The following is a 143,066-nucleotide window of genomic DNA, read 5'->3' as shown; positions in this document are numbered from 1 at the left end:
AATTTTTGACAAGTGGGAGTCCCTTCAATATGCATTGAAGCTCATTTGACGGGGAAGAGTGGAATGAGATAGTCGAGTCGTAGAGTGAGATGGGAACTGAACGCCCAAATGACTGTTGAGTCATGTTGACGGAGAAACTGCTGAAAACTAATTTCCAATTGAATACGAAGGCGAATTTCTTCATAGTCCGGAGAGTATCCTCAGTTGAATATGACTTTGTCGGATCAACAGAACATTAACACCACACGAAATCACGACCCAGAGGAATACAAATGACGGAAAATGCCCAACCAACAAAAATAAGCAAAAACTCTGGTTCTTCCTGTACACAGTTACAGCATAATTATATTATACAATTACAGATATAGTATTTTTATTTGTTTTAATATTTCATTGTTTCAGTTTAATACTTCTACGATTTATAAATATTATTCTTATCCGGTATTTCCACTGAATACTTTACTTGTGTGCGTATTGTGTGTTTTTTATCTGCCATTTGTAATCTGTTTTCGGTAATTAGTAGTTCATTATGCATCTTCAGAAAGGGTTTGTCTGGTTAATTTACTTCATAGGAACTACCAAGGAATAGATTTGGGGAAACTTTCCAACGTAACATTTAAACGGTTGCATCGTAATGTTTGAATAGAATCATCAAGTAAATGTAAAAAAAAATATGGCACTGAAGATCAATATCATTTACGGAAGGAACTGAAATATTCACTTTATTTAATTTCAAAACATTGTTCCTCGGAAAGAAGCAGAGCTGGATTCCTTCGTATATGTATATGAATCTACTACAGCATCCTAATTGTGGGATATTTTTTATTCCTTTAAATACAACATCATACTTGCACACTATGAGTGCGTGCATCGATACACTTTTTTAAATCCTTCATATAATCTTTTAAATGCCATCATTTGTCTCTTTGTATATCGTTTAACATGTATTTCTCTTTGTTTGTTTTTTTTTCATTTCTTTGACTCATTTATTTATGATTCTTATCTGTGTTCTGGGATAATAACGATGATAAATAGATCATATACTCTGGTTTTTCATGTTCTCCTCCGTTACACTCATTGTTACGTTACCATACAATATTTTTTGTTTGATCGCACATCTCACTACAACTTTTTTTATCATTGGTTAGGCCATTTCACTGTTGTTCACTAATTTTGGGATTTCTATTTTATGTTTGAAAATGTAGATTTTGTTTCCGTTGCATAGAACTTTTGTACGTAATTGTGTATGAGACTATCTGCCTGATTATCAACCTACGAACCTTCTAAAATCTATCAAGCCAATTCCAAACTACATATAATATAGATAGGTGCTGATGAAGCACATTTTTTATTTATTTATTCATTTATTGATACTTCCCGTTGACTAGAAAATAAACGTGGAAAGTTTGCTTCTTAAAGATGCGTTTGTGGTGAATAATGTTTCAGGGCATGAATCCCCACTTTCTTTATGATGGAACCATGCGAGATTCCCGTTGCACCAGTCTCGAATGAGCAGTGCGCCTTGCTTCCTCGCGATTAGCGAACCAGCGCAAGCACACCCGGGGCGTCGCATGATTTCCGATGTTTGGCGATTATTTTGATGAGGATATCATTGGTTATACATACCCAATAGGTTGATGGGCTAGTATCTGTAGAAATTATCGGGAAAATTGGAACATTTTTTCGAACACTGTGATTTATGTTTTATTAGTCACGTTTCAACTGTTCAAATCATTTGTCGTGATTTCCAAATGAACGATTATGGGTAACAGTCAAAATGTAAATAACGTAAATTCAAATCATCATTAACATCTTTTTGAAAGGAAGATGTTTGTATATAGCACTCGAGTTAAAATGGCTGATTCATAACCAAACTTTACAAATTTCAACAATGGGAATCCCTGGTTCTCAAATTACGACTAAAAATTCGTTACAGTTCTTACATGCTACAGATTTTAGGGGAGAGGATGAACACAACACTCCATAAATGCCACAAACTGAGAGCGTTAAATGGTAGAACATGAAAAAAAGGGAAGTGAAGCATCATACAAATATCAAGAGAGCACCTTCACGTGAGAAGATTTGCCCAACAAAAAAGGTACAATTGTTTTACACAGTCAAATAATTATCCTACAAACGTTACATCTAATATACTGATGTTTAAACTAACATTCCTCTAGACGGCCATCAACACTGATCCCAACAAACTGGTTGTTGAGAAGTTTTTTTCCTATAATTAAAAAGTAAAACTGATTGCCTTCGAAATCGATTATCGTTTCCGTGTCCAGTTCCCAAAAAAAAAAACAATCTTCTAAAACCTAACCGACCTGTATGAATTCGCTCATAGAGAATAGGTTGGGGATTAACATTTTGGCTTTGCTTCATTGTCTTCGTTTATATATTAATCGTGTTTCCTGTAGCAGGATAAAATAACACATAAAATTGATCGATAAAAAATAACATCGAGTTTACACTCTCTTTCATGTCGTTCTTCGTTACCCGCACAAACAAAAAAATGGTTTCGGGTTTTTCTTCAAACTGACTGTTTTTTTTTGTAACTTCTGGTTTCCTTCATCCTTAATCTTGGATCGTCACGTACCGAAACGAGGACGCGTGAAATTTGATACCTCTCGCTCCCATTTGATGCGTCTGATGGTGGTGGTGGCAGTCACATGGATCCCCACATTCGTTGGATGATCGCAAGAGGAGTGAATCCCCGGTGTTTGGTTTCTGGAAAGCAGAAATTGGTGTAATTTTTTTTTCCTATGTTTGAAAGTGTCTCAGCTTACCTCAGAGGAAAAAAACACTGTCCGAGCGTCTGCAAATCCTGTCTGCTTGCAACGAAAGAATTACCCCAACATCTGCACCTCATCTCAGACTCTGCGTGGCCCTGCTCTGTTTTGATACTAATCACAAATATAATTTTTTCAATGATTTCACTTATTTCCATCTATTCACACTGGATATATTTTGTTCATAATTTTTCAATAGTAATATTTTTTTAAAGCTTTATTTTAATCACATCAATATTTTTACTTTTTTTTTTCTTTCAAACAGAACAAAACCAATCCGCCCCAGGGCGCTCTCCGCGTGCGTGAACACCTATTATATATCGCACACAGCACCACCCGAGGACGGACAGGGATATCTTCTTACAGCGGAAATGTGTGTGTAAGAAAAGCGGAACGATGAAACGACGAGCAAAGTGGGGCGGGGGAGGCCCATTAAGCAGCAGCTAGAGTATCAATGTTTGCTGCTGCAACAAATCACATCTGTCGATAGGGTGAGTGTAGCTTTAGATACTGTATCACCAGACTGGGTCCACCGCTGACCACTTCCGGTGGGAGTGCCGAAAGCGGACAGTTTTCAATGCTCATGATGGATAAATTCTGGCACAGAGCCAACTCATACGGTAGCTTCACGAGCATGCGGTTTTCGTTAATGTAGAGCGATTGAAGGCTCTCCATTGTGCCGATCTCCTCCGGCAGGTACTGAAGTTTATTCTCGCCAACGGATAGTGTGATCAGATTGGTCAGATGACCGATGGTCCGAGGGAGGGATGTCAGCTGATTGGACTGCAGATTGAGTTCCTGCAGCTCGTGCAAGAGTCCAATTTCCGATGGGAGCGACTCGAGACGATTCTCCTCCAAATCCAACACGCGAAGTTTCTTTAGATTCCCGATCGTGCTGGGTATACGCTTCAGCAAATTGGTGGAAAGACTGAGTACTTCAAGATTCTGCAAGCAGTGAATGTCATCCGGGACCTTCGTCAGCGAGTTGGTACTGAGCTGCAGCTCGACCATATGCGTCCAGGTGCCAATGTCAAGGGGTAGCGTAGTGAGTGAATTCTCCTTCATATTCAACTTGGTGAGTCCTCTGGCCCGCGAAAAGATCCCGTATTGAATCTTGTCAATTTGATTGTGCTCCAAGTTTATGCAGGCAACATTAGTGAATTGAGCCGGCCCACCGGATGGATAGCTGTGGAACACATTACGGGCAAGACTGATATTGGACAGGTTGGTTAGACTGGCCAGAAGACCGTCCGGCAGCTGGCTGATGGCGTTACCCTCGACGTTGAAATCTTGCATGTTGATGCAATTCTTCAGCGTGGCCGGAATCGACGACAGGCGGTTGTATCTGCGGATGAGACGGGTACGTATTAACTTAATGAACACATTTCTCAGCTCGTGATTAAACATACGTTAATTTAAATGTGGTCGAGTGGTTAGCGTCACAGATTAACATGCCATGGGTTTGGGTTATGATTGGGCGATCTTTGAAAAAAAGATTGATTTTGACGGATGGATTTTCTTAACGGATCAGGGATCGATTCACTAATTAAATCGCAGGGTGTCGACTCAAAATTCGAAATTTCCCTGATATTCCCTGATTTTTAAGTAATTTTTCGGAAAATTCCAGATGTATCCTGTGTACAAATTCTCTAATAGTACTTTAGCTGTAGTTCCTAAAACATTTAGTTAGCTTAAACAATTAAATTTAAAAAAAAAATTCGCTATTAATGGAAAAGCCCTCTTAACGCTGGGGTTTCCACACGAGAGACAGAACCTGTAAACCTGTCCTTCCCAAAAATGGTCCAGTCGTTCATTATTCGGGTCATAGTGAGGAAATGTGTTTATGCTGCTAGCAATATTGTTTCAGTGATGAGTCTTCTGGAGCTCCACTGCCACGTCCATAATCCATCAAATATCAAAATAGTCAACAATTAAAAGCTTATCGAATCGTTTTCCCTCCAATTTTTTATCGGAATCAATGATCAACGATACATCAACGCTTCATAAGCTTTAAAACCAGTGTTTCGCATCTCAGACGATGTCTGTCGTAACATTTTGGTGAGTTATTTGAAATCCACCAATCCTTTGGTGTGCTCCCGTGGCCAAGTGGTTAGCGTCCCACATTATAATGCCGGGAGTTCGGGTTCAATTCCAGTTCTGGCCGGCGGATTTTTCGTCAAAGTAATTTCTTCCGACTTGCAGTGTGGTCACGCGTATTCTAGAGCTTGCCACTCCAGAATACATTCAAGGCGTATTATTCGGCATAGAAATCTCAACTAAGTACTACTAATAAAATTGACGTAAGTAACACCTACGTTGAGAAGGCAAAAGTTCCACTGGGAACGTTAATGCCATCCAAGAAGAATCCTTTGATGAACCGTGTCAAATATGCAATCCGAAGGTACCCGAATTCAAAAGTTTTTCTTCTCCATTTTTAAAGACTAGTTGCAGCTCACGTAATATGACTTTTTCACGTTCATACCCCTCATCGACACAAGAAGTTTGTTAAAATATATAATTCTCTGGCCTTCTTGAAAAGCTGCAAGTTGGTCTTTGAAGCTTGAGAACATCTCAAGAACATTGACGTCATGTAACGATTTACCAAATCGTTCTCTTCTCCATCCCAAAACCTGACATTCAGATCTATCTGTAGCCTCTTTGATGTCTTGTTCAATGACTCGTCGAAACTAACTACAATGTATAGCTTATACAGTTTTATCAAGCCAAACATCATCATCATAACGCTAATTTAATCACGCCCTAGTTAGACCCTCTCAGCTTGCTGACTGTTACGAAACATTGTTCTCAATACAACTATGGCTTTTTCAGCAGTGCTTAGTGATTTGTGACACTTAACTGATTCTAGGCGCCACAAGATCTTAGCTTTGATAGTATGATTTTCAAGCATGAATTTATCAATATTTTTCGAAGCCGAAAAGGAAGGGAATGTATTGAAGCTGAACTGCAGATACTGATGCCAAATACCAGTAAAAACAGCGCGAACGTAAAAGCCGTCTACTTTTGTGCTGTTTACCATTCGCAAGGACTAAGTTCTACAAGCGAAAGCAAACAACATACACTGAGAAATCTACAGAGAACGAAACTAGTCAAATACAATTTTTTTGTATCATTAATTTTCTAATTACTGCAATAATCAGAATTCTAATTGCCGGAATTTATTTTTTTCCAAATTGGTGACAATATTCCCTGATATTTCCTTGTTTTTCATGATATTGTTCGAATTCCCTGATATTGAAGGTTTTTCCAGGTAGTCGACACCCTGAATCGGTACCAAAGAATCGATCTTTGAAAAATCGAATGCCTTTTTCCAATTTATTTACTTGTTCCATATAAGAGTTGTCTTTTCTTCAAACATGGAACGAACAAACATTTTACATTTCTATTCAAACATCAAAGGCATTTTATTTGATTCTCAGAGTGAAGATCACAAACAAAAACTTGAAAGCCCAGAAAAAATTTATTTTCCAGGGCATTCATCTTGTGCCGTCATGGAATTATTTAATCAAATAGAGTAATTGAAAATTATTATTAGAAACTCAGCAACTGATATTTAGAACTCCGCTGACAATAACATCATAAAATCCAACCGTATTATACGTCTGATTTTTGTCGATTTTGTACTTTTAACTTCAACAAAATAATAATTATCCGCTATGAATATACTGCCAATATTTTTCAAGTCGGAAATGAGAACTGTCATAACAGTCTACAGAAAAAATGCTCTCCGATCCGCAATTGTATACTGAAAAGTGGAATTTCGTTCATAATTTTTATTTTGTAAGTGCATTTATTCCACTTGAAACATCCATTATGATTTTCGCTTCACAATGACAGAACACGAATCTCAATGCTTTCAATACGATTTAAATGAATGGACATCCAGAGTAGTTTTGCGAGATCTTTTTTTTTCTCTCAATCCATATTTGGTAGATTTTATATGTAGGATGTATAAGATTCATAATCCATATGAGAATATGTAATACGTGTTCCATCAGAGCATTGCTAAACTACATGTATCTTCGACAACACAACACATTATTTTGGAGTCTGGCTGGAGGGTGTTATCCCACCAGCTAAACTAACCGGGTGTTGCACCTTCAGATTATGACAGGTTCAGATCCCTGTAAAATATTTTCAAGGGAATAACTTTGGACCCCGCGGGCACCATTTAAATACTTTGAACAGTTTTCGATGCAAAAGCAAACATGTCCTAGGAGAATATAATCTTTAATTGTGAATATCAAATTGAATAAAATTCGCCTGTGTATTTGTATGTCTATTTAAATTATGCTTTTGTTTCCCCAAAAATCAGCACCAACTTCCCGGACAACCTAATTTGAACTTATCCTGATTTATCCTGATTTTTATTTTCATTTTTAGTGTTCCTGATTATTGAAAATTGAAGCTGGCAACCTGGCTTGTGACCACTTGTTTGGTAATGACCAAACTTACAAAACTGCTTCTCCTAAATTTACGACCACTAATTTCACAACAATTTTCATTTTCACAATGGTGGTTGAGATAGATCAAAATCATTGTTCACTGAAGAACAAGTTTAGAAAGAATAATCTACAATCAAAAAGATCGCGAAGAAAAAAAATATTTTCACGATTTTTTGGAGTACAACAAATCGATCTAAAAACTGGAAATCGGACAGGAAAAGATCGATCTTCTAAGATGTAAGATCGCCCAACCCTAGTTCGGGTTCGATTCCCGTTCTGGTCAGAGGATTTTTCGTCAATGAAATTTAATTCCACTTGCATTGTGGTCACGTATTCTAGAGTTTGCATCTCAGAATATATTTAAGACGTGTTATTTGGCATAGAAATCTCAACTAAGTACTAATGAAAGTTATTCCGACCAGTTCCCATGTCCACATACAATGCGACCACAATGGGTTAATGCGATTTCAGAGAGTATTGGTACCTAGGTGCAGAGGCGACGCGTATCCATGTGAGCTACCTGTTCAATCAACAATGCACAATGGTCCAAAATTTTCGATGAAATAAAAAAATCTAACTTTCTTATCTTTGTAGATAGAGGTAAACATAGTTCGACAATGTTGTAGCCCCAGTTACTGTAAGTAACTTTGTAGAACACAGTTTTTTTCTATCTCTTGAAATAACCGATATAGCGCTTTTTTTCTAAGTTGCGTTAGGGACACCATGAAAAAAACATAATTTGTGATTTGTTCTCCATTGCTGCTGCAACCTGCCGTATCCAAGCATGCTTCTCAAACAACATTGATTTGTCGTTTTTTTTTTCACTTAATTTCTTTTTATTTCTTAATTTGGTTTACATTATAATAAAGGACTACATATCAAGTGATCAACCTAGGGTTCTACATCTTTAAGTTGAGTTGATTTGATTTGTCGTTCGACTTTTAACGCTTTTATACACAAAAAGTAATTACCCTATACAGGCAAACCTGTTTTTGTGCGGTCCCTTTTGGCGTGATTCCTCGTTTGTGCGATTTTATCATGACATCGGGTCTTGAATCACGCAAACTAATTGCACAAATAACAAAATCGCACCTAAATAGTCACACAAATGAGAAATCGCAGAAAAAGCAACGGCACAAAAACAGGTTTGCCTGAACACACCTTTTCGCAAACGGCCTTTTCAAAAGCTCATGAACAATATCCTGCCCAACAATATTCATATTTACTTTTAATTTGTGACGATATATCGCGAAAAACACACAATCGGTACACCGAAAAAAGCTGGATGAAATTTAATCATTTGGAGTGCGCCAATCTGGGGCACAGAAAAAGTGCACGAACTGACGTCAATGACAAGATAAATCTATGGCGCCAAACATGCTTTCAGAGAGCTGCTATATGAAAGCATCCTACGCAAAGCGCGTCGATCCGAATGCGTGTATAGTTCTCTAAGTTCGAGTTGCGAGATTTGGGAGAGGGTCACGATGAGGCGATCTGATTGAACTCACACCTTTTCTCTTCTCTTGTAAACGTGCACAACATTCTATGCACGATATCGTTGCCCACAATTGCATCCCAGCCTCTCATTCCACATACGATTTGCTGCATCGGTAATTGGTGCTATTTATAACACCACAATGGAATCCTCATATCAACAGTCCCGCTGTGTCCAACTGTGAACATTCGAACAGTAGAAATATTCCTACGCCGAAAAATACGACATGTGTTGTGTGTCGATAGAATAGGAATACTCTTATGCCTAAATGGCTAATGTGTAAGAGATAAAAATGTGTATCGATGAGATAGGAATACTCTTACGCCTAAATGGCTACTGTGTAACGAGGTGCACATATGGACGAGACACAACTGCCAAAGACACATTTGAGCTTCGAAATGAGAATAATTCCAGAATCCTCACCGTGACTATCCACCGATCAATATGACGACAGTAAACTCATGCAATGAGAAATGCAACATCTACTTGAAAATTCAAATTCAAATTTCATTCAAAAATGGAGTTTTCAAAAACCGAACAAACCATGATCATTTCTCGGATAAACCATGATCATCATTTATCTTTGAAGAAAATCGTCAAAAAACATAAAAATTTGGATAGATTGAACGCATTATGGTATTATTAGCAACTCGAGACTTGGGGCTTTTCAACAAACATAAACTCGTTTGATTATACAGGCAAACCTGTTTTTGTGCGGTTCCTTTTCGCGTGATTCCTCGTTTGTGCAGCTCTTCTAATGCGATTTTAGTATGACATCGGGTCTTAAATCACACAAATAATAATATTGCACCTCAACAGTCACACAAATGAGAAATCGCACAAAATGCAACCGCACAAAAACAGGTTTTCCTGTATGTGATTTTGATGAAGTTCTGTTCAGTTTTTTGTTTGTTTTTAAGAGGCTTCAGACTTTTTTCATGAAGAAAAATTGATTTGCATTTACTAGTTGCGTGAAAACACCATAAATCGGAAAAATCAACATCATTTACCTTAATTTTTCAGATCATGGAGTAATAAAAATTAATCGGGCAAACGTATGCTTGCTAAAGCTCGGACGAACCTTGCTAAAGGATCGTATCCTATGTTTGTCTCAAATTACCAGGGCAATCAGTGGAACACAGGTTTGCGTGCGAGAGACCGCCACTTCCCGTCGAAATTTTTTCTAGCCTACTACACTTTTTTCTGAGTGTTTTTTTTCTTGCAAACTTAACTTTCGTCTCAACCCAATAGAAAAGAAAATGCTACATAACCAGTAACTTTTACCAGCACCAAACCACAAATTAAGTAAAAACCCCAACTTACCTCAAGCCAAACCGCATCAAATTGGACAGATTGCCTATCGACTCGGGAATGTCCATAAGCTCGTTGTGTTGCAACTCAAGCGCCGTTAAATTAGTGCAATTACCGATCGCCTCCGGTAGATGTCTCAAATGATTATGCGAGCAGTCCAGCGTCGTCAGGCTCTTACAGTGGCCGATTTCCTCCGACAGTTCGATAATTCTGTTCTCGCGCAAGCTGAGCATCGTCAGATTGGTGAGATTTCTCACCCTATCACCAACCTTCTTGACGCGATTAAAGCGCAAATACAGCGTTGTCAGGGATTTCAACTTGTACACAACGGGAGGAATTTCCGAGAGTTTATTATGCCGCAAATCCAGCACCCGTAGCTGCTTCAGATTTTGCATGGAATCGGGCAGCGAGTTCAGCGAGTTTTCATTCAGAGCCAGTGTCTTCAGGTTCGACAGATGACCGATTTCCTCCGGGAGACGGCTTATTCTATTTCCATACAGGTAGAATTCGACGAGATTGGTACAAACTCTAACGGAGGACGGAATGACAGTGATGGAAGATTTGCTCATATCAAGCCGCAGAATGTTTTCCTCTTTGCACCGATGGAAAGCTTTGGTCATATCGATGGACGCCTGCATCGCTTTAGTTTTCTTGGTGGTGGGTTTGGGTTTGTTGGATTCCGGATGCTTCACCGTTACGGTCTTCTGGCGGGTTTCCGTCGGCATATCGCTGCTACTGCTGCTAGGACCAGCCGTTGAGCCACTGCTACTGCTGCATCCCGCCACCGGAGCACTGTTGCTGGGGCCTGCTGTCGAGCCACTGCTGCTGCTGCATCCCGCGGCTGAATCACTACTGCTACCACCTGCCGCCGATGCACCACTACTCTGGCCGGAGGAGCTCGGTCCAGCAGAACTGTCCTGATTCATGATTTGTACCTTACAGAGTTCGTATTTTTGTGCGATTCGTGCTTAGAAAAAAAATTCAATTTTTATGTGCCTTTTTATGTTGCTTAACAACACATCATTCGCCAAAACAAAATTAATGTTTTGCTTTCGCTTGTCCACAACGCACTTTGAAGAGAATTGTATCAATCTGCAATTTGAAGAAAAAACAGTAAAATATTGCTGTTAATCTAAATGGAGATTACTATCAGCATCTCACATAGAATGAATATGATAAATTGACCTTCACTATCATAATCGTACACTGCCCACGAAAATATTTTTATTTTTATTTCAACCCAACGACGGCCAAGGCGATATGAGATCAAAACTGAACATATTATTTTCACAAGTAAAAACTAATCATGTTTACACCTTTCTTGGCATCACATACCCGGGAAAGACCTTCGCATTGCACTACACCACCCATTATCATGGCCATTTGGATGGCCCTCTTCCTCCCCACTAAAACATTATGGGAGAGAAAAATTTCACGCCTCGTCCTTCTACTCAATTTAATGGCCGTCATTTTGCATAAGAAAAAGCAACATCCAGATTCGAATTAATTCTCCCAAGATTTCACTCCATATGAAACTATCCTTACAATACCTATTTAACACCCCTAGTAGAATGTAGATTAGAAAAATGGGTTTTACCTGCCTCCTGTGTTGTTCTAATCCTGTTTTCTTTTATGATTTTGGCACTGGTAATTTTTCACAACGCACAAGAAAGGAAGAAAAATCCGCCCGCCTGTGAACTACACTTTCGCTCGTTTGCTAGTAAATGCTACTACACTGTCGTAATCTCGATTGAGCTTCAGCTTCTCAGTTTCTCACTTGCCGACCTAATCAATGCAAGAGAGAGAGAGAGCATCCAAATAGGGAGCCTACGTGATGCGAGAACTTTTGCCCACCACGTATTCGCGCTCTGGCGAATGTGAAGCGAGAGCTGTGAGCAGCGCTAAAATATCTCCTGAATACAAAAACATACGGTAGGACAAAAGTCTAACGGAGATAACAGAGTTTCAGGTGAAAATAGAAAAAAAAACACAATCTACGCTTCCACTTGAACTTGTTTCACATTATTCTGATCACCACTCCTCCGGTCGCTCCGTTTCCTATGGTTGATGTTTCTCATAACAAATTGATTTAGTATTTAGCGTGAGTACAAAGTTATAGCCAAAGTTTAAAATATTTGTAACTGTGCTCTCACTTAACAGATATTACCTTAATATTTCACGGTTTCTATGCGTTGTTTACATCCTGTATATTACGTTGTTGTGAGTTTATTTGCTACTGAATTGGAAGTCAGTTCAGAACCACTAGTCGGGTAAGAATAGGCTGGCCAAACGTACCGTTTTGAGCGAGACAATACCATTTTAACGTAGGATTACTTTAAAAATTGACGTAGGATTGGGGTTACAAATTGAAAAACAAAAATCGATCGCATCGTGAAAAATGTCCATTTTCAAACGTAATAAACTCGGTCATGCCATGATGGATTGATGAGATTTTTGCGTCAATCGATTTCGGCACTCCATAACAAATTTCTTAATTGAATAAAATAATATATGTCATGAATTCAACTAACGAATTGAAATCCAATTGAAAAATGTCAACCCCTAACCTAACGGAAATACCCAGTTCTGGTTGGTCGAAATTGACGACATAAGCGGCGGCTTATTACTTACAATTTTGCTCAGTTATTTCCTTATGGGTTTACGAGGTTTTGGCATCAATCGATCTAAGCAATAACATAACAAATTCATAACAATGAATAGTATAATATAGGGAAAATGATCTTGGTTTGTCCAATTTAGAATTTTTTCACGCAACTAGTAAATTCAAATCGATTTTTCTTCATGAAAATCACATATAATCAAGACGAGTTTGGGTTTGTCGAAAAGCTCTAAATCTCTAGTTTCTAACTATAAGGCGTTGAAATTATTCAAATTTTTATGTTTTTTAACGATTTTCCACAAAGAGAAGTTATGATCATGGTTTGACCACCTTTGATCATGGTTTGTTCGAAACATGATCATGGCTTGTCCAGTTTTAGAAATCACTATTTTTGGATGAAAAAAAAATCGAATTTAAAAGTAGATGTTGCATTTCCCATTTCTTGAGTTTACTGTCATCGTATTGATCAATTCATAATTTGGGCTTTCTTCAGAATATTGCCTTTTCTTGGGAATTCTCAAAGTGTTCACCTCAACAAACTCAACACAGAGAAACTTTATTTTCGCTATGCGCGAAGGACACAATAAACAAACTGCAGCGCGCCAAGCGATTGCCATAGAAATCATGAGAACAAAACAACATTAGTGAATTGGACAACTCATAATCAGAATTGAGGTCATCTAAATGCATTAAATCCATGGTTTAGCCAAGTAAATCTAATACAAGTGGTGTGTAACCATGATGTTTACAATATTTGTAAGTGTTATGATCCAGAAAAGGTCTGAATACGTGCCAAATAATCATCTGGTGATTGATTAAAAGTTAGCTCAAGTGAAGGGCGCATTGGCACCAATAGAATGTGGATTTTATAATCCTTTAAAACATGTAGATCCGTAAAAATATACTATAAAACTACTGTAAATCATGAAGAAGACAATATAATTTATATGTTTTGAAATATTCGAATACCTAATTTGACACACGTGCGCTCAACTAGAGCATTTAAAAACGTGGACAAACCAAAATCATTTACCTTATTATATGAAACTATCAAACAGTCTTTTTAAGCACTCCATCACAATTCATTACAGTTAAAATGAGAGAAATTATATACAGTAACAACTCGATTATCAAAAAAATCAAAAAAATTTTCGCGTGACATAATGGAAACGCGATACACTCGAAACAGGTTTTTTTTGTGAAAAAGGTGTTTTATTTCCAATATGTATAATTTAAACACTTTTTTTCCCTGTGACATGCAAAATACAGTCAACTCTCCCTAACTCGATGTTCTGTATCTCGATATTTTCCCTAACTCGATGGATTTCATGGAACCTTCGATTTTACAAGCATTCTTCTCTCCATAACACGATACCTCCCTAACTCGATGCCTCTCTTACTCGATGTGTTTTGATTCATTTTTCCATGGATTTTCACCTCCCTAACTCGATTGATTTTCGCGTACATGTTTTTGTGCGTTATTACCTCAGATTTCAATTGCCCTTTAAAGTGAAGACGGAGTGTTCGTGTCATCAAACAATTTCTTTTCAAGTATGGAAAACCACGAGAAACCTTTCAAGCGAACAATCAAAACGCTAACCATTGCGCAAGGTTTGAGCATCATCGAGCAGGTCGAAAAATATGGACGGAAGGGGTCTGAAGCTGCAAATAATTTCAGTATTGCACAAAGTGCGGTATCAACACTACTCAAACTAAAGTAAAAATGGAATCGGAATGGAAAATTGTATCTGGACCAAAAGCATATAAGGTTGGTCAGAATCGTGAAGCTGGAGCGGTCAAGGAATTTTTGTCTTGTCAAGCTAGACAGAATAATTTACCCCTCTTCTATTCTTCGGGATATGGCTTGAGAATTTGTCCAGAAACTGGGAATTCCTAACTTCAAAGCACAACCAACATGGACGGGAGTGATATTCCGCTGGCATAATTAATGCGTCGTGAGCTTGCTGATGTCGACGGTACAATAACGTGATTTGCTGTGATCTGATGCCAGATACCGATATACTGGAAAGTGTTGAAAAACCTGAGAAACACGCTGAAGATAGTAGTTCTATTGAGATGTTAATTCGAACGTTTAATCAAACCTGAAGAATATGTCCGGAATATTGAAATCAACTGAAAATGTTCCTGTGAAACTATTCGAACATTTCTTTGTGATTGCACAGTTCCTGCGTGATCGTTACAATTCAGTTTGAGTAACATACTTAATCAATATTTTCTTTGTTAACCTAGTGCCTCATGCAAGTTGGACTCGATTATATATGATTCGATTATGTAAAATTTAGGACTCGATTGTATACAGTTTGGAAAAAAGATTTTTTTTATAATTCAAATATGAATAATTTCAAGAAAAAAAATTACCTTTCAGCATTAAGGTGAAATTTAAGTGGCTTTTATAAGTACAGTGGGTTAAAAATCGCGATTTTTGAAGATTTTGATTGAATCTTCATCAGGAATTGTTTATATCGATATTGCAGCGAAATTAAGAGAGATAGAAGTTGGGCGTCAAAGAACAAATTGTAGAGAGGTTAGAGAGCTTTAATTTAATTGATAGAAACAATCAAGTTTAGTATGAATTTTTAGGATAAAATTAATAATTATAAATAAAAAAAAAACTTTTAAATTTTCCACTTCAAAAATGTTTAATCCACTAATTTAGGTGTTCCACTACTATATCCTGTACTAAATTTTCTCATCTTTCAAATGAAAGCAACAAAATCGGATTACGTAGCATACTTTTCAATGTAGAGTCAGTTTGAGCCAACAGAATCCGAAACAAAGAAAAAGTTCTATAAGTCTGTCATCGTTGAAATTCTAACATATGCGTAGAAGGATTTTTTTTCGTGAAATATAACCGTCTATCACCTCCTGAAAGATTCTGGAAAAAATATTTTTTTTTATATGAGAAAGGTGTTTTTTCACTTTTAAGGAAATGAATCAAAAATTCAAATTCATACCATAATTGGGACACTTACCCTAATATATGACAATTTGAGACATAAAAAAAATTAGGAAAAAATTTTCTGTATCTAACTCGATGGTCCCTTTGGATATCGAGTTAGGGAGAGTTGACTGTATATAGAAAAACATTTATTACATAATTTATCGCATGAACCGTAATACAACATATTATTACAAATGCAACATAAGACAAATCGAGATTGATGTTGCAAAGCTTTTCTCATAACAATTTCTCGTATGTTTCTCAAAAACAGTATACGAGCAAAAAAGTGAATTGTTTTGCGCATTCAATTTTATAACCCGAATTATTTACTGTCATTGTGTGTAAATTATCTTCTGCTGATGTTATTTGATCACATATTTCAGAGTTGTTATTTCCAGTTAATACCTGTATGCATTTACTTACTTCTTCATCTTTCTCAAAATCAATATCTTCAATCCTTTCTAATTGCCCATTCTCTATGTGACACTATAGCACATTCTTTCTTCTTCGAGTTCCGGTAGAACTATTTAACATAATTTCCAATTTTTCTCGTTAGATAATAGAGGCGAATGAATTGAAAAGTTTCTTTCTCGGTAGATTTGTTATATATTCCGAATCATTCCCAGGTCCATTGGTGTCGAACCACCATAGAAACATTTCGTACCCTCTAAAATCTCCACATGCCAATTTGGGTTCCGTTTGCTTGATTGATTCTCGAGTTATGCTGAAATTTGTGCTTCATTTGAATGCCAGTTTTTTTTCTGGTGAGAAAAATTATGTTCGATAATGATAATTTTATGACATTAGAGTTTTTTTTTTCTGACGCACCATTTCATCAATTCAGAACACAGGAGTCATCTCGTCCAGGGCCACAGAAGGCGGTTTTCATCATATCTCATTCCACTTCAGCATCTTCTATCGAGATACGCACCACCCAACGACTAATCAACATCCTTCTGTCATCATCACTCGGTTGAAAACACTGGTGGAGTGAACAAACAATGCCCAACAACCAAAATTAGCATGCAACAGATAGCCTAATGGAATCCCTCGGAGGCGATCTGGCGTGGTGATAACATATATACCTCTAACGCTAAGGGTCATGAGCTCAATTCTCATTCCCGACATTCTTCCAACAATGGATGTAACAGTAACGAACCAGCCAAAAGTGTTGAAAGTCACTATAATACAGAAAAAAAAATGGAATCCTACGTCAACTATGACTTTTTTCGACTATTTTTTATTGTTCCGTCGTTCTGTCAATTTGTATCGTATTTCCAGTATGAAGAGAATAAAACTTCATTATTTTTAATAAATTGTGTTTGAATGAACATATTCAACATGCAATCGATATTGAAAACTTCACGGTGAAAATTTATAAATACATTCATATCTACGCGATTTTCTAGAACAATTGAAGAACTTTTGTGATTTCGTTGGTGAAAATTGTGATAAAAAGATTCAGCATGGAGAAACATGATTCCTTTCTGTTGAACCTTCTATGGAGAAGAGACGTATTTCGTCAAAACTCACATTTCCGTAAATAATAAGTTTATAAACAGAAAATCCTCCGAAACCCTGAACGATTCTACTTAACGCACCGTCTGTTTTGTTATTACATTCACTACAGCACCTCACACACAGGAACGCGAAGAATTCTCTCCCATTACTCACCGCGAGAATAGAGAGCGAATCAACTTAGTTGAGAAGCAGGGCGAAAAATATGTGAAAATTCCTGCACCTCCATCCATGGGACCATAAGAATTTTTTTCCAGCCCAGCCAAATACTGCGTCGCAAGTATTCGAGATTACGGACACCACATCAATACAGCTATTCTTACCTGCAGGTCAAGCAACTTACCCTCGCGAAACGACTTATCCTGCGGTGTCTCTGCACTTGTTTATCTCACTGATTCACACAAAGATTTCCCCTGAAAAGTATGATGCGAACCACAGCAAAAATATTGCGCGACCACACACCTTCACGCGTAGAACGGATCTGTGTTTTCCTTCGCTTTGGCTCGACTCATCGGATTTTTTTCTCTCTGCCTCTCCGTCTTGTTCGAATAGAGAAAGAGAGTATACTGCAGAACTATGATTTGAGCAATATGCCGCCTAGGGGTGCACCTTTTCTTATGTTTTACGTTGAAATAATCGTCAAATTCCAGTTATTGTTAAATACCGGATGAATAATATTATTCGGCGTATTGATCTAAGTTTCTTCAATTCGTAAGAATCAACTTGCAGCCAATTGTTTACAAGCAAATGTTATTGGAAGCATCCTCTATTCTCCTCTTTTCTCTAACTCCAATTCTGAACAACGGTGTATTTGAACGTGTGCAAAAAATTCAACCGAATTCAAATTTTTGGATTACGAACATTTGGAGTTTCAACAATGCTGTTTGGATGGTTGAAACTCTTCAGGATTTCTAGGGAACCTAATGTCGATTAATATAAGCACGTCTGAAGGCAGTTTTAGTTTTTTTATCTTCAATGAAAACAAATGTTTGATGATTGATGTTATTTGAGTGCTTAAACACGTAGTCCTGACCCTCACTCAACCGTTATTGAGAAACTTTTACAATGATTCTACTAAAACCTAATTCTTATAGTGTACAACCATTATTTAACAGAGGACACAAATAAATGTCGTAATATTGTTTGACGAAATAGACTCAGTCGGTGCGAAGTGCATCAGCTCAATTCTCCATCACTATGCTAATCAGATCATCAACCAATTACTCTCGGAAATTAATTCGTAAAGTCGACAACTTGAGTATAGTTTCAAGCAGGTGAAATCTGATCAAATTAAAACCTCCAACAGACAAAGTTATTCAACTAGGAACATAGCCTAAACGCTACGGTATGCCCTACAGTATTGAATCGTTCTATGCGTTAAGATCTTGATCTAGCCTCAACTGTGTCCCACTAGCAGTACTGTTTCTATCGACATTCATACAACTAAACCTTGTACTGTAGTCAAAAATTTCAACTTGCAGATACCGAAATTGCATATCTATCGCAGAGATGCCCATGGTGATAATAGAAACATGGACTTATGGGGTTTCTCAAACAAACGAATATTTGCAACCCCAATTTAAGGGGGTTCGTAGAACTAACTTTTTCTGAAATTTTGACAGTCGATGCAGGTGTCATCAAGGACTCAAAATCTGCCGAAAAGTCATTTTTGATAAAAATGGCGTTTATGGTGTTTCTCAAACAAACGATTCAATGGCGCAAATGGAACAAATAATTTGATGAATAGCGTCAAAGGAGGCACAACTTAGGAACGATGTCTACTCCTTCACACAAACGAATAAAAAAAATCCTCAACCCAAAGTTCTTGCTGAAGTGAGTAGTAGAGCATTCGATGACTCCCCTCGAAGGGGAAGGAAGTGTATTGCTACACTAATCGATTATAAAATAATTAGCATTTACGCCAAAACTGGGTAAATTTTCGAACATACCTATGATTCCCATCATCCCAATAATATCAGATCTCTCCTTTTACTTTCCTTCTAGATTCATGCTGCCTAGCGCTGGATGTGGAAACCAAGGCGTTTCTATATATACCAGGTGAAACAATCATATGAAATGCATTTTCAGCCATATTGGAATTGCTGTCGGTATTGTTTACAAACAGCATCAGAACGCCGCCGGCGGCTCTCTACAAACTGCTACGACGTTTATTCGAACGATGCCTACTATGTTCGGCTTTTGCGAATTTATGTGAAATAGAAGGGATGATTTTGTAGTATTTCATTCTCATTTCCACACTCTCGCATGTGAAAATACAAAAATAGCGTATCCTAGCAATAACAAAACAAACAACCCCCACTCCACAAACCGTAATCCCCTTCTTATTGAAGTGATGATGTTGCTTCACCTGTTATACATTGATATAAGCGCCTTGGTGGAAACTACTGCAATTAGTCAACCAAACAGTTCAACCGAAATGCACTTTACAGCGGCAGCGAACGTAATTTTTTCCGTATTACAGTGACCTTCAACACTTTTGGCCGGTTTGTCACTTTTACTTCCATTTTTGAAAAAAAATATATATCGAGAGTGGGAATCGAACTCGTGACATTTAGCGTGAGAGTTACGGATGTAATCACTACGCCAGATCGCCTCCAAAGGGAACGTCATTCACTTCTTTTTCAAGCGAGCTCCGGGATAACACCGAGTTAACGGATTATGTTGGTGTAAATTTATAATTATACTTCAACACTGGAGTCCCCGTTAAATCACCACCAATCACCACGTACTTCATCTGGTGCGACTCTAAAGAAACAAAGTTTTGAATCATCCAGCTCATTCGCGCCAAGTTCAAAGTCTCTGCACGTCTACAGCTTGTTATAAATAAAAAAAAGGTTACTTGGCACAATTTTAATAAGAGATGGGCGAACGCTCGTGGGCCGCTTAGTCGCTTAAGCAAGCCTGAACTGAAGTTGGAAAAAAAAACGCTTCGGCTTGTTGCGGCTCAACGTAAGATTGTCGGATCGAGAGGCTGGGGTGGCTACTTCGGCACTTATGGTTTTTGGACCCAACAAACATTGAATCGTATAACTTTTGTGCATGCTAGGTTATATGCGATTTGTATCAAATTACAATTGTATAAAACATCAATCTGAGTGTGCATAATGTGTATCTGCAATCGAAACACGATTTCTGTATCACTGATGGATTAAGTCGTACATAAATATAACTATCGTCCTAATATCGCTTTATGCAGCATTATATACGCATATGCTATTCATTTTAGTTAAAATTATCGGATCAAATCAATATAGAAGTGTAACAAGCATCGGAATATCGTCGTTTACGGCTTCATACATGTATATAATATGTAGGGATACCATCTGGTTGGAGTTGAAAATCAGAACACCTGTGGATTGCAAACTTCTGTTTCAACAAAATGATAAAATGAACATACCGCTGTTGGACATCAACATTTACAAATCACATTTGCAGCCCATAGACCCATAATCATTACGCCTTTCTGTGAGACAAAGGTACTTCTGACGCAATTCGTCGGTGAAATGACAATATCGAGACAAAATACAAAACAACCCGTTGAAACGAAAGCTCTTCGAATTCTGCCTACAAAATTCTGTATCAGATCCTCTTTCGTCGTCTATCGCCAATAGTAAACAAATTTGTAATAAATTACCCTAACGTGTCTTGGTTGTGTGTATACCGTCTCCAATTTTGGAAAATTATACGATTTAATGTTTGCTGGGTGGAATGCGTCTTCTGCAAGATTTCCGAGCGATGGCGGAAGAAGTTTGGTATTACGTTGACAACAACGGCCAAGCTGATAGCTGGACCGTGTCGCCGGGTGAGAGTGAAGATCGTGTCGAAATAGCAGTGGACAGTCCTTTATTTAAAAACTTATCATACAGCGACTCAAACTGGTGTAGTGGATCAGAATGAATCGTGAAGGAAAATATGAAGCAAAGTGTTAACGAAATGGGATGGAATCGAGGATTGAAGTTTCACGAAGACAATGATCCAGAGCACAAGACATATAAAGTTCGCACATGGTTGCATTAGAATTGCTCAAAAGTTATTGATATTCCTTTACAAGCTTCCGACAGCAATCCCAGTAAAAACCAAGGAAGTTATCTGTGTAGGAAATTTAGAAACCATCAAATTTCCAAAAATAACGATTTTAAAAACCACGTGATGAAAAAAATCATAAATATTCCTTTCGAATACATAAAAAAACCGCAGATAACGGCTTAAGACAGCTAAAGATAGGTGCAATGAACAAGAATTCCATCATTAGTATGGTATCACTAATGATGGAATTCTGAAATTGGTCAACGCCTTCGAAATCGAGTTGAGATTTCAACCAGCGTATGAATATGAGTTTAAGTCAATGTTCATACATTAGCACAACATTCGCTATTTTTAGAGAAATCAAAACCATTATTCTGAAAACGGATAGCAAACCTTTTAACTCTCATATGACACTATGACTTTATCTAAGGGGCTGTCCACATACCACGTGGACAGAAAAAGCACGATTTTAGACTCCCCCTCCGTGGACTAGCGTGGACATTTTCATACCCCTCCCCTGTTGACCGTGTCGACATTTTTCTTTATTTTATTAGAATAGTTTAGAAAATAACTGAATTGCGCATAAATTAAATTTCAATTCCATTTAAAGGGGGGACCCCTGTCTATAAGGGTGAAAAATAATGAATTTTCGTGATTTTTTTCGGTTGTTAGGATAAAATGAAGCGTTCGGATATTTTGGTTATTGTTTAAGGTATATTTGAAGATGTATTTTGCATTTTTTGAGTGCATGAATAATGATTATTACGCTGTTGACAGCTGGAAGCGTAGATGCTCTCTGGAAATCGGTACCATGCTGATGGTATCGGTTCTGAAGCAACGGGGTGTCGTAGAACAAAATCCAATTAATATTTTGGAACTTTGGGACAATACCTGAAGCGTTACATAGGGGTTTTTGAAAATTCGGAAAACTCAAAATGGCGGTCATTTTGGCGACAAAGGACGTGTATCTCAGGAAAAAACGCGTTTGAAAATTCGTACAGCAATACCGTATCCCTTGAGGGGATCTCATACTTTTGGCTGTAACTTTCCAACGAAATTATATATCGAAAAATCCTTTTAGTACAACATTTCTAAGGGCATAAGCTTCCCAAAAATGCAAAAAACAAAAATTATATTTTTTTCGATTATTCAGACCGTGGTACCCCCTTTGGGGGGGGGGGGGGAGATGTGTCATTGAGGTTTTATGACAGAGAAATGAGTAGCAAGCGAATACGGTTCGCATCCGAATATAAATCATACAATTCCAAAGATTGAGCAATCCCAATCGAATAAAAATAAATGAATTCTCGCATAACTTTTGAAAAGGTCCAATGTAACATTTTCGTCAACTCGAGAAAAACGAAGTTGAAGACCCAAACATTATTCCGCGAATTGTCTTAAAAGCTTCCGATCTTTATCGCTACTTTCACCACTAGCAGTCAAGAATAACTCTGAAAAACCAATCGTAACTGTTGTTCCGGTGCTCCCTTGGCCGATTGGTTAGCGTCATAACTAACATGCCGGGTGTTCGGGTTCGATTCCCGTTCTGGTCGGGGGAATTTTTCGTCAAAGAAATTTCCTCCGACTGGCACTGTGATCACGCGTATTCTAGAGCTTGCCACTCAGAATGCATTCAAGGCGTGTTATTTGGCATAGAAATCTCAACTAAGTACTAATAAAAATGACGCAAGTAATACTACGTTGAGACGGCGAAGTTCCTCTAGGAACGTTAGTGCCATTGAAGAAGAAGAAGAACTGTTGTTCCGTGATTTGAAATTAAAGTTGAAGACTAGGAGCGAAAAATGTTACATTGGACGTTTTGTCTGCCCGCATTTGCACATTGGACATATTACGTTGCACGACAAAAAATTTAAACTATCTTCTAAGCAACAATCCAAATAACAGCACTTCATTCTAAAGGCGAATTATTATTGTTATCATTCGTCGAATTGCATTGAAATCGGTAACAACAGCTGTAAGAAACAAAAACTCAAAACGACCGAAGTACGACTTCGTATTGTTTTGACTGCTTTGTTACTTCGGACGTTTCGGTCGTCGGAGGAAGGAGGCGTCCGAAGTAACAGCCGGGCGCTTCAAATCCGATTCTGTACATTGGATATTTTTTGTATCAGCGATAAAAAGATGAAGAAGATAGATACGTGAACAATTGTTTTTGTAATGCATTCAATGATTGAAAACTAATAGCGTGCATCCATTAACTCGATTTGTTTACAATTGTTACATAGGACCTTTTCAAAAGTTACGCGAGAATTCATAATCATTATCAGATACAATCTTAGTTCACGATTTTTAAACACTTTCAAAGAAATGTGCGGCCATCAAACAGAATACATATTTAATACTAGAAAATTAATTACGTTCACAGCTTAATTTCAGAAGTGTTTCAGAAGTGTCTCATTCAATCTGGAAATCTTAAAGGTTCCTGAGGAGGAGTAGCAACAACAATCTTTGAAGTGAATTGCATATTGTATCATAATATGTATTCCATCAGTGTCGAACTTTTCGAGTTTTTGAAGCGCACAAAAACGAACAGATCAGTTTTATATGCATGGATTATTTTTTCTCAACTAAAAAGAATTTCAAGAAAAGAAAAGATTAAATAGGGAGCTTGCACTGATATCTATTGATCCTTTGTCAAGATTGTGGAGTAAAGGGTCGAAATTTATAAGGGATTTTGGAACACCTGTAGCTTCGATATAAATGATGACATTTAGATAAAAAAAATACAGCATTTTCAAGCTACACATTTCTAGTTCAGGGATATCGTACGTACATATTTTTAGTGTGATGTTTAGTGTTTAGTGTTGTAGACAAAAGACATTGTAAGAAAAGATAAAGCTTTTTTGTTTGCTTTCAAAGTTTCTATAGATTTTAAAAATGCCCAATAACAATCCAATCAACCTGATTGTTTCGTTTCCAGTTTCAGTAGAACTATTTACTACAAAGGTATTCTCTATCGAATGAAAAATTATCCTTTAATTTTGAATTAGGAATATTTCATGAAATAATGAACGCACAACAAATCGATGGTCAAATATGCCCATCGCAAACTTGAAAATAGTTTATACAAGGTCCAGTTGTGGCTTTGACGAATGCATGATTTTATAACAGAGTTATAGCGTTTCAAAAATCACTCACAATTTTCGATGTCGCATTTTGCTCCTCTAATTTTTTTTTTGTCGAGTGTAGTTCTTTGCCCACTTCGAAATACGATCGGTCACAGGAAATGTCGGTTCATTTACACACTCGATTCACTTTTAGTCGTCAGCGCAATACGAAACTGCTGATCCGGAATATTTAGGTGATAGAGGATCATAAAAAATCTTCCACGCCTATGGTCAAATCTCAACTACGATGGAATTATTGAACTATTCCTCGAGACCGGTTTTTACCTTAAACTGACTTTAATTCGAGAAGTACGCTGCTTATCACAATTCAATTGCTTCCATTTGAGGAAATTTTGCATAAAATTCTGTTGTGGAAGGTTCAAATTAGTGGAAGATAATAAGAGGATAACAGTGTGGTGTCAAGGAAGGAATTGTAGAGTGGTCTCCAACCACTTTTATTTAGTTGATAGCAACAATCCAGTTTATCATGCACTTTTGGAAAATTAACAAAAAACACAATATTTCAAATTTGTTTTTTTCGCTACATTTAAAAGTTACTTGGTTTCATTAATTCAAATGTTCTACACCTGCATTCAACGCAAAATTTTCTAATCTTTCAAACAAGCAGCATAATTATTCTAAGTAGTGTACTTTCTAAATTTTAGTCAGTTCAAGACATGAACTGTAAAACATGTAACTACAAAAGTTCGATCATGGGAAATAGTTTGGTCATTCACAGTTTACGTGAAATATTCTTATAATACAAATTTCACTGAAGATCAATGATCAATGTAAAAATAGATGAACATTTGACCGGGCATTTCTCTCAGGTGGCTCAATCCGTTTTTTGATAAATACGTAATTTTGAAATTCTTGAATATGTGTTAATTAATTTCCACGTGGACCCAGTCTGTACCCTCTCCCCCTATCCGTGGACAAGCGTGGAAATTTCCCTACCCCTACCCTCCCTAAAGTTGTCCACGTGGTATGTGGACAGTCTCTAAATAGAATGTTTCGAAAGTTTTTTTTTTCTTTCAAAAGAAGGAAAAAGAGATCTGCATTACGAGTTTGAGTCACTGTATGTGTTAAATATTTCTCTGAGTGTAGTTTTCCGGCCAATCTCATTTCACCACTACAAATTTAACACTGACAGTTGACCCACCTTCCCACACGGCAAGATATTTTTCCATCGATCGATTTTTCCCACATCGGCTGCTGCTACTGTCTGTCTGTGTTCCTTTTCAGAATAAGTGCTCGTGTCGCTAGGACACCTAATAGAGAGCAGTGAAATTTACCCTACCACAGGAAAATATCCATGTTGATTCCTTGGGCGACGGAACTAGTATTGCGAAATTTATAGTGGTGGATAATTAGAAGTAACACAGTGCACACCCTTCCGCTGTGATCGCGTGCAAAATTCAATCCAGTGCAGTGTTTCTTTTGTTTTTATCAGTGAATGGTTGGCGATTGATTTTTGGTTTGGTTACTGGGCGACTAAAAGCAAGTAGTTCAGTCCTTCCGAAGTGTATTTCGAGCTCACGATTGATCTACGAACGACAGGATTGAAATTCCGGAAGAGAACATGAAAATTTGAATAATTACTGGTTGTGCTACTTTTCTACGATTCATTTTGGCCATCTTCGCTACAAAAGGAAAACATTTCCTGGAAAAGGGTGCAGCAGATTCGCGATACGGGGAAGGTGTGGAAACCAGGTGGAGTCAAAGTGAAAGTTGCACAATCTCTCGGATAGATCGTAGTCAGTCTTCTAGCCTCGGCGCAGTTGTTTTTGGAGTAAATAAAGGTAGGAATAGTTGTAACTTTCATAGGATTTAAGGTGTATTATATTCAAAGTAGAAAAGATATTTTACGCAAACACACATTATGATAAACCTCGGAAGCACAACTAAAACAGCGTTTGTAAAGTTTGTAAATAAGATGTTTATAAATATTTGTGTTGAGTAACGGTTACACAAAATTTCGAAACAAAAAAAAAGTTGGATGATCTTTTTACGGACCGACTCGATAATAGAATGAGAACCGTTACGTAACATGTGCAACAGCTGAAGATACGCTCGACTTGTGATCAATTACTTATTGACCTTTGATCATCTTTTCGAACCAATTTTTGTTATGGCGAGAACACATTTGCGCACTTCGGTCTGCTTGTTGTGAACTATTCTACACGGTTATAAAGTGCAATGTATTATTCATGCTCTCTAAATTTCTGACGGAACCGTTGTTTCCTATGAAATGTTTTCGGTTACTGCCAATTACTAAATTCGCCAATAAGCTGTCGAATTTAGAGCGTTTTATTTACGCGGACCGTTTTCTCTAGCTCTTAAAGCCAATGATAAATTGTTCTGCACAGTGTTGATCAAACTATAGTACACACGTCAGATTAATTTACTTTTTTTGTGATTATTCAGTTTATGTGAACAGATGAACCGACTGAGAATATCCATTCTTCATTATTCTCTTATATTCATTCATTTTTTTTCATATTGAATGTGTTCCGAACGCCAGAACATTTGGAGAGTCCCTAGATCATGATGCAATACCTCCTCCGGGCTTTGCGGTTTTCGGGATTTTTATTCGAATAGATTCCGCAGCTGAGCTCTGAATCTCTATTTGTGTTGAAATCAAGCCCCGGGCAAGGGGATATGATCCGCGAGTCAAGATGTGCTACAAATTTAGCTGTCATTGCCAAACCTATCAAATTACTTGGCGAACTCAAGGCAAATCTATGGAACAAGGTGCGCCCATTCGCTAACTTAAAAAAAAAGTTTTGTTTTTTGAAAAAAAAAATTATGTGAAATGTAATGATCATGATGATCACAAGGGTCTGAATGATAATATAAAACGTAGAACCCTAGGTCGATCACTTGAAATGTAGTATTATATTATAATGTAAACCAACTTAAGAAATTGAAAGAATTTAAGTGAAATAAAAGGGTTTGAATGAATTCTGCATTATTTCAATAATTTCAGTTGTATTTAGCTGCTGCTCATGCTTTATTCGAAAATTTGCGTTTTGCGTGCGGAAAAAATGAAGCGTTTGCCGAATAAAACGTTCTATTGAATAGAGTTCACAAACCGTGCACAAGTGTATTATGTTTTGTTTACAGGTAATTCGTATGTTTTAAAAATGGCTACAGTATGGTTGTGAAATGTTGACCCACCACCATATTGAGATGCTTAGAAGTATACGCCTTGGATGAAAAGTGAAAACAAGCTAAAAAAAAACAACGGACGTGTTAAATTTTTGAATTTTGAGTTGAATTTTGCGATTTAATCATGAAGTGTCTAGTGCCGTCGTGCCCAAATAGTTTTCGGTGTATGACGGATCATCGTTCCTATTCGCGGCATCGGTTTCCGAAAGATACGAACAGACGACTGCAATGGGTGCGAGCTATTGCAGCTAATGACAAACGCATAATTGACATGGCCATTAATTTCGGAACGGCAGCAATTTGCTCCATGCAATTCTCCCAAGATTGCTTGAAAAAAACCAAACTGAAATTCGTGAAAATTTAAAGAAGGTAGTTTTGAAATCTTATAAATAGTATGTAGATTTTTAAGTTATTCGATTACTTAAAACACGTAGTCCTGACGCTTACTTAGCCATTTGGTTGTATATTTCCAAATATTTTACAACACAATAATCACAAAAACTCACCATTATAATATAAAATCAGCATCAAACACAATTTCAGTTTCATATTATTTCACAATTTTCGAGGAAACGTATTACTCTATTACATAGAATACATATTGAATACAGATAAGTAAATTTTCATTCATTATTTTTTGTTCTAGAAGTGTGTTAATTTCGTCCTTAATTTCGTTTTCCAAATGGCGCAAATCATTATGGTGCCTTCAACGCAAAGACAATAAATGAAACGCTTGCAGCGTAAAACGTAATGAATATAATGAATATAGCAATGAGTATTTCATAAAGTATCAGTATATTCCACAAATTGTGCTCAATCGTCTTAATTTACTTTTGTGTATTTTTTAAATGGCTGCAGAAAACCACTTCACGTTTTGACCCACCTGGTAGTATGTTAAGTGCCTTGTTTTACACCAGCTTGAGAGTTTGGCAGTTCTCGCGAGTGACAGTGGTCGCAAATTGCATTTGCGACCCGGACATGTTTGACGTTGTCAAATCCTATGTGCTAGTATACGGATGCCCTCAGGCTGGTTGAAATAGCTCGAATTTATATTCATCGATCCATACCCACTCTACATTGTTGTGCAAGATCGGTCCCAACGAATGGTGTCGACAACGGTGCCGATATCGTGCCATTTTGCAATGATTTTGTCCTTTGTATTTGACAACCAGCTATGGGCCAATACTGTGCCAATCTGGCACCGTATCTACCGACTGCCCACTCTACTTTGTTGTGTCGAATTGGTCCCAGAAAATGGTGTCGACAATGGTGCCGATATCGTGCCATTTTGCAACGATTTTGTCGACCTATCCTTCGTATTTGACAACCAATTTCGAGCCAACACTGTGCCAAACTGGCACCACGTCGACCAAACGCAAAACTACTCGACGCTTATTATGGCGGCATTTGTTTTCATGAAAATTAAAAATGAAAAAATCGTGGAAAATCGTAATCGAAGGAAAATCTTTAATTTTATTCAACATACACTTATAAACGAATTACAATGAATATGTATTACATTTTTACATTACATTACTACTTATAATGATCAATAATTCCTAACGCCAACAGTGGCTGTTATACACTTAGCTATTTTCCTATATTATATTAATCACTGACATAGTCTTAGATTGATTAATTGTTCATATTGGGCATTGTGAGAATAAAAATTTGTTTGCAGTGTTAACATAACAATTTACAATTCAATGGTTAACAAAATCACTCAAAATGCACAACTAAAACTGCATCTGTTTTGGAATGTATTCTTTTATGAACTACGTAAAAAAGACGGGTGGGTAATGTCGGGGACATAACCGGAGTGACGTAGGACTATACAAAGGGGACAGCTTTTGTTAAATATATATTTTAAATATATTGTTTTATTTTCTTCTCCTACGTGAATACCTACCTATCTACCTGAAAAATGGATTAGTTTACTGTTTAATCACTCGATATCCCCATCTTGTTCGGTTAAACCTTCCTGTTTAGCTATTGCGTTTGCCACTCGCCACAGCTTTCACAGTTGGAAAATTTCTTCCCATCCAGCTTGTGACATGTTGTTCAGTAAATTACATTTAATGCGACGTGCCGGAGAAACACTCCGTGTCGCATTTGAGGCGATTTAAACCTGTAATTGAACATTTGCGATGCCAGTGGTACAGTGTCGACTTTCAATGTGGGGTCATAAGTTGGACCCCGAACTGTATGTTGCGACAAAAATGTCGCATTACAGATCCATCCAATTAGCTCAATGTCGAGCTAAATATAAATTACTGTACTTTCAATCTAGAAGCAATTTAAGAATTGGTGAAAATTGAATAATCGGGAAAGTCCCCAACCATCAATAAGCTCAGAACAACTGCCAAATTCATTATGGAATGGTTCCAATTTAGAAAACTTAGTACTCGTGGTTTAAAAAAAACCATTTCGAACGTCCTCGATGCCGCCTTGTTTTGGATTTGCCACCAAAGCAGATTGTATAAAGAACAAACTTTTTTCTTCTGCTACCTGCTGTCGTTTTGCGATTGCGTTTGCCACTCGCCACTCGCTGCAACTGCCTGTTGTCTTGATGTCCACCGAACCGAATGTGGTCTGTTCTGAATGCGGGTTTTCTTATCGTCGCGAGCAGCTTTACCAGCCAACTCGATCACTTCGGCGGCCGAAACTATATAACGCCGGCTAGGTGGACTGATGCACTGGTACTAACGCGCTCGGCCTAGCTACCCTTGCGTGGAACTCCAGACTAACACGGTTCGGGCGGGATTTTGCCTTTCCCTTCACTTTTCCTCCTTTGCCATATCCAACCATGGCTGCTTGTGTTGGTTTGTTGATGTGATGTCATGCGAAACGATGTGGTGTACGGTTCGGATGAGAATGATCGTTACGGTGGTGGTATTATAGAGACTTTAAACTTTTTAGTTCATTCGTCTCTAGCCTTGAGAAAGGCCCTTAAAACTCTACTCTAACTCCTTCATTACACCTCCGCCCCCATTGCCTTGAGAAAGGCACTTGATCCCTCGCCATCCAGCTCGTCCAGCAACGATGTTGTCCAGTCGGTGTCCACACAAAGAATGATCGTTACGGCAGCGGAGCGGGGATTTTTAAGCTGACTGGCTGGCTCGAGAATTACGCATGTGTGAGACTGCGACCAATGTTTCGCTCATATTTTTTCTTTTTCCTTTCCAATCGTGCTTCATTGTATTTCGCTGCTGCTCTGGTTGACCGTTTTGGTCGGTACGATTTGAGGAGCACAAAATGGACCAATCAAAAATGGGCACATAGTGCATTTGGACAATGCTTGATATTTCACAATTATTCAATTATTTATCTCAAGAAAAATGAAATGTTATTCGTTATGATAGATGCGTAGATATATTTCCTATCAATTGATGCAAAAACCTTTGCGATCTATTGAGAAATGCTCGAGTTATAAGCGTTCCAAATCTTGCATTTTTTCCTACTTGTTCAGTGCCTAGATTTTCATTTCACCCCCTATATCTTCCGGTTAGACGTAGTCCTACGTCAAAAACTTTGGAAAATTCTACCTGTGGAAAGATTTGGTGAATATCATAAAGAAATTGGAATACCAAGTAATATTATTAAAAAAAGAAATGGATATATAGCAAAACTTTGAATATATGTAACCATTAATAGCTGTTTCCACTGATCTTCGAAATACAACGAAAATTTGTATATAGTTTGAATACCTTCCAATGATTTTTGAGAGCTTACCTGATATTCACAGATAGTGATATTATTATAGAGATAGGAGACCAGTTGAAGACTGATGATCTTTCCAATGTCATTTAACTTTTAAATCTTCACTACTGAAAGAAATATAATTTAATCAAATTCCACGAGAAGAGATATTATCAATACCTGACGCTAATATCCTTTATAATTGGCTAAAATGTTACCTATGAGAAACTATTCGGATCACATATAACGCTATGAAGTGTATAATTTCACGTATTCCCTTAGTGTTGAAAACTTCTGCCAGTCTTATGCCTGTTCCGTTGCAATTCTCCTGAATTCCAAATAACCTTGGAGGAACCCGATGATGGAATATAGAGAATCTGTTCTTAGATGATGTTTAGCCTGAATGCAGCAAATCACGACAAATTCCTGTTGCTGTGTGTTCCATTATTGAATAGCTGGAAATTAAACGAAATCCATATCATATAAGTATTGAATTGCTGGAATTTAAACCTAATACTTACACAGTTTGCATCTCGATCAATTCTCTGTTTTGTTTTGAATGACAGTTCAGTTCAGAGAGAAAGAGAAAGGATACTCGCTCAGTGATGCCGTTTCTTTCATTGCGTACGATTATAGCTAAAATTATAGGCAGTGCTGCCTGCGGGTGGCAAGGCGGGGTAAAATTCCGGCACTTTTGTAGCACTTTTCGTCACTCGGTCGACACTGTGCTTATAACCGCTCGAAAATATAGGAATCTGGGTGCTTTCCTCTCATGTTTGTTGGTATTTGAAGAAGAAAAAAATATTTTTATTGAAAACATTTTATTAAACTTAAAACACTACCTGGAACATAATACTAGTTCATGTAACTCAATAATTACAATTACATTATTCACTATCTTGTGCTATTATAATAAAAAATTATGCATTATGCAATTATGCATTATTGCCCAGCATCGAGCCTACTTTTGGTCATACAAAAAAATAATTATAATGATCTATATAACAATATCAATGCGGAAATGAATACAGCACAGTACTCGTATTATCGGGTTTTGTTTGAAGCAACCTGATAAATTATGCGTGATTCTTCTGTTGGATAGCACCAATCTTGGAATCTTGGTACTACCGTTCTGAATCATTTTTCTTACGCTTAAGGCATATGATGCAGGAAACAGATCTAAGCTTTATGCACAGGTATTATTTGGTTCATATCTCTATATATATAAAAATGTTCTGTTCGTTTGTGTACGCGTCAAAAACTCGAAAAGAGCGGAACCGATTGAGCTCAAAGTTGGATACAATTTATAACCCACTTCAAGGAGTGTCTTTTTTCCACGTGTTTGACAAAATTATGATCTGATATTGTGTTTCGAAGTGATTTAAAATTTATCGATTTCCCTCATCTATCTATAAACATTATGTGTTCGTTTGTGTGCGCGTTAAAAACTCGAAAGATACGGAACCAATTGAGCTCAAACTATGATACAATATACAAAACAACAAAACACATCTAGGATTGTTGTTACAACATAAAAAAATGAAAAATTCAACTCAACCATGCAACCACAATGTGCCACAGCAAAGCGTGGCAGGGTACAGCTAGTTTTCAATAAATTAGTTCAATATACTTTTAAGCTTTCCATTTTGGTACACATTTGATTGAAAACATAAACAAATCATCGATTAAATACTTTTCAAATGAAGCGAATAAGAATCAAACTTCGGACACTAAATCAAATTTCGGACACTTTATTCTGTAATTTTACATTTGATTTTATTTTATAATCAACTGCGAAACACTTACCAAGCAAATCACAGTATCCTGATAACGATGATGAGAACTGATGAAACACGAGAGAAATTTAAATATTGATGAAGGGGTAAATTCTACGTGCCCACGCTAAGCAAACGTCAAACACAAATGATAATGAGTGGATTTTGGATTTTAGATGTATTTTTTCCTACTATGTAATAATTCACATTTGATTCTTAAACGAAGTGATAGTGAAACCAAGGGATTACTCTAAAGAAGCAATTGTGATATTAATTTTATAGTTATATTATCAGTGCTTTAAGCATTTCAAGATATTAGAACAAAGTGTCCGAAATATGATTCAGAACGGTATTAATGATAAATTGATTGATTGAGTGAATATAGCCCCAGTTCTTCCACGAAAACGGAACTGTGATAACTCAATTTGTTTTGAAGCTTTGGTTGTAAATCAAACCATATCCATAAAACTAATTATTGAAACGGTATGTAAGTGAAAATCCTTCGATTTGTGAAGTGTTTTTTTTTATCCCATTTATTTATTTAAGGCTCATTAGCATTTTAGATGTAACAGAGCCGAATTTTAATTGTGTACATGTCACATGGTTATCATATCTATAATTAGCACATTACACAGTTGTCATTCGCCAGTATTCCTTCTATACCATTACATATGGTACATTCACACAGTAGCCATTTAGGCGTAAGAGTATTCTTTTCTGTTCTTCCATTATCCAATCCAGTTGGACCACCGGACAGCGGAGACAGTTGATTGATCATTGTTGAGTTATTTATAGAACAGCAGCCCGATGTGTCTTGCAGAGCAGAGCAGTTGTATGGATGAATCGATCTTATTTCGACCGTGGATCGATCTCCATCGCTGATGATTGTTGCGTGGACGTAGCTATTCTGTAACAACACAAAGATGGTCAATGAGGGCCCTGAGTTTTGAACTCACGATCGATCGCTTACTAAGCGAACGCGCAACCAATGTGGCTACGGAGACCCCCTATTTGTGAAGTGGTCGTTTGAAAGATATACGCTAATCTATTGTATAGTATAGGCCCAAAATAATAAAAATACAATGTCACAATCATTCGAGTTCTCGAGCGCAAATGAACTAATGACTTCTAGAGACAATATGTATTCAGATCTTTGGAAGTTGTCAAGAATTTAGTAAAGTAAAAGTCACTTTGTTGTTGAATACATCCTATATGCTTGTGGATTTTCTGCTTGGAAAAGTTTGAAAAAAGCAAGTGAATGATCCCGAAACAAAAGTCTCTGTCAATTACCAAGAACAAAATGGGAGGATTATATCTATGATATAACCGCAAGGTTGACGTGGGACTACCGTAGGCGTAGTAATCATTTGTTTGCATTGATAAAATTATTGATTGAATGAAACAGTTTTCGAATTCAATTGAATTCAACATATTTACTGTGTAAACGATTTTTCTGTAAGTAATCTTGAACAGATTTTTTTTGATTATTACAATGCACAATGGACCAGAAGGTGCATTTAAGTGGAAATTAGCATTTAAAGCTCGACAGTTATTCTCTAGACAAAGACTGTCTTCGACAAAGTTGTTACATATTGGGTTGGGGAAAAAGAAATGTCGTATATTGTCAATATATGGCAACACTTAAACATATCTTGTGTTGTACTTATCGCATCGGGTCATACTATACGGCTATTTAAAGACGACAATCTGTGCTACAAGTGTCGTTTTGACAGTATTGTGATTGTCCTTTTCAGTTTCAAGTTATAGCGCGTCAAAGATGGAGTCCACCAAGCAAGAAATTCGCCATATTTTACGATTTAAACTGCAACGAAGGCGACCGAAAAAATTCGTGTAGTTTATGGACCCGATACTGTAACGATTCGCACAGCACAGCGTTGGTTTAATCGATATTGTTCTGGTGTAGTGGCTGTCGAAGATACATACCGTACTGGTAGGCTAATCGTCGTGGAAACCGATAAAATCGTTGAAATCATCCAAGTAGACCGGCATGTGTGCACTCGCTCGATTGGCCAGGAACTGGGTATAGACCATAAAACCTTTTGGAACCATTTGCAGAAGATTGGATTCCAAAAAAAGCAGGATGTATGGGTGCCACACGAGTTGACGCAAAAAAATCTTTTAGACCGAATCAACGCCTGCAATGCACTGCTGAAACGGAACGAACTCGACCCATTTTTTAAAAAGATGGTGATTGGTGATGAAAAGTGGATCACGTACGACAACCTAAAGCGAAAAAAGTCGTTGTCGAAGCGCGGTAAGCCGGCCCAAACCATCGCCAAGCCCGGATTGACGGCCAGGAAAGCTTTGCTGTGTGTTTGATGGGATTGGAAGGGAATCATCCACTATGAGCTGCTCAACTATGGCCAGACCCTCAACTCGGTTCTCTACTGTGAGCAGCTTGACAGTTTGAAGCAGGCGATTGACCAGAAGCGGCCAGAAATTATCAATAGGAATGGTGTTGTTTTCCACCAGGACAACGCTCGACCTCACACATCTTTGATGACCCGCCAGAAGCTACAGGAGCTCGGATGGGATGTCCTATTGCACCCACCGTATAGTCCGAACATGGCTCCAAGTGATTATCATCTCTTCCGGTCCATGCAAAACGGATAATTTTAAGTATGTTAAATAAAGCGTCAAATTTCGATCAGAAATACGACATTTCTTTTCCCCCAACCCTATATGATAAAGCGCTCATTTTTATGTCATAAAAAATAGGGTGACCATAATTGTCGATAAATTAAAAAAATAAAACATTCTTATAATTATAGATGGAGGTAAGCATAGTTTCACAATGATGTAGCCCCAGTTATTTAAGACAACTTTGTACGTTTTTTTCTATCTCTGACGCTAAATCGGTTATATGAAAAAGATAGAAAAAAATCTTCGTTCTCCAGAGTTGATTAAAATAATACTATGTATTATATAACTGGGTCTACAACATTGTCAAACTATGTTTGTCTCTATCTATAAAGATAAGAAAATTAGATTTATGATTTCACCTAATATTTTGGTCACTTTATTTTTAAGAACATTGAAATAAGCACTCCATCATATAACTTTATCGAAAACAGTTTTTGTCTAGAGAATGAATATCTTCCACATACTTGTTCTTAGCGCTTCCTGTCTGAGTTGCGTTGGTGTGACCACTTTTTACACTAACTTTTATATTTCAAATTCTACATCAAAATTGTATCCGTACCATATTTGAGCTTATCAAGACCAATATTTCCTTTTTTTCCTACTCAAAGTTATAGATGTTTTTCACCCGGAAACTCGAGCTCAATTTACTCAAATACAAAAAATAACATAGTTTTGAAAATTTCACATTATGTAAAGTGGAATATGTTCTTTCGAATACCACCATAATCAAATGCAATAAACAATAAGTATGTTCGTCTTCGAAAGAATGACAAACAAATGAAGAGAGCAATTTTTTGGGAATAAATATCAATAACTTTGAGTAGAGTAGAGATATTGATAAGTTCTGCATCGCAAAATGTTTGTATTAGTAAGCTCTAAGAGCCCCCGCAGATAGTTCGGTCGGCTTCTTAATCAGTACGGAGAGGTATGCATGTGCGCACATTACACCGATTCAGTTGGTTCGGTTTTTGCACCAGTAGACCGATCCGACCAAACTGTCGGCTGAAAAAAAGTCTGTAGTGTGCGGGGGCTCTAAAAGTCATTCGGAGACAGTTTGCATGTAGACTTGAAATATAAAAGTTAAAGCAAACAAACAGCTTTTTTCATGGTGACCCTCACGCAACTTAGAAAAAAGCGCTATATCAGTTAGTTCCAGAGATAGAAAAAAAATTTTGTTGCATAAAGTTGTTTCAAATAACTGGGGCTACAACAGTGTCGAACTATGTTAACCTCTATCTATAAGTATACAAATCTATATTTTTTAATTCATAGACAATTTTGGTCACTCTATTTTTATAACACAAAAATTATATGTAACAATTTTGTTAAAGACAGTTTTTGTCTAGAGAATAACTGTCGAGCTCTAAATGCTAATCTCTACTTAAATGTACCTTCTGGATCATTGTGCAATATTGAGATTCTTTTTGATATATCGAAATAATGTTAATGATGGTCGAGAAAAAGTATGTAATAGTGATAATAAATAAGAAACAGTGGAGCTTTATTTCAAAACAAAAACTAACCGGGCAAACGAAATGCACCAGACAAGCGTATGCCGTCCGACGCTCGCTAAAGCTTGGACCTTGCTAAAGAATCGTATACTATGTTTCAAACTAACCGGACAGTCAGTGGAATACAGGTTTGCTTGGGAGAGACCGTCGCTTCCGACGGCAGGTCGGCGGTCGACTCGGATCGTTTCATCTGGGCGGCTTTGGTCGCCTCTATTCATTATTCCCGTTAAATGTGGCCCCCATTACATTCACCTCAGAATAAATTTCGAAGAACGAAAACGAAAAAATTAATTTATAATAGGAATTACGCTCTTTTCTGCGAGGCATTCATTATACCCATGATGTTTTCCCGCACCACAATATTTCTAGTGACATTGCATTTTTTTTGAGCGGTTGTTTCTGTTGCAGTTGTTTTTTGGGCCTTTTTTTCACTTACGACAATATACTACATGAAATATCAGGGAAATATACATCTTGAAAGTCCACACTGTACGAAGTGTACTTATGGTATAGATTTGCAGTGTTAGGAAAGCGATTACTATCACATGATTGATTAGCTGATGCTTTATCTTGCTCAAATAGGTCGTATATCAAGAGCTCTGTTATTACAAACTGACTCACTTCGACTCAAAGTACAATCCATTTTGCTATTCCGCCTTCATTTGGACCGCTCTTCTCTCTTTGTTCCATACACCCAAAGACCCCCTCGAAACCCCATGTAATCCATATGTACTTTGATATTGATTATCTGCCTTCCGATTGCGAATTCTGTTCGCACCATCAACCCCCCCCCCCCCCCCTTTCTTGGGTCACTCTGGTCCGGTGGATGACGGAAGTCGCGCACACTAATCTCTCATGCGAGCACATCCACGTGATCTGCGGCTGACCATCACTGAATGCTCTGCTGCCAAAGTGCTGACGGCGGACGGCGGTTTGTTCTATTCGCTGGAAGGACGATAACACCGAAAGCCGATGCCGCGCGAGTGCCGCAATGCACCCATGCGCTGCACCTCTCTAACAGCCGCTCTATATCGTACTGAGATAATAACCGTGTTATTATTATTATGGTGGTGGCACATGCTGCTGCTGCTGTTGTGCATGCGTTTACGTTTACCTCAGGTTGAGTTTGAGTTGTGGTGTTGGAATATACCTGCAGCAGCAGTAGGCTTTGAGAAAAGAGGTCACATTTTGCTACTATCGAAGTAAGCCCAGGCCCGAGCGCGTAGCATATTACCTAATTGTTATTAGTGAAAATGTATATACATCGAAGAGAGGTGAGAGACTATCAGTGTTCCTTATCATTGAACACGTTTTGTGAGTGTTCTCGGGAATGAAAACCATTCACATGGTATGTTGCAATCCAACATCGCATTTGTTCCATCAACTTTGGTTCGAGGCTACCATCGGTGACGGAAGACTTGCAGGGTGTATAGCGAACAGCTCCCATTCAGCGGAAACTTTTGCTGGAAGCATTTGCATGTTTGTGACACAAATCGACTCCCTCTCCGCATTGGCACGATTTGATCTGCACCGAATAAAGACAGGCAATAAAACCAAGCTTCTTATTGTAACTTCGTTAGACTACATACTTCAATCGATAGTAAAAGTAAACACAGCGGCTTCACCAACCCGACAGTTTGAAAGGGGGTTGGGAAGAATACCGAAGCAGTGAAATTCGTCACGTTTTTCAGCTCTGTGTAGTTTCTTCGGTAGCCCCCTTTTGGTCTATTTGTCTGTAGTATAAATAGGAACGACAATTCAAATATGGCTAGAAATGCAACTGATATGCTTCATTTGGTTAGCAGAGTAGTACATCATATGATATATCATATTCAGTTAAAAATAGCTGCAGAAGCAATAGAGGTAGCACAAGCCTATCGGTTTGATCTGAATTTTCTCATCGAAGCCCCAAAGTAACATATGACAAAAGATTTGTGAATCGAAACACGATTTTGTTTTGAAAAGACTTATTGAGTTCTGAACCATTCAAGTACTTAAACACCGTTGTCAGTCTGCGATGATATTCGACTGTTTTGAATTTGTTCAGGAGTTGGATTAGTTGGATATACCGTTTTGTCTCATATTCCGAACAGTCTCAGATTCCGAACACTTCATTTTTGAATGGAAATTTACTAAACTTTTATGTTATAAATAATTGAATAATGAAAACACAGACATTCTTTGAGGTATAGGCTTCATATTGACATCATTTACAGGTACCAATACAGCCTATAATTTATAATATTAGACATTTGTATAAAAGTGACAGTCAAAACCAATGATAAAATGTTCGCGTTAGCAAATTCCGTAAAAAAACAAGCATCGTTCATTTCTCAGTTTTTTTTTTATTTAAATCGTTTTTTTTACAGGCTCAGTTACATTGGTTTAAAGGAGCCGAACTCCTTACTGTATTGTTACTAGTATATATACATTTTTCCTTAATTCTAATGTTAATAATATAGGAAACCGATTACTCGCGGTCGACTCGAGTTTAGAAGGGTGACATATTTTCTTCAGGAAAAGGAGGGGGTATGAGGATATATTGACAATGATCACACTCACACACTCAATCACACTCATCACACTCAATTCTTAAACCTATCTTATATCTAATATGTATTTACATTTCATCTTATTCTTAAGAAGGGAACCGATCTCTCACATAGGAAAAGGAAAAGGAAAAACTAAGGGTATAAGGACAATCACACACGAAGATCGATAGCTTTAAGGAATACATATATTTGGGACATGTAATCAAGGTCTAACCGAGCCAACACGTCTCTCACCGACACCATGGGCTGCCTTCCTCGGGCCCGAAGGGTGACTACTAAATTCGATCCGGCGACAAGATACAGCTCGCACGACCAAACAACGTGCTCGATGTCGTGGTAACCTTGGCCACAAACACAAAGATTGTTGTCGGCAAGATTAATACGAAAGAGTAGCGCATCTAACGAACAGTGATTGGACATGAGTCGAGAGAAGGTGCGAATAAAGTCCCGACTCAAGTCCAGACTTTTGAACCATGGTTTGAGGTTAACCTTAGGGATAATCGAGTGGAGCCACCGGCCCAATTCATCTTCGTTCCATTTGCGTTGCCAGTTAACTATAGTATTTTTGCGGACTAAAGAATAAAATTCATTGAAGGCGATTTGACGCTGATAAATATCACCTTCAATTGCACTTACCTTTGCTAATGAGTCAGCCCTCTCATTACCCGGAATTGAGCAATGTGAAGGGACCCAGACAAAGGTAATGACATAACAGCGTCTGGATAAAGCACCCAAAATTTCTCGTATTTTCTCAAGGAAGTACGGCGAGTGCTTTTCCGGCCTCACTGAACGGATAGCTTCGACAGAGCTAAGACTATCCGTTACAATGTAATAGTGTTCAACAGGTCGTGAGGCGACGCTGTCCAGCGCCCAGTGTATCGCTGCCAATTCAGCAATATACACTGAGCAAGGATTCTGAAGACGGGAGGGAGGTGCTAAAAAATTCGTTGAACACTCCAAATCCTGTGGACTCATTCATAGAGGACCCATCAGTAAAGTACATATTATCACAATTGATATCCCCATACTTTGCATCGAAGATCGTTGGAACGATCCTCGATCGAAGATAATCTGATGTTCCATGGATATCCTGCTTCATGGACAGATCAAAATGCACAGAGGAATTGATGTAGTCAGGAAAACAAACACGGTTGGGAATATACGAAGAAGGATCAACCTGCATGGAGATGAATATGGACTCATGAACCCAGATTGAAAATTTAGCTCGATCAGCTGTTCAAAATTTCCGATCACCAATGGGTTCAATTTCTCAGTTTTTGTAGTTGTTTCAACAATTTCGTTTGTCGTTTCCATGTTAAGTGCTAGAGAATGTATGAACCTATAACAAATGGGCGAAAAAATGATATTTTATGCAGGAGTGTTCATTAAAGTATTCATTAAAATATTCCGAACACTACTTCATTAGAAGTAGTGTTCGGAATATAAATCAAGTTTCTGCGCATGATTCAAATTCCGAACACTTAATTCTCAAATTTAAATTTACTGAACTTCAATGTTATCAATAATTAAATAATCAAAACCCTCAAATTCTTTGGATTATAGCCTTCATTTTAACATCATCTACAGGTATCGATACAGCTTATAATTTATAATATTAAGCATTGGCTAAAAAACAAAACAATCGAAACCAATGATAAAATGTTTGCGTTAGCGAATTCTTTAAAAAACAAGCATCGTTAATTTTTCAGTTTTCGTAGTTTTTTCAACTATTTTGTTTGTTGTTTCCACGTTAAGTGCTAGAAATGGTAAGAATCTACAATAAATGGATGAAATAAAATGATATTTTATGCAGAAATCTTCATTGAAATTAGTGTTCGGAATATGCATCAAGTTTCTACGCATCATTCAAATTGCGAACACTTCATTTTCAAATGTGATTTTACTTAACTTTAATGTTATAAATAATGTAATATTCAAAACCCTGACACTCTTTGGGGCCTAGACTTCATTTTAACATCATTTACAGGTATCGATACCGATATAGCGCCCTTGGTCCCGAAACTATGTAAACTATGAGAAACAAATACAATCAATAATTACACAAATAAAATCCAATTCTTTTGCGAGCATAACATTTTTCTAAAGAAGACTAGCTAATTGTCTTTAATTTGATATATCGATCATATGAATCGGTCCAGTAGTTTAGAAGTCATGATTTAAAAACAAATGCATTTTTGCTGTTCGGAATTTGAGACAAAAGTGTTCGTAATATGAGTCAGTGACAAAAATGGTGTTCGGAATTTGAGACAAAAGTGATTAAACATATTTTTAGTTTTTCACTATGAATATGTATTTGTAAATCAATTTTATTGCAGTCAAATGAAAAAGAAGGCTCTATTGTATCCAAAAATGAAATTAATTTTGCCAAAGAGTACCATTTTGAGTAATGAGACACTGTTTAATGGCCATCAAAGCTTAAGTGTTCGGAATATGAGACAACACGGTAAACAGCTGAGTAGATTGTAAGGATACGTAGTGAAACTCGATTTGTTAATTCAATTCTTTTTATTTAAAATCACTCCGTTTGCTGAACTTCACACTGTTTGAATGCTTCACCATCTATATGACATACCGCGCTCTCTGTCATCGATGCCCCTCCTTCTGGACAATGGTTGCTCTTTCCAAGGTGTCTCAGACCTGAAATGAGAGACCCTACATAAATGAAATTTAAGGTAGTTAGAGAGGAAGAAGGTGCATCCGTGGCCGAGTGGTTAGCGTCTCACATTATCATGCCGGGTAGTCGGGTTCGATTCTCGTTCTGGCCGGGGAATTTTTCGTCAAAGAAATTTCCTTCGACTAGCACTGTGGTAACGCGTCTTCTAGAGCTCGCCCCTCGGTATACATTCAAGGCGTGTTATTTGGCTTAAGCAATCTCAACTAAGTATTAATAAATGACGCTAGTTAATGCATTCGTTGAGACGGCAAAAGTTTCACAGGGAACGTTTACGCCATTCAAGTGAAGAGAGTAAAAAAGTAATGAGCAATTGGCCTCAGTATTCTTGGTCATCAGGGTAGCTTTTCCAGCTTCAGGCGTACAATTAGCAAAGGTTTACATAATTATTATGTTAGGGCAACTTGCGTATAATGGAGTGGTTTTTGTGAGAGATTAATATTGACATGACAAAACATGAAAACCACATAAAATTTCCGTAGATAATTCATCATCTCGGGAAAAAAATTTAGGGATCGAATTCTCACAGCAGAAAAGCGAATTATTAGTGTTTACTCCCAAACGGTTCCCAGCTTAATTACAACTTAAACTTTTGGGCAGAAACATTACCCAGACATTGACCTTCAAGTGCCTTGGGATCTGTTTGATTCAAAATGCACTTGGAACACCCACATCAAGTATTTGAGTCAAAAATAATTTTAAAAAAAGGTAAATTCCTCCGATCGTTGTGCGGCACATGGTGGGGAGTATCCGATTTACATAAAAAATTTTCTGTATATTAAACCAATACTTTCTAGATGGGCATCACCACAGGATAAATTTTGTGGACAGCAATTTTCAGAAAGACGAACCATGAACTCGTACGGATACGGTAGGCAGGGCATTTTACAAGAATGCCGGACATCTACTCTGCGAAGATGGTGTTTGCCTCAAATCCGGTAGGTACAAGACGACCAGGAGCACTGCGAGCTAGATGGTTAGACCAGGTGGAGCGAGATCTGGCGGTTAGCACACGATACCCAAGAAACTGGAGACCGGCAGCCCACAACCGAGTGAATTGAAAGAATATTGTTTATCAGGCCTTGTCATACGACGGAAAGCCAATTAAATAAATAAATAATATGATTTGGCAGGTCATGTAGGGAACAAAAACTTTATTACTTCAAGATCAAATAATCAACAAATTTACACCAAAGAGTCCCTACAGAAATGATTACTGCCTTCTATCCAAAAGCACACATGTTCTGTGTTGTTCTGACCTGATTTGGTGTCTTGCCACTACGGACGAGATGCTCAGAAGTGGTATGCGGAAATAATATCAATATTATGTCAAAAGAATGCAATTATTCAAATACTCCAGAACTTCGTCGTGGATGATCGCGAAACAAAACTTGAGAAAATTGTAAGTGAAGGCAAAAAATGAGGACGATTTTGTTAAAAGGTGAGAAAAAGAAAATTTGGTCACTCTTCGAAAAATGTAACAAAAACTAAGGGATTTCAAATGCATATTACGCAAAAGCGTTGTTGCGATATATTAGGCTGTCAAAAAAGTTCTGCGGTATTTCCGCGAGGTGTCGTTGTAAGCGCGTAGTTCTAGTTGTATTCATTGTATCGAGTCATACTATAGCTTGTTGGAAAGGTATTTTTGCGCGCTATAATATAGTCCTTGACAGTGTTTTGTTTGGTTAAGTCGTTTATGAGTTATAGTGTCGCAAATATGGAGCAAAATAAATAGAAAATCCGACATATTTTACAGTACTACTATGACAAAGGCAAAAATACATCTCAAGCTGCCAATCAAATTTGTGCAGTTTATGGACCCGATACAGTTTCCATTTCCACCGCACAACGATGGTTTCAACGTTTTCGTTCTGGTGTAGAGGTCGTCGAAGAAGCGCCACGCTCCGGAAGGCCTGTCGTCGAAAAGTGCGACAAAATCGCTGAATTTGCCGAGAAAGACCGACATTGTAGCAGCCGTAGCATCGGCCAAGAGCTGGGGATAAGTCATCAAACCGTTATTAACCATTTGAAGAAGCTTGGATTCACAAAGAAGCTCGATGTATGGGTGCCACACACGTGGACGCAAAAAACATCTTTGACCGTATCGACGCATGTGAATCGCTGCTGAATCGCAACAAAATCGACCCGTTTCTGAAGCGGATGGTGACTGGCGATGAAAAGTGGGTCACTTACGACAACGTGAAGCGCAAACGGTCGTGGTCGAAGCCCGCTGAAACGGCTCAGACGGTGGCCAAGCCCTCATTAACGGTCAGGAAGGTTCTGCTGTGTGTTTGGTGGGATTGTCAAGGAATAATCTATTATGAGCTGCTTCCCTATGGCCAAACGCTCAATTCGGACCTGTACTGCCAACAACTGGACCGCTTGAAGGTAGCACTCATGAAGAAGAGGCCATCTTTGATAAACAGAGGCCGCATTGTCTTCCATCAGGACAACGCCAGGCCACACACTTCTTTGGTGACGCGCCAGAAGCTCCGGGAGCTCGGATGGGAGGTTCTTTTGCATCCGCCGTATAGTCCGGACCTTGCACCAAGTGACTACCTGTTTTTGTCCATGGCGAACGAGCTAGGTAGTCAGAAGTTAGCCACAAAAGAGGCCTGTGAAAATTGGCTATCCGAGTTTTTTGCCAATAAGGAAGCGAGCTTCTATAACAGGGGTATTATGAAGTTGGCATCTCGTTGGGAACAAGTCATCGAACAAAACGGCGCATATTTGACTTAAAACAGATGATTGTAACTAATTTTATGAACAAATGAAAATTCAAAAAAAATACCGCAGGACTTTTTTGACAGCCTAATATGTCATACTATGTACCATTAGATAGGAAATTTATTCAGGGATTTTCTTAATAATAACACAAATAATGAAGATAGAGAAGCGAGTGAACAATTTAGCGAATAAGGTGGGTATGTTTTTTAGATTTTACACGCTGTTTGCGCTGTGGGAGAAGAGAAACGAACAACATGGTTGCATATAATTCAGGCGTCAGCCTCCATGGTAGAGATGGACAAACTGTTCACGAATGGTTCGAAAGAGAAAGTTCGCCAAAAAAAAGACCGTTCATTCGGTTGTTCTTTTTGAAAACGAGAGTTTGATGTGCAGATGACGATGTGTAATTGAACCGAAAACATGTTAGAGGCCAATTACTTGTTCGATTTTGGTACAAGTAACTTGAACAGAGTGTCTGTTCTCTGTTCACTGGATACTTCAACTAGAGCGCTGACTGGCATCGTCTAAATCAGCCTTAAGGACAGGCATGGACATGGGAATTTATTTTATGGGACACCATTCGCACTATCGGTCGCAGATTTTTTGACAAAAAAAAATCGAGATGACGACGTTTCATGTAAATTAGATGTTTATAGTTTAGACACCACATAAAAACCATTTTCGTTGAAATAATGGACCCCTATATTAAACGGTTAGACATGGTCCCACGTAGAAATCATGTAATAAAAGTCGCGTAAAAACAATCCAGTTCGTTCTAAAGTCTCTAATTCATTACCTTTCTTCCTTCCAGTTCACACGAGAGGGAGAAGTAGTTCCATCTTGCAATATTCTGTGGAACGCAAGGTCCGAGGACTGCAGTCACGGAATGTGTTTTTTATGGGGAAAAAATGTGATGAAAAAGATCTTATAGGTGGGAAGTACAATCTATCTTAATAAATAGCAAAATGTGCAGTTTGAAGTCTAAATCGGAACTGGAAACGGATGTTTGTAATCTAAATCTGAAAAATGTTTTGGTAACTGGACCAACCTATATCCCAAACCATTCGATCTGAATAAAACCCAATACGCAACACACAAACGTTTCACAATATACATCGTAGTCGCTTTGTGAAATCAATTTCTCACTCCGCGTGTGTGTTTTGCTTTGTGTGAATGGTAAATAATAGAACGCTGCCGCTTCTACGACTTTTGCTTTATGCCTAACAAAATATGTTTACGTATTTACATGTTTACGTTTAAGGAAAAAAAACCTTGAATCATTTGATTGCGTCTTGACACTATGGGTCAATGTATAACTTCAGCGCGATAATAAGTGAGCAAATGTGTCGTCTAGTTTCATTAAATTCTCGCGCTCAATATCTGTTACTCATAACATCGAGTTCGTGTGAACAAGCGAGACGGGTAAAGAAACCGCACGGCAAATCGCCCCCAACAACAGAGCAACTGCTTATTAGAGTCGATCGCGGATAATGGAAACGATTAGAATGCATCTATTCGGTCGTGTGACGATGTATTGTCTTCCGTGCTCTTGTTGTGATCAGCAGCGGATCCCAGATCCCATTATTATTCAGATTGCTTTAATATTCTCAAAACTGAATTCTAGACATAACACATAATACTGATCAGAAAATGAAATGTTTTGTTTCTCTTTTGCAGATGTCATCACGCTTTGAGCTGGATATGCCCGTGGCTGGGCCGGCTAATCTTCCACCCATCCAGAGGCGACATGGTCCGGTGCCGGACGAGGAAATGCTGACCGTGGTGGAGGCCGATTACACTATACGGAAACGGCGAATTTGGGCTCCCGAGGAGGAAGATTCACTCGGCTCGGAGGACATTGATTTGCTGGACGACGACGATGAACTCGAGGAGGAGGAGGATGATGGCGTCGGATGTCCCCTGCCGTCGACACCGGAGGACACCCAGCTGCTCGAGGCAGAAATGACCGAGGTACTCAAGGCGGGCGTCCTTTCAGACGAAATTGACCTGGGAGCGTTGGCACACAATGCCGCCGAACAGGCTGAGGAATTCGTGCGCAAAGTGTGGGAGGCCTCGTGGAAGGTGTGTCACTTCAAGCATCTCCCGGCCTGGCTGCAGGACAATGATTTCCTGCACAAGGGACATCGACCGCCGTTGCCGTCGTTCAGTGCCTGTTTCAAATCGATCTTTCGCATACACACCGAAACGGGCAACATTTGGACGCATTTGCTGGGCTGCGTGATGTTCATCGGGATTGCCACGTACTTCATGACGCGACCCTCGTTCGAAATGCAACTCCAGGAGAAGCTCATCTTTATGGCCTTCTTTATGGGGGCAATTGTGTGTCTCGGGTTTTCGTTTGCCTTCCACACGCTGTGCTGCCACTCGGAGATGGTTGGCAAGCTGTTCTCGAAGTGAGTATGTTCTTCTCATCCCACAGGTTGCACTGAGATATTGTCCGCCTCTGTATGTTGATTCTGATTCTGATTCTGAGACTGCGACAGCTCATCAGGCACAAGTTTGGTTTTGCCGATTCCATTCCGGTATTTTTTTTTTTATCTTCGCTTATTTTTCGTCGGCCTATTTCCGCCACTTTAGTGCCAATCACCGACATCAGGGAGGCGACTCCACCTGTTCCTACCTATCAGACTCAACAACTCATGAGCCGGGCCAACTTCTTTTACTTCCGCTCCGAAGGAAGACGTAACCAGAGATTTTTCGCCTCAGAAAATCCCAACGACGCCAGCTGGGATTGAACCCAGGCCGATCGGATTGTGAGGCTGTTACGCTAACCATACAACCACTGGCGCCGTCCCCATTCCGGTAGTTTTGATATAAATATTTTAGCCGACACTCTGGTCGGCCAAAAGTTGAAAGATCCAGAAACTGACCGAAGCTAACTCGAATAAGGCCAGATGAAAAAAGCTCGATGAGTTCCACATGCGATAACGTAGAAAAAATTCCGATTGATGGCTTAATAAGCGGATGTGCGACCGCTATGGCTACGGAAATCGCCTTTTGATAGATTATTCGAAAGCAATGATAAACTAGTTTTGCAAACATCACATGATCATTTGAGGAACTCAAAAAAATGAGTGGCTCTATATTTATAAAATGGAGGGTATGTATGACAGATACAATAAATCACGAAATATATTTGCCGATTCCGTTTACTGTAGAGAGGTAATCTTATTTGGGTTGCCTTAAGAGAAGGTTTTAAAACCGTGGAATATCTTCCAACATGATATCCTAAAAGATACGAAAGAAGATGTCCGACACGCGATGAAATACGACGGGTTTTTCCATTCAGGAGAGTATAGGGTGTCAGGAGAGTATAGGGTGTCAGGAGAGTATAGGGTGTCAGGAGAGTATAGGGTGTCAGGAGAGTATAGGGTGTCAGGAGAGTATAGGGTAGGGAAACGATTCGAAAACCTTGTGAATATTCTAAAAAAATATTGTAAATTAGGTGCATTAGTTGCAGGTTGTTACACCTTCCAGCAGTATAACGATTGAAAATATATGGCACAAACATTCTTCCGATCGACTCCCATTAAACCCCAGAGAATGGCCACTCCAGAGTCCCGATTTGACTCCAATTGAATTTTTTTGGGCTACCATCGACAACAAGTGGTACAAAATCTAATGTAACAAACAAACAAGTACCTCTGCAAAAAGGCTTGGGACGATTTGGGCTTACATCGCCTCAGAAACCTTGTCGAAAACATGTCAAAGCATCTGTAAGTGACTTCATGTATTGCGGCACTGTAAAAATACGATAACAAGTCATCATCTTACAGCGCCTTCTACTAGGTTTGAATAGCTAGCTTGCCTCGGCGACATTACACTTGTATGAAACATTGACTGTTGTGGGTCGTTATAATTATATCGCCAAGGTTATGTAGATTGGATATCTTATGACCTTGAGTGCTGTCTCGTAAAATTTGTGTGGATTCTGTAGTGAATTGATCCCAGCGGGTGCTGCTTATTTATAGGAAAGGGAAAGTGGAATGGATAAATGGATTTGGGGGAGTATAGCTGGCTAAATAAAACCTTTAGTATTTCTTGATATAATATGGCGAACAGGTATGTGTGAGTGAATCCTTTCGAATTTTCTTTTTTCTTATTAGTTCTTTCACTGCAAATTTTTCGATATGATCAACGTACTCAATATCATATCCTACGTGAGAGAGAAGTGTATTAAGTATTATATGCATTGTAGCATTATATAACCTTTCTACTATAACCACTATCAACGTTTGGCTCTCCAAACCAGACTCTTGTTGAATCAGTGGGGATAATAGAGTGGGGATCATCTTCCAAGTCATTTTCTCTCCTTTGATTCTGATAAGTCCTTGTCGTCAGCAAATGTAGAATAATTCTTAATACACATCGACTCACCTTGGTCGTCACGAAAAAACATGTAAGAACGAATAAGGAAACCTGACCATGAAGCAGAAATGAGCAAAGCAGTTCACTTCGATGTCGGCTAGGTCAGTGGTGGCTAGGTGGCTATGGTACGGGCCAAATTAGATTTTCATCGTAGCTTCGGGCCGCAATGATTTTTTCCCACTACTGTCCAATATGAAATGAAAAATATATGTATTTAACTGGAAGTCTTTTATTCAAAAATGGGAAAAAATGATTTTCCGGTTCATCGGTTCACTCTGAAAAATCATAACTCAAAAACAAAAAAAAACGCCTCCCTGGTTTCGAGATATGTTATGTGAAAAATCCTCAGCTTTCCAGAAAAAAATATAAAAGAATATAGTGCCTTTGTTTGTTTAGTATTTACACGATTTTTTGAACTTCCGCCCGCCCTGAGTACTCAGTATTCATCAATAAAAAGACTGAGTTGCCTGAGAGTGCTGTTCGTTCATACATCCATATATTTTTTCATATCAATGAACCTCTTTCCTGAAATGTATATTCTGAAGGTAACGCACGTGACATAGGATCCATAAATTTATTCCAATCGGTAATAGAGGGCCATTAAATCCGTCAGGATAAAGACACCCAATAACACAAAGAATGTTGGATTTTTTGTAGTATTAAAAATCACGACTTAAGTGCGGGGTGAACTCAGCTTTTGCTCTTGGTGACCAAACTCTATGGTTTTCTTTTCGAGAACTCTCAAGGATTTCTGAACATTGAAACGAACAACAAATTCTTCCATGAGTGTACGGGCCGTATCTCTGGAGATCTATTTCTTGCAATGATGTTGTTCGTCATTGATGTCTGGTAATTTTTGTAATGCGCTTCTTTTGAGTTGTCTGGAAAGTTCATGCTGATTAATTAAAAGAAAAGATTAATCCTTGATGCACATGAATTAGTAGATTCGCTACAGATGTCGAAAATCACCATTCATGAGAGACGAATCATCACGAAAAACGCTACAATGCATGGACTACATATTAACCCATATTACGGAACCCGATTGGATTTGACATATCGCAATCCGAACGAAATAAACGTTTGCATTCTGCATATCAAGGTTGCAACATTTGCACAATCCGATAGGATTTGACTCGATCAGATTAAGGGGGATAGAGACACGAATTTCGGACGTTTCTTCGAGCTCCGAAAAAGTAAAACAAAGAATATTTTCACCATCCATTATATCACCATTTGTTTATCTATCTTTCAACAATAAATCAAATATTGAACGGAAAACAATATATCCATAATTAGAAGCTGATCAAGTCAGGGGGTTCAAAAAAAAGTTGTGCCATGGCGTACACGATTCCAGCCCTTCTGGTTATCTGAAACAAACAAATCGAACAGATTCTGAATCAGTAAAAATGTCACTATCGCATGAACCTCGGACAAGTCAAAAACGTGTTTTTTGACAAAATGGCAGAAATTTTAAGGAAAAAAAATACTGTTTAAAACATTTTTTTCAAGTTTCTTGATTTTTTTAAAATATTAAAGTTACGAAATTATGATCTTTTAAAGGTTCGTGCGATAGAGAGATACATACAGATTGTATTCATATAAACATAGGTCGAATAAGTAGAACTTGAGATATCGTGCAAGCCAGTTTGAAAAAACATGTTTTGAGAAAAGAGCGTTTGAAGTTAATTGTTATGGCCGTACTAGATAAGATATCGCATCACTAAAATGGCTATACCTTGGTAAAAAATTAGATTTTCAAAAAGTCTCTTCTATGTTATATTCTTAAATGTATGAATTAGAGCAATATGAAGAAAAATTTTTTTTTTTCAAATTTCTAGACTAGAATACCCTTTTAAAGAACGCAACATTGTGCTAATTCAAATCCGACCGGATTTCGGAATAAGGGTTTATTTTAGCGAAAAACACTTGAAGGGACTTATCTCAATGTGCGATTCGTTTCATAAACGCGACGTAAATACATATTTGTAGCGAATTGTAAAGGGCAAATCATTCACAAGAATTTTGAGTTAAAACAAATCTTAGCAAGTCAATGGAACCCCGAAGCAGGTTTTCGCTTGAAGAAAGTTATGGCTGGGTCTGGTAGGACTGCAAGAAAATCTGTATCACGAGCTTCTACCAAGCAACTAGTTTCGATGAATTCCAACAAGTACTGCTAGCAGCTGAACGTATTAAAATCAACGATCCAGAACGCTTCTAGGGAACTTCTGAAACTCCACCCGCCTTACTCACCAGATATTGCATCTTCAGATTATTAACTGTTAAGATTGTTGTAAGAACTTCAACTAACTGCATAGCATAAGTTCTGAGAGGATGGAATCCTCAAGTTGCATGAAAGATGCTGAAATATTCAGGAAAAAACGGTGCATCTATGATCGAAAAGATGTATGTCTACAAAAATATGCTTTTGGTTTTTCCCTTAGAATCGGCACGAATTTTTTAGGACAATATTTAGCATGATTTAACAATTAAGGGTTGTAGGTGAACGGAATCATCGATCACGATGATACTGCAGATGTTTCGTTTTTACTAGGTTCATTATAGCCATCAGGCACTACCGAACCTGTAAAAGCGAAAGTCATTGATGTTTAGACGAGAAAATTCTGTTTTCAAACAAAGTGCTTGATTTCATTGTCTGATTTTTTGAAAACTCAAACAGCCAGCTTTCATCAAAATACTCGGGAGTAAGCTCACAATCGATATTTTAAAATGGATATGGAGATAACGTAAATGGAATTTGGAAGAAAATAATAAGCTCCCGGACAATGTTGAAAAAAATTGAAGATTTCAAGACAAATCGATACTATTGGTAAGGCTTTATCATAAAAAATATGGAATAGAAAATAAACTTATAACTTATAACTAAACTTAAACTTATAAATAAACTTGAAATGATATTTAACCGAAAAAAGTAGAATTTCTTGATTTATTCCTCAAAACCGGAGGAATGTCCACGTGGACAACAGGAGGAGGGGTAAAAGTAATGTACACGCTTGTCCACAGAGGGGGAGGGGGTGTCTAAAATCATGCTTTTTCTGTCCACGTGGTATGTGGACAGCCCCTTGGATCGAACGAAAGATGAATGTCAAAAAATAAAATTGGTCAAGGGATAGGAGGGTGGAGGGAGGGATAATATCCATCATTGTAATTTTTGTTACATAAAATGAGTAAAACTGAAGCACATATAAAAAAAATGGATGAAACTGGACAATATTCAAAAAAACTGGAAGATTCTAGTGTTCGACTGGATGGCTGGATCAAAAAAAAACTGGAAGAATCCAGTTAAAACTGGAACATTGGCAACACTGACAGCAGTCATTTGCACGAATTTATGCGATAGTGACAATATATATATATATATATATATATATATATATATATATATATATATATATATATATATATATATATATATATATATATATATATATTTATATATCAAAAACAATCAAGAACAATTGTCAGATAGTTGATAAACGGAAAAGAAAACAGACAAGGTCAGCTTGGAAACACTCGGTTGACAAAAATACTCACACAGTTATTTTAATTCGGGTACAGTAGAACCCCGATTATCCGTGAGTGGATGATCCGCGGTGCGGATTATTCGCGACAGCGAGTTCCATACTTAATCTATAGGCCTAAACGGAATTTGTCAGTATGGTGTAGATTCATGCCCTTTTTTTGTTGGTTGTGGCTTTTATAGTATTTGGTACTGGTTTACACGAACTTACAGATGAAAAGTTAAATGGTTTCTGTATTGATAAACCATAGTTTTCGTGCTAAAACATCTTTTTTCGTGTTTTCGTGTGTCATTTTTAGTCTTTTATTGCGTTATCCGCGGTGAGCATGCCCGACTATTCCGTGGATAATCGGGGTTCTACTGTATATGGTAGAATTTTCAACTTGATTCTTTTTTTTTTTTTTTATCTTCGCTTATTTTTCGTCGGCCTATTTCCGCCACTTTAGTGCCAATCACCGACATCAGGGAGGCGACTCCACCTGTTCCTACCTATCAGACTCAACAACTCATAAGCCGGGCCAACTTCTTTTACTTCCGCTCCGAAGGAAGACGTAACCAGAGATTTTTCGCCTCAGAAAATCCCAACGACGCCAGCTGGGATTGAACCCAGGCCGATCGGATTGTGAGGCTGTTACGCTAACCATACAACCACTGGCGCCGTCAACTTGATTCTTATTTTCGCCCATATGAAATATTTTTTCAAGAAAAGAATTAGGCTGGGTGAATAGAAGGTGCTTCTTTGAAAGTCGCAATTTTTTTTATATTTCCTGATGGGACTCAATCATTTAATTAAATTATCATAATTAAAGATCAAAGATCATAATTGATAATAGTTTAATCAGAGAAAATATCTCGTACGCGCTAAATTATTTGCTTTCAGATTTTCAGAAATAATCGATTCGTCGAGAAGCGTGTTGACAGAATCACATCACTCACTGCAATTCTTTATACAATTTCGCTGGTTAAGGTTCCTTACTGAGAAAAATAATTACATTTCATTTTTTTTCGCTTATTTCCATAAACTACAGATTGGATTACTGCGGTATAGCCCTGCTCATTATGGGTTCGTTCGTCCCCTGGCTGTACTATGGATTCTACTGTCACTACAAACACAAAATGATCTATCTGACGATCGTGATCGTGCTGGGCATCACATCGATCATCACTTCCCTGTGGGATAAATTCTCTCAACCGAACCTAAGACCATTACGTGCTGGTAAGAGTAGACCCAACACCGTTCAACATTATTCTAGTCATTACTGTCATTACTCATTACAACCACCACTTCAGGTGTCTTCATGAGTTTCGGTCTGTCCGGTATCATCCCAGCGATTCACTACGTACTAATGGAAGGGTGGTTTAGCAAGATCTCCCAAGCCAGCCTCGGTTGGCTCATTCTCATGGGACTGCTGTACATCCTGGGAGCACTGTTCTACGCACTGCGAGTTCCGGAGCGATGGTTCCCGGGAAAGTGTGATATTTGGGTATGTTAATCGACCCCCAGCAGTTGAAGTAAACAATCAGTATACTTTATCTTCTGTTCTCCTCTGCGTTTCAGTTCCAATCCCATCAGATATTCCACGTGCTCGTGCTGGTGGCCGCCTCGGTTCACTACCACGGCATCAGCGAGATGGCAATGTATCGGGTAACGGTCGGCGAGTGTGACATTCCCCATCAGCATCCGGCGATGAGTTTTTGAGGTTCCTCCAGTGACAACTAGAGAGAGCGACAACACAAAATGAAACTGCTGCTGTGTGGGCTGAAATTTGAGGTATGATTTCACTCACACCCACCCCTTTCATGGTTTACTTAAACTCTATTTAGATGAATCTGCAGAAAGGTATTTGGATTGCTTATTATTCTTTCTTATTTAAAATAAAACAGAAAAACAAAATTGGGAACGAATGAATTTGATCACGAACTATAATTTTTGTTAGTTTATACAATTGAATTGTTTTGTTTTCTAGTGTATATTGAAAATTATTATTTCGTTTTTTTTTCTTGAACTTTCATCAATTTATATTCATGTTTGCCACTGGCCGTCTGGTGTTATATTTTTTGTTTATTATTTAACGGTCACATCGGGCGGCCGAAAAGGTGACAGTTGCACATCCCAATCTAGATAAAAAGCTGGCAGGCTGAATCTACAAACACAAGCTTTAGTATTTTCTTCTAATTATTAATAACATTTTTTAAGTCAAAATATTAGATTATGAGAAAAAGGAACTACACAAGAGAAAGTCGTTATGTGAAATTTAAGAAGATGAAAAAAAAAGTTGTTAACGAAACTAGAGCGCGCATCCATACACATCCAGACATTGATGATGCTAATGGTAACGAAGGCTAACGGTTTGAAGCAAAAATAAATCCAATATGAGAACACTTGTAAAATACAATTTATTCACACAACAATATCGGTGGAACACCGAGGACTACAAACAATAAAATGTCTGCGCTATGAAGTATAATGGTTCAACGAGTGTTGCCTTGACTGTTCGAACATATTCGAAATTCCGTTCAAGCAAACTGGAAAGTGAAAAAAAAACTATTCCCTTCGAGTGATCAAAGATAACAACAAATATCGCTAAGACCTGATCAACATTATGGATAGAAAGCTGCACCACAGAGTGCTTGGCATATGTATTTCGCAGGACATTGCGATGATTCAGCCGAAAGCGAATCCACAAAATAGGTGCAAATGATAAATCGCCGATTGAGAGTTCAAAATATGAGCAAAATGTCGGTATGAGACACACCAAGGGTTCCAGATTATCCCCTCGGTAGGAAAAAATTGAGCCAGAGTTAGGATGCATCAAACGTCTGACGAATTGTGGTGGATCTGTATGTTATCCGAAATTTCTACGAACATCGTAAGCTTGAAATTACTTTACTTTTCTGCCTAAAGAAATTATTGCTTTTTTCATAGGACAGAGAGTTACGTATCCCAACAAATGAAAATGTTCTTTTAAATTGTTTCTTTTTTCAGGATATAGTCCCGTTCTAAGTCCAGACCTTGAGTAGAGTGGAAACCCCGGCCCAATTCAACTTCGTTCCATTTGCGTTGCCAGTTAGCGGCGGCATTCTGACGGTCGAAAACAGGGATTCTCAAACTATTTTGGGCAAGAGACCCTATTTCCAGAATGAATCGATACCATCGCCAAATTTCTTTGAAAAATGTATCTTCATTTTATCCATACAACAATAATAGACATAAAAACCAGAAAATATCATGCGTAGGGCCCTATTATAGAAATCGACGCGATAAGAATTATGCTTGTTAGCTCTATTTTGCTATTATAGAAACCGAGAAAGTCGATAGCATCGAACGAGTGAATGCTAGCGGTACAACTGTCATGATTTTTCGAGCTGTTTGTTTTGGTTTGATTGTTGCTTCTGTTGTATGTTTTGATTCGTTCGTTCTTTTATCAGTTATTGTTTTCCGGTGCTGCCAGAACAGTCTATGCAAGGTAAGTGTTCAATCCAGTATCATTTATATCCATTATGTTAAAATTTGCAATGCGCAATTTACTCCCAGCGCATATTTCAGTGGCTGGAAATGAACGGACAGAAGAAAAAACAAATCACTACCAGTTTGAACGGCTCGTAGACATTGCTGGAGGCTTTCGTGGAGGCAGTTCAAATAGAATCCCGGTCAAAGAAAAGTGGGAGGAATTCAGTGAGGAGCTTAATGCACTGAGACATCCCATGCGTCTTGGCTCAGAATGGCAGAAAGTGTTTTTTCTATGATACACCCTATTCGACATACCGAGGCACCACTCAGTGTTGCATTAGAGGAGATTGTGATCTGTAATTGGACATTCGCGATGACAGTGATTGTTTGGATTTCCGGTCTATAATTTTCGCAGCAGTTTTGTTTGTAACAGCTCAAAACTGTAAATAATTTTATTTTAAATAAATCGATTCAGTACAAATAGGATGTCACTTACATTTTTTGGTATAGTAACTCGAAAATCAAACAAATTTCTAGCTCAACTAATTCAAATCGTTTAGCTCCTAAAATAGTAAATTTCAGTATATATTTTCCAAAAAACTAATAAATTCACCTTTCCACTAATCCTAATTTAAATTTTATTTCTTTTTCAATTTCCTATTATAGTTTCTACTCCCTATAACTTTAGTCCTTTTGATTCAACTGTAGTTTAACTTCCTTTCGCTTTCAGATCTCAACCAACTATAGTTATCTGCTCAATGCACTGTATAGACCCTTTTCTTCTATAATTCAAATACTTTTTATCTCCTCCTTCATTCGATTATTCTTCAGTTTTTCATCTGTCTCTATCTATGTGCTATAAACAGTTTCCTATTGCTTCACGCGCAGCATCTTGGACCATTCTAACTCCGACAACTCCGATAAGGGGATTCGGTGCATGGCGGGCTAACATTCCCCCACCCGTAATGCCCCATTTATTCGGCTTTACCACAGTTTAGCACGTCCAATACCGCAAGCTTTGAAACTGGCCTTCGCATCATACCTTTCATTGTTTGGACATCTGCTTGACGTATCCTTCCATCACGACCTGCAAGTGTTTTTACGACTTTTCCTCGTACCCAGCTATTTCGTTTACTTTCATCCACGATCATTACGAGATCATTTAATTCCAACGGTTTAGTGTCTGCTAACCATTTAGTACGACGGGTTATTGTTGGTAAGTACTCCTTGATCCATCTGCTCCAGAATTGATCCAACAGGTGTTGTATTATCTTCCAGTTAGCCATCAAGTTTGTTTTCATGTCAGACGTTTCTTGCATTGGTTGAACAACACCTTTGGAGCTCAGCATTAGGAAGTGGTTTGGCGTGATCGATTCCTGATCTTCGTTGTCCAGAGGGACATATGTGAGCGGACGGCAATTTATAATGGACTCCGCCTCGGCAATGAACGTCAGAAACGACTCATCATCCAACGTCTTGCGGAAGCAGAGCGTACTCAACGATGTTTTGACTGATCGGACGAGCCGTTCCCATGAGCCTCCCATGTGCGGAGCCGAAGGAGGGTTGAAGTGCCATTTGGTGTTGGCGTTTGTAAAAGTCGCGGCCAGTTCTACGTTAAGTCCGGAGATTTGCTTGACGAGATCCTTATTGGCTCCAACAAAATTTGTACCATTATCGGTGAAAATATCTAACGGTGAACCTCTTCTAGCGATGAAACGGCGTATTGTCATTTTGCACGACTCAGTGGAAAGACTATGTGCAATTTCAAGGTGCACTGCACGAACTGTTAGGCACGTAAATAAAGCAATCCAGCGTTTTACCTGGCTCCTTCCTATCTTCACTAGGAATGGGCCGCAGTAGTCAATCCCAAGGTATGTGAACGGTCTTACATATGGTGACAATCTCTCCAGTGGTAGTGGAGCCATTCTAGGTGTCTGTGGTGCAGCCTTATAGACTCGACACCAGGCACATTCATTGCTGATTTTCTTCACAGCTGTTCGCAATTGTGAGATGTGGAACTTCTGCCTTATCTCATTCACTATTGTTTCGCCATTTGAATGAAGAAATTTTCTGTGAAACCAGTCTATAAGAAGCCTAGTTACTGGATGATGTCTCGGTAGAACAATCGGACATTTAGCGTCGTATGTTATACATTGTGCATAAACTAATCTCGTTTCCATTCGTAGGACGCCTTGTTCATCGATGAACGGAGAGAGCTTCGCCAGGGGACTTGTACGATCGACTGATTTTTTGTTGGGGGCTTCTTGTTGTTGATTTTTCTGCAACGTTTGTAATTCTTCGTAATATTCGAACTGCTGTGCCTGTTTCCAGAGTGTTGATTCTGCTTGCCGAAATTGTTCACTTGATAACGGTGTAGCGGATTTCCAACCTGAACGAGTGATATTTATAAAGTGGTGCACATATGCAATCGATCTCACTAATCGTTCCCATTTTGAAAACCGGTGAAAATCAATTAATGGTACTTTTTCTGAAGTATGATGAATGTATGAAGTACGAAGTTCCTCGTTTGTGTCTGTCGCCGATCGTTCTCGTTGAGGCCAGTGATCTTCGTTGCTGTATAAGAAGTCTGGCCCTTTATACCATCTGCTTTTCGAATCGAATGAGGGGCCTTTTCCCCATTTTGTGGCTTCGTCTGCCACGTTGAGTTTGGTTGGTACCCATCTCCATTCTTCGATGCTGGATTTGGATAAAATTTCCCCAATTCTGAATGCCACATATTGACGGTATTTTCTGGAATCTGATCTCAGCCAATCTAATACAGTGGTCGAGTCAGTCCACATGAATCGTTTTTGAATTCGAAGCGTATGATTTTCGGCAATTGCTTTAGCCATGCGAGTACCCAAAACAGCTGCCTGTAGTTCTAATCGCGGCACGGATAGTTGTTTTAGTGGTGCCACTTTGGCCTTTGATGATACAAGGGCACATCGTGGATTCCCTCGATCCATTATTCGGAAGTATGCAACGGCACAGTATGCACTTTCGCTTGCATCTACGAATATATGAAGCTGCAACGTATCGTAGCTTTCTTTTTCGTAATTTGGAAAATAGCACCGTGGAATTGTCACCGCACGTAATTTTCCGATGACTGCGATCCATTGGTACCATTTGTCGACAATTTCGTTTGGCAAGGTATTATCCCAGCCTATTCCTGTTCTCCAGATTTCTTGAATCAATATTTTCCCATGACTCAAGAATGCGGAAATTATGCCAAGAGGGTCAAACAAACTCATCACGATTTTCAATACTTGTCGCTTTGTCGGTACTATTTCTCCCGAAGCAATCGGTTGAAGTTCACTTTGAAATTCGATGTTGAAAGAAAATGCATCGTGTTTCGGTAACCATTTTATTCCAAGAACTCGCTCTGAGCCGCCTGATTCGTTGAAACTAAATATTTAGCATTTGTCGGAATTCTGATCCCCGACCCGTGTGAGAACGTGTTTACTGTTAGACATCCAATTCCTGATTTCAAATCCTGCTTTAGCATGTACTGTTTTTACATCTAAGGCAAGCTCTATTAATTCTGCTTCTGTATCGCTACTATATAAGAAGTCGTCCACATAGTGGTTGTTGATTATCGCAGCCGCAGCATCAGGATACTCTTTCTCGTACTCCTTTCCGTTGATGTTTTTAACATATTGTGCTGCGCATGGTGAACACGTGGATCCGAAAGTGGCAACGTCCATTATGTACGTATCTGGTTCTTCATTCTCGTTTTCCCGCTATAGGAAGCGTTGGGATTGTCGATCAGCCGCACGTATAAAAATGCGGTGAAACATCTCCCGTATGTCACCTGTTATTGCGTATTGACGTTGACGGTACTGACTGAGAACAGCGGGGAGAGGCGTTAACAAATCGGGTCCTTTCAGCAGCATGGAGTTTAAGGAAATTCCATTCACTTTAGCAGCTGCATCCCAAATGACCCGGACTTTTCCTGGTTTACGACTATTAAGTACGAATCCAATTGGTAGATACCATATTCTTTCCGGATCGGACCGGTTGAGCTCAATTCTATCGGCTTTGTGCGCATATCCTTTAAGCTGGTAATCGATTATTTGATTTTGTAGATTCTTCTTTATTTCTGGCAATAATTTTAATTTTCGTTCTAGGCATTCCAATCTGCGTACGGCCATCGGGTAGCTGTTCGGGAACTTCACTGTATCATGCTTCCACAGAAGTCCTGTTTCAAACCGACCATTATTGAGACGAGTGGTAGTAGCTTGCAGTATTTGTAGAGCACGCTGATCGGATTCTGATTCGGGTTTGAAAGTGCTATCAGCTGCCAAATTTTCCATTTTGATGAAATCCTCCACCAGCTTATGCAACGTGTCATCTCCAGAACACTCACATATATGAAGCGATGTATGCGTAGTGGCGTTACTTCCGATTTTATCGTATATTGTCCAGCCCAAACGAGTTTTACAGCCCTATTCTGTGTTTCGATCGATTCGAAATATTTCGAACGACTTGATAAAATTCCATTCTGTATTCCGTTCGAGTTGTTTTTGCATTTCGTTCGATCTGTTTCTCTTCGAACATTAAATGGGCGAAACGTTCGGAATAGGGAATGTAAATTTATAACTCGAACGAAATAGCGGTTTCGAACGAAATGGAAATCCGTCGGAATATAGAATAGGGCTGTTAGTTGCGACTGGTTCATTCGAACGACGTTCGCGACTTTTCAGTGCCAAAGTCAATTTTAAGTTGTCCAAGCCGATTAAAATCCTGGGGATTGCAGATTCATAACTTTTCACCGGTAATCCGCTTAGATATGGGAAATGTTCTACCATTTTCTCATAGTTCAATGATTGACTGGGTAATTGTAATGTTTCAACAGTTCGCACATTCGTTAATATATGACGAGGTCCATTATTGGCACCAGAAATCTCAATGTTAACTCTTCGAGAATTAGCCTCATTTCTGGAAACATTTGCAGTCCATTTCAAGCAGAGTGGATCTGCATCACCATTTATATTTAATTTCTTTGCTATGCGTGCTTCTAATAGTGTCACGGATGATCCATCATCGAGAAACGCAAATGTTTCAATCGAGACTTTTCCGTTATGGAGTGTAATTGGAATCACTTTAAATAATGCCGAATGTTGTATATGCTGGTGCGCTCCAACCGATTCGGATTTTCCAGGATGTAGAAGTTGGTGGTGACGAGCTTCGCATCCGTCTATACCACATAAATATGTTGCGCGACATGGCCACTTACCATGTGGGATTATGCAACGCTTGCACAGTTTGTGTCGCGCCACAGTTTTCCATCGATCATCGACACTCATTCTTTTTAGCTCCCAACATTGTTTAGCTTTATGACCAGGCTTATCACAAATTAGACACGAATTCATTTTGTCTGTTGCTTGGATTTTAAATGTTTTATATGCGTTTCTCTCTCTTTCAGTTGAATCATCAGAGTGTGTGTTAATGAAATTCCTAGGTTTGTGCTTTTCAGGATAAATTTGCTTAGGTGTATCCCACACTTCAGGATATGTTACATCGCCAGCAGCCGTCGCGAGAGTGGACATATATTCACCGAATGTACCCAGATTAGTTACAGAACAATTACGTTTGTATAGTGCCCAATCTAATTTTATACTTGCTGGAAGTTTATTCACCAGTTCATGCAGTAAACTCGGATTGTTAAGCTGTGCCTCTTATTGTGCCGCTTTGAGATGTGCACAAAGATTTTGTACGACGAGCCCGAAGCTAACCAAAGTTTCTAGCTTGTCAGCCTTCGGTGCTGGAATAGATTTTACTTTTGCGAGGAGTACTTGTACAATCAATTCAGGACGTCCATAGAGTGTTGTCAATGTTGAAAGCACGATCGGGACCGATTCTGGCATGAGCAAATGGGACCTGACCGCTTCTAGAGCATTGCCTTTGAGACAACGTTGTAGTCTCATCAAATTTTCTCCATCGCTAAATCACACATAGATGTTGAATTCTTATAAGCACTAATGAACATAGGCCAATCTATCGGATTGCCAGCAAAAATGGGCAATTCTTTTGGAATCACATGACGAACGGACAATTGTCGCGAAGTTGGACCCGCATTATTTTCAATTTGATCTGGTATTACGTACGCTTGTTGATTCCCCTCTTGTCTGGGAAACATTATCGATTCACACATACTGTTGTCGTGTACAGGACCAGAACTTTGCATGTAATTATTATTGAATGTAGGTTCATTATGTACATACTGCACTTGATGTACGTGTTGGGATTCTATTGCTTCTATACCTGCCCCCCAATTAACAGTTTTCTCTTGGGTCAAGGATGGTATGACCTTATTACCAGAATTTGTAGTTATACCATGCTTCTCATTGAGCGATAAGACTTTAGATTTACGAATCGCACCTGTGCTAATATTCGTAGAAACAAACTCCTTGATGATTGTCGGATTAGCAGTCGAAGTTGCCGTTGGGGTTAATTTATTCCCTGAACCGGTATTCAACACCTGACTCTGTCGATCAATCCACTCTTTTACCTTGCTTCTACTGCTTTGCGCGCTAGTACGACTCCTTTCACTCTTATCGTCATCGACTATGGTTTCTCCTAACAACTGATACTTCCGCCTCACATAATCTTCCTCAATGGCTTTTTTTCTTCCCTCGACACCTTTTCTTGTTCTTCTTTCTCTCGATGCATTTTATCTGCAAGAGCTTTTTCCTCTTCTAACCGTTGCAATTCCAACTGTACTCTCACTTTCCGCGCGCTAGATGTATCCGATTTACCACTCTTGGATCTGTTACATTTATCTTCACATTTTATGCATCTCCACGTTTTATCTTTTATCGAAGCATCAACCTTGGCACAAGTGTAATGCCACCATGCATCACAGCTGTCGCACTGCACCATATCTTCTGCTGATTCAGGTTGAGAACAACCTACGCACGCTGATGTTGCACACGCCTGAGACAACATTGGAGTTTTCCCTTTTTTCTTCTTCTGGTCGACGTTTTTGCTCGCTGAACTCATTTTTCTAATCCTCTGATGTCCACAAAAAATTTTTGAGAAATGTTTGGATTTCCGGTCTATAATTTTCGCAGCAGTTTTGTTTGTAACAGCTCAAAACTGTAAATAATTTTATTTTAAATAAATCGATTCAGTACAAATAGGATGTCACTTACATTTTTTGGTATAGTAACTCGAAAATCAAACAAATTTCTAGCTCAACTAATTCAAATCGTTTAGCTCCTAAAATTGTAAATTTCAGTATATATTTTCCAAAAAACTAATAAATTCACCTTTCCACTAATTCTAATTTAAATTTTATTTCTTTTTCAATTTCCTATTATAGTTTCTACTCCCTATAACTTTAGTCCTTTTGATTCAACTGTAGTTTAACTTCCTTTCGCTTTCAGATCTCAACCAACTATAGTTTCCTGCTCAATGCACTGTATAGACCCTTTTCTTCTATAATTCAAATACTTTTTATCTCCTCCTTCATTCGATTATTCTTCAGTTTTTCATCTGTCTCTATCTATGTGCTATAAACAGTTTCCTATTGCTTCACGCGCAGCATCTTGGACCATTCTAACTCCGACAACTCCGATAAGGGGATTCGGTGCATGGCGGGCTAACAGTGATACCGTGTCGACCATCAATCTGGGGCCGTAATTTGGGTCCCAAACTCGATGTTTACAAAAATGTCCAATTAGAGGCGAAAATGTCCAATTATTCGTGTCTCATTACAGGTCTGTCCAATTAGCTAGATGTCAATATATATTAGACTAATGTAATATTAAATATACAGGGTTTTCCATTTCGGGCTTCCGAAAGTATACAGCCCTGCGCTGACAACCGTTTGACATAGCTGTCAACCAAAGCGTCATATCGTTAGTTGAATGTCTGCCATTTTACAATATGGATCGTTTTAGCATCGCACAACGTGTTAATTTTGTTAAATTATACTATAAAAATGATGAAAAACCGGCAAATGTTTTTCGAGCATTACGGACGGATTTTGGTCGTCATGGACGGCCTACAGAGCACACAATCGCTAATGTAGTGCGTAAATTCGTACAAACTGGATCCGTAGCGGATATTGTGAAACCTGTGCATCATCGTAATGTGCGTTCGGCCGAAAATATTACTGCTGTTGCTGCCAGTGTGGAGGATGACCCAAATGTTTCGATTCCACGGCGTGCTCAGCAATTGGGCTTGTCAAACACATCATTGTGGCGAATTTTGCATTTGGACTTGCACCTACATCCATATAAAGTCCAACTGGTACAAAAATTAGAACGTGGTGACCATGGAATGCGTCGGGCATACGTCGATTGGGTGAACGAACAACAGCAGCAAAATGCTGAATTTTCGCATCAAATTTTCTTCAGCGATGAGGCACATTTCGAGCTCGGTGGCTATGTGAACACCCAAAATTTCCGTATATGGGGCTCAGAAAATCCACACGTGATTGTTGAGAGGCCATTGCATCCACCAAAAGTCACTGTTTGGTGCGCATTATGGTCTGGTGGAGTCATCGGGCTGTATTTCTTTGAAAATGAGGACGGTGAGACGGTAACTGTGAATGGTGAGCGCTATGGCCGCATGTTAACCGATTTTTTTTGCCACAACTTGAAGATATGGATACGGATGACATGTGGTTTCAGCAGGACGGCGCCACGTGCCACACAACACGACCGAACATGGCCATATTGCGAACGAAATTCTCGCTTGTTGTGTGCTAGTGTTTTCTTTACCTTTCACCTCATGTCAATCCAAATCTGTAATTTAAAAAAAATCATCATTGTTTTGCAAGACATTTCAGCTTTAGCATATGGTATAGAAAGTTTGGTATAGTATAGCAATGAAAAAGAAAATTGCTGACAAAAGTAACACGTACTAATGTACGCTAGCAGAAATAAGCATTTTTTAGGTAGGAAATACAGTTGATAGTAGTTCAAAGAATATGATAAAATTTACTTATGAAGTTATATGTATCGTAGAAGAAACACTTACTTTCTGTCATTCTGAACCAAGACGCATTGATGGTCTCAGTGCATTAGGCTCCTGACCAGGGATGGTAAAAAATCACATTCAACGATCAATGAATAAGTATATCCCTCTAGTCGGATATTTTTAAATCACCCCCAGCAGGCGATGCTCTTTTATTCTTCATATGTACACAGAGAGAATACTTGGAACGGTGAGCTACCAAGATCTCAAAAAAGCAATATGAAAGCGGAATCCCCACTGCTTGCACTCTCGAAGCATTACTTCTACTACTCAAGTTTTATCGTGAGTGCAAGCCACAAACGGTTAATCCCATTCCATAGAGCGGATGATGAGTTCTTGATCGGAAAGTGTAACAAGAGACGATCAACTGAAATCTTACGACACTCGTCGAGGGATTTTTAATTCTCTATTGCATTGTCCGCAGTGAGTGGCTGACCCGATGAACAGCAGACGGGTAATGGATACAATTGATTAATTTTATTACCAGCAGATTTGGGCAAATCTCATCCCGCCCAAAATCGTTTTTTAGATACCAATAATTCTGAACATTCACAGTTCTCTCCAAATAATTTTTCCAATAGTAATTCAATTAGTGGCTTCACGAAACACCTTTCGAATTCGATTGAGTTTCAGACCCTTTTTTATTTTGTAGATAAAACGGATCACATATTTGATTAATTCAATTCTGTGTGGTTACGTTCTTCGTTGCGAATAAATGTAATGAATTAGTATGGACGTATTTTATTCATATATCGTGGACTTCCGACATATGTGACAGTAGATTTATCGAACGACTAATGTTTTTTATATCCCTTCAAACTTGTTGCATCTCTCAAGTGTACATACTGCTTTGACCGCAGATTTGCATGGCTAAATCTGGTTAATTTCAGGTATTCAGTCTTCATTTTGTCGAATGAATACTGTTGGAACAATAGATATCGCAGCAAATGATTATCAACATCCTACCTTATCATCAAACGGTATGCGAAGAATTTCAGTGAACTGACGGCATTGGAATATATGCTTTGTGAGGACCACACAATTATTATCAGAGCTGATAAACAACCGACCCCCCCCCTTACAAACTGTGGATAGTCTATCTGCATACAAATTATGTAGAGTTCCACAATCCAAAAATTTTATGAGCAAATATTTACGTGCTTACACAAAAAAAAACACATGTTGACATATTTGCGCTAATTTATGTTTTTTGATTAATTCAAGGTAATCAAGGTCTTTTCTAGCCACCAGTTTACTCGGGCCCGAAAAAAGAGGTCTGTATTTGGGCTGGCGGAAAAATATATCTCGCAAGACCACGTGTTCGATGTCGTAATAGCCTTGGCCAATAACGCATTTACATTAACTCATAGCGCAACCAGCTTAAAATTAAAATTAGTGATTTGAGGGGGATTATTGTTTGTAGTCTCTTGTAGATTAATTTAAACACCATCTGAGAAATCCTCTGTGAAACATTAAAGTCGTCCTATCTGCTGTAGCGCATTTTTTTTATTTTACCCAGTTTCATCGAAGTAAACGCACTCGGAAAGGAAAATTGAACGCCCGGACGAGAGAGCGAGAATCGTTAAGCCTACGTCATAGAGACACTCATTCCCATGGAGCATATTCTTGTTAGGAGTTGTAAACAAAACGAGGACGGAGAGTATCTCAATTATTCGAACTAGTTTCAGTCTAGCAATGCTTTGGTCAACTCAGAGTTACCAAGAGAAAATCATTTGGTTATGATGGGTGAGGATTAATAGTTAGTCGCAGTTTGCACAGATTGCGATCTGTGCAGTTTGCGATTAATCGTAAATCACATCATGCTCCCTTGTTTTCCATCCTTGCTCCTGACTGAATTCGTCCCACTTTCCCTTAACCAGGATTCTATTTGAACTGCATCCACAAATACCTCGAGCAATGTTTACATTCGCTTTCATTGGTTCAACGAGTCGTTCAACTTGGTCTGGCCACTCATTTTCGGCCACTGAAATATACGCTGGAAGTAAGTTCTGCATTGTAATTTATAACATGATTAATATAAATAATGCTGGATTGAACACTTACCATGTATACACTATTCTGGCAGCACCGTAAAACAAATACTGATCAAAACAAACGAGCATGTGTTGAAAATTGTATATATTTAAGCGTTTCTGAAATGTTTCCCAAAGGAAAATATCAGGGACGCAAACCAAATCAAAATAATTCTCTGAAAATATGCAACAAGTGAACCAAACAACTCGAAAAGTTTTGACACTTGCATCGATAACTATCACTCGCTCGGTGCTATCGAATTGCTCGATTTCTATGGGCCATATTATAGAAATCGAACCGAGGATTCGATACAATCACTATCACTATCACACCGAGTAAAATCTGGAATTATAGAAATCGAGGAAAACAGCTCGATTCGTTACTCTGCTCGAATGTCAGTGGCGATGCTGAAATATTCTGAAGCGAGTTTGAAATGTTTCACAAAGCACTATAGAAAGGATGCCAAATCTTTTTTTGAGACATCTGCTATGAAAATTATAAATATCTATATTTCCAAAAGTGTTAATATGGTTATGTTTTGGAGAAAACTGATATTCCCTCAACGCATGAAGTCTAATAGGCGTAATGCATGCATGAATGTGTAATAAAAACGACACCATGGAACAATTTGCTTTACAAAAAAATATTATTAGAATGAATTCCACTTTTTTCAGCAAAACAATTTTTTTGCATGTAATTTTCACGGCGTCAATAGCTTTATTGAATTGAGCCATCACCTGTGGCCCTGAATTCTCGCTTGTTGTGTGCTAGTGAAAATTGCTGACAAAAGTAGCACGTACTAATGTACGCTAGCAGGAATAAGCAATTAATGGATGGGAAATTCGGTTGATAGTAATTCGAAGAATATGATAAAATTTACTTATGAAGTTATATGTATCGTAGAAGAAACGCTTACTTTCTGCCATTCTGAACCAAGACGCATTGATGGTCTCAGTTAATTAAGCTCCTCACTGAATTTCTCCCACTTTTCCTTAACCGGGATTCTATTTGAACTGCCTCCACAAAAACCTCGAGCAATGTTTACATTCGCTTTTATTGGTTCAACGAGTCGTTCAAACTGCTGGTGATTTGTATGTCCATTCATTTTCAGCCACTGAAATATACGCTGGAAGTAAGTTCTGCATTCTAAACTGTATCATGATTTATATAAATAATGCTGGATTGTACACTTACCATGTATAGACTATTCTGGTAGCACCGTAAAACAAATACTGATCAAAACAAACGAACATGTGTTGAAAATTGCATATATCTAAGCGTTTCTGAAATGTTTCCCAAAGGGAAATATCAGGGACGCAAACCAAAACAAAATAATTCTCTGAAGATATGCAACAAGCGAACCAAACAACTAGAAAAGTTCTGACACTTGCATCGATAGCTATCACTCGCTCGGTGCTATCGAATTGCTCGATTTCTATAATAGTAAAATAGAGCTAAGGAGCAAAATTTTTATCACCTCGATTTCTATAATAGAGCCCATAATAGTAATATAGAGCTAACGAGCCAAATTCTTATCGATTCGATTTTTCATTTCTCTATAACAAAGCCCTATATTTGCTTCATGTAAACTGGCTGACAAATTCAGCTTCGATGTCCCGAATATCATGAATCTTCACACATAGGGCCCTATTATAGAAATCAAATCGAGGATTCGATACAATCACTATCACTATCACACCGAGTAAAATCTGGAATTATAGAAATCGAGGAAAACTGCTCGATTCGTTAGCAAGCTCGAATGTCAGCGGTTGTGATGAAATATTTTGAAACAATCTTGGAATGTTTCACGAAGCATTATAGAAAGGATGCCAAACCTTTTTGTGAGGCATCTGCTATGAAAATGTATTTCCAAAAGTGTTAATATGGTTATGTTTTGGAGAAAACTGATATTCCCTCAACGAATGAAGCTTAATAGGCGTAATGCATGCATGGATGTGTAATAAAAACGATATCATGGAACAATTTGCTTTACAAAAATATAATTATTAGAAAATGAATCTTTTCATTTATTTTCACAACTGCAATCTATGGAATTCCGTAAGGAGTCACACATAAATTCCACTTTTTTAAGGAAAACATTTTTTTTTATGTAATTCTCTTTTAGCGTCGATTTCTTGTTGTAGCGGCGTCAATAGTTTTATTGTATTGGGCCACCACCTTTGGCCCTGAATTCTCGCTTGTTGTGTGCTAGTGTTTATTTACTTTTCATCTCATGACAATCCAAATCTGTAATTTAAAAAAATCATTATTGTTTTGCAAGACATTTCAGCTTTAGCATATGGTATAGAAAGTTCGGTATAGTATAGCAATAAAAAAGAAAATTGCTGACAAAAGTAACACGTACTAACATACCCTAGCAGGAATAAGACATTTTTAGGTAGGAAATTTGTTTGATAGTAATTCAAATAATATGATAAAATTTACTTATGAAGTTGTATGTATCGTAGAAGAAACACTTACTTTCTGTCATTCTGAACCAAGACGCATTGATTGTTTCAGTGCATTAAGCTCCTCACTGAATTCATCCCACGTTTCCTTAACCGGGATTTTATTTGAACTGCCTCCACAAATACCTCGAGCAATGTTTACATTCGCTTCCATTGGTTCAACGAGTCGTTCAAACAGGTGGTGATTTGTCTGTCCACTCGTTTTCAGCCACTGAAATATGTGCTGGAAGTAAGATCTGCATTGTAAATTATAACATAATTAATATGAATAATGTTGGATTGAACACTTACCTTGTATAGACTATTCTGGCAGCACCTTAAAACAAATACTGATCAAAACAAACGAACATGTGTTGAAAATTGCATATATTCAAGAGTTTCTGAAATGTTTCCTAAAGGAAAATATCAGGGACGCAAACTAAAACAAAATAATTCTCTAAAGATATGCAACAAGTGAACCAAACAACTCGAAAAGTTCTGACACTTGCATCGATACCCAGTTTCCTATATTTTCGAGCGGTTATAGGTACAATGTGGACCGAGCGACGGAAACTACTGGAATATAATCCCGATTCCCTTCCCGCAGGCTCGATTACCTGTATTGAGTGAAACGGCATCACTGCAGCGATTGATTTTCTCTTTCTCGCTGAACTGTCAAAACACGGATGCGAACATTATAATATTGAAGAAACAGTCTCAAATATCAACTGGTTTTTGTGTACTTATTTTGCAGTTAGAATACTTATCGATGCGAAAAATATTGCTAAAGTTTCTCTGCCTCGGAAGCAAGCAAATAAAAAAACAGCATAAGGAATTCCCAAATCGAATTATGGACAGGTAACAAAAATGCTTTATGTAATGTTTGTTTATATTATATATCATCTTACCTCTATCTCAACATAATTTCAGAATTGAATTCCACGATGGCACAATGGCAAAATAATGTTCCATTATTATTGAGAGTAGCAGGAACAGCGAAAACTTGCAACTGATTTGGATGATTGAAAGAAGCTTATGTGTAGTTTTATCCCAAATTCAAAAACGGCGAACATCCTAGAAAATATAGCGAGTCAAAACATTTTTTTTAAATCTTTATTTTTGAGACTTTCAGCCTCCTGGGCTGGTTCGTCTCAGGAGTTAAAACATTGAAGAAAATTTAAGCATTAAATTTGACAATTTGCACTTGACGAACAATCGGGAATGGCGAAGCTCTAGGAAGCAAAAAAAACAGAATGCTGGATGCTGCGTAAGGTATTTGGGAGATCATCGGTGCTCAATACAATACTGTACGTTCAGAAGAACAAGTGGCACTTAAATAATTGACAAGCACAAATCCATATATTATTTATGATTATGAGAATGTGCCACTTTACTTCAAGAAATCAACGCAATCTCTATGTTTCCTATAATCCCTATATAGAAATATATGAAAATGTAGAATAGGTAAATGAATGATTATATATTGCATTTATGCTTTTCTTCTTGACATACTTTGTAATTCAGGTGGTTTATTGCAAGTCTGTTTAACAGAAAACTGAATTCGTAACCATGATTCAACGTATCCACGTTGAAGATTAAACCCGTATCAATGATTGATGCTAAATGCTCCTGCTGTCGATATGGAGCACGAATGTGACGAACACAATCGAACGAGGAAATTTCTGATGAATGAAAGCACCTGTTGGAATTTCGTTTATGACGATACAAACGCTACGAATGGTATAGGATATCGTAACAGTGAAGATTAACTGCTATTCTAAGAGGTCGTTATGTATAGATTTTTGCATATGGATGCTGAGCATGTTTTGCTTATGATCGATGAGCTAGAGAAACGCTATTGCCACTAAAACGCACAAACACTAGAGCCTTCAGATTATTGTATTTTTTATATTTTCATCTTTGTAATCTAATAATTTATAGATTTCACTATAATAACTATTATAACAAGAACAAAATGATTTTTTATAAACAACGGTGGTCTTCTTTTTTTTTTGTTTCTTATTGCAAGAGAACAGATTAAGCCATAATAAGGGTCGAGTAGTACTTCAATCGGTCGACGTTGTGCCAGATTGGTACAGTTTTGGCTCGTAATTGGTGGTCGAATGCGAAGGTTGGGTCGACAGAATTATTGCAATATGGCACGAAGTCGGCATCGTTGTCGACAGCATTTTCTGGGACCGATTCGGCACAACAATGTAGAGTGGGTACCCACTCGACATTGTTGTGCCAAAGCTGTTGTGCCAAAGCTGTGCCAATCTGGCACCGTGTCGACCGATCGCAGTACTGCTGCACTTTTATTATGGCTCGGTTCGTGTCCAAGAAAGTTGAAATGAAAAGTAAAGATAAAGAGCGTTGTTTACAATCATTTTATTATACAAATCTACAAAGAAAAAAATAATACAAAAATTGAAATTCATCTTTACATTCTATAACATTCGCAACATTTGTTTCGTCACCAACGATAGCTCACGAAGTACCAAAAATGTTCATCGTAATTCCAGCTTCCGCTTGAGGTACAGCTTCTACAGCGACTGGTCCCGCCGCGGGCAACAACTGAAAGAATATATAGAGCGCACCCCTGGCGTTCTGTTGTCACTTTGCTTTTCTCCGATAAGTAGTTCAAAATGTTGCCACCCTCCGGTGCACCAGTGGAATCGATCGTTTTCGTGCTGCAACTTCTGAAGCTTTGACGTTCGGCACGAACTGACTATAACGACGAATTGCTAACGCTTGTAGAGAGATGATGATGATGATACTCCAGTTTGCCTAATGTTGCACTAGGAGATAAGCTATGACCAAAGAGATTTTCTTGTTGCAGTGGTGGGTGGTCCAGCTGATGTAGAAGAAAAGGATGGCGACGATGAAATTGATGCATTCAGGATTCAGGGAGCTGCTGTCCAGGGCTAACAAATAATCTTTCGGAGAATGTTTTAGAGCTCGGTACAAAAAGTGAGCGACACCACGATCATTCGAAGCAACCTCCTCATCCAATTCATGATCATCACCGGCCGATATTTTCATATGTTACTCACGGAGAGAAGAGCAGCAGCATCTGAAATGAGATGAATTTTAAAGCCTGATCTTCTATTGCCTTCGCCGTTAATACCACTATTCGATTCATCCTCCTCAGTTTAGCCGTTATGTATCGTAAGTCGTTTCGCCTTATTCACACCATCGCTGTTTCGTTCTTTAATCGCTGGTGTTTCCAGCTGCATGTCCTCCAGTATGGTGTTTACCGTTGTTTTTGGTACATGATATTTGTGCCGCAACAGCTGAAACAAGATGTAGTTTACGGGTCGAAAATAATGAAAATATAAGCTTTGTGTTAGCAAGTAATTTGATTTGGGAAATTACTGTAATAACAGCACAAAGATAATTTCTAAAAAGAATTACCATATTAGCTTGCTTGTGGAAGAAGATAACACCTAAGCAATTCTTACCGAATGAAAAATTATCCTGTTGCACAGAGCAGAAATTATTTGCGACTTTGCGACTTGTTCAATATTTTCGAATACACTCGCTTTTGTGTTTTGAATGACAGTTTTGCGAGAAAGAGAAAGAGCAAAAACAGTGATGCCGTTTCGCTCTGCACAAGTTATTTAGTAGAATTATAGCTGAAACTATAGACACTGTTGCTTGCGGGGAGCAAGGCGGGGTACGATTCCAGCACTTTTGTAGCACTTTGCGTCGCTCGGTCCACATTGTACCTATAACCGCTCGAAAATATAGGAAACTGGGTAGCTATCACTCGCTCGGTGCTATCGAATTGCTCGATTTCTATGATAGTAAAATAGGTCTAACGAGCAAAATTCTTATCGTCTCGATTTCTATAATAGGGCCCATAAGCTAGTGACAGATGTACCTCTCGAAATGAATCTTGTTAATTTTTTGCCATTTGTGGTGCCATTCGTTGGAAAATCCCAGGATTTTGTAGTACAAGAAAAAGTATTGTTAAAAGCGTCTCGAAGCACTAAGGTTCAAAAACATTTTGATGTTATCTTGCGTTCTGCCACCACGATCGAAACGTGTTGGACTGGTACGACGCCAATAAATCGCCGGAGCTTCGCCGTATTGCATAATGTTGGCCTATTATGAAAACAGAACTTCATATGAATTTTTGGAAACGACCTGGAGTTTGAAAAGTTTGGAAGGATACGATTAAAAAGGGAAAATGTGATGGGTGATATGGAGGGGAAAATGCTGACATTCGGAAAGGAAGAAAAAATTGAATGAAGTAAATTATCATAAATTTGTAGCCCTTTATTTCGTTGAAAATTTCGAGAGAACTCGATAAAACGAGTAAATTTGGTGAGCGGTTTTGTGTATTAATTTTTATCTTATAACCTTTATCACTTCACTACATTTTTGCCAATCCAAACTCATACACATAAGCGTATTATTTTGTCTTACCTCATTGACTCTCGCTGTGTGTTTGTTGTCATTCGTTCTGCGTTGCACTTTTCAATGCACGTAATTCCCACTTTCCATTGCAAATTCTCTGCATCACGTCCCCGGTCGCAATAAATTTTTATTTCTCTCTGTGGGGCGACCCTACCGGATGGTTGCCGAAGCGTACTAATCGAACGACGGCTTCACTTGTTTTCATTTGTTTTTTTTTTATGATTTGCTCTGTGTTGTGCTAAACCGCATAGTGTGTGACAAATCGGGTGTGTGAAAATATTGAAGCGAGAAAAAAATCGTTGCAGTCGAGTGCACTGAAGCAAAAATCAATCTTATCAGGACGAACGCAAGAGGAAAGAAGCAACTGCATTTGCAGATTATGGTCAGTCTGATCAGGAGCGTAGGAGCAAACACGGTGAGTTCTGTGTTCATTCTTTTGTGGGTAATTCGCGTATTAAGTTCGATTGAAAAAAAAAAGATGACGAGTTGACCCATCACTTGTTTATCAACCGTAACGATGTGCGTCGTTCCCCTTTTTGTACGTTTTGGTTGTACATGTCGTTTCTTGTATTGCAGAGCAAAAATTTCCAAACATTCGTGCATCTTTTCGAAAAGCATCCTCTTCATCATTTGCTAACTTTTGCCACTCATAGGCAGGGCGCTTCTTCGAGGACTCATCGGCGAGAATGGATGATAGTAGCTCGATGCAGGACCCGATTCTTGCCACCGAAGATGACGATGGCTTCCGGCCGCTGAGAACGGTGCCAGCATTCAGGTAGTGTAATTGCACTGTCATTACAGCTAAACATTGACATTTCTCACCTCTACGTGTTTTTTTTTATTTGTTCCAGCATTCATTTGCTCATATCGAGTTGTATCTCTGTTGCTGGTGTTGTCCTCGCAGCAACATGGGAGGACAGTTGCCGCTGTGAAGCTTACTTCATAATGTTGTACTTGAGGGCAGCTTTCTGGCTGTTGACCTATGTAAGCGTCTTCATATCGATACGAGCGACACATTTTATATCTTTCATTCATTCCTTATTTCACAGCTCTTCGACCACTTTGTGAAGAACAGACACGAAAATCTACGACTGGATGGCTATCACGAGTTTCACCGTGCCATCGCTTACCACAAGACCGTGCCGTTGCAGATTGTTTCGCTGTGGAATACGTTTCTGCTGGCAGTGCAGGCACTGATCCAGCACTATTACGGGGACAATTTTGCCGAGAAATGTGCCGTGGCCGGATTGTTCGTTCCCATAGTATACATCACCATGTTTTGCTCGCTGGAAACGTTGGTGCTGTGCTTCGTGCATGGTTCCTATATTGGTTAGTATTTCCTGAGAAAAGACGAAAGATGGGCCCAGTCTGTAACCGATTTCGATCACTTCACAGCGAAGGTAGTCCACTTCAACCGCGCGGCAGCACCTCCTGATGCGTTGCAGGGTAGCCGAGGTCACAGTGGCGGCTCACTAGGGCTTACCCAGCGTGGACTGAGCACGGCAGAGCTGTTGGAGAAGCAGGCCGACCTTATCAGCTACCTAAAGGATCACAACCTAAAGCTTAACCAAAAGATCATGCAGATGAATGCCCAAGTCCGGACGGTAACCTTCCCCGGGTAATGTTATTTTTTTTGTTATGTTTCACCTTTTTTTTAATATCATTTCGATGCGATGGAGCAAAATATCTTGAATTAATCATTGGTTAGCATTCGAACAAACCAAACACAGGAAATCGATTTAAAAAAGCGTTCCGATGATAACACGATACATCCAAAGGAGTGATGTAGCAAAATTTCTTCTCGCTGGAAGGAGAGCATTTTCTTTGTGTTTTCCACAATAAAACTAACGTTTGATTCTGTATATACATTAGAAGAAACTAAACATTTTTCACTCTTCTACACACGTATCCGTATGCATAAAACAGAAAGGGGGCTAAAGATTGCAACTGGGACCACAATCAGCTTGTTTCAAGCCTTGTTTCTATTGTAGATCGAAAACCAACACGGACAGACGTCATGACGTACAGAGCGACAACGAGGACAATTTTTTCTACTCATTTCATAGGTGGGCAGCACCCGAATAGCGCACTACGAACTCACCTACAAGTAAAAACAAGAATGTAACTAATTATCGACATTAATAGTTCACTGATCCAACTCACACATTCTTGATTCTTGAGGATTCAATAGAGGGTCCAAATTTTTCATCAGTGTAACAATGAGATAGTTATGTTTTCGATCTTGAGGTTACTTTCAAGCATGATATAGATATATTATATTCAAATATTATTCAAACCTACAGGAGCATGACGGTAATTTTGATATAGATCTATGTTTAGCTATGAAGTAAAATAACTTCCACTAAAATAAAATGGGAACACATTTCCTGGACCTCCGACACAACTTGTATTGCATATTGGTAGAGAAATAATAAATCATTTGAAATGGCGTACAATCTGGGAAAAAATTCAGTACGAATTCACGGAACTGAGCTGATAACAATCTTTTTAAAAGTAAGTCACGCAAAACATAACTAACAAAAATGAATCTTCAAGTACATATGGGGCTCTACCAAAACGAATCAAGCGACTTTTGTTTTCAAAAATAAGTTACTTACACCACTGGATGCAGAAAATGGTAATCTATCATTCGGACAGCTGACAACAGCTCCAAAACAAACATTTCTGTGTAGCAGGCTGTGAAAAAAAACAAATTGCATTCAGCCAGAGTGAACCGTAAACCAACAACATGGCATCGGAGGATAGTGATCGTTCTCTCCAAAAAGGCAGTTTTTTTGTATCTGTAATCTTTAACAGATTTTTCTGTTTCGGATAGCTTTGGAAACAGTTTTCTTCGAGATCTGGTAAGTAAGACAGCCAAAGGGCTGCCATGAAAGGTGAAACCGTGTTGAGAGCTGATGTGCATTTTTCGAAATTGCGTTCAGCCACAACGAACCAATTGTGATGTATTTTTGAATAAACTTTTTTTCATTTATTAAGATATTATTTTGTCAAAAACAGTAAAATTGAGTCAATATTAGAGTAGTGCGGGACAAAGGTGCGCACCTCACTGTTGTCGTCCAATAACTTTTGAAATAAAAGCAAAAAAAAATCAATTTGCTTACCAAATTGTATCCATATATATTACCTTCGAAACCTAGTACAAGAATTTCTCGAGTTTTGTTTGTAGTTAGACAAAAACCTTTTTTAATACAAAATGGCAAATGCGTACTTTTGCCCCATAGTGGGGGCAAACGTGCGCACTAATTGAACTGTACTTCTGAGGTAACTTGTAACGAAACTAAATGCTTTATCACTATAAGCGGAAGAAGCATCATTACCAGAGTGTGTAGGCACCTTCCAGTGGGGAGGAGGGAGGGTGCTGTATGATGTTTTATGGATGGAGATGAATGCGTGTTATGGTCGAACATACCACTTGGAAATTTTTGGGAGGGAGGAGACTGACAATATAAGATATCTAAAAATGGCCAACATTTGAAACAGAATTTGTTTTTATCAACAAACTAGCTGACCCGGCGAACTTCGTCCCACCCACAATTGATACATTGATATAAATCATTTCGAAAACTCAAGTTTCCACAGAAATTATTTTATGTACATAATCTATACTCGCGGTATATAATTTGTTTTTTGACATATAAACCTGATGCAGACTAAGATGCAACAATCCTGATACTGACTGTTTAAATCCGTTGCTTGTTATTGAATTGCCGTTATTGAATTGAATGCATGGTGAAAATAAAAACATTCTTCATTTGAAATACATTTTGCATTATTTTTAAGCAATTGTTTATTTTTCTTCCTCATCTTGGATTTCGGTTCTGAGGATTCCGACGCCTTGTCTTGGAGCGCTGTTGCTTCGTTGCGCTGTTGTGGGGTTCGAAGAGACAGACGATGGTTCCTTATGAAGCTAAAATCTCTATCTCTTCCTAGTTTTGCAACTTGTTTTAATTCGTGCTGGAGGTTGTTGGCTTCCACAAAATCAAACGCCAGACGACGTAAATCTCTGAGAGTGATTTACGCTTTGCCCAGTGCTCTGCAGTGGTCCGCCAGATCCTCAGACTGCTCACTCGTAAACACTTGTCTGAACTGCCCCAGGTGCTCGTTGGCACATCCCAGCAGAAGTAGAAATGTAAATAAAAGAAGATTCAAATCATAAATCATCTGGAGTGCATTTCTTCAAATCAGTTTACTTACTGTGGGTCCCGTTAAAAATTTGGTTGAGAACTTTTATTTTTTTTCAGAGCAAATCTCTGGTGCGAACTATGCCCCGCAGCCACTGCGCACCTTTGCCCCACAAGCAATTTTTGAACAAATCGAATTTTTAAAAAAAGCTCTTGAGCTTTTTCACAAAAACGAATACGCACTATCATCTACTATGGAATAAAGCTTTCCTTTACAGTATAGTTTCGAACTTTCCAGTTATTTTAGGTAAGTTAATCGTCATCTCCAAAACTGGAAAAAATAGATCAAAAGATCGCAAAACTCTTTTTACCTCATAACTTTTTGTCACTTTCATGAAATGTACGTTGTTTATATGTGTGCGCTGCTGGTGTAATAATCGGCCTGATTCTGCGTGGTGTGTGAGGTGAGATGACAATTGTCACTTATGTCACGCGATTCCACCAGGCGTATGCCGTGAGAAATCTCACTTCTTCTTCTTTCTTTGTTTTTAGGAGGCTTTAAACTTTGCAGTTCATTCGCCTCTAGAAATCTCACTTGAATGAACTCTCACCTTATTCCCGCTCTCAAATATACGTGACGATTGTCACATGAACTGGGATTTCTAGGTGACAATCGTCGACATGTCATGAGGTGTCGACAGTGCATAAAAACAAATGAAAAATGGAAGAGGAATAATAAGTGTCTTTTTGGGTCGTATAGAATCGATAGTAATGGTATTGTGTGTATCAATAAATTCAATTTATCTTCAATTTTCACAGTACGAAAGACAAATTGCAAGTATTTTGATTTTTTTTTGTGAAAGCGGTAGTGAATCTGTTATCCCTCAATTGGACGAATAAGCACACCGGAATTATTCCCATTTCATGCAATCTATTTATTTTCTCTAAAATATATCTATCACAATGGATCTTGTGTTTCATCTATCTAGCCGCGAGTCATCGTCACCGAACTGCATATCCATTTCAGAAGCCGTGGTATATGCTCGAGCCGGAGCCAGAGCAACAATTTAACACTGAGAGCGCCGAGAGCAGCAGCAGCTATGACCAAAATAAACAAAAATGCTAAACTTTACAGGATGCAATCAACCGTTTCACTAAATCTAAATCAAATACCTGCAAATTCGGCAGAATGTCTTGATTAGAGATGTGCCATCCGCTCATGAGCTGTTCCGAAGAATCGACTCTTTGAAGTGAGTTGACGCGGAACAGCTCGCAAAAAAAATCAAACAGCTCTTCAGCTCACTTTGATGATGATGAAGGAGAGAAAAGAGCTGTAGAATTGAAGAGAGTGTGTGAGCTGTAAGATTCAAATGAACTGACCGTCTTTCGCTCTTCGTGTTAAGACATCAGTTTAGTTTCATTTGTCCCTCGTCTTTTCAACTGTTATATTCGCGTTGACGGCATTGAGCTTTGTTTACCAGTTTAGGGGGCGCCAAAAATAATAATTGGCTCTCAGGCAGAATGAACACGTTTTAAAATTCAAATTATTAATGAAAATTAACTTCTGTGTATCAAATGAGTATTCTATTTCAATGAAAAACACTTTGTTTGCAGGCGGTGCAAAAATCTCATAAGATTTTTTTTTTTTGAAGAAAACTTTCTATTGTAATGTAAAGCCTCAGTAAAAATGTCGGAAATGTTGTACTCGCCGAGTCTGTTGTAAATAATAGTCTGGAATACGTGTTTCAAGTAATTAATAATATGGTGTGAAAAATTTCATTTGAATTTTAACATTTTCAAACTGGCTTCGTGGCTATCGAGTTTGGGACCCAAATTGAAAGTCGGCACTGACAACTGAGCTGAAGAGCTGTTCATAAAGAACAGCTCATTTAGATGAGCTGATATGATCAGAGTTGTTCATCATGATGAGCTGATTTGCACACCTCTAGTCTTGATACACTAACAACAGGCCAAGTTAAATCACATCTATAGATACGGTACTGACTGCAGCAAAACAAATATCTGACCTCTCTGAGCGAAACAAATAAAATTCTGGGATGCCAGATGTTTTTTCTCAAATATATGCGATAAAAGTCTGAAATATTTGTAAATATGTGCTAATGTCTGACATACTGACCAGCTTCGTTTATCATATGGAATCAATAATGTTTTGTCACTATTTTAAATAGCCTGCAGCAGGAATAAAATGTTGTGACAAAAGTTAAATGTCTGCAAATTCGTGAACATATGTGCGAATGTGGCATCTCTGATCAGATTTGGCAACCAGCAGAATGAACGCCTTGTCACTTGCTGTTCATCCTCTCACATACATAAATTAACCTCTCACGGCATCCGATAAGACTGTAGGAATAGAGTGAGGAGAGTTGCGTGATGGTGATGTGACAATTGTCATATCACCTCACACGCCGCGTAGAATCAGGCTGAATGTATCAAACGAATGCACTGTTATCTAAATTCTATGCTCGTTTGTTTCAAAAAGGCCAATGCGTACTTTTGCCCCGCACTACTCTATATATACTATTTATGAAATTAGTCAAGAGCCGTTACAAAATACTGATGTGTTGTGTAATAATATTATGTTAATAGTTAGCATGTACGAGGGTCGTTCAAAAAATAAGTTTCAGTGCCTCAGAAATCGCGGAAAAATAAAGTTAGGACAAAAAACAAGGTGATTTTCGTAATCTACGTTTTATTGACGCAGGATTACGTCTTTCGGGAACATATTGGGGTACAAATTGAAAAACGAATATCGATCGCATCGTGAAAAATGTCCAATTTCAAACGCGTATTGCTCAGTCATTTCATGACGGATTGATGAGATTTTTACATCAAAACATTGCGGCACTCTATAACAATTTTTCACCTTGAATAAAATAATATATATCATGTAATTAACTATCGAACAATTGAAAAATCTCAACCCCTATAAAAACGGTACTGATTGGTCGAAGTTGACGTCATTTCTTTTTCGCCTGCTTCGCTTCTTTCGTTCCCCGATAAGTCAAATATTTGCATGTCGAGCGAGTGGGGGGCGCCTATCTCTCACATACCAACTGATATAAAAGGACAGTAGCATTTTTGGATTTCTCATTCTCGTTCAACGCTCAGATCGGCAAACATCTGGGCTTCTAGTGTGCAGTGCTCAACTAATCAACCAACACCATACGATGCGGCAAAGGAGAGGAAGCCATCGGCAACCAACGATGGATGCGGTGCGGCAAAGGGTGCAAAGAAGAGGAAGCAGCGGAGAGCATCGAATTAAATCTAGTATGCATTGCTGGTGCGCTCCTCTTCACATCAACAATTGGATGCGGCAAAGGAGGCAGAGGAGCGAAGTGCATTGCATCGCATCGTATCACACCCGCTATCCGTCGTTTAGCTCGTCGTGGTGGTGCCAATCAAACCCTCGCAAATCGACGCACAGAAGCCGATGGCGCCAAAGTCAAGGAAAGCATCAGCGAATCCGTAAAAGCTACCGCTCCCAAAACTAAACTGCTACATCCGACTGAAACGCAGCAGATTCCGTACAACCCATTAAACCATTCCAGTCCTTCTCAGGACTATCAATTTGTTTTGAAACAAAAGAGTTTATTTTACTGTTTTCCACTTACCACAAAAACTATATAAAACCGATCAAAAATACTGTTTATTTTTACATTTTCTACTAACAACTAACATGGAACGTATCACGTCAAAAACATACGTTTCATCAACCACCTTTTACTGGATTTGGCAAAAGAAGCGAAGGACATATTCATACATGTATATAACGGAACGCTCCAGTCATACACAGCCCGTTAGGGAGGAATGACCTTTGGGTTAAAGTCCCTTCAAAAAACAAGAACGAACGATACACAGCCCGTATCAGACAAATGCATGAAGGAATTCTAGAAAATAATGCTACACGGGCGAGTAGCACCATAGTAGCAAAAAAAGTCGAAGTTCGTGACATCTGGTAGCACTATTTTTCTTCTTTTGAATTATAGAGACTTTAAACTTTACGTTCATTCGTCTCTAGCCCTGAGAAGGGCCCATTGTCGCTCAGCACTCCTCAGCAAACGAGTCTGCTTTCGGCGGCACCAAGCGACGCCATGAGCAATATTCATTTAGGGAGGCAGATTAATCTCCCATCGAACTAGCAGACCCGAAGACAGTTTTGAATTGATAAAATTTAAATGTATTTATTTTTTGACGTTGGATTACGGCATTGCAAATATATGCAAGTCGGGGGTTGCTCCATGAAATTTCATATCAATGACCGATCGTTTATTGTGAAAAATTTAGCACAAGTGTAAGTGTAAAATTGTATATGGTAGCAGTTGTGCTAAGAATGACTTGATATATGAAACGATTTATTTTAATTTCCTAAAATTAAAAACCAAGGTGTGTTCCCGCTCGAGAACTGGTTTTTGTGTTCATTTTCACCCGAGGGAAGTTTATACGGCAAGAAAAATTGGAAAAGTGAAGAAATATTCGAAAAAGTGATTTCCCATATCCTCTATATATAGTATTGGGTGTTATTAGTCCAATTAAAATTGAATTGGGTTGAATAAACGCTTAGAAAGTAAAAATTATAAAAAAGAATACCTTTTCCATTTCAAATATGTTTTCTCTATATTAAAGTAACATTTTTTTACTGATGAGGAAAAATTATAATTGTGTTCGGTATTGGTAATTGTCTTATGTTACATTGGTGAGTTTTTTTTTCTTTATTTCATACATACATATCACAGGAGGCATCTCGTCTAGGATCACAGAGGGCGGTTTTCATCATATATCGTTCCACTTCGGTATCTTTTATCTGATACGCACCATCCAACGACTGTTTACCATCCTTCTGCCATCATCACTCGATAAACACTGGTGGAGTTAACATACAATACCCAACAACCAAACAAAACGGCCCTTTTCAGGGCCACCATATCATTATCAAAGAGTTTAACGATGTAATTCTTCAAACATATCCAAAATCAACAGATAGTCTAACGGAATCCTACGTCAACTATGCGGTCGTGTCTCGGAAACAACCCTCCTGTAACTTTTTTCTATTTTTCTACATAATCGCCGTAACGTTCAAGGCATTTTCCATAGCGTGGCACGAGTTTTTCTATTCCGAGGGCAAAGTGCGTAGCGTCCAACTTTTTGAAGTACGATGTAACTGCGTCACGAATTTCTTCAGTGTTATCGAATTGTTGACCGCCGAACGCCTGTTTCATCCCCGTACTATTGTGAAATTTTGGACCGATTAAGAACCGCGATTAATAACAAAAGGCCAGGTTTATTGACGAAAGGAGTGTTCCTCATCCACGATAATGCGCGACCCCATTCTGCTCGCGTAACTCAAGAGCAATTGAAAAAATTCCAATGGACTGTGTTCGAGCATCCTCCTTACTCCCCAGACCTCGCCCCTAGCGATTATCACTTATTCCCGGTGTTTACGTAGAGAGCGTCAAAGAAAATGATTGAATTTCAGGATAAAATTGCAGCGGCCGTACGTTTTTTTTCTGGGTTTGGATCGATTCATCGACGTAAATTATTCGTTCGCTTCGATTATTGGTTGTGCAGTATTCGAATCGATTTCTGTGGAAAGTATTCGATTAATAGATTAATCGAACGATTATCGGGGATAACTAGGCGTATCAGTAGAGCTTCAGCAGACTTGGCACTGAAACAATGTTCTAAATTTGTTTCAGTAAAAATGTTGTAGCAACAAAAGCAACACGTTTTCTCACTTTGACCAGACAAATAAACCACTGGAACATTTTGGAAATGATTGCTATCAGGTGCTAGATTTGCGCTCGCATACCATCATGTAGCACCAGGCCTGAAGATACCAGACCAGATACTGCAGCCATCTCACCCGGCACGAAATCCTATCGAGAAGTTCGCATCATCTACAGGGTGTTCAATAAGTTCCAATACACTTTAAAAACGTGTTGAAAAGGATGAAAATACAAGATATTCATTCTGCGTCAATTTTTATTAAGGCAATGTTTATTGAGAACCTTTACGACATATTAGCTGGGAGCACACTAAGATTGGGCGATCTTGGATCGATTTTCAGAGGATCGATTTTTTTCATTTCCGATTTTTTGGATCGATTCATTATAACCGAAAAAATCGTGAAGATCGATCGTTTTCCTTCGATTTTTTCGATCTTAGAATTTATACAGTGTGCATCGATTTTAATCTCAACACCTGATAAATTTTATAAACATAATGTCATCATTTGGATAGCTTTTGGGGATGTCAAATTAGTGATAGTGAATAGGGCGCTTGCAGCGTGCATATGTATTAGTAATCTGTTGGGCAGGCAAAAGAAATCACTGCATAGGATTTATATAGATCGACAATATTGAGCTTTGTTTAAATTATTACTTTAGCGAAATAGTTACCAAAACTACGCGCTAGTCTATATTAATAACATGCGAACATATGTGTCTTTACATAGAAATATTTACTTTTAGCGTCAAAGCCATATACACGGAAAAAATTTGAAATTCCTTTTATGGCCATGATTCATATCAATGGAAGCAGATTGATTATTCAGAAAGTTCTACAGGAACAGCGTAAACTGCACATTGCGATTGTATAGCCGGATTAGGTGAAGTATGTTCCCATGTAGGCTTTGTGCTTTTCGCCCTGGAATGCTGATCTCGTGAAGAAATAAACTATAATGAACATTCGTGTACAGATATCCTTAATTGGTGGTTAGTTTCGCCAAAAAAAGCGGTTGACTATGTTGAAATTCAGGATATATTTAGCCAGAAAGAACAACCAACCATCAGTTATGATTTCCGGGTATCTGAACGCTCTGCGGAGAATTGACATATGTTTATAAGAAAATTGATCGGAAACGGAGAAAATCTATGCGATGTTTACCCAACAGATGCTCCGCATGTATGTGTAGCAAGAGCCCTATAGGATTGGGCGATCTTAGATCAATATTTAGATAATCGATCTTTTCCTCTCCGATTTCCAATTTTTCGGGTAGATTCTTTCTACTATAAAAAATCACGAAAATCGATCTTTCCGACTACTATCTTTGAGACTACTACCAATATTCCGAATAAATGCCAGACGTTTGACACAGTTGAATTCAACGGGTTTATTGTCAGTGGAGTTTTGGATGAATACCAGTTGTTGAATTCTAATAATTTTCAATGAATTTATTTAATTAAATAATTCCATGACGGTGCAAGATGAATGCCCCAGAAACTACATTTTTTCTGGCCTTTCATTGATTTTTGTGACCTTCATTCTGATAATTAAATCGAAATGCTTTTGATGTTTGAATAGAAATGTGAAATATTTATTCCATGTTCAACCCTCTACCGCCCAAGTTTTTTATTCATCTAAAAAAACTACTCCACTTTTATCTCGAATTTCCGACATTCAACATAAAATACTCCTAGCAGAAAGCTGCCAGCATAAAAACAATGTGTATGTGTGATAGATGAAAATATTATAAAGACGTTCTAGTATAAATGAACATTGAAAATAATGTCTGAATAATTTGAAAAGAGAATCCGCGAAGCCCGTCTAAAGGCGGGCTTGGGCTGTAGAGGGTTAAAGAAAAGACAACACTTATGTAGAACAAGTAAATGAATTGAAAAAAGGCATTGAATTTTTCGAAGATCGATTCTTTGGTACCGATTAAATCAGTGAATCGATCCTTTTCTAAAGATCGCCCAATCCTAGAGCATACCCTCTTCGTGCTGTGTGACGAGCTTGAGACTTTTCTCAAAAGAATCGCATGGAGCACGCACCTGTTCCATCGGCATCTCGTCCCATATTTCGGAAATGAACCTCTTAAATTGGTCCATAGTGTTCACTTTATGTTCGCTCTGCTTGGCCAGCATGTACGACCATACATGAAAGTCCAGGAGATTAAGGTCCAGGAAGCTGGGAAGGCACAAAGCCTCATCGAGAAAATCAGTCAAATTCTCTCGACACCACACTTAGACCATACTTGCCATGTGGACCGGTGCGCCGTTCTATTGAACGTCGCAATGATCCTTCCCGTAGAGATCCTGAAGTGGCGCCACAACCTTCTCCAGAACCTCGGTCTTACAGTGACAGCGTTGATTTTCAGGTTTTTCTCGATAAACACCAGTGGGAGCTTCCCACACCTGGATACGGCAACCCAAACCAAACCGACGCGGTGCTCTGGAACCGCGGGATGTTTATGTGGGACGGAGGGATGCTGGTCAACGTCGGCGCCCACAGCCGATCATTTTGGACATTCTGCGGCCGTTGCAAGACAAGGAGCTTCTCATCAGAAAACACGCCTCTTCTTTGTAGTAGACTTTGTTACCCCATAAATATTGCGTTTCTTGTACGACTTGTATCTCAGTGTTTTCGTCATGATAGTGTGAGCAGTCTGGATCGAACGGTTCAATTTCCGACGAAGCCGCTCACTTACCACCTTGGTGGCTGCTGGCGTCCTCGTCGAAAGCGGCCGCCCGAATATCGCACGTTCATTGGCCGAACCCGTCTTCCGGTACCGACGGATGTTGGTATAGATGATATTTCGCTTCTCTCCATGGGATTTCAACCGCCAGAACATGTCGCCGGACTGCTCGTCTATCGCGAACAACTTTACTGCGAAGTCGCAGTGAACAAGCAATAGATGATAAAAACCGTGCGCGTCGGTTAGCCTATATATGAGGCTGACACCAATACCAATACACAGAATGCAAATGGTGCGCGCCTACACTACGATGAAAAGTTGTATTCGAACTTATTGAACACCCTGAACGTATAGCCTTGTAGTAGGATTGAATAAGGTACGATCAACCTGCTATGGACGTCTTAAGATGTACAACAATCAAAGCTCTTGAGCTAAAATATAGATTTGACCTGTAAAATTAAGGTCTCAATAATTTTGGAATAACACAACATATGTTAATTTGTCGTTAATCAAAAAAAGAATTTCAAATTCAAAACTCAGTTGCTTATCCCGTAAAGACAGTAACACATACACCCGCGCCGCTTTATACCAGACTATTTGTCAAAACGATAAACGCGTCACAAATATCCATTGGCAAACAGTAGCGCGCTTTCGCTATACCCGTCCACATCATGGAGACACTGCCAAAGCTGAAAATAGTTAAACCAGTCGCCCAGGGTCCCCAGAACATCTCCCCGATTCCGGAGGGTTCCAGATCGAACGTGTCCGCCTCACTTCCCCGCCAATCAAGTATTCTCTCCGCGCCGGATGTAATCTGTGGCGATACCTTCCGTCCGGGTCTTATGATCGCAATTCTCAGGTTAGAACGCTTACTCTTAGGTTTGGAATTCGGATTAAACTCTATTTTTCTGCAGCTTCCATTGGCTCACATCGGTAGCAATTTTGGTTGGTGGGATCTTCTGGCTCGTGACGGCGCCATCAAACGACGGCGAAGGTAGTCCGTGTCAGCTGTACTTCGTGATGGTCTACATCCGGATGGTATTCTGGTTTCTGACGTACGTCCAGCACGAGCTGATCAAGCCACCCTGTCAGAAGCTGATCAATCAGAACTATAATCTCTATCTGGACATGACATGCTACCGGAAGGCACCTCTTCAGATCGTATCCCTCTGGAACATGGTACTCATTGCGGTACAGGGTTACGTTCGATCACTTTTCAAGATGCATGAACATGGTGCGTCTATCTGCAGCGGGGTGGGATTTGAAGAGATTACGAAGCTGGAGATTTCACCCCAGATGTTCATTGTGCTGTTTTGCGGACTGGAAACGATGACCCTGGCTTGCTTCTACATCCCAGCGACAAGTGAGTGTGAGAGAGTGTTGATGTGCGTTCAAATTCCACATTTTCACCTGAATTATTACAGAGCGCCTGATGAAGACGATGCAGCTGCTGGACGAGGACTCCCCGGACAGAACACTCTCCAACCAGGAGGACATTTCAATGTACATGAAATTGAAACGACAAGCGGAACAGGTCAAAATGCTGACCGTGGCGAACAACAGACTGAGAAAGGAAGCAGTAGCACTCGGAGCGATGGGTGATGATTAGCACATACTTTAACGATGTGGAAGTATCAGGTCGATGTCTGTGAAGTTTTTTTTGGCTGTTTGCGAAAAATAAAATTAAATTTGTTTGTTTGAGGTTATGATTATAGTCCATTCTTCAGGAAAGTGGGATAAAAACAATGACGTTTATACCACTCACTTTCACCATTGTTTTTGGCTCTGTTTGTGTCATTGTTGGGCACGGATCAGTTTGCACCCGCAAAAGCCAAGGACAGACAAAATGTCCTACACAAGCCGGAATTTTGTCCCATTTTTTCTGTTTCGCTCGGTAACGACCGGATCTTTGAGTGATGGGGCAGTTAGTGGAAGCCGCCAGCTGGAACAGCAGATGCTGTTTCCCACAATGACCGAAGATGATCGAGACATCTCGATCATCAGCTTCGAGAAGATAAACACTACTCCAATTTTGTGGTAAAAGTTTTGACGGCGTTGATAGGTTAGGTGCTTCGTTACAAGAGCGTTTATTCCTTTCCTAGGTTCCAACTGGTTTGCTCAATGGCGCTGACCGCAGTTGGACTCGCTTATTGCTATTACGGGTGCTACAGTGGGAATGAATGCGCTGGATACTACACAATGCTTAAGCTAAGAGCGGGTTTTTGGTTTGTCACATTTGTAAGATCCCCTTTTCTTCAAAATACCGTGAATGAGATATGACGCATCCTCATTTCGCAGATCATTCATCTTCTGGTGAAGAGCAAACACAACCGGATGAAGATACTTGGATATCATACGTTCCTTCGGGAGACACATCGTTATAAGAAAACTTCGCTTCAGGTTGTATCCCTGGTCAATCTGGTTATATTGACCGCACACACCGCACTGCTGCATATGTTTGGTTCACATTTTTTCATTGATTGTGCTCTGAAAGGCTTCTCAACGACTCTATCCGTAAGTGCTGTTTGCTTGCTGGAATGCATCGTATTAGTTCTCATTCATATTCCATACTTTGGTGAGTGGCATTTTCGACTCCACAATACTTGACAAAACTAATATTTTGTATTTCCCACAACAGTTAAAACCAAAGTTTTCAACGTAATTCAAAATCCTCCAGATGCCCTGTTGCAACGTGGCAATGGACAAACTGAGATGTCTCCCGAGGAGTTCATCAATCAGCAGTTTTTGCTGATCGTCAAACTGATGGACGAAAATAGACACATGCACGACAAAATCCGTGAGGCTCGTGCGTCGGCTCACCTCATCAACAGTGAATCGACCCAACTATCCATTGCGGACCAGTCTTTTGTAATAGGTTACTAGGTGCATGCGGGGGTAGATTGTTAATAAATGAATGTTTTCTTTTTGTTCCACTTTCGAGACTATCGTTCCACACTTATTCTTTTGGATAAGACGTCACACATGATATTTAATATTGCACGGAAGCAGAACAAAGTCTTGAGCTAATTTGGTTTGGTCATCTAACAACATGAAACACATACTGATTGTTCACACTCGGTTACGAAAACAAAAACGAATCGCCTTTACCTTCATCAAACGTCGTCACTTAAGCTTCCCAGCTCATCGTTCAGCTTGCATAGAACCTCACTATCGCAAAACTTAGAACTGCTCTTACCGATGGAGTCCAACGAATAGTTACTCAGCTTGCTGCCACTGGAGCTCCGCTGTTTATCGTTCGAACGATGGCTGCGATCATGATGACCGATCCTACCACAGCTAGAAGACTCGCGTTTGGTCCCATTAGCACCACCACCACAGGTTCTCCTGGTTTTGTTGGATTTGCGGAAAAGAGCACCCGACTCTCTGCCCCCACTGGTCATACAACGATGGGCCACGTGCCCTAATCGGGGGCCCCACTGTGGTGGACCTTCCAGCAGCAAGGGAGCCGCCTTAACGCGCTGTCTCATCAGCTCCATGTTTATAGCGTGCTCTTCCTGACGTAGTTTCTGCTCCGCCTTGCGTGTTGCAAGCCGCAAATTCAGTTCCTCCTGATGGCTATGGCTGAAAGAGGGAAGGGGACCGTGAGGTACAACTATTCATAGGATGCATAGGATGCAAGATTACTCAAGGTTCAAGTTTTGGAAAGCCTGACTCTTCTTAACACCCCACTGGGGTCTACTTGGTTTCTTGACGGCTCCACTGTCCTCTAGCTCTATGTCGCGAAGCTTCTTACGACACCATTCCGTGCGCAGCGTTGCTGCCAAATTGGGTCTATTCACCGGATATATCGGAGCCGGATTTGTGCCGAGATCCCCACTTGTGCTGCAGCTAGAGTTGCTGGATGGATATAATGGCTGAAAGCAATTTCGAATTGAATAAGTTCTAACTTTTCTTTTTTACTTAAAATAATTGGCTCTATTATATAAATCGAATCGAGAAGTCGATAAAATAACTGTCGCTATCACACCGAATTCGTATTTTTGTAATCTCTTACCGAGCTCGAATTTCATGTGTTGCGAATTGCATATATTTAAGCGTTTCTGAAACGTTTCCCAAAGAAAAATGTCAGCGACGCTAACCAAAACAAAATGATTGTCAGAAGATATGCGACAAGCAAACCAAACAGCTCGAAAAAATTCTGACAGTTGCACCGATAGCCATGTCAACAAAATTTCCAAAAAAACATCCTCGGGGGATCTGGTATTAAACTAAATACCTACTTCCGTACTAATCGAGAATTCCCACTCCGTCAATGGTCAGCTAATGCGATCGTATTCGACTCCAGACAGCTGACGAAACCCGACGAAAGATCCTTCATAACTGAAGTGTTTTCCAACACTTTGAGAATAACTTGAACTTGAAGTTTTGAGGAGCTTTATTCAAAGTTTAGTTTGCTTCATTCTACTTTGACGGATACGTTTTGAATTAAAATTTTCTCCATCGCAGTCAGTGGTTGCTGCGATTGCATTGGTGGCGGATAATCTCCTTCATCGCTATCGTCCGAATAATACTCCGACCCTTCAGCAGGAACTTAGTGCAATCGTAGTAGCATAGCAATACGCGTCGCTAAGGATTATTAATAGTTGTTAAGGGATAGAATAAAATGTTCATTCCATTGGAAGCGTTCAACTGAACAAGTCGTTTTATTCATTTGCTCTGCAATAGGTTATGGGCCCAGGCAAATAGCTATAACCGGAAGATTGGAAGCAGTTTTATTTTAACTGAAGAATTTCAAGAAATTTATCAAGTTAGAAGGAGTATCCGAAAAATTCCGAAGTCGTCGCGGAACAATCCTAGTATCGGAGATATGGCGAACAGAGCTGCAGCTGTATCAGAAGGCGTTCGAGTTGGTGGAGGTTCCGTGGCGTTGCCATTGAAAAGTTAAGCGGAAGGGAAAATTTCAGGATGTTGGGAAGCCGTTAGTGCGAAACCGACGAAGCACAAGCAGCGGTGCTAGCGGATATTAAACAACGGGCATTGGCCACCATCTGTCTTAGTTTGGAAACCTACAGCTACAGTTTGGAGCTGGATGCGGCCGATGCGCGAGTTGCCTAGAAGAAGCATGAAACGGTGTCCCAGGATAGCGGTCTGAGTCGGAAGATTGGGTTGCTACGAAAATTCACCTCGATGCGTCAACAGTTCAAGTGTGGAAACCTATTTTGATGAGCTGATGAGCACAAGTAACAAGCTAGCGTCAGTGGGATCCGATGTCGATGATTCCTGATTGGCTGCGATGTTGCTCATGAGCTTGCCGGAGCAGTATGAGCTGATAATGATAATGGAACTGCAGGCGTCAGGTATTGCGCTGACAGCGAATGCAGTGAAGCCCAAGATTCTTCGGGATGTGACGATCGAACGGGGCGCAATCAAATGCAGTGACGAAGATGCTTTGTAGGTCCAGCAGGGTCCCAAAAGGTTCAAGCCAACAACTATGAAAGCGAAGGTCGACGAGAAAACGTGCTTTAAGTGTCAGAAACCGGGTCATTTTGCCGCCAAGTGTCCGGAGAAGTCTAGGAAGAACAAGGGTCTGTGTTCCATTTTCGCCATTGGAGACGTGATCACCAGTGGATGGTATTTCGATTCGGGTGCCATTTGCCACATGGCCGAAAAGCAGTTTGTGAACGTTGGAGTCGGACGGAATTCGACATCAAACCACGTGCCCGTATACGCCCGAGCAGAACGGAGTAGCTGAGAGGATGAACCGCATGTTAGTAGAAAAAAACACGATGCATGCTCAACGATGCAAAGCTTGGAATGCGTTCCCTGAAGGACAAAACGCCGGAAGAGGCATGGACTGGGAAAAAGCCGGATCTGGGGCATCTCAAGATTTTTGGTTCAAGAGTGATGACCCCTGCACCGGTACGAATGAATGAAAAAAAAAACTTATCAATATCTAATATCGATCCTAAAATTTCAAAAAGTTACCCACCTCGAAAAAACACCCTATACAAAATTTAAAATTTGTTTTCTTGAGATAACAGTAAATCTCGACAAGTAATGCAATTTCAAGACATTTGGCATCATTTTTTTCTTGAAACCCACAATTTTCGATGGTCTTTTGTTTTGAGCTTGAGCCTGAGCTTGGGTAGACTGTACAATTCGTAGTTGCTCTCCGCGATTGACCTGAACCAACCAAATTGCACAAAGAATACACAGAATGACGCTTGGGACTAGCAAATCATTCTCGTTGTGCAATTTTCGGTGATTCGAGCTTTAAATAGTCAATAACGACGCCGGTCACGTCCTTGCAGTCACCAGGGGAAGGGAAGGAATGTTAGTATGATAACCGCCGCCCGAAGGCCAGAAGGATCGCCTCTATAGCGTGGTTCCCTAGCGATTATCATGGAAGGGATAGTTGTTAGTGGGAGGAGGTAAGAATCAGGATTCACTGTGGTAATTGATATGATTATGTAAACGCGAATTATCGGCCACTCGACGGAATGAAATTCTGAAAATTCTACTTGGTATCCTGATAAGGAAAGCCTGTGTTGTTAATATTTATCGCAAGTACTTTAAGAATTTTAGACAATTTAAAAAAAAATCCTGATGAAGACCCTTTGCCCAAAGTACGTAGAATAGAAGGTAAGTTATATTGGGCCTGATCACGAACGTCACTTCACGGTGAAAACGAAAAGAATTGTATGCGATTTGTATGCATTTCATTCCGTTTTCACCGTGAAGTGATGGCCGTGATCAGGCCCATTACCTGTGTATACACACGGAGCGCGCATATGTTACACACACAAAGAAGTAGTTAGTGATAAACAATCCTCAATTTGTTCGATGTTCGGAAGTTTTTTCAATATTTCTTGTTTTTAAAAGTTCAAAAAATCGTAAAAAGTGACAAAATCGTAAGTTGAGCCACGATAGTGTACCGCATTTTCACTGCAGGTAAAGTTTGATGTGATTTTTTTATCGATTTCATACTGAACAGTGTTTGTTTACTTCAGCAATATGTCGAAGTGCCCCGTTTCGCGATGCCGGAGCAGAAAAGTTTTGAATGTTTTGAAGAAAGTCGGATAACTTTCCACCGTTTTCCGACCAACAAATTGTTTAGACGGAATTGGTTAAACTTTTTCGGATACAGAAGCTCGTTCGATACGCGAAACATATTTATTTGTTCGCTTCATTTTTCGCCGGATTCTTTTGGGGATACTGTTTTAACCTATAATCAGCAAAGAAGACGTCTTCGTACTGGAGGTAAGTGTGTTTTATATAAATTGTGATGAGATAAACTAATCGGAGATGTTTTCAGCTATTCTATGCATACGCTTCTTGGATCTTCCAAAACGTTCCGTTCCAATGGTTTCACACGAAATTTCAAATTTGTACATTCACTTTTTGCGAAAGTGCAAAATATTATATATATTTGCAATCACTTCGGAAGATGACCCGGGATGGAGGAAATGTTTTTCTCGTTTTCCAGAAACGTCAATTTGGTCTCTTATGTGGCCTCATTACGGCTGAACACTCCAAACCGAAACCAATGAAAGCGTCGCGATGATTCTTGATGGAAATCAGCAATGTGGGAGTTAATCTTGCATCATATTATCAATTTTTAGTATTTTAAGACAGTTCTTTTGTTACAATTTGAATAAAAATCAAAGGGCCTGATCACGAACGTCACTTCACGGTGAAAATGAAATGAATTGTGTGCAGTTTGTATGCATTTCATTCAGTTTTCACCGTGAAGTAACGTTCTTAATCAGGTCCAAAAATATTCGAATTTATATGGATTCGATCGATGGTTTATTTAAATTTTTTGCTTTTTTTCTTTACCTACCACTACTTGAACAAAGCAGGGAGGAGACTATCTTCTATTCTACGTACTTTTCCCTTTGCCATCTGAAGATAGTTGAAAAGTTTTTTGGCATCCCTGGTTTATTTACTTGCTATTGGCTTAAACTGTCATTTAAACACAAAATAAGTTGTTTTGTTGTCTCGGTTTGCTCCAGTAAGATAAAGGAAGTGTAAGCAATCGGGCTGCTATGTGCTTTGAATTCATTTGAATATAGAAAATTTCGCTAGAGTAGTGAGATGGCGTTTGTCAGCAACAATATGTAAGTTTATTAGGAAAATCTTTAGGAAGCCATACCATCGCAAGCCGAGACTAACTACCGAATCGGGTGATATTTCCTTGTATTTTAGCCTTAGGTATTCTACTCCCAACAGATTTTGTTTGTTGATATATGAATTAGAATGCGGATGAAATTAGAGAAAAAGAATAAATTTCCAAGTTTCAATATTTGCTCAAGTACAGTATATTTAGAATAATCCCTTAGCAGTTGCGAGGACGTGGCCAGGACAATTCTTAACTGTTGGAGAAAATCAAGCCTTCATTTAAGAGATATTACCAATCATGAGCAACGGATGTAGGCTAGTTTTTAACGTAACAGTTCTGAATTCGTACCGCCTAGGAAATTGTGCAACCTGCTCGATGCTAATGCTAAGTACATTTTATTTACAATAATTAATTCATTTCTTTTTCCGAGACACTGAGTTCACGCCTTAAATTTCTGTGATTCAAGGATCGCCTCACATGCTCTGATAATTCTTAATAGACAATTGTTTCTCAATCGATCAAGGATAAATTTCATTTTAAAAAACTGTTGTTCAACCACATTTCATTTGATCAGTGCCGAATCGACTGACATCAAAATGGAACCAGAATTAATGATTGATGACCACGAACTGTCGGAAAACGATAACAATATTTTCGAGACAGGCCCAATAGCGGACTTCGGATCAATGGAACAAATAGTCCAAATGCAAATCAAGGGTGAAAACGGAGAGGTATTCTTCATAGGCGAAATGGATGAAGGAAGCGACAATCCGACGGACGAAGGATTAATGAAAAATTTTATACAGTTACGCTCGGGTGAGAATATGGTGTTATTTTTTGTAAACGTTGACGAATAATCTGTTTCAACTATTCATTCTTTTGCAGGTGAACGTTCCTATTCTTGTTCACGTTGTTCTAAGGCGTTTAAGCGTCAAAATGTGCTCAAAACACATATGTTAAGTCATACTGGTTAGTAACGGTTATATTTACTATAATAATCCTTTCAGAAGAGTGATTCATTTGCAGGTGAACGTCCCCATCTATGTCCACATTGTCCGAAAACGTTTAAGCACTATACAACGCTCAAAATACACATTAGAACTCATACGGGTTAGTTGAAAATGTTTTACTATAATGAACCGTCCTCTCGAGTCTTTCCTTTGCAGGTGAACGTCCCTATTCTTGTCAACATTGTTCGAAAACGTTTAAGGATCCATCAGCACTCAAAAATCACATTCTTAATCATACGGGTCTGTAAATATAATTTAATGCGAAGAGCCACCCACCAGGGTTTTTTTTTCTTTACAGGTGAACATCCCCATCTTTGTCCGCATTGTCCAATGGCGTTGAAGTATTCTACAGCGCTCAAAATACACATTCGAACTCATACGGGTTGGTTGAAAATGTTTCAATACAATCACAACCCTATTCTGTATTCCGACGGATTTTCATTTCGTTCGCAATCGTTATTTCGTTCGAGCTATAACTTCGCATTCCCTATTTCGAACATTTTGTCCATCTAAAATTCGAAGAGAAACAGATCGAATGAAATGCAAACACAACTCGAACAGAATGGAATTTTATCAAATCGTTCGAAATATTTCTAATCGATCGAAATACAGAATAGAGATGACCCGAGAATTTCTTCGCAGGTGAACGTCCCTATTCTTGTCCACATTGTCCGAAAACGTTTAAGCATTCTACAGCGCTCAAATTACACATTCGAACTCATACGGGTTGGTTGAAAATGTTTTAACACAATCAACCATTCACCCGAGTCTTTCCTTTGCAGGTGAACGTCCCTATTCTTGTCAACATTGTTCGAAAGCGTTTACGGATCCATCAGTACTCAAAAATCACATTCGAACTCATACGGGTCTGTAAAAATATTTTACTGCGAAGAGTCATCCATCAGGATTTTTTTTCTTTACAGGTGAACGTCCCTATCCTTGTCCACATTGTCCGAAAGCGTTTGTGCATTATTCACCGTTCAAAATACACATTCGAAATCATACGGGTTGGTTTAGAATGTTTTACTACAATGAACCATTCAGCAGTCTTTCCTTTGCAGGTGAACATCCCTATTCTTGTGAACATTGTTCGAAAGCTTTTAAGACTTCAACAGCACTCAAAACTCACATTCGAACACATACGGGTTGGTTCAAAATATCTTACTACAATCAACCATTTACCCGAGTATTCCCTTTGCAGGTGAACGTCCCTATTCTTGTCATCATTGTTCGAAGGCGTTTAAGGATCCGACAATACTCAAAAATCACATTCGAACTCATACGGGTCTGTAAATATATTTTACAGCAAAGAACCGTCCATCAATTTTTTTTTCTTTGCAGGCGAACGTCCCTATCCTTGTCCAGAATGTCCGAAAGCGTTTAAGAATTCTAGCACTCGCAAGCAGCATCTTCGAACTCATATGCGTTAGTAAAACATGTCTCATTACAACGAATAATTCAACACGGTAACATCTTTGCAGGTCAACGTCAATGTTACCCAAGAAAACACCCGAATACACATGGTGAAAATACAAGCGATCCGGCGCAGGAATCACAGGTGGCCTTAAAGGAAGAGACAACTAGATGATGATGAATCCATTCGTTGTTGTTGAAAGCGGTTGGATAATAAAGTAAGTCCATAGGATGAATGATTTCAAAAGTTTAACAAAAAATTGATCAAATATCAAATAGCAAAAAAGAAAGCAAATCAGGATGGAGTAGGCATAGGGTCACTTCAGGGTTATTGCTCAGAAGTTGTTGATACTCTACCAGAATTTCCTGACAACACTTCCACTGAAAAATTGTGGGGGTATCTGAACAAAAAAAATAGAAATCATCAAATGTCTCTCAAAAACAATCATAACAACCACTGGATAGCTGATTTCTTGAAGGAAATCCTCCCGAATACACCAAAAACGCTCGTAGGAACAAAACGCAAAGGGACAAACGATTGTCTCGCATTACTTGCTTCCTAAATTCAGACGACCTTTGGTCATGAAAAACAGATAGCTTCTGTTTTCCTAGACATTAAAGGGGCGTTTGACTCAGAATCTATAAGAATTTCATACGACAAACTCCACAGCCAAGGATTTCCACCAATCTTAAAAATCTTTTTGTTTAATCTGCTATCCGAAAAGCATATGCACTTTTCTCATGGAAATTGTGCCGTTTCTAGGGTTAGCTACATGGGTCTCTATTAAGGTTCTTGCTTAAGTTCTCTTCTGTATAACTTCTATATTAATGATATCGATAATCATCTTGCAGATGGATGTATTTTGAGGCAACTAGCAGATGATAGTGTTGCATCTGTATCAGGTACTAAATTAATTTTAGCCTTAGGGTGCATGCAATCAACACAAAACATGAGCCTTGAAGTCCTGGCAGGTTCGGTTTTCGGAGCTGCCCTATCGCTTCCTTATCCGGAGCGAAATCATGAACCCATTAGTAACTGAAAATTGTAAGCAGCTTCTCGAAATGAGCCAACGGTCGAGATCCGTGGATCTGTACCTTCATTACATTTCTCTAGAAATACAACAATCAACAAACATCTTCAATAATGTTAGCTTCCCGAGCTTCTGCAGGTCTTCCGTTGATTTCGATCTTTCTATGAAGGAAGAAATTCGAGACATTTCAGGTCATCTTCGATCGTCGTTAATCCCTAATGTTTTCGCTTCAAAATATTACCATATGAGTTCAAATATCTTTAATGAACTAGTGTGATGTTCATTAAAGATATTTGAACTCATATGGTAATATTACTTACTTAAACTTGAAGCCCTTGTTCGGTTTATGCTGCCTCATTGACTGCAATATATCACGCAATTAAGGCCATTGAGTCCTTACCCCATGATTACAATTTTATTTTTTCGGATAGTCTTAGCAGCATACAAGCCATTCAATCCTTGAAACAACAGACGGAAGCGTTATATTTTCTTATCAAAATTAGAGATGCATTGAATATTCTTGTTGATAAAAGTACCCGAAAATACATTGATCTATTCCTGGTAATAAGAGAGCGAATACACTCGCAAAGATGGGTAGTATGCAGGACACAGTTTTGGAAGCCCAAATAGCGTATCGGGAATTCTTCTGCATTTCCCGACAGCAGTCACTCACCAGTTGGCACAGATTTCATTAGAACTATGTCCAGATTGATGTCCAATCATTCCACGCTAAATGCGCATCTATTTCGCATAGGTCTTTCCACTAACAATTTATGCAATTGTGGTCAAGGATATCATGACATCGAGCACGTTGTTTGGTCATGTAATGAGTTTTGCAATGAAAGAATCAAACTGGGTGTCGATTTAAAGGCTCGAGGAGTACAGTCACGCATGCCAGTTTGCGACATCATAGCTACTCGCAACCTTAATTTTATGTTCCCCATATACAGCCATTCCAAGCCAAACCGATATAGTGGTTCTAAGATTTTCGTTAAAATTGGTAGTTTTGTTCTTTATCGCAAAACATTTGACCCGTATTTTTTATTTTTTCATTAGGGTGACCATTTCCATTTTAGGGTTGTCCGAAAATCAACTTTTTCCTCTTTTTTTTTTTTTCCAAAAATGACGTTTTTCAAAACATTCTTGAAAAAACACGGTACGTGCAGAAAATTCGAATTCTGCTCTTGTTATTATTGATTGTATTCGTTTTTTATTTTTTTCATAGTCTCGGGACCAAAGGCGCTATATTTTTCTATATTTTTTCTGGAAAACTGAGGATCTTTCACATAACATTGCGAAACCATAGAGACGTTTTTTTATTTGTTTTTGAGTTATGATTTTTCAAAGTTATGAATTTTTGAAAAATGTCATTTTTGGAAAAAAAAAAAAGAGGAAAAAGTTGATTTTTCGGACAATCCTAAAATGAAAATGGTGACCCTACTGAAAAAAAATACGGGTCTAATGTTTTGCGATAAAGAACAATATTACTACTTTTCATAGAAATCTGAGAACCACTATATCTGTTTGGTATGGAATGGCTGTATATGTATGTGCTTCCGTGGCCGAGTGGTTAGCGTCACACCTAACATGCCGGGGGTTCAGGTTCGATTCCCGTTTTGATCGGGGAATTTTTCGTCAAAGGAATTTTCTCCGACTTGCACTGCAGTCACGCGTATTCTAGAGCTTGCTACTCTGAATCCATTCAAGGTGTGTTATTTATTACGCAAGTAATATTACGTTGAGATGGCGAAGTTCCTCTAGAAACATTAGTGCCATTTCAAAAGAAGAGATGTCTTCCTAAGAAGCGCTAATATTATTATTATTTAGGGCGGCTTTCCTACCCCCACTTGTCCATTTTACCTTCCTTTCCTATCAAATGAGCAGAGCTTAGGTTCCGTTGAGATCAGATCATTACAGGAGCTATAAACATAGCAAGGAGGCACTCACTACCAAAGGATACCGATGCTATTATCGAGAATTTTCGAGTACATCTCAACATTTCATGTCATTTTAAGACATTTGGCACCCAATAACACCTGTTTTTCATTAAAAATACGTTTTAAGCATACTTAACAACTAAAATGGCGCGACAAAAAATTAAGACCAGTTTTAAAATTCATGATAAAAAATTAGTAAACATTTGCTTGTATTCATTAAATTATTGATTGAATTAAACAATTTTTGAAATTCAATTGAAAACAACATATTTGCTTTGTAAGTAAAGAGTTCAATGCCATGTAAGATCAATTTCTGCATTGTAATATATTATGTTCTTTGTAACAAGTAAATTTGATGACCGCCCTTTTACGTTTGATATGATGCCTGGGACTTCCAAAATATGTGAACGGAAAAATTGTCTAACCATCATTGTATTTTACATTTCCATCTGAAATTTTCGCATCTCTCTTGTGTATGTAGTTATCGAACCGCGAATTTGTTTGATTTAATGAACTCAGTTTCGATTTAGACATGCACGTCCAACGCATATGATTGTATCAATCGACGCTATCGCAGCAAATGGTTATCAGCATTTTGCCTAATCATCAAACGGTATGCGTAGAAATTCAGAAAGCAGAAGATATGAAGGCATATCATATAATGCAGTCTTGAATAATCGAGCCAAAGCGTTGTGTTCATACCCGCTTTTGGCTTTTGTAGTCCGTGTTAGGACAACCCATTCCGGAGTGCAAAAAAAAAATGCGGGTATGCATGTATGGATCAACAACTTCAATTTCTACTTTTTATGCTATAGTGGCTTTAAACATGAAAGTTCATTCGTCTCTAGTATCTGAAATGACGATTATCCCAGGCTGCTCAGTTCGAAAATACGTGTTAGGGAAACACATTTCGGTGGGAACAAAAATACCCCCAACTTGCATGTATTTGCAAAGCGGATTATCCCACGTACATTGATTTTGAAGTCTGTGTTGAGGAAACCGTAAATCGGATCAATGAAAAAGAGGCAGTTAGGGCGTTTTGATAAGGCTTGACATTTTACAGTTATTCAATTGTTTATCTCATGAAAATTAACATGCGTAGAAATATTTCCTACCATCGATGCAAACATCTTTCCGATCTATTAAGGAATGTTCGAGTTATAAGCATTCGAAATCTTTCATTTTGGCCTGCATGTGGCCTGTGTTTAGGTTTTCATTTCACCCCCATATACTCCGGTTAGTCGTAGTCCCACGTCAAAAAAACGTTTATAATCAAACAAAATAATCAAACCCCCTACTTACCCGACCGCTGCTCTTCGGCTGTGGTTTTTCCGGCGCGTTGGACACCGCTCCTGCGAAATACTCGGCGCATCGTTCCTCGATGCTCTTTTTGCGCTTCGCGCTACGTTTCGCTTTCCGTTTCCGTTTGCTTTTCTTTCCATGCCCGTCGGTCGAATTGAGCGAATCAGCTCGTGAGAGACAACTCCTTCGTGAGATGGTTTTCTCTCTGCGAGCCATCGAAGGTGGCAGATGAGACTGCTTCAGGAGTTCCTCCGCTCGCACGCGTTTGCTCATATTGCGGAAGTACTCATCCTCCCACATTTTGAAGTAAAAGTAATTGCTGAAAAGGTTCTTCGGGCAGGGTTTAGCCTTAAAGGTGTGCGCAGGTTTAGGCTCTCGCTCAAATCCCGTGGTTAGCAGCGCAGGCGAGGATAGACTTCGACTGAGGCAGCGACTGTTGGGACGGCTCAGGCGCTCGCTGAAGTGGAACGGTTGCATTTGCGATTGAAGCTCTATTTCGGCGTTCAGTTTGGCCAAACGATTGCGATATTCCTGGTCGGCAACAATCGTATCGAACAGTGGGATACGCGAGGTTATCGGAACCGGATTGGCTTTGATTTGATGAGACGGCGACTTGTGGAGTGCTTCCTTGGACGAGAAAGCCTCCCTACTAGCGATGAGTAGCTCCTGGAGGGCTCGTCCCTCCTCCTCACGCTGGGTCATTTTGTACGGACGAGGAATGGTTATTTTGGAGTAGTCCCGAATCGGGGATGCCGATTTACTACGCAGGTTGCGCTTCACATAGCGATCGTAACGCTCGACGAATTCCGAGTTCACCGGAGTGGTGCAACTCGAAGCGTTTTTCGTGCTATCCTCGAGGTCCGAAACGAACGGTGTGCCAGCTCGAATTTTCGGACGAAGGGCGTTACCCTCGGAATCGTCCTCCTCTTTGGTGGTTTCAATGCGCACCGATTTGGGGGCATTCTTACGGGTCGTCGTTGTGAATCCGCCCCCCAGCACGGAGGGAGGCTTGCTCCACGAGTGGAGCGAATCGTTATCATCGTTGAGTTCGCTTGCGGTGGGTGCCTCCACCGATACCACTGGAGCTCGTCTCTCTTTCCTGGGATTTGATTCCAAGTCGTTGAAGCAGGCAAATCTCAACTCTCGCTGCTTCTTGCGGAGCGTGTTCAACTTGCAGTAGAACTCCTCGTTCGGTAAGTGATTCAAATCGTCATAGTCCGGAATGCTGTCATAGAATTTAACCAGCGATTGGAAGTTATCGGTTTCTTTTCTCAGCTGGTGCGTTATTGGGCAACATTTGTTGCTCCTCTGGAGCGTGGTGCGTGCCAGCGGACACTTACTGTTGACTTTCTTACGCGTTATCATGTTAACATTTTCCTGAGTTTGAGGATCATTCAGACCGCGGTCTAAGCTGCACTCTGGCACCAGGTACGACGGGTTCGGAAGTTTATTCCTCGGATTTAACGGCTTCTTGATGCAAGAATTGAGAAAAACCGACCGCCCGTGGCCGGACATTTTCACTGGCTTTACGTTGTGCGCTTCAGTTTTGGCATTTTTGCTGTGTAAATCGCGGAATTTGTGAAAATTCTTTCACGAACCAATTTTCGCCACCAGAATTTGGAAGAAAAATATATTGTTTGCATTAATGGGTGCTCCATGGCAACGCGGAAGGAACCTATTTCAAATCAGGGGATATGGATAAAGCCCGCCCCCCACATTTGTAAGCCCGACTTCTCGGCTGTCATCTTGTTGCTGCGACTCGGGATCTGAATTGTCGCACCCCCCGGGAGAGACTCAACAGTTGCTCTCCCTTTGTTTTGATGAACATATTCGGCTACCCTCGATCCAACCAGTTGATCGTAGTTGGTTGTCGTAAATAGACGTGTTTCGTGTTGAGTGCGCTGATTGGTGCAGAATTTGTAAACAAAACCATTTTGTTGGAGTGTTTGTGTTGGGTGCTCCATGTAGTTGCATCACACTACCCCATCTACCGAAGGTGAAAGGAACACTCGTTCAGAACTAAGCCCAATCAATCCCTGCAAAGTGTTCATTCATAAGCACAGTTCTTGGATGACGAATCGTCATCAGTAAAGACACGAAAGCTACAATTATGTATCGCTGGCGAGGCAAGTCAGTGGTAAATATTTTGATACTATTGGTGATAACCCTATCGACGACGACAACGAGGGTAGTGCAATGCCAGGAATCGACGAATGCCGAGCGGACCGAAACAGAAGCTGTGGAGGTAATACTGAAATAAACAAAAATAAGCTGTGTATGGCTGCTTTTTGCGTTGCTTCGCGTGAGGGACAAGGGAAATTCTTCGGACAGAGGCGATTCTCCCTATTATATGGAATTTAATTTACCGTTCTAGGATGGCAGTTAAAACATAGGCTCTTCACCTTCCAAACATTGAACAGCAGTTGAGTTAATTGCTTGATGGGTCTGCTATCTATGGAAGCCATGTTTCAATTAGCACTTATCAGCTGTATGAAACATCAAGAAGAATATGAAAACGTAAACATAAGCGGCGGAGTGTTTATCTAGAATTTTTGTCAGCCGTTCTGCTTCTCTACATTCTACTGTTCTAACGTTGCAATTCCTATTATTATCAAAATTAGATAAGCGTTTTCAACAACAAGCCACGTTCTGAACAGTCAGCCAGATTTGGTCAAGGGTTGTAAACACACGAAACATCGGCTAGCCCTGTGTCATACGACAGTAAACACATTGTCGATTTATCTGTTGGCTCAAACGATTAGCATATTGATTACCCGTATATGATTTGGTCAAATAGCAATCTATGTGTAGTTCCTTATCAGTTGAAGCTTTGCCAAAAGCCGTAGAAACAAAATAGTTTGCTTGTTTTTTTTTGCGGGATTTTGTTTCTTGCCTTGTGTCCCATTTTCCAGTCTGGCGGCACACGCAATGTGACGGCGTTTGCGTTAGAATTACGCATAGATTAGAAGAGCGAAGAGCTTCCGGCAATCGAAATAATGATCTCATTCATCAATAAGACAGCATACACAACAGCATTCCAATAAAAAAGCACGACTTTTACAGAAAGAGAAGGGAAAGCATTTCTCGACGAACCAAATTTCAGATTTTATTGCGTCTGGAGTATTAACTGAACAGATCTTAAGCCCTAGTTTAACCACGTAAATACTAGAGAACATGTGACCAGAACACAAAGAGATTATTTTTAATCGCATTCTCAAAATCGCTCTCGGCTGTCATGCACCGCAATTGCCGAATGTGGTCCAATCATCGGAGTCATCGCTTTCGTAAATATCAAGAGACCATTCCCAACGTCGCAAGCAATCAAGGTAAACTAGGGAATAATCTGGAAAGATGCAGAAGTTGAGCTATCATTCAGCGGGGGAAGCACCAGCGTGCCACGCAAATACATTTGCGAAGCCACCTGAAGACAATCTGAGCCGCACAGCAACGAAAGCAGCATTGGGGAGAATTCTGCGGTACAGCGAAGCACGATTGTATCATTTATTTAACCGAATTCGTTTTCAACTGGCTCAGCAACGTAAAGCATCAATGAGCCGTGTTTGAATGAATAGGGCAAACCCTCTGTGAGTAAAACTATGCAAATGTTCTTTTTCAAAAAGGCATAAAAATCCTGTCATATTTTCAAAAAAAATGTAAGGGGTTGTATCTAGGACACGACCGCATATTTTCGACGTAGAGCTACGAAATTATATTATGAAATCCACTTGTTTACCACTTCGATCGGATTTGAAATTAGCAAAATGATGCATTTTATAACCTGTTCGACTTCGAATAAGCACATTTATAAACCCGTTCGACTTCGAATTATTTCGAATTTTGTTTTTCATCAATGCAAGGATGCCAAATTCGCAGACATGTTCGCAATTTTAATGATATTTAATTTTCGTCGCAAACTCTATTCTGTTGCAGACTTATATTTTCAGTTGCAGACTGCAGGGATATGGTATTTCTCTTCTTTATGGTTTGGTTCAGTTTCCTGCGCTAACAATCTCTTTTTTTGGACATCACTTTGCGATTCTAACGGTTGAAAAGGGGGCTGGCGGATATTTATACACATCAACATTTTCGTAGCAGACTTAAAAAAATCATCTGGCATCTCTGGAGGCGATGACGTTTACTCTGGCAAAGGCCAAAACGAAAACATATTTCTCAATGGTTTTCATTAGCCGATAGTTCTAGACGTTTGCTGTGCAGACTTTTCCAGAGCGTGTTTTTGAAAAACTGAACTTTTACTGTAAAACTTTTGAATATTTTACAAAGAGATCAAAAGGACTCGAAAGTATGTATATTTCTTATCAGCAATTTCAAATGAAATCGTTCTAAAAATGCAGATTTTAAAAACTTGTATTTTTGATTCCAATGAAAGTGTGTATTCCGTTTGGGTTGGAGGAAATATGAGTTTTTCACAGCAATTGGGAATTTTTTGACTCAAGCGTAACTTTTGAAAAGGGCGTATCGATTTTAGTAAGAGAAATCTTTGATAATTTATATCTAAAAAACTATGAGTCGTACCGAAATAGTGTCTTAGAAATAGTTATAGAGTATTGATGGTTAAATATGAAAAAAATGTACACTGAGAAAAAAAATTAGTACTCTTTTTTTTTATTTACAAAATAAAAATTCAATTTGCAATATCCAAAATACATATTTTTACATATACAATTTTTTTTAAATTTTTTCGTACAAAATAGAAGTCATGTAGAGAATTCAAAAAATGGGCCCAAGATGGTACAACTATTTTTGACGAACTTTGTGGAACATCAAATTTTTAGGAATTTTCGAAACTTCGAATTTTTGTATGTTAACAATCATTTTTAGCCACAAATTATGAATCCTGATGTGATTTAAAACAAAAAAGGTTATTATCAATCTTCTTCTAAATGTAGCCATTCTCGAAATATTTAAAAAAATATTTCTAATTTATTGTCTTTTTTATAGTAAACAATCCCTTTTAATATATTTGTCGTGTTATACCGTCATGTTCATGAAATTTTATGAATTTGCTTATAATTTCCAACAACTTTTCCAAATACATCATCATGGTTCATTTTTTTGACTCAAGCGTAACTTTTGAAAAGAGCGTATCGATTCGAGTAAGAGAAATTTTTGATAATTTATATCTCAAAAAATATGAGTCGTATCGAAACAGTGTGTTAGAAAGAGTTATAGAGTATTGTTGGCTTAATTTGAAAAAATATACACTGAGAAGAAAAATTAGTACTCTTTTTTTTTAATTACAAAATAAAATTTTAATTTGCAATATCAAAAAATATGTATTTTTTATATTTTTTTCAAATTTTTCATATGCTGGCCAATGCACACTGGAGCAGATACAAATGGGGTTTCAGCGTAGTGAAGATGAACTATTTTTATGTACGGGTTATGAAGCACGCACGTACGCACACAAATATCCATGTATCGATGGCTTGAAGCAACTAAATATACACACACTTATCTCTGTTTTGCGCTCTTCTCAACAGAAGTGCTTTCTGTTAATATTTCCAGTCTAGATTAGCTTAGCTGTCATCCTTTATGGAGAGAGAGTTTTCCTACCGTCATGCGAAACCAAATCACTAACAAAATTCCAGAACATTTATTTTCTTGGTGAGCTGACCATAGCCTAGCTTGATGATTCCCCACACAATTGCATATACAGACTATGGGATTGTAATGTATAGCATATCAAACAAATCTTCGTGGCAAAAATAGTTATTAACGTTAACTTTATTTCATAAAAACGTGACCTGTTTTCTGATTTGGCACCCTTAATGAAAGACGTAGTTCTACGTCAAAATTAAAAAATATGTATTTTGGATATTGCAAATTGAATTTTTATTTTGTAAATAAATAAAAGAGTACTAATTTTTGTTCTCAGTGTACATTTTTTTCATATTTAACCATTAATACTCTATAACTCTTTCTAAGACACTATTTCGATACGACTCATAGTTTAAGAGATATAAATTATCAAAGATTTCTCTTACTCAAATCGATACGCCCTTTTCAAAAGTTGTCACATCGGGACATCGGTAAGATGCTGGGAATCGTCCAATCCACGGTCAGCAGAGTACTAAAACGATACTTCGAGAACCTAACCATCGACCGGAAGGTGAAGAACGGCAAAAATGGATGCTCCGTCAGTGAAGAAGATCACAAGCGCGTAGTTAAGCAGTTTAGACGTGATCCGAGAAGTTCGGTCCGGGATGTCGCCAATAAGCTGAATTTGTCAAGTTCATCCGTCCAGCGGACCAAGCAGCGGGAGGGCCTGCGTACATACAAGGTTCAGAAGGCTCCTAACTGCGACGAAAGGCAAAACATGGTGGGGAAGACGCGCGCCCAGAAGCTGTACATCGAAATGCTTACGAAGCCGCATTGCCTGGTAATGGACGACGAAACCTACGTCAAAGCGGACTTTCGTCAGCTGCCGGGCCTGTTGTTCTTCTCCGCAGAGGACAAATTCAGCGTTCCGGAGGAGATTCGCAAGCAGAAACTATCCAAGTTTGCCAAAAAGTACATGGTGTGGCAAGTGATCTGCTCTTGCGGAAAGCGGAGCGCCCCCTTCGTGATGACCGGCACGGTAAACGGGCAGGTTTACCTTAAGGAGTGCCTACAGAAGCGCTTACTACCACTATTGAAGCAGCACGAGGGCCCGACCATCTTCTGGCCGTAGAGAAATATTGGGCGATTATGAAGCAGGCTCTCCGGGAGAACCCAAAAGTTATCAAATCGGAGGCGGACTTCAAGAGAAAATGGATTTCTGTTAAAAAAAACTACAACCTGACGTTGTACAGAACCTTATGGACGGGGTAAAGAGGAAGGCTTGGGCTCGAAGTATGAATAAAAAGAAAATGCCAAAAGTTGTTTAATAGTTTTTAATTTACTGTCTAAAATTTTCAAAAGGATCGGTCTACTGGGCGAATTTCTACAGCGTTTTTTCCGTGATGCAATTTGATGTGACACACCCTTTATTTGCGATGTGAAATACGAAATTTTCTTACATTTGAAAATGAAAGCATTGCGTAATTTCGGTTAATTTTATTGTTTAAAACTATCATTTTTAAGATGCCAGAACCAACCGGGGATGCGGAAACTTTTGCGTTCCAGGCTGAGATCGCTCAGCTGATGTCGCTTATCAACACGTTCTACCCGAACAAAGGAATATTCTTGCGTGAATTGATCACCAACTCTTCATATGCTCTCGACAAAATTCGTTATAAATCGCTCATCGAACCCTCAAAATTGGACAGCGGCAAGGAGCTATTTATCAAGCTTATTTTAACAAGGAAGCTGGAACTCTTGCTAACATCGATACTGGTATCGGAATGACCACAACCGATCTGGTCAATAACCTTTGTACGATTGCCAAATCCGGAACGAAAGCGTTAATGGAAGCTTTGCAAGCCGGAGCCGACATATGGAAGGATGCCAGCAACAGTTTCCTTTTGCAGGATGCTATCTTTGAAGATTATTATAATAAAATTGAGAATTTGATAGATGTGAGCGTTAATATTTTTTATTTTCTTTATTGGTTCTTCGCTTTTTTACTCTTCGGCTCATCTTCATGGACAAATATTGCCTTCGGTTGCATTTTAGAATGGGCTGGTATACAATAAGGATTTCCTTCTACATCCTTAGCATAATTGAGAAGTGCCTCACAAGGGCCTTGATCATCTTCCACTCTCTTGTTCAGACCAAGATTCCTATTTACATACGACGTCAAGGTGCCTCCGGAACTGGCAACACGGCCCCTTTGTTCACTGGTAGTGGGCAAATTTGGCCGTTTGGATTTAACAAGAACCAAACGATCCTTTTCCAACTTCTTCCGATGAGAGCGATACGTCTCCTGACGGAACATCGAAAACATCAATTTCGGATGCCAACGAATTACATGTGAATCAGTAGATGGAATAATCGTTCCGAAGGTGACTTGCGGAAAAAAACTTTTGTTTTTATTTTGATTTCACAGTTGTATGACAGCTGCGATGAAAGTTCGAAAATTGCCGCCCTTTAGGATTTGAGGCGAACGGGTAGAATGCAAAATTTTCGAACTCGATCGGATTGTGAAATCCAATCTATCCAATCGCCGATCGTGAACCGGAATGAGGGTGATTATTTTAGAATGCATCGAAATTTTTGTAATAGATTATGTTCTTCATTACAAATAAATTTGATGAACGTCCTTTTACGTTTGATTACGTTGAAAAATTGTCAAACGATCATTGTGTTTTACATTTCCCTCTGAACTTACTGCACATCTCATGTTTATGTAGTTCTCGAACCGCGAAAGTTCATTCACCTCCAGTATCTGAAATGACGATTTTCCCAGGCTTCTCAGTACAAAAGTAGTCAACACCAAAAATTATCACCGACTTGCACGTATTTGCAGAGCGGATTCCTCCAGGCACATTAATTTTGAAGTCCGCGTTAGGGAAACACAGCTCAGTGGAAAAAAGTACCCCCGACTTGCGTGTTTTGACGAAGCAGATTCCCCCAGGCACATTGGTTTTGAAGTCCGTGTTAGAGAAACACAGCTCGGTGGGAACAAAATACCCCCGACTTGCATGTGTATTTGCAAAGCGTATTTTCACAGGTACATCGATTTTGAAGTCTGTGTTGGGGAAACCGTAAATCGGGTCAATAAAAACTTGGCAGTTTGGGCGTTTAGATAATGCTTGACATTTTACAGTTATTCAATTGTTCATCGCATTAAAAATAACATTTTATTAATTGTGATAGACGCGCAGAAATATTTCCTATCACTTGATGCAAACATCCGATCTGTTAAGAAATGTTCGAGTTATAAGCACTCGAAATACGGGTAGGGTTAGCACACAAATCGGCAGAACAAATGTATGGGAAAAAAGGAAGTTCTTCCAGTTTTCATGAATTTAAAACGTTTAGAGATTAGCGAATTGTAATGTATAGCATATCAAACAAATCTTAGAGAATTTCCGATTCGATTGGTATGCAAATCATGAGAATTCGTTCAGAGTAAAAATAGTTATTAACGTTATCTTTATTCCATGAAAACGTGACCTGTTTTCTGATTTGACACCCTTACCTGAAACACGTAGTTCTACGTCAAAATGATACAATATAAATAATTATGGAATAATTGGTGTTAATAAAATATTATTAGATGCTTCTTCTTATGGATTTCTTGATATAGATAACCATCTCCTTGGAACTAAGGAACTGAGAAAATTATTGAAGACCATAGAGTATTCACTAATAATGAAATCAAACATAACAACAATCGAAATTGTTGGGGATGTGAACAATAATTAAAAATAAAACAGAAATACACACATACTCATACTTGAATGTGTATGGACCTAAAGAAATCATAAATCAACGAAATAGCATCGAGATTACGATTAGCCAGAGCGTCACGGATAGGAAAATTGAGTGACATTCCCCTGATGCGAAAATTTTCTAAGATAACTTGTCATTTTAAAATTTAGAGCAATACCATACAATGTGATCAATATCGTGATAATCTATACCACAAATACATAGATTACTATCACTGCGAACATGACATCTGCCGAAGTTTGTTGCGGTGGCTTTAGTAAAGCGACTTTCCATTTCAAATGCGCCAGAAAAACAGAAGCTTTGTACAACGAATTCATTGGAAATCCCGCTGTATTCTGGATGTGCAAAGGATGTCGCGACATCATGGGGAACGCACGCTTTAGAAACACGTCATCATCGATGAATTCTGTAGCCGCGGAACTGAACGATATGCATGAAAAGGTTGTCGAAGAACTAAAGACGGAGATAAAAGACAGCTTGATCGCCGAACTGCGATTGGAGATACAAGGAGGCTTCAATAAGCTTTCTCCGGCGGTTTTATCCTTCTTGCCACACCGTTTTCAACTTGGCAATCGATCATCACCGAAGAGAGCCCGCGACGACGACCCCGAATGACTCGAACGGCCAACGAAAAAATTCCGTGGTACAGGTTTGATGGCGAACGGAGCATCTATTGTGGCCGCCGTCAGGACAGAGCAGATTGTACATGTCGAAAATTTCACCCGAAGTCTCGGGAGCATCCAAAACCTCGTCAAGGAATGTCTGCAGACGGGTGATGTAGTGGCAAAATCACTCATCCCCAGGGGCTGACCGCTGAAAACGTGGACGTTTGTATCGTTCAAGGTGGGTATCAACCAAAGCTTAAAGACAAAAAGCAATGGACCCCTCTACTTGGTCGCAAGGGATTGAATTTCGCGAGCTTGAAGACAATGGTTCCACGTGAAGGCATTTTTGGAAGCCAGTGCCAATAGCCGACCCGGGAGCATCAACACTCCAACCTCTCGCCGGAACCTGACGTTCGGGGACTTCGAACAAAAACAAATGCTCTCCATCTCACCCAGTGTTCGTGTGACTACGATATCATCGCTTTCACGGAGACGCGACTTCACGAAGACATTTCCAACGCTGAATCAGCCTCGAGCTACACACTCTATCGCTGCGACCGCAACTCTTCAATGTCCAATGTGTAAATCAAAATCAATACTTAAAGACTATCTGAATAGAATGAGATATAGTTAAATTTCAGTGTAATATTTGGGCAGCATATTTAGTCTACGCTGGTTTGACGAAATAAATAAATAAATGATTTTTTTTAAATTATGTAACTTGTTAAAATTCTCTTTTGAATCTAACGGATAAATTATTCAGCCAGCTTATTTTTAAGTAAGTGAGTAAGTAGTTTTAAGTAATATTGAGTAGTATTAAGTATTAAGAATGTATCGGTCTACAATAGATTGACGACAATAAATAAACAAATTTGAGTTTGCTATAGAATCCGATAGATTAGGCTCTGATCTATTTTCCATATTGCCAAATACAGCTAGAAATGTGTTTGCAGCTAAGTTATAACTAGAAGAGAGAGTCGATGTCGAGAAATCGATGATGTCACTTACACCCCTTCCATTTTGAGCCCCTCAACTGGTTTTAAAAACCGGATTAAGTTGGGTCAAATTTGTTGTCAGGCTAACTTGGCGTTGAATTGCTCTTTATGAATACATCAAGAAATCCACAGAACCCTGTAGAGTAAATTTGGACCCTCCGAAGATCATCTGGTCAAACATTCGAATGAAAAGGTTTCTGGTGAATTAGTAATCAAGTTATATCAATTTGGTTGCTTTCCCCATCTTTTGTGATCCAAACAAGTACAACGAATGGCGGCCGGCGCATCACACTTGTGTTTGAATTATACTCGATGTCAATCAAACACCGCAATTCATTTTCAACAGTGAATAAATTTTGCATAGGTGATAAAGTCTTTTATCATACACATCAAACAGCAGACACTTCCATCTCCAGTTCAAACAGTAGAAGTCGGTGACTCATACTGCGCAAAATTGCGCAAGCTGACTTTGCTGGCTTGTGTTCGCCTTATGGAGGTTAATAAAAAGCATCAACTGAATGATTTCTTTTACTCGCCCTTATGACTGAATCGTTTCGCCTTTCTCCTAGGACTATCTGGCTTCTGGATTGCGCTTAGAACATGAACTTGTGAAGGAACAGGCCGTGAGTTTGGTTCTATCGGACAGTCATCTCGCTAATAAGTTGGTTCCATCCCATTATTGCGATGCGTAACAAGTTATCGTCCTACCTGTCGAAAGCCGTCCGTTCGATTGGCGTCACTATTGAATCACCGCACAGATTTCCATTCAAATCTTGGGGGAACACAAGGGGGAGAAGTAATACAAACTGCATGCGCGAGATTGCGGGCCGATATGTGTCATTCAAAATTATCTTTTTTTTTTCATCCATTTGTGTAATATTATTCAGCATTAAAGTTCATTTTAGGTGATATGCTAACTATGCAATGTGAAACTAACAAACGTGGATCAAATTGAATGTTATTTGTTCTTTAACCTGATTAGGACCCGATGCGATCATTTGAAGCCCACTTGTGCATGTTTCCACCAGCTGCTGGGCAAGATGTTCCTCTGACTGAGTGCATATCTCTTCTTGGAAGGGAACAGCGATCACGACACGTGAATCTAACACACACCCACACACACACACACACACAAGCAACTATTTCTCCCTCCCATGCTAATAATCCTCTCCTGGTGCGAATGGCTGCAAGCAAAATAATAGAAACCCAACTAACCGATGGCTATCACTCTGGTGTTGAGTCTTGAAATCCAACTTTCCACCTCCACAGGATGAACCGTCCACACGGAGCAGTGGGGAAAATTTTGTCGCCATTCATGTGGATGCTGTCGGCGCGAAGGAGCAACTGAAACCATCGCTGCGTGGATTGTCCTATATTGCGATAAGTTTTCTGCCGAAGGACTTCGAACTTCTCGAGGTGCTGTCGGCAACGCGTGAAGTTGTTGCGGGCGTTCGGTATGAGTTGGTGCTGAAGGCACTGAACCACGAGCAACAGGAACTGAATTGCACACTGACGGTGCTGGAGAAACCATGGCTAACCACTGAGAGTGGCGATAAGTACCGGGTGCTGGAGTATTCAAACTGCAGTTCGGCGACCGGGGAAGACTCGACCGATCGTGTCGAAGTTGTTGCCAAGCTTAATCCCGCTTTTGATCCCGCTCTGAGGGCTCAGCAGGAGATGAGTCCTTCGCGCTTTCGGGAATTGGTTCAGCAGATCATAATAGAGAAACATGAAGTGCGTGAGATAACAACCACGCCGATCGGAGACTTGACGAGTACAAGCACAACCGAGCCATCGAATGCACCGGATTTAAGTCAGTCGTCGAAAGACGCTTTGGATCAGTTGTTTTTGTTTGGTAGTGAGGCTCAACAGCAGCGCAGGGTGCAGAGCAGCGATGCCGACGAACGTCGGCATGAGGTTGCCGAGGAAATAATCGTTCCGAAGCGAGTTGAAAAACCAAAAGCCGAAGTAGTAACGCCTACTGAACCCCCCGTGCAACCTACCACCATCAGTCTCGATCAACAGGTGCAATCTACATTCGAGGAAGTTTTCAAAACACACCAGGAGATTCAGAAGGCACTGGATGAGGTCATCCAAGGGGGCGGTGGTCGTGTTACTCAAATGAAGTACGAACCAGTGTTTGCCTCCCTGTTGCAGAAGGTCAAAACAAGTATCGATAACTACTACCGCACTATCAACCCGAATGGAGGGGATGCAAACGTCGATACGGCAGCCTTCGTAGTTCGTGATAACATTGCTCAATCCAGCGCTGTTGAACCATCTAAGCCATCCTCGGAGAGCGAAGAAGACGATCAACAGCAGCAGATAGTTCAACCGGTGTTCGGTAGATTGCCCTCGCCGCGAACGGAAGCTCCTATTCGTAGACTGGTACCACCGAAAATTGATGCCGTGGTGATGCGCTTCAGTGACGAGAGTGATGAACAGCAGCAACAGGAAGGAGTTCAACGCGTTCTACCAACTCGGGATGAGCTAGTTAGGGATTTCAACGCGGACGAATCGCAGCAACGCAACAAACGGGCACCTCTTTCGAGCCTCCATGAGGAGTACGCTCAACAACGCAGGAAACGGTTTGTGGAATTCGATTTGGACAGGGAAGATCAGGCGGAGTTGGATCGCATGGAGAAGATTATAGCGGAGGCAGTCGAGGTGTTGGATGACATGGATACGGATCCGTTCAAGCGCATCCTGTTGGAGATCGATAGTGTGAAACGGATTAATCAATTTGGCGGTGCCGCCGATCCGGGCGGGAATCTGTTCGTGGCACGTGTCGTGATCGCAAACTCGCACTGCATTGAGGAAGTGGAAGACGTGGTGGGGTGCAAGCAGCAGCTGATTGATGGAAGCAGCAAATTTTGCACACTTGAGGTTCAAAGGAGAACGCGCGGAGGGCGAGAGTGTAGTCCAGCGCTAAATGTTCGTTACATTTTTTCCTCTTTTTTCAGATTCGCGCTAAGGATGGCGATGTTCGTCTGCTGAAGTCGGAGTGCAGCGGAAAGAAGGCGTACTCAGAATATCCGGAGAAGAAGCTGAATGTGGCGGAGGCTCAGCACCGGGACCGACTGCAGAATGCTTTGGCGGAATGGCACGATGGCAAGTTGAAGTAAGTTGCTCTGATGAAAATTTTGTTTCTCGTTGTAAATATTTGTTGAAGTCTCAACGACTAAAAATGGAGGCTTCCAAAGAATAATTTGAGATATGAGAAGGTTAAAGAGACCGTAGCAGGAGCCATGTCAGGAGAAAACGGTGGTTGATTTGTTATGGCCTTTCTAAAAGCTGAGAGTTTGGGTTAAGTTTTCTAAATTGACGTTTTTTAAGGTTAGAAGCAAAAGTCTAACCTGTATCGTAGCAAGCTGTGCGGTGAAAATTCAAACTCAATCGAAAGAAATCGACGAAATGACAACGAAATACGAAAATACTGTTCGTCATCAAAGGAAGCATTGACTGGTCGTTCGAAATTAGTTAACCTCGTCATTTGAGCTATTCGTTCTCATTTGAATGTGATGAAAGTGTTGAACTGAACGAACACAAATAATTCATTTTCATAAGTTGATTTTTTTCTTGAAATTTACCAAAAATATATAGCTATCTCACTACGAATCGATAGCCTAAGCCTCTGTTAATAATAAAATTTGTTTCGAAGGCAAAAAAATTCGCTAAATTGATGTGGCTGGCATCTTTGAAAAAAATGGGAAAAAGTCGGCAAAAGACGGACACTTGAAGAGAAAGATGGACAATTGGGGTGGGAAAGATGGACACTAACTGAAAATAAAACTGGAAAATTTCGAAATTCAATTCAAGTTGATGTACTCAACAGGTTTTTGAGGTGTTCAAATAGGCCTTACAAATGATTCAAAATGATTCATTTTTTTGCATCGATTTCAAAAAAGTGGAGTGAATTAGAGGAGCATTTAATCGCAAATCGTATCAGAAGTACAAAATCCTACGCGACTCTCAGAACGAACGATTCGTAATTTCGTTTTAATGCGTTTGTAGGTACAAATGGTTCATTCTGAGAGTCGCGTAGGATTTTGTACTTCTGGTACGACTTGCGATGAAGTGCTCTCCTAGTTTACTCCAAATGTCGAAAAATCGGCTAGAATAGAAGCCGAACGTATCAATATGAGATCTTTACAGGAGTGTAAGAGATACACAAGGCTAAAAAACTGCCTGCAAACATTAGAATTTAACGCAATATTTTCAAAATTACAGATAATTTTCCAAAACACTACAAGCCCCGGTTTTGTCGCTTTATTGAAATCGATGCGAAAAATTAAAATAATTTTTTTTAAGTCAAAGCAATAAGTTAGCTTTATACAGGATTTATTGGAGTTTTCAAAACTGTATTTCGATTTGCAGTGCGATCATTACCTCTTGAATTATTCATCACCAAAGACGAAGGGGTCATTTTTAATTCAAACAGAAATATCTCTGTATGGGAAGGTCCTACAGGAACGTTCTAGGAACCAAATGAAAGCTGGTTGATAATATTTATTGGGTTTATTATTGAGCTGGTTAGCAAAAAATTGTGTTAGTCCACAAAATCTTTGCAAAAACAGAAATAAAACGGTTTTTGATTTCTTCCCGACATTGTTGCCCGCTACATATACACACATCTAGATAAAAATATGTTCGTGAAATATTCTAATACCTGAAAGTTGGAGCTTTGAAATGATGTCCGTCCCATCTGTATGCGTTGATTTTTCACGAAGTTACAGCATGTCAAAAATCACTCAAAATTATCGACTTCACACTCTGTTTCTCTAATTTTTTGTCGAGTGTATTTGCAATGCTGATTTCCCCAGACACATCCATGTTAGGGAAACACATTTCGGTGGGAACAAAAGGACCCCCAACTTGCATGTATTTGCCATATCTATTTTCCCAGGTTCCTTGGTTTTGAGGTCTGTGTTGGGGAAACCGTAAAACGGGCAATCAAAACGTGGCAGCTTGGGCGTTTAGATAACGCTTGACATTTCACAGTATTTAGATTGTTTATCTCATGAAAAATAACATTTTATTGATGGTGATAGATGCGTAGAAATATTTCCTATCGAATTTCGAGTTATAAGCATTCGAAATCTTTCATTTTATTCTGCATGTTTTGTGTGTGGGTATTCATCTTACTCCCCATGTATACCGATTAGACGGAGTTCCACTGCAAAGAAATACCTGAAGAAACCGGGAAGAGTTGTGCAAAGTTTATCACAGAAATGTCACTTAAACATGTAAAAAATGTTAAAAATTATTAGATTACTTGATGGTGCTTTAAAAAAACATTTAAATAAAAAAAACCCTCTAAAAGTCTTCATAGGAAGTGTAAATGAACATGTCGCTGAGTTCTGTAAATATACTCCAATTACACATATGAAACCTCGGTTTATTGAGTTCATGCGTAACTGACTGAATGTTAAATAATTACTTTTGAAAATTTCGTCGAAAAGTTTCTTGGCACGATTCTAACAGAGAACGTATGAAAACTGTATAATCGTTTCCCCATTATTTGTTCATTATTTCACGCATTTCACGAACCTGTTTATTGCTGACTAACTAGTTCTAGCCTTTCTACTCTCAGTAGACCCTAAGTTGACCCCTGTTTGCATATTGAAACTGAGATTTTCGTGCCAATAGTAAAAATACATCTATTTACAGGTCCGTGAAATATGTTTTACGCTCCGGAACGTATCAAGCGAAACCAACCATCGTTTTCCGCTATGTGATTGATCTGTTGGACGAAAACAATCACGCCAGTGACACTTGCAAGGTTAAGATCTCCCATGGTACCGATCTGAAGCCCGATTATGGTTTCCATTGTCAAAAGTTGAAGCCCTCCCGTTCCCGGCGGGATGTGCTGGAGAGGAAGAAGCTCGGCAAGGTGCGCAAGACGGGAGCGCCAGCGGAACTAACACCGGAAGAGTACGGCAAAGCGGAACACGCCGACCGGATTCGGAATATTCTGCTCACCAGCTCGGGTGGTGGTGGCAGCTCGGAACGCAAGTACCGAATCGTAGGCGCCACCCAGCAGCTGGTGGCTGGCCATCTCTACACCTACAAGCTGATCTTTAACGACGATCCGGACAAACGTGTCTGCAAGTTGACAGCCCATGAACAACCCTGGCTGAAGGAAAAATCTCCCGAAGATGCTGTTAAAGTGTCCTTCTCGTGTCCTGATCTGTCTGTCAAAGGCCGCACTCGCCGTTCGATCTGCGCAGGATGTCCCTCGGGTTTATCACCCGAGGAGCTGGATAAGTCAGAGCACACGGAGAGAATTAACAAAATTTTGACTGGAACAGGCGGAGTGACACAAAAGTGAGTATAAATTTGTAGGTTATATTGTTTGTGTGCTCATCAGTTCCATTCCATAGCAAACCGGAAATCATAAACGGTACCAGCCAGGTGGTAGCAGGCATCAAGTACATCTACTTCATTGGCTACAACGTTGAGAATGTCCGTAGAGTCTGTGAACTCACGGCATGGGAGCGACCTTGGCTGGAGGAATCAGATCCGAACAATGCCTACATTTACAGCTCAAGATGCGACGGGCAAGATGAGGGCAATGCTTTCAGGCGAACAAAACGAGCTCTCGGCGAGGCACGTGTACTGACTCGAGAGCAGCTACAACAGGACGAACATCTGAAACGTATCAACGCAATTCTCGTATCTTCCGGAGGGGCTAAGCAAGAGTAAGTTTATTTATTTATTTATTATTCCTCGTCTTCGATTTACAGTCGTACAGATTGAAACTTAAGTTATGTCTTTAATCTTAGCCTTAAAACTATTCTTGGACATTCCAAAATCGTGGACATGGCAAACTGCGTTGAATGATCTCAGACATGAAATGGGCCATTTTTTCCGTAACTAGTTCTGTGAAATGGTAGATTGATGACGGGAAAACTTCGAAGAATTTGTGTTGGTACATGAAAATTATCTGTTGCAGCAGCTCCGAAAAATCAATACTACTCTCTATGATAACGAATACAACTGTTTGTTGGAGTTTAAGTCGACGAGCTGATAAGGTTTCCAAACCGATGAGCATACAACGCGAAGCGTAGTCAGGCAAGTTTACAGGATCGCTCCATGGAAGTTGTCGTGAGGCACACCGAATGAATTGCTTCTGATCTCGCTCTAGCTTGGCAACTTGTACTGTCTGGTATGACGACCATGTTGGAACTGCATACTCAAGAATGCTGCGAACCAGTGTGCAAAACAGTGTTTTGAGGGTGTATACATCCGTGAACTGAAAAGTCTGTCTCCGAATGAATCCAAGCACCGCAAATGCTTTGGCTGCAGTGGCTGAGACATGATCTTGAAACCCAAGTTTTGAATCCAATGTGACGCCCAGATCGCGTATAGAGTGCACGCGATACTCCGAACAGGTGATGCAATAGTGAAAATTGATCGTCCTCACCCACCGTTAGAAATAACACTCGTCTTTAGGGGAGCGAGTCATTGTTTGAACAGGAAGACATTCCCCAACTGGATTTCAACCGCATTGACTTCGTTGCATTGAATACTTTTTTGGTCGAAATTGACTAGACAGATGCTTTGTCTTGCACTGATGTGGATCTTGCCGTGGAGAAGCAATCCTATCTTACACTGGCTTGCTTCTAACGTCCCAAAAAGTGATTGCCTGCCAAACCGCCTTGGGGAAACGCACATCTCCGTTTTCTAAAGCGCAAAAAGAATGCATGTCAGCGTAATTGCCGGAAGGTTACGAAACCCGTTCCATAAGCTCCGCTAGCGATTCATACAGGACTCTCAACTGTTTTCTTTATGAACAATACGTTGCCAAAACGCAAAGTAGCATCCATAGAAATCCTAAACGTTTCTGGATTTTTTTCAACTCTAAACGCAAAAGTAACGATAGTGTACCTGCTACGGTGTCACTGTTTGGTGAAGTTGCAACTAATGTTTCGGATAAATGTGAACTCTACGCAAAGCACTTTGCAAGCGTTTTCAATACTGCTAGTGCAACAATGGGCCAAGCTAAGTTTGCTGCATCCGCTGTTCCTGGTGGCATGCGTGACTTGAGTCTGCCGGTCATAACCGAGGAAATATTACATACTGCAGCACATAAATTAAGATCGTCCACAGCTCCCGGACCCGATGGAATTCCCGCTATCGTATTCAAAAAGTGCATTGAAGTTCTAACTACGCCACTGTGTCGCATATTTATAGCGAATTCGTTTTTGTTCAGTTTCAACCCCAGTGCCGCACTAACTGCTGTCAAAACGTTTTTTTATTCACTCAGTTTCGCACTCAGTGTCGCACTGGTTCGCCCCGAAAGCTGTTAGTTTCGCACTGAGATGTTTCACGGGTTGGCACTCGGGTTCACCAATACAACTATACTGAACTGTCAAGTTCCGAGTATTGTTTTGGAAAATCTAAAAATAAAGACTATGAAAATGGAAAACCTGCTGCTTTTGCTTTTGTATTATTGGAATCGTAATCCAATTCGGATTCTGATTTTGAAGAGTATATTCGAGTAGACGGCATTAAGCTTCGTGTGCTTTCATTGGGAGGCAAAAATAATGATGGATATTCAGGTGGAATAAACCTGCTTTCAAAATCAAAATTATGAATGAAAATTTATCTTAACGTATCGAATATTTATTTTATGTGATGAAATAAGACGTTTTTTTTTCGATATCACGGAAACATATTGAACGAAAACTGTGTCTAATGATGATTTTATATTATAATAGTAATTATTTGTGAAACAAACAGGAAATGCATCGACAAATTATTAAGTGAGTGTCAGAACTACATTAATCAAACAATATGATGTAAAAATTTTCATTCAAACTTTTATATTTTTACACTGCACTTGGCCCTGCTGATCTGATAGAGAATAATTTACCTCCCAAGCACTAATATCGCCACCAGACGTCGACACCGTACATTTGTCGTCGCAAATATAAACAAATCAGACTAAGGGTGGGTTTAGACTAGCGATATATTCATGTGAAGAAATATGATGAGATTTATAGAAATCGCATCAACCGTCTACACTAGCGTGAACTTCTATAATGAATATATTCATATCTTAGGTGAATTTATTCACCTGAAGTAGAACTGCATCCAACTTTAGTGATTTCTCACCAGTGAGAAATTCACAAGCGTTTACATATGCTGAATTTATTCAAGTTATATATACCCCGAATAAGTGCATCATATTTATTCTCACCCGTTTACACCTATTTTCACGTGAATAAATCCATCTATAGCTATAGATCTCCCTAATGTAAACCCGCCATAACGCACACCAACAAACCACCGCATTCGTGAAACTGAAAACGTTTTTTTATTACAGAGTCAGTTTGGCACTGACTCAGTTTTAAAAACGAATTCGCTATTAATCTCTCACTATAACCGAAAATGGCAAACGAGTGGATGCCATCTACACCGATCTGAAAGCCGCTTTCGATAGAATTGACCTCCGAATTTTACTATGCAAGCTCTCTAAACTTGGTGCCTCGGCTGCTTATGTGGACTGGCTCAAATCCTACCTTTGCGACAGGAAACTTTGTGTTAAGATTGGTTCACTTAGTTCAACATGGTTCCAAAACTATTCCGGCGTCCCGCAAGGTAGTAACCTCGGACCACTACCGTTCGCACTCTATATCAACGATGTTTCAGCTCTATTGGGTGTTGGTTGTAGACTGATGTTTGCTGATGACCTCAAAATCTATAACATAGTCGATAGCCCAGCTGACTGCATTCACCTACAATGCCTGTTAAATCTGTTTGTCGAATGGTGCAAAGTGAACAACATGATTGCCAGTAGTAACAAATGCTTCGTAATAATATTCTGTCGCTCTGCCAACCCTATCCACTGGGAGTACAAAATTGATGACATAGTTATTGAACGAATGCATCAAGTAACAGACTTAGGAGTTCTGCTTGACTCTAGGCTGACCTTCAACGATCATCGCTCCATAACTATTGATCGTGCAAATAGACTGCTAGGACTCATTATGCGGACAACTAAAGAGTTTACTGACATGCATTGCCTCAAAACGCTCTAATGTTCGTTGGTTCGATCAATACTTGAATCCTCGTCAGTGATTTGGAGTCCTTATCAAGCTATTAGGATCAACAGAATTCAACGCATACAACGACGATTTGTTCGTTTCGCCCTGTGCTTGCTTCCTTGGAGGGATCACATGAATCTCCCCTCTTATATCGATCGGTGCCGCCTGCTGGGAATGGACACCCTTGAACAACGACGTTCTGTTCAACAAGCAGTCTTTGCAACGAAGATTTTCAATGGAGAAGCTGACTGTCCCAGCCTACTTGCAAAAATGTCACTGAACGCTCCCACCCGGATTCAACGACGATCGCTGGATTAGATGCTGGCTGTTCCATTCCACCGCTCGCTTTTCGGTTACTTTGAGCCGATGTCGACTATAACGAGAACATTCAACGAAGTGCCACATTTGTTTGATTTTGATATGTCTTCGACAGTGTTTAGACAGAAAATCCTTCGCTCTAGACATCCTCCACATCATTAGGTTAAGTTATATTGATTAAGACTATGAGTCAGATGGATTAAAAAGTGATAATAATGATGTGGAAAAATGTACCACAGTAACCGCGACAAACAACCATATCAGTGCCATTTTTGGGTTCAGAGCACTTTTTGCATCGTTTTACCAGTTCATCGAATGATTCGCATTTCTCTGCTTAACGTTTCTGTTTCAGTAAACCTAAAATCATCAACGGTACCGTCGCTACGGTTGCTGGCCAGAGCTTCACATATTACATCTCCTACCCGGTTAATGGTGAGGAACGGATTTGCTATCTGAACGCGTGGGAGAGGCCATGGTTGGAGAAGAAGGATCCGTCTGAGGCTTACAAATACTCGTTCCGATGTGACGGTTCTGACGAAGCATCACTGAAGCGTTCTCGTCGCCACGCTAAGAAATTCGGTGGCTCGAACGAACTGTCCCCTGATGATCTGAAGGACAAAAGCCACGTTGAACGTATAAAGACCGGCCTGGTGGCTTACAACGCGGAAAAATCGAAATCATACCAGTAAGAGGAAACTGTCAGATGTGAGTTACGCGTATGAATTTTTAATTGTTAAAATTTCTTTCCCGAAGGGACTTCGAAATCATCAAAGGTTCCGTACAGCTGGTCGCCGGTTCGCTGTACAAGTACACCTTCAAAACTAAAGATGACCCGCAGGTGGTGTGTAAAATCTCCGTCTGGGAGCGGGTTTGGCTCGATACGCAGGATCAGCGCAAGTACAACGTCAAGTGCGACGGGGATGAAGAGACCGAACAAGAGCAGCAGCAACAACAGCTGGGCACTTCGAAACGATCGGCCCGATCTGCTCGTCCTCACCAAAGCCGCTTCGAGGAGTTTCACTCCAAAGGAGACGATCACGCGCGCCATCTGTTCGAGAAGTTCAAGTTGAAACACAATCGCACCTATCAGAGCACTCTGGAGCACGAGATGAGATTCAGAATATTCAAGAACAATTTGTTCAAAATTGAACAGTTGACGAAATACGAACAGGGAACCGCCAAGTATGGCATCACACACTTTGCTGATATGACGACCACGGAGTATAGGCACCGGACGGGGTTGGTGGTTCGCAGGGAAGAGGACCTGAATCACATTCCAAATCCTATAGCAAAGATTGATGAACATATGGAAATCCCGGAGGCGTTCGATTGGAGGGATCTCGGTGCTGTTTCGCCGGTACGACATTTTTAGTTGAAACGTTGGTTAACAATTGGTTGAATAAAATATTTCGCACACAGGTGAAAAACCAAGGCAGCTGCGGCTCCTGCTGGGCATTCAGCGTCGTCGGTAACATCGAGGGTCTTCATCAAATCAAAACAAAGAAGTTGGAGGAATACTCCGAACAGGAACTGCTCGACTGCGATACGGTGGACAAAGCTTGTCAGGGTGGCGAAATGGATGATGCTTACAAGTAAGTACTCGACAACTGGATCTATGTCCAGATTCTGATAACCACAAATCTCATCACTCTTCCAGGGCTATCGAGCGAATCGGTGGCCTGGAGTTGGAAAATGACTACCCGTATCTGGCGAAGAAGCAAAAGACATGTCATTTCAACAACACTTTAGCTCACGTTCGGGTCAAGGGTGCCGTAGATCTTCCCAAGAACGAGATAGCGATTGCCAAGTTTCTGGTCGCCAACGGACCGGTTTCGATTGGGTTGAACGCGAACGCCATGCAGTTCTATCGCGGTGGTATTTCTCATCCGTGGCGTGTCTTGTGCAGCAAGAAGAGTCTCGACCATGGCGTTCTGATCGTGGGTTACGGCGTTAAGCAGTATCCGATGTTCAACAAAACCTTACCGTATTGGATCGTGAAGAACTCGTGGGGACCGAAGTGGGGCGAGCAGGGTTACTATCGGGTGTACCGGGGCGACAATACCTGTGGGGTCAGCGAGATGGCAACTTCGGCCGTGCTTGAGTAATGGTAAATATTCTCAAATTGTCCAAAAACGTATAAGATTTTTCGAAAGCAATATGAATATTATTTTATCGTATTCCGGTTTTTAGCTAACGCTGCGTAAAGATGTTTTAGTTATAATAGAACCATAGACATTTAACCTCTCTAATACAGATTACTGAATACATGAAATAACAAAGATTTATATGCTTCGATGTGGTGCTGAATAATAGAATGAATGAGAAAATCATCAGGAACATTTTGTGGAGTAATGCAGACCTATGCTTGATGCCAACGCTGAACTAGGCTCTGAGGTACGCTCGGAGTTTCAAACCATGAAACCTCTGCGAAAATAGTCTAATTGTAAGCGTTTATTAACACTCCTATATTCGCGCATAGGTCCGTGAGACCAAGAAATCAATAATTCGTTCTTTTCTTAGAAAATATTAACATGTATGGTTGGGACGAGAGGACGTGTGTCACTTTTTTACCACTTTCAGTCTGAGACTCCGACGCGAGTGTAGGAGTAACTTTTTTGAACAAATGCCCTTTTTCCCAGTTTAGAATATTGTTCAATGAAATGTACAAATTAATGTCAGTGGCATGGAATATTTATTGAAGATAATGCGTAAGATCATTATCGGAATATTCTTTTTTGATTTTAGACCTGTTTGTCACCGGATTGGAAGGGTTTATATATTATTCGTTGTTATATTGATACATGCAAAAGAAAAATGCAAATTTTCAACTTTCGTATAGTTATTCGCTAAACACAATGGTCATACATATACACACTTGTGAAAGAAATGCACTTGTGGAAGAATGTAGGCTGTAAACTATAAACTGAACTGAATATCGACAAGAAAACAAGTCGCAGGAAGTTTCTAGAAATCCTTTTATATCATCTTTTTGTGACCCATAAAAAACAGGCATTAATTCCTAAGAATTTACCAAGAACACAGAGACAAAGAATATTACAAATATGAAAAATTTGAAATTCCAGAATCTTTATCATCTGGTAACTATCTAGAAGGTCGTTATACATTCTTCTTTTCGAAAAAAGACTCGAAAAACACGCTACAACTGCTTGAAATGTAAGAAATATGTTTGTCTCGAGCAGTCTTCAGAAAACAAACGCAGCGCTGCGCGTTAGAAAACTTGAAGAAAACTTGTATGCTCTCTTGGTGCGAAGAGCACAAAATTCATAAGCACGACAGCGCAAAATGTACCCGGCGCAGAACTCAGATACTAAACATTTCTTCTCACTTGTGTGATACGCGTCTCATTCTATACCCACACACATACACATCAAATTCTAGCTCCTAGTTCGTTCTAAGCAAAGCATAAAAACAACAGCGCGCCTCCATTTGAACCGTATACGCTTGTGTGATGAAAAATACCTCGACAGAGAGAGCAATCCAGATTCAAGCGCGCAGTATAGAAATACGGCGTAAGCACGGCGCAAATTTCAGCGTAAAACTCAGCTTAAAACTGGGCGTAAGAACGGCGCTGACAACCAAACATTTTATGTTATTTTCTAGCTCTTTATACTTTCATGAATTATATTCAGTTGCTTACTTGTGATTAATTGAGTCTGGCGCTCAAATTTCTTGCCAAGCAGACGCGGATTGTTTCAGCTATCGCGAAAGTCGAACACAATCTATTGATATCGAACCTGTCATTGTGAGTTGCAAAGGCGAGCCGTTGATAAAGCGTGCGGCGATTCCGCGATGAATCGTCGCGAAACCCCTTTTCGCATAGACTATGCGAACCTACCGAAAAAACCGGAGTATGCAAAAATCCATGAGTTCTGTGGTACTGTACGAGGTTTAAAACAAGGCGAAGTAACACACATACAATGCAGCAGGGCACTCGGGTGCGCGTACGTTGAGGTCACTAGCCCCGAGCTAGCCAAAAAAGTGTGTGACGACAATGACAACAAACACGAAGTGATGGTGGATGGAAAAGGGTACCGTCTACGAATCACGATGGAAGACAGAGCGGTCGAAGTAAAATTGTACGACCTCTCCGAAAAAATCACCAACCATAATGGAGTCACATGCGCACAAAATAAAAAATTGCAGATGCTGATGCAACGAAACAGCCTAGCTCAATAAGCAACAAAAAAATAGAAGTTACCGACAACGCAACGAGAATCAGCGAAACCAGCAGACTCATTACCACCATTAAAACCAAAAGAGCAGCTGCTAATGCCGTCTCCGAGTTCAACAGAATTGGGATCGGAAGAAACAACACGACACGCAGCAAGTGCGACACAGCCATCGGTCAGCGGGTCACTGAACGATTGGCAAGTTCAGCGACCTCCTGCTAGCGGCGGAGTGGTTGGCAAAACCGCTAGTGGTAAGCCCGATGGCAACGAAACTGATACATCAGTAACGTCAGGCACTAGCTGATGGCTTTCAACAAGCACAGCATCACTATCCGCATTACCATGTGCGAGTCAGCCATCGGCCAGCGGGTCTCTGAGCGATACACAAGTACAGAGAATCCCTGCTAACGGCGGAGTGGTACGCAAAACCGCTAGTGGTAAATTCGATGGCAACGACACTGACTCTTCCGACAACTTGCGGACAACTTCGGGTACGACCGCCAGGAAAAACGGCGAGAAGAGAATCAGTTCGTCAGCTACAACATCGCGACTGTGAATATAAACAGAATAACGAATAATGCCATGCTAGATGCCCTCCGTACATTCGCACGCACGATGGAGCTTGACATCATCTTCCTGCAAGAGGTGGAAAACGAAAAACTAACTCTTCCCGGGTATAACATTGTCTGTAATGTAAACCACATGAAAAGAGGAACAGCAATAGCACCTGGATGGCCGCTCTAGAACTAATCAAGCAAATTAAACCAAATTTGGCATGTGGAAACCTAGGGGGCAAGAAATATTTCTATGATGGTTCCACACTTCTCTCCTTCTCTAAGGAGAGGGCTGCATAACTCGAGAACTCAATCAAGCAAATGGAATCAAATTTGACATGTAAAGGTTTTAAGGGGCAAGAAATATTTTTATAGGGATTCGACGATTTTTCCCTCTATCTAAGGGGGGCTACAAAACTTGAGAAATAATCATGCAAATGGAACGAAATTTGGCCGAGGTTTTGAGAGACAATAAATGTTTCTATTTTTTCCTTCACTCCTTCTCTGAGGGAGTGGCTGCCATAAAAACGAAACACAAATTTCCGCTCGAGAACTAATCAAACAATTGGAGCAAAACTTGGCATGTGAGGGTTCTTGGGTACGAGAAATGTTTCTTTTATGGTTTGACATACCTCCTCCTCTGAAAGGGGGGATCACATACTAACAAAAAACAAATTTCTGAATTAATAAAGCAAATGGAACCAAAATTGAAATCTGAGGATTGAGGAGAACAAGTAATGTAATGTAAATCCTCTGGAAAGAGAAGGAGGGTCCCAGACAAATGTTACACAAACTTCAACTGACCATTAACCAAACCAAAACTAACTAAAACTAAACATAACAATTGAAAATTGAATTCCCAAATGTTCTACAATTACATCTTGATAAGCGTTTTCAGTCCATTTGATGCTAACGGAATTGATCTTTGTTCGAAAGTGGAAATGGATTTTCAGGTGAAAAACGCACTCCTATATCTTCTAACTATATAATTAAAAATCGCCAAATGTGTTGGTAAGCGCAATACTCGAGAAAGCAATAGTCCGATTTGAGCTGTCTTCTTTTTATTATATTTTTGGTATCAAACATGTAGATTCCAGGTAACGGAGAAACATATTATTTGCAAGTAATTGAACAATCTTGAACGAGAATTGTGTCTGAAAATAATTTTATATTATGATGAGTTTTGATAGAAGTACTAGGAAATTTATAGGAAAAGGAAATTGTAAAAGGTCAATTAGAAGATCAATCAATGGATAGTTCTGCATAGTTCTGTGTTCATTGGATCAATGAATGTTCACTTAGCAAGGAAACGTAAATGTTTGAAAGTATTGATAACAAAAATCTATTTTGGGCGGGGTGAAGTTTGCCGGGTCAGCTTGTTAATGAATAGAATCTTTTACACTGTTATACACTTAGAAAAATCCCCGGTCGAAAACTACCAAATACATTTGGTAATGCAAAATTAGTAGAATGTACAAATTTTTTGTACATTTTGTCAACAAACCCGCATCCCTACAAGAGTTTAGTACATTTTACTCGATAACATTTGTAAACCTGAATAATGTCATATCTGAAAACTGGTGAGAAAAACGCGTATTAACCATTTTTATTGTTGCCATGATGCAATACGGAGGTATAATATGGATATAATTCTGATACGTGCATTTTCAGCGGGAAAATGTAGCCGATATTGGGCTTACGATTCATGGTTTTGCTTGACATACGTGTTTATTAGTACGGTCGAAAATGACTATAGATTGGTATTATTTACCAAAAAATTCGTTATATTTACTAAATATTTCTCTCAGTGTAGTTATATACCTTCAGATTTTTCTACGCGGGTGATACGTAACTCGTAAAAAACCGTGTTAATTGAAAAATCCGCGTAAAGAAAACTCGTAAAAAACCGCGGTTAAAAAACCTGTGTGTACTGGAAATTAGTGTAAATTATCAGTTAATATACATTTTGGAAGGTTTACCACAGAAATTGAGTAATATCTACACCCAGAAAAAACCTTACGAAAAGAAGCTACCAAATCTTTGGTAATGCAAACATTGGTAGAATGTACACATTTTTTGTACATATTACTAATCGTATGTAAAGTGGATGTCAGATGCAATACACATCAGTACCAACGATTGGTACATTTTACTATATAGTGTTCGTAACTTTGACGATTGTCATTCTGGCAACCGCGAAAAGAATATATTTGTTGTGTGTTGTGTTGTTGTGTGTAGACAAAAAATTGCGCTCGAAACGTTTGGCTCCAATATTGATTCGAGAGATTACCAGTAGGATGAATATTACTGAGATCTTTCAAGCGGTCTATACGGCTGGTGTTGTGCTTCCAAAACCGCTCGCTTTTTGTCGCTATAAACCAGAAGAAGCTGGTTGAGGTAAATTCGGTTTTGCCTGAGACATTTTTCACACATTAGCTAAATGACCCAGCTTTTGCAGATTAAATTTTCTCATCTCTCACAGCGATGACGATGCAGAGAATGATCAAACTATAGACTGCTTGCAAATGAGTATAAATAATTTTATTTATTGTTTATTAGTAAAAAGATGGTGATGGTAATGATAATAAGGGGCTGTCCACATACCACGTGGACAGAAAAAGCACAATTTTAGACACCCCCTCCCCCTCCGTGGACAAGCGTGAACATTTTCTATACCCCTCACCCCGTTGTCCACGTGGACATTTGTTCATTTTTTTGAATATCAATTTCAGTTTGTTTCTATTTTCTATGCTAAGGTTTAACATTGATAAAAATAGTAGCGGTTTGTACACAATTTTTTGATTTGTTTCCCAACATTGTTCGTGCAATTATTTGTATAACTCCTTAGTTTCATCCTAATTCCAATTCCACGTTGTTATTACGTTATATCAAAGCACCACTTTTGATTCTTTTCTCACACATTTTGTAGCGTAAACTGAAGAAAACTGGCTGAGCTGTTCAGGTTTTGGAGAAAATCAAACAATCGTTAGCTGAATTCAGTTAGTCGAAATCATCGATGAAAAACTGAGTGGTATAGTGGTATAAAAAATTGATATGGATGTCATCACGCAGTTCAACATAATAAAATGCTGTGTGGTGTTATGTAGTCCTTTGCGCAACTTAAAAATTCCATCATCGCAGAACTTCTGTTTTTTTTGCCGAAAGACTGTGCAACGTGCTTCTCATTATATTCAATAAGTCGAAGTTCTTGTCGTTTAATTATTTTTCCCACCGGCCTGGACAAATGATCTGAAGATGCAATATTTGGGAAATACGGTGGGTGAAGAATCCCATCGCAGCCAGACTCCTAGAATTCTTTCGGGCTGTCAAAAAAACATGTGGTTTGGCATTATTCTGATGGAACAGGACGCCTATCATGAGTTTTAGTTGCGAACTGTGCTTGTTGGAATTTATCGACTGGTTGCTTGGTAGGAACTCATAATACCGAATTTCTTTCCAATCATTCAGACACAAAGAATGACTGCGTTTTACGTATCCAGGCCTCACCAGGTGAGCATAGAGACTGTAGAACCCCGGTTATCTGCGAACGGATGATCCGATTTGTCAATGAGAGAATAGCACTTGCTCGTTTGTTTTGGTCGCTTTCATTTTATTTGACCACTGATGTTCACGACCTTACAGATGGATAATTTAATAATTTCTGTATTCCTAAAACATTGTTTTCATGCTGAATTTTTGTTTTTCATGTTTGCACCTCACTTTCAACTCGTAAAACCGAGGACATAGTAAACGCGATGCGGTGCGGGCGCGGGCGCGCGATCGATTGCGGGAATGCTCTTTTGTTTACGACTGTGGAAATCAAATGCAAACCGCTCGGACCTGACATAGTAAACGCGATGCGAACGCGATTTCAATGCGGCGAAACTATGTGTGGAGAGTTTTGCCGCTAGTGAACGCAAGTGGTGGTTGCCAGACGATTTTCATAAATATTTTCACATCGCATCGCATCGCACCGCTTTTCCTATGTCCTCAGCCTAATCCGCGATTTTCGTTATTCGCGATGACCTTGCCAGAATATTACGAAGATAATCGGAGCTCTACTGTATCTGTAATTAAGCTGCTAATTCATATGTTGTGATTATTTTGATTTTTCATATGAGGATTATTTTTGATCAGCGTCTCGATTCGATTATCATTACAAGACGGCATGAACCTTCTGGGCAACCATATTGCATATTTCAGAGCGAAGAAGAGCATCGCTGCTAAGAACACTTCTCGCGAGATACAGTTCGTGCATCCATAAAAGTATTTGTTGTTTATGTTCCGTTTTCGTCTTGGAAGTTTTCAATATATGAATGCGAAATGATTTTTACATTAATAGCGGAAGTTGAATCAAAAACCCCATCTAGAAAAAACAATGTCGTGTATTTCTAATATTACAACAATCGAACATGCTTTGACGGTGTCTTCATCCTGTCATTGGCATTGTCACCTTAAACCAATGAAAATAAATTGATCGCTCTCGGTTGATGTGCGTTACTATCAGGATACACATATTAGCAAAGCAGTTCAACGATATGAAAAATATGGATTTTCGTCCGGGGAGCATAATCAGACAGCTCAAAATTTTTCTTGGCAAATACCGATAAATTTCTCGGAAATGCAGAATAAATTTCATTTATTATTAAATACAGATGTGATTTTTTTAAATTATGTATTTAGAGTGTCCACGTGGACATTTGCTACACCGTGGACACGTGGACGTTTTCGAAAGACCCCCCCCCCAATAAATGTATTTTATTATGAATCATTTTCGACTATGTTTAGGGTGTTTGTTAAATCAACGCTGAACCGATTGCTTATACTGGGTTATACTGGCCGATTTGTCATCTGTTTACCAATGTTATCGCGTAATATGTACGAATGATTCGTATTGCAAAAATTTACTATCCATTGGTAATATTTACCAAACAATTCATATATATAAATCTTTCCTGAGTGTATTTTTTTCATTTATGATTGCAACCCTGCATTTGGGACACGTTCACATATTTTTAGCGTCTATTATTGTTCGAATGTCATTACACTCATGATTCTACGATAATATTGTTTTGTATACAACTAGCTTACTACCGATTCTCACTGTGTATTTTTCTGTGTGTCTCAAGTTAAAGGTAAACCGTCTCAAAAGTATGTTGCGCAAAAAGCTAAAGCTCACCGAACTACCCGAAACGAATACGTTCGGGAGTCGCCCACCGGAATTCGCCCTCAAGCCATTCATCAACGAATCCAAACCGAGACTGTCTAAAGACAATTCAGCCACCATTGAACAAACAGAACCATCCACTGCTGGAGTTGTCCCCCTCTGGCGCCGAGTCTATCAACTCGAGCTCGAACTGTGTGATGCCCTGAAACAAATCGCGCTCCCAGCCGGTATAGCAGCCACGTACAATCCAATCGAGTACGCGGCCGAATTGCACCTCGCTTATATGCAACGTTTTCTGGACGGACCGAAACCGGTGCTATTCCTTGGCATGAATCCAGGCCCCTGGGGGATGTGTCAAAGCGGGGTGATATCGGCGTCACGTAATAAGACATTTTGATTCAAGCTTTTTCTTTGTTTTTCTTTTACCCTTCTCTGCAATAGGTCCCTTTTGGATACGTACCGGCGGTTCGTGACTGGATGCACCTGCAGGGTCAGGTGCTGAAGCCTATCGCAGAGCTTGCCGTGCGACCAGTAGACGGACTGAGCTGTACACGAAGCGAACAAAGTGGCCAACGCTGGTGGGGTCTGTATCAGATGCTCTGTGGAACACCGGAACAGTTTTTCCGCAATTGCTTCGTTTATAATATTTGTCCGTTGGCTTTTTTCCACGCAGGCGGACGGAATATCACACCAGCTGAGTTTAAGGTAAATGCTAATGTGGGAATCGGAAATTGAATTGTGAAATTTTTCAAGAATTGCAGGGCGCGGCCAAAACTCGCTTCCAACAAGTTTGCACCGAACATTTGAAGTTGGCTTTGGATCTGTTTAATCCAGCGGTGATAGTTTCCGTGGGTCGATACACCGAGGATCGAGTTAAAGCGCTCGTCAAACAGAACCTGCTCGATGCCAACCGTATTCAGCTGAAGTGTATGCCTCATCCTAGTCCGCGCAGCCTAAACAATACTAACTGGCCGGAGAAAGCTCAACAGTGGCTCGAGGAAAATGGTGTCATGCCGTATTTGAGGGCGCGAGAAGGTTAGTTTGCTGCGTCCTTTTTCAGTTTTATTTTTACCCACATCAAACGAAATCAGTACAACATTGAAGAGAGAGAAAAAACTTAGAGGCGAATGAACTACAAAGTTTGAAGCCTCAAGCCACAAAGAAGAAGAAGAAGAGCAAAAATGGAGCGTTTCATGGAACAAGCGCTGGAACAGGCACGCAATGCAGAACAACTCAAGGAGGTCCCGGTGGGCTGTGTGTTTGTCTACCGGGGCGATATCATAGCCAACGGATGCAACCGAGTTAATGAGACGAAGAATGCCACGCGACACGTGGAGTTCATCTGTATCGATCAAGTGCTGGAGTACGCCACGAAACAGGGTTTGAACTATAAGGATGTGTTCCGGGAGGTTAGCGTTGTTGTGACGGTTGAACCGTGCATAATGTGTGCAGCGGCCTTGATAAATTTGAATGTGAAAGAAGTGATTTATGGCTGCCGGAATGATCGATTCGGAGGTTGTACCGTGGTGGACGTTCCAGGGTTGTTGAAAACGAAAATACCCATTCGAGGTGGAGTGCGAGCCGACGAAGCGATGGAACTGCTGAAAGAATTTTACAAAGGAGAGAATCCGTCGGCTCCTGTTCCAAAGACAAAAGAACGCAGATAAATTCCAATCTGTGATTGTATTTAACTTTTTTTTTATTTCATCCGAACATCGATTGTAATAAAGCGTATCCGTTTCTTCAATTGAATCCAGAGTCAAGGTTCACCACCTTATATGTTGAGTTCCGTTCACAAGGATTGTAACCTTCGCCAAGCATACCAAGATTGTCTATCGTATTTCTGTGATTCCGCTGTAAATTTCGATTCAACGATGCAACAAGAAATACGTGATATTCCAGGCAAACTCGTTTTGTGTTTATCCCACGAATGTTTTCTTCGAAGTAAGTTCTGATAGAATGTTTTTTACTGATGAATCGATCATACATTAATGGCTCCACTGGTTTTGGCATATTTAATGGAAATTGCAGTGCCTATTATAGATTGAGAAATCCCTGCTCGGTGTACGGTGCGCAAATGGCTGCAATCTATCACGCTTTGGAGAAAATTGAATCCTTGTCGGTTGATCACTATTTTATCTATTCAGATAGCCTCAGCTCAATAGAAGCTATCCGTTCGACGAATCCCATAAGAGCCTCATGTTATTTTCTTATGAGAATAAGACAAACTTTCATTCTGCCAGAGCTCATCTATTGGATTCACTCAGGGCACTAGGAAGGCAATCCGACTTACCGGTTTGAGATATCTTAGCTAGTCGCGACTTCAATTTTATGCTTTTTCTTTACCAATTTCTCAAATAAATGATATCACTGTTTGATTCCTTCCCTCATCAAACCTCGCTCCGTCCTAGTCCAAATCAACCTTTTTGTTCAGGATGTAAATCTAACGACCATGCCATGCCATGCCATCAGCAGCCGAAAATGCCCAATCTACTGAAAACAATATTCAACATATTCGCGTCGATCAAGGAATTTTGTACCCAGCAGCCCGAAGAATATACGAAGCTACGCATGGACAACAATCTTACGCCAGTACTGTAGCTCTCTCTAAAGATCACACAATCAAATCCACGACAAGAAGAATGGATGAAAAGGATGCTATGGAAGTCGAACAAAAGCTAATATTACCAGTATAGTCGTTTTTTTTTTTCATCATAAACGCTTCCTGCTCATCGCTGAGCCGTTCCGTGTATAGCTGCACGGACAAACGACTTCGCGATGGGTCGCCGAGAAAACACATTCCGAATAGATTTTTCGAATGTACCGAAAAAACCGGACAATGTTAAAGTGCACCAATTCTGTGCTACCGTTCTGTGTCTAAAACAAGATGTAGTGCTGAGAATACAGAACAGCAGAGCTCTCGGTGTAACATTCGTCAAAGTCACTGACCTCGCATTAGCGCAACGAAGAACACAACAATAAACACGAGATCACGGTAGACGGAGAAAGTTATCCGCTGAAAATTACGCTAGAGGAGGGCGCAGTGGAAGTGAAGCTCTACGATTTGTCCGAAGACGTGTCTGACAAAAAAATCGCCGAGATACTCGCAAGGTACGGTGACGTCATCTCCATTCGGGAGCAGCTCAACGGAACTGATGTTCTCTTCCCCGGTACACCGACCGGCATCAGAGTAGTTAAAATGATTGTAAAACACAACATAGAGTCCTGGGTCACTATCGACGGAGAGATGACACAGGTATCGTACTTCGGTCAACGACAAACTTGCCGACACTGCCGTGAATACATCCACATTGGGGTTACTTGTGTGCAGAATAAAAAGCTGCTCATACAAAAGTCGTATGCCGAGGCCGCTAAGCAGACTAGTGTCCCATCTATACCGCTGAAAAAAGCGAACCAAGCAAATAAAAATCCGAACTATCCCGCATTAAGTACGAAACAAATAACTAAAAACACGATAAAACCGGCAAGCATGCCGCCGCCAAACAAAAATTCTCAGCATAAGCTGTTACCATCACCGATCCGTAACGAACAAAATTTTCCTGCATTACCCTCTACCTCGGGTTCGACTCAACCATCGGGCATTGGGTCGTTGACCGATACCACAGGTCAGCAACCTCCTGTTAACAGTGGAGTGGTACGCAAAACTGTTAGCGGCAAGTCCGATGGGAACGACACCGAGACATCAGTTGGCTCAACTCGCTCTACAAGAAATCTCCGCGTTCGCTTACCAGGCAAGAAGCACCTCTTAGAGGACGAAGACGACAAGCGGGAAGAGAGTTATCTACCATCATAATGACTGACCGCTTCAGCTACAATATTGCGTCCGTCAACATCAACACGATAACGAACGCAACAAAGATAGACGCACTTCGGACCTTTGTCCGAGCGCTAGACCTAGACATCGTGTTCTTGCAGGAAGTAGAAAATGAACAGCTATCTCTTTCTAACTTCAACATCGTTTGCAACGTAGATCACACAAGACGGGGAACGGCAATAGCGCTAAAGGAACATATACAATTCTCGCATGTCGAAAGTTGAATTTCACTCGTTGGGCTATCTTTAGTTGGGCTCCCGTTCGTTGGGCTATAGCCCAACTAAATCGAAGACAAACGTCAATTCTGACAACGTAAAATTTTTTTCGAGGGGCTCGTGGATGGTGTTTTTAGGTTTAAAATAAATTTTAAATGAATCATTGAAATAAATAAAATCGAATGTTATTCAACAAAAACAATATTTATTTTAAACGTTTCAAACAAAATAAAACAAACCACGTAAATTCATTTTCAACAAAATAGTACAGTTCTTCAACATGCTCGTTTTAGCCATTCAACTTCAGTGATTTTCGAACGTAGCGCGTTCAAACGGCATACTTCTGCAACATCATGCTTCATATAGCGAACTAGGCAATCAATTGACTTGATTGCATCGCCAAAATCAGGATCTCCGGTACTAGTAATGGAAGTATCAAACGAATTACTTCCATCTTCTGTGTCTACCAACCATTCTTCTTGCATTTCAGGTTGATCTTTCTTGAGAACTGATGACAAAATCTCGTCATCAGAGAACACTTCACTGGTTACCCAATCTGGATTATGATCAGCATCATACACCTGATCTTTGATCCACAGATCAATATCTTGCTCAGATGTTTTTGTTCCTGCCAAACTGTCAATCCTGGACACAAGCGCTTTGAAGTCATCATCGGCCGCTTTCGAGTCTACATTAACAGCATCCTCCGACAAACCATCGATCAATTTCTTCCACGAATTACGTATAGTTTTGTCAGATATCTCCTCCCAAGAGGTTGCCAACCACGAAATACACTGTTGAAGATTAATCTTCTTCAATCGTTCATCGAAACTAAAGAGGAAAGTACATAAATAAAACCTCAATTAGAATTTGAATTTAAATTTTGAAAAAGCACAGACGAAAAACTATCGTGCGCATAGTTTTGTGTTTATATTTGGAATTAATTACAAAAATTTAATGTTTAATATTTGGAAATTTACCTTAAGTGTTCGTTTTCCAGAATTAATGCGAGCATCAGTTTTCTTTTATACTTTCGCTTGATTGCATTGATGACCGCTTGGTCCATCGGCTGGCATTCAGCAGTTACATTTGGTGGGAAGTAGATCACTTGAATCAGTCCATCGTCACTCTGTAGAGATTCGTCAACGTCATAATGACTGGTGCAATTATCAAGAACCAGCAATGCCTTTGGCTCCAATCCTCTCTCGGCCGAAAATTTTCGAACAGCGGGGACAAACTCTTCGTGGAACCATTGACGGAACAACAGTCTGGTCATCCAAGCCTTTTTGGAATGATTAAATGAAACGGGAAGTTCTTCGATGTTGATTCCTCGTGGTTTTGCAGCAGTGCAAATGAAATACAACGGAAGCTTTAGGGAACCATCTATGTTGGAGCAAGGCATAAACGTATACCTTGTCTTGGTTTGCTTCCGTCCGCTTGCCACGGTCTCATTACAGGTAACGACAGAGCGTGTGGCTAGGAGCTTGATGAACAAGGCAGATTCATCTGCATTAAAGACTTGGGATAGTGATAGCTGCATTTCCTGAATCTTCTTCTGTAGAACCTTCTTGAAATTTAGGTACGCTTCAACGTTTACCGATGCCTTTTCTCCTGTTACGGCTTTCACGCGCAATCCAAACCGCTGCTTAAAACGATGCATCCAGCCATCCGAAGCAGAAAAACCGTGCACCGCATAGAGCCCCCGGTCCTGGAACATCTTAAACAGCAGCTCCGCCTTTGCTTTAAGAATATCCACTGTCAACAAAATGTTGGACTGCCGCTGCTGTAAAATCCAGATGTAAATAGCTTCTTCCAGCAAAGGGAACGTCTGCTCTTTCAATGTTTTTCGATTATTTACACCATATTCCTTGAACTTGTCCACCGCCTCACGAATTGCTTCTTTCTTTTGGATTATTCTCGTGACCGTAGAAGATCCTACGCCGTACTTCTTCCCAAGAAAGTCATGCGTACCACCTCCTGCTTCAAAATCTTCAATTATGCGAACCTTCTCCACCAGCGTTAGGAAATTGCTCCTCCGTTTCCGGTTAACGTTCGTACTGGATCCTTGCAAACCATCCATTTTGAGCCTGGCGATCGAAATGAACGTATATTAAATCTACGCTAATTTTAATATCAAACTTCATTAAGAACTTACCAATTAATCCAACCTAGAATGAAACTCAACCACGAATGAAATAAACGTCAGTGGTGTGAAAACTTTTCTGCGTTTCCCATAACAACAAACAATCGGTATGACCCTCGATCGATTTTCGACTTTGACAGTTCAGCCCAACGAGTGAAAGTCTTTCACAAATTGGGCTAAGAGCTTAGTGCAACGAGTGAAATTCGACTGTATTGCGTCCGTCAACATCAACACGATAACGAACGCAACAAAGATAGACGCACTTCGGACCTTTGTCCGAGCGCTAGACCTAGACATCGTGTTCTTGCAGGAAGTAGAAAATGAACAGCTATCTGTTTCTAACTTCAACATCGTTTGCAACGTAGATCACACAAGACGGGGAACGGCAATAGCGCTAAAGGAACATATACAATTCTCGCATGTCGAAAAGAGTTTGGATGGCCGTCTCATTGCATTGAGAATACAGAACATAACTCTCTGCAACGTTTATGCGCCATCGGGTACAGCTTTTCGTGCGGATAGAGAGAGATTTTTCAATGGAACACTCGCTTACTATCTCCGATACAACACACAACACGTCATTCTCGCTGGCGATTTTAACTGTGTACTTCGTCCGTGCGACTCTACGAGTTACAACTCAAGCCCAGCACTACAAGCAACCGTTCAACAGTTGCAACTTCAAGACGTGTGGGTTAAGCTGTACCCTGCGATGCCTTCACCCACATACGTTACACACAATGCGGCATCCCGGCTCGATCGTATGTACGTAAGCGCAGGGCTATGCGCACAACTTCGAAGCGCAGCAACACACGTTTGTTCCTTTACGGACCACAAAGCGCTAATAGCACGCATCTGTCTTCCCCATCTCGGCACCGAACATGGTCGAGGATACTGGTCACTTCATCCGCATCTTCTAACTGCCGAAAATGTAGAAGATTTTCGAATTCAGTGGCAGTTTTGGACACGTCAACGGAGGAATTTCCCAAGCTGGTTGACGTGGTGGATGTCATACGCGAAACCTAAAATCAAAAAGTTTTATCATTGGAAGTCAAGGGAAATTTTTAATATTTTCAACGCTGAGAACCAACGACTACACGCGCAACTACGAATTGCCTATGATGGTTACTACCAGAATCCCGCTATGCTAGTAACAATCAACCGTGTAAAAGCACAAATGCTTTCACTACAGCGGAAGTTTACGAAAAAAATTTTACGCATCAACGAGACGTTTGTAGCGGGGGAGAGTTTGTCTACCTTCCAACTAGGAGATAGAAGACGAAAAAACACAGCTGTAACAGAATTGCAGAACGAGCGAGGAGAACAAATTCAAGGTACTATCGAAATTGAGCAGCACATGTTTCAATATTTCGTGAACCTGTATGCGGCAGAAGAGACGAGTCAGGCAACAGAAGAGAATTTCCGAAGCAAGAGGGCGATACCCGAGAATGACGAAGCTAATGCTGCACTGATGGATGAGATCACCATCAATGAAATCGAGCATGCCATCCGAACGTCGCAGAAACGAAAATCGCCGGGCAGCGATGGGATACCGGTTGAGTTCTACCAGCGTACGTACCACGTGATATACCGTGAACTCTTCTTCATAATCAACGAAGCTGTGAGAGATGAGTTACCCGCAGGTTTCACTGACGGCACAATCGTTCTAATAAAAAAGAAAGGTGGCGATGTAACGGCGAGATCGTACCGTCCGATTAGCCTGCTCAACGTTGACTATAAAAATTTTGAGCAGAGTACTGAAAATGCGTCTAGAAGCAATACTTCGGACTCATCGTGCTCTGAGTGACGTACAGAAGTGCGCTAGCAATGATCGGTCTATTTATCAAGCTACACTATCGTTAAAAGACCGCATCGCTCAACTGTATGCAAGGAGACTGAAAGGGAAGATGATATCTTTCGACATGGAGCACGCGTTCGATCGGGTCTCGCATGAGTTCCTGTATCGGACCCTACTCGCTCTGGGAATAAACCAGAGCTTCATTGGCTGGCTTACGAGAGTAAAGAACGCTTCTACATCCAAGCTGCTAATGAATGGACACTTGTCACAGCCAATTCACATAGAACGATCCGTACGCCAGGGAGATCCGTTGTCGATGATTCTCTTTGTGGTATACCTGAATCCACTTCTCACACGCCTGGAGCGTATATGTAATAGTGATCTGTGTGTTGCATACGCTGATGACGTTACGGTGATCGCTACCTCAATACCAGCAATCGATCGGATTTTCAGGCTGTTCGACGATTTTGAGCGTGTGGCTGGGGCTAAGTTAAATCGACAAAAAACGGTGGCTATCGACGTCGGCTGTATCAATGATGAGCCGCTGTCGATACCAGGGTTGCAGACTGCAGAGAATGTTAAGGTGTTGGGCGTTATATTCGCTAATTCTTTACATCTTATGACAAAGCTGAACTGGGACAGACTATTATCTAGAATCGCCCAAATTATATGGATGCAAAACTTGCGATCTTTGAATATGCAGCAGAAAGTGATAGTGCTGAATACATTCGTCACAGCAAAGGTGTGGTACATTGCGTCAATATTACCACCACAAAATGTTCACACTGCAAAGTTGACTACGATGATGGGGCGCTTTCTATTTCGTGGTTTGCCAGCACGAGTACCAATGCAGCAGCTAGCACGCAGGAGAGAGAACGGCGGACTAAATCTGCAACTACCAGCTATGAAAAGTAAAGCGCTACTTGTTAATCGGCATTTGAAAGAAATTGATTCCATTCCCTTCTACCAATCATTCATACTCCAAACTATCCCTCCTCCTCCCTGTTTTCCATGCCTTAAAATCCTGTGTCAGGAATATTCCTTGCTGCCGCAGCATATACAACGGAATCCAACCAGTGATCGAATACACAGTTTTTATCTGAATCGGTCTGATTTGCCAAGAGTGGAACGAAACCAACCGGGCCTGAACTGGAAACAAATTTGGAAAAACGCTTCAACAAAAAGATTGTCGTCGAGTCAGCGGAGCGACCTCTACCTATTGATCAACGAAAAGACGGAGCATCGGAGACTATGGAACATCATTGGAAGAGCTAACGACCAAAATTGTCAGCACTGCAGGACAACAATTGAAACTTTAAAACATAAATTTTCCGAGTGCCCTAGAGTAACTGCCGCGTGGGGATACACGCAACAAAAATTGACAACGACACTCGGCGGTTGGCAGCGGCTCAGTTTTGACCAACTAATACGACCAGTTCTGGGCAACATAGCAGCAGCAACAAAAAGTGAAATCTTGCGACTTTTCATTAAGTATACAAATTACATTAACAATAACAATGCAATTGATTTGGATGAACTAGAATTCATATTGAATTTGAATGAGTAATGAAATTTTAACTTTGTAAATACTTATTATAAATAAACGATATTTGAAAAAAAAAAATCAAGGCATTAGAAGCCCAATTCGCAGTAGGACCCACGACAACGAATAATTCCGAATTCAGTAACCTCCGTAATCTTATTCTCAATCTCAAACAAGAGTTGAAAAACAAAGATGAACGAATTCAAGCACTAGAGAACATGCCAAAAGGAGAATGCAGGATGGACCTTGTACGCAGAAAAGGGCCTCTTCGCAAGAGTGTCCTCCCTTGAAAAGGCAGTGTCTGAAGAGGACAAGAAAATAGAAGCACTGCGAACTGTTAATGAAGCTTATAGACGCGAAATGTACGGAGAATCCGCCCAAAAACTCTAGTGAGAAGGGAAATACCTAACTTGAAGCATCTCTCCGGAACTAACATCAACAATGAAAAATCAACAGCAAATCCTGCAAAAAAAAAAAGTGATCGAGAACATTTCTTTTTCAATGGAAACCAATTTTATCTCTGAACAAAACTCCCATTCCGACCCCACGGACTCTAAGAAAAAAGTA

The 143,066-nt window shown here is 39.6% G+C and overlaps 12 protein-coding genes and 2 long non-coding RNA genes across 22 annotated transcripts; 9 read left to right on the top strand and 5 right to left on the bottom strand.

The window, feature by feature from the left end:
- Positions 1-311: 311 nt before the first annotated feature.
- On the bottom strand, positions 312-17,643 carry LOC129763250 (leucine-rich repeat protein soc-2 homolog). Of its 2 annotated transcripts, none has more exons than XM_055762136.1 (4): positions 17,505-17,643; positions 10,074-11,153; positions 2,790-4,137; positions 312-2,730 (listed from the first exon to the last, which is right to left on the bottom strand). In XM_055762136.1, the coding sequence occupies exons 2-3, from the start codon at positions 10,985-10,987 to the stop codon at positions 3,267-3,269; spliced, it is 1,785 nt and encodes a 594-aa protein (XP_055618111.1). In that variant the 5' UTR covers positions 10,988-11,153; positions 17,505-17,643; the 3' UTR covers positions 312-2,730; positions 2,790-3,266. The 2 variants fall into 2 exon arrangements, with proteins under 2 accessions (XP_055618111.1, XP_055618112.1); XM_055762137.1 differs by lacking the exon at positions 17,505-17,643 and adding an exon at positions 11,659-13,704.
- A 7,879-nt stretch (positions 17,644-25,522) lies between these two features.
- On the top strand, positions 25,523-55,533 carry LOC129777051 (adiponectin receptor protein). Its single transcript, XM_055783108.1, has 5 exons — positions 25,523-26,138; positions 46,805-47,541; positions 54,086-54,273; positions 54,348-54,541; positions 54,616-55,533. Exons 2-5 carry the CDS (start codon positions 46,805-46,807, stop codon positions 54,754-54,756), a joined length of 1,260 nt encoding a protein of 419 aa, XP_055639083.1. The 5' UTR covers positions 25,523-26,138; the 3' UTR covers positions 54,757-55,533.
- Positions 55,534-69,416: 13,883 nt separating this feature from the next.
- On the bottom strand, positions 69,417-71,410 carry LOC129775518 (uncharacterized). Its single transcript, XR_008742975.1, has 3 exons — positions 70,287-71,410; positions 70,009-70,218; positions 69,417-69,774 (listed from the first exon to the last, which is right to left on the bottom strand). It is a non-coding gene; the product is annotated as an uncharacterized LOC129775518 (long non-coding RNA).
- Positions 71,411-72,268: 858 nt separating this feature from the next.
- Positions 72,269-103,376, bottom strand: LOC129775466 (protein FAM161A). 3 transcript variants are annotated; one of them, XR_008742963.1, is made up of 5 exons: positions 101,752-103,376; positions 90,621-90,850; positions 90,084-90,557; positions 73,102-73,267; positions 72,270-73,047 (listed from the first exon to the last, which is right to left on the bottom strand). XR_008742963.1 is itself a non-coding variant. In XM_055780260.1 (4 exons), exons 1-3 carry the CDS (start codon positions 103,264-103,266, stop codon positions 90,089-90,091), a joined length of 2,214 nt encoding a protein of 737 aa, XP_055636235.1. In that variant the 5' UTR covers positions 103,267-103,376; the 3' UTR covers positions 72,269-73,267; positions 90,084-90,088. The 3 variants fall into 3 exon arrangements, 2 of the variants coding, with proteins under 2 accessions (XP_055636235.1, XP_055636223.1); XM_055780260.1 differs by having other exon boundaries at positions 72,269-73,267; XM_055780248.1 differs by lacking the exons at positions 72,270-73,047; positions 73,102-73,267 and having other exon boundaries at positions 89,955-90,557.
- Positions 74,429-76,740, top strand: LOC129775508 (transmembrane protein 192-like). 3 transcript variants are annotated; one of them, XM_055780323.1, is made up of 5 exons: positions 74,429-74,811; positions 75,050-75,171; positions 75,248-75,380; positions 75,446-75,725; positions 75,792-76,740. In XM_055780323.1, exons 1-5 carry the CDS (start codon positions 74,776-74,778, stop codon positions 76,016-76,018), a joined length of 798 nt encoding a protein of 265 aa, XP_055636298.1. In that variant the 5' UTR covers positions 74,429-74,775; the 3' UTR covers positions 76,019-76,740. The 3 variants fall into 3 exon arrangements, with proteins under 3 accessions (XP_055636298.1, XP_055636309.1, XP_055636319.1); XM_055780334.1 differs by having other exon boundaries at positions 74,431-74,811; positions 74,973-75,171; positions 75,792-76,736; XM_055780344.1 differs by having other exon boundaries at positions 74,802-74,915; positions 74,973-75,171; positions 75,792-76,737.
- Positions 87,173-88,677, top strand: LOC129775502 (uncharacterized). The gene is made up of 3 exons (XM_055780314.1): positions 87,173-87,834; positions 87,890-88,338; positions 88,400-88,677. The coding sequence occupies exons 1-3, from the start codon at positions 87,647-87,649 to the stop codon at positions 88,582-88,584; spliced, it is 822 nt and encodes a 273-aa protein (XP_055636289.1). The 5' UTR covers positions 87,173-87,646; the 3' UTR covers positions 88,585-88,677.
- Positions 88,674-89,917, top strand: LOC129775494 (uncharacterized). The gene is made up of 4 exons (XM_055780301.1): positions 88,674-89,012; positions 89,078-89,213; positions 89,274-89,550; positions 89,614-89,917. Exons 1-4 carry the CDS (start codon positions 88,681-88,683, stop codon positions 89,856-89,858), a joined length of 990 nt encoding a protein of 329 aa, XP_055636276.1. The 5' UTR covers positions 88,674-88,680; the 3' UTR covers positions 89,859-89,917.
- On the top strand, positions 93,753-94,712 carry LOC129775524 (uncharacterized). The gene is made up of 3 exons (XR_008742976.1): positions 93,753-93,887; positions 93,947-94,196; positions 94,252-94,712. It is a non-coding gene; the product is annotated as an uncharacterized LOC129775524 (long non-coding RNA).
- Positions 94,921-97,907, top strand: LOC129775478 (zinc finger protein 846-like). Of its 3 annotated transcripts, XM_055780271.1 has the most exons (13): positions 94,921-95,056; positions 95,633-95,874; positions 95,944-96,027; positions 96,085-96,168; positions 96,225-96,308; positions 96,367-96,450; positions 96,711-96,794; positions 96,851-96,934; positions 96,992-97,075; positions 97,130-97,213; positions 97,270-97,353; positions 97,410-97,493; positions 97,550-97,889. In XM_055780271.1, the coding sequence occupies exons 1-13, from the start codon at positions 95,034-95,036 to the stop codon at positions 97,654-97,656; spliced, it is 1,212 nt and encodes a 403-aa protein (XP_055636246.1). In that variant the 5' UTR covers positions 94,921-95,033; the 3' UTR covers positions 97,657-97,889. The 3 variants fall into 3 exon arrangements, with proteins under 3 accessions (XP_055636246.1, XP_055636255.1, XP_055636263.1); XM_055780280.1 differs by lacking the exon at positions 96,711-96,794 and having other exon boundaries at positions 97,550-97,903; XM_055780288.1 differs by lacking the exons at positions 96,851-96,934; positions 96,992-97,075; positions 97,130-97,213 and having other exon boundaries at positions 97,550-97,907.
- Positions 103,377-103,591: 215 nt separating the features above from the next.
- On the top strand, positions 103,592-125,342 carry LOC129769737 (uncharacterized). Of its 2 annotated transcripts, XM_055772184.1 has the most exons (11): positions 103,592-103,996; positions 113,257-113,310; positions 113,957-115,573; positions 115,651-115,808; positions 118,358-119,014; positions 119,071-119,388; positions 123,410-123,742; positions 123,811-124,414; positions 124,477-124,649; positions 124,715-125,164; positions 125,248-125,342. In XM_055772184.1, exons 1-10 carry the CDS (start codon positions 103,862-103,864, stop codon positions 125,160-125,162), a joined length of 4,497 nt encoding a protein of 1,498 aa, XP_055628159.1. In that variant the 5' UTR covers positions 103,592-103,861; the 3' UTR covers positions 125,163-125,164; positions 125,248-125,342. The 2 variants fall into 2 exon arrangements, with proteins under 2 accessions (XP_055628159.1, XP_055628168.1); XM_055772193.1 differs by lacking the exon at positions 113,257-113,310 and having other exon boundaries at positions 124,715-125,342.
- A 7,491-nt stretch (positions 125,343-132,833) lies between these two features.
- On the top strand, positions 132,834-134,153 carry LOC129769803 (single-strand selective monofunctional uracil DNA glycosylase). The gene is made up of 3 exons (XM_055772279.1): positions 132,834-133,332; positions 133,410-133,673; positions 133,730-134,153. The coding sequence occupies exons 1-3, from the start codon at positions 132,955-132,957 to the stop codon at positions 134,006-134,008; spliced, it is 921 nt and encodes a 306-aa protein (XP_055628254.1). The 5' UTR covers positions 132,834-132,954; the 3' UTR covers positions 134,009-134,153.
- LOC129769822 (tRNA-specific adenosine deaminase 2) lies at positions 134,017-134,654 on the top strand. Its single transcript, XM_055772309.1, has one exon. The coding sequence runs from the start codon at positions 134,150-134,152 to the stop codon at positions 134,633-134,635; it is 486 nt and encodes a 161-aa protein (XP_055628284.1). The 5' UTR covers positions 134,017-134,149; the 3' UTR covers positions 134,636-134,654.
- A 2,639-nt stretch (positions 134,655-137,293) lies between these two features.
- LOC129769809 (jerky protein homolog-like) lies at positions 137,294-138,309 on the bottom strand. The gene is made up of 2 exons (XM_055772288.1): positions 137,999-138,309; positions 137,294-137,849 (listed from the first exon to the last, which is right to left on the bottom strand). Exons 1-2 carry the CDS (start codon positions 138,292-138,294, stop codon positions 137,294-137,296), a joined length of 852 nt encoding a protein of 283 aa, XP_055628263.1. The 5' UTR covers positions 138,295-138,309.
- Positions 138,310-138,389: 80 nt separating this feature from the next.
- LOC129764268 (tigger transposable element-derived protein 2-like) lies at positions 138,390-139,098 on the bottom strand. Its single transcript, XM_055763191.1, has 2 exons — positions 138,460-139,098; positions 138,390-138,401 (listed from the first exon to the last, which is right to left on the bottom strand). Exons 1-2 carry the CDS (start codon positions 139,096-139,098, stop codon positions 138,390-138,392), a joined length of 651 nt encoding a protein of 216 aa, XP_055619166.1.
- Between the last annotated feature and the right edge of the window lie 3,968 nt (positions 139,099-143,066).

The sequence above is a fragment of the Toxorhynchites rutilus genome, chromosome 1 (genome assembly GCF_029784135.1).
Source record: "Toxorhynchites rutilus septentrionalis strain SRP chromosome 1, ASM2978413v1, whole genome shotgun sequence".
NCBI lineage: Eukaryota > Metazoa > Arthropoda > Insecta > Diptera > Culicidae > Toxorhynchites > Toxorhynchites rutilus.
The sequence above is the reverse complement of the archived record's forward strand: the minus strand, read 5'-3'. Positions and strand labels throughout refer to the sequence as shown.

Coding starts and splice junctions, on each gene's coding strand:
- LOC129769803 (XM_055772279.1), top strand. CDS start 132,955: ATGTTGCGCAAAAAGCTAAAGCTCACCGAACTACCCGAAACGAATACG. Junction 133,333..133,409: donor GGGGGATGTGTCAAAGCGGG/GTGATATCGGCG, acceptor TCTCTGCAATAG/GTCCCTTTTGGATACGTACC. Junction 133,674..133,729: donor TCACACCAGCTGAGTTTAAG/GTAAATGCTAAT, acceptor CAAGAATTGCAG/GGCGCGGCCAAAACTCGCTT.
- LOC129777051 (XM_055783108.1), top strand. CDS start 46,805: ATGTCATCACGCTTTGAGCTGGATATGCCCGTGGCTGGGCCGGCTAAT. Junction 47,542..54,085: donor GTTGGCAAGCTGTTCTCGAA/GTGAGTATGTTC, acceptor CATAAACTACAG/ATTGGATTACTGCGGTATAG. Junction 54,542..54,615: donor CGGGAAAGTGTGATATTTGG/GTATGTTAATCG, acceptor TCTGCGTTTCAG/TTCCAATCCCATCAGATATT.
- LOC129775502 (XM_055780314.1), top strand. CDS start 87,647: ATGGAGACACTGCCAAAGCTGAAAATAGTTAAACCAGTCGCCCAGGGT. Junction 87,835..87,889: donor CTTATGATCGCAATTCTCAG/GTTAGAACGCTT, acceptor ATTTTTCTGCAG/CTTCCATTGGCTCACATCGG. Junction 88,339..88,399: donor CTTCTACATCCCAGCGACAA/GTGAGTGTGAGA, acceptor GAATTATTACAG/AGCGCCTGATGAAGACGATG.
- LOC129775478 (XM_055780271.1), top strand. CDS start 95,034: ATGGCGTTTGTCAGCAACAATAT. Junction 96,028..96,084: donor ACATATGTTAAGTCATACTG/GTTAGTAACGGT, acceptor ATTCATTTGCAG/GTGAACGTCCCCATCTATGT. Junction 97,214..97,269: donor TCACATTCGAACACATACGG/GTTGGTTCAAAA, acceptor TTCCCTTTGCAG/GTGAACGTCCCTATTCTTGT.
- LOC129769737 (XM_055772184.1), top strand. CDS start 103,862: ATGTATCGCTGGCGAGGCAAGTCAGTGGTAAATATTTTGATACTATTG. Junction 119,389..123,409: donor TCCGGAGGGGCTAAGCAAGA/GTAAGTTTATTT, acceptor TTTCTGTTTCAG/TAAACCTAAAATCATCAACG. Junction 124,415..124,476: donor ATCTCGGTGCTGTTTCGCCG/GTACGACATTTT, acceptor TTTCGCACACAG/GTGAAAAACCAAGGCAGCTG.
- LOC129775508 (XM_055780323.1), top strand. CDS start 74,776: ATGGTCAGTCTGATCAGGAGCGTAGGAGCAAACACG. Junction 75,381..75,445: donor CTTTCTGGCTGTTGACCTAT/GTAAGCGTCTTC, acceptor CTTATTTCACAG/CTCTTCGACCACTTTGTGAA. Junction 75,726..75,791: donor CGTGCATGGTTCCTATATTG/GTTAGTATTTCC, acceptor ATCACTTCACAG/CGAAGGTAGTCCACTTCAAC.
- LOC129769822 (XM_055772309.1), top strand. CDS start 134,150: ATGGAGCGTTTCATGGAACAAGCGCTGGAACAGGCACGCAATGCAGAA.
- LOC129769809 (XM_055772288.1), bottom strand. CDS start 138,294: ATGACCAGACTGTTGTTCCGTCAATGGTTCCACGAAGAGTTTGTCCCC. Junction 137,850..137,998: donor CTGGAAAACGAACACTTAAG/GTAAATTTCCAA, acceptor TTTCCTCTTTAG/TTTCGATGAACGATTGAAGA.
- LOC129764268 (XM_055763191.1), bottom strand. CDS start 139,098: ATGGATGGTTTGCAAGGATCCAGTACGAACGTTAACCGGAAACGGAGG.
- LOC129775494 (XM_055780301.1), top strand. CDS start 88,681: ATGATTATAGTCCATTCTTCAGGAAAGTGGGATAAAAACAATGACGTT. Junction 89,214..89,273: donor GTTTTTGGTTTGTCACATTT/GTAAGATCCCCT, acceptor CTCATTTCGCAG/ATCATTCATCTTCTGGTGAA. Junction 89,551..89,613: donor CATTCATATTCCATACTTTG/GTGAGTGGCATT, acceptor TTCCCACAACAG/TTAAAACCAAAGTTTTCAAC.
- LOC129763250 (XM_055762136.1), bottom strand. CDS start 10,987: ATGAATCAGGACAGTTCTGCTGGACCGAGCTCCTCCGGCCAGAGTAGT. Junction 4,138..10,073: donor TTGATGCGGTTTGGCTTGAG/GTAAGTTGGGGT, acceptor TCTCATCCGCAG/ATACAACCGCCTGTCGTCGA.
- LOC129775466 (XM_055780260.1), bottom strand. CDS start 103,266: ATGTCCGGCCACGGGCGGTCGGTTTTTCTCAATTCTTGCATCAAGAAG. Junction 90,851..101,751: donor AGCCGAAGAGCAGCGGTCGG/GTAAGTAGGGGG, acceptor AATTGCTTTCAG/CCATTATATCCATCCAGCAA. Junction 90,558..90,620: donor TTCCAAAACTTGAACCTTGA/GTAATCTTGCAT, acceptor TCCCTCTTTCAG/CCATAGCCATCAGGAGGAAC.